The sequence below is a fragment of the Neovison vison genome, chromosome 11 (genome assembly GCF_020171115.1).
Source record: "Neovison vison isolate M4711 chromosome 11, ASM_NN_V1, whole genome shotgun sequence".
Lineage (NCBI taxonomy): Eukaryota > Metazoa > Chordata > Mammalia > Carnivora > Mustelidae > Neogale > Neogale vison.
The window spans coordinates 195,415,447-195,558,820 of NC_058101.1; the positions used below are offsets into that span (position 1 = coordinate 195,415,447).

The 143,374-nt window shown below is 42.9% G+C and overlaps 6 protein-coding genes and 1 pseudogene across 6 annotated transcripts in view; 3 read left to right on the forward strand and 4 right to left on the reverse strand.

The window, feature by feature from the left end:
* SARAF (store-operated calcium entry associated regulatory factor) overlaps window positions 1-2,364 on the reverse strand; it is a 16,971-nt gene extending 14,607 nt beyond the window's left edge. The window contains exon 1 of the mRNA XM_044225550.1: window positions 2,107-2,364. Coding sequence (XP_044081485.1) covers window positions 2,107-2,209 — 103 coding nt within the window. The 5' untranslated portion in view covers window positions 2,210-2,364. The remainder of the gene's footprint in view (window positions 1-2,106) is intronic.
* A 6,021-nt stretch (window positions 2,365-8,385) lies between these two features.
* On the forward strand, window positions 8,386-19,759 carry LEPROTL1 (leptin receptor overlapping transcript like 1). Its single transcript, XM_044225551.1, has 4 exons — window positions 8,386-8,480; window positions 14,512-14,587; window positions 16,465-16,651; window positions 17,441-19,759. The coding sequence occupies exons 1-4, from the start codon at window positions 8,465-8,467 to the stop codon at window positions 17,555-17,557; spliced, it is 396 nt and encodes a 131-aa protein (XP_044081486.1). The 5' UTR covers window positions 8,386-8,464; the 3' UTR covers window positions 17,558-19,759.
* Window positions 19,760-35,165: 15,406 nt separating this feature from the next.
* On the reverse strand, window positions 35,166-41,483 carry MBOAT4 (membrane bound O-acyltransferase domain containing 4). The gene is made up of 3 exons (XM_044224033.1): window positions 41,365-41,483; window positions 38,503-38,727; window positions 35,166-36,129 (listed from the first exon to the last, which is right to left on the reverse strand). The coding sequence occupies exons 1-3, from the start codon at window positions 41,481-41,483 to the stop codon at window positions 35,166-35,168; spliced, it is 1,308 nt and encodes a 435-aa protein (XP_044079968.1).
* Window positions 41,484-44,853: 3,370 nt separating this feature from the next.
* On the forward strand, window positions 44,854-69,332 carry DCTN6 (dynactin subunit 6). Its single transcript, XM_044225553.1, has 7 exons — window positions 44,854-44,958; window positions 52,654-52,718; window positions 61,936-62,041; window positions 63,564-63,652; window positions 65,339-65,386; window positions 66,831-66,973; window positions 68,758-69,332. The coding sequence occupies exons 1-7, from the start codon at window positions 44,936-44,938 to the stop codon at window positions 68,854-68,856; spliced, it is 573 nt and encodes a 190-aa protein (XP_044081488.1). The 5' UTR covers window positions 44,854-44,935; the 3' UTR covers window positions 68,857-69,332.
* Window positions 69,333-76,256: 6,924 nt separating this feature from the next.
* Window positions 76,257-77,651, forward strand: LOC122890401 (annotated as a pseudogene).
* A 12,947-nt stretch (window positions 77,652-90,598) lies between these two features.
* Window positions 90,599-91,480, reverse strand: LOC122890402 (non-histone chromosomal protein HMG-17-like). The gene is made up of 2 exons (XM_044226010.1): window positions 91,195-91,480; window positions 90,599-90,657 (listed from the first exon to the last, which is right to left on the reverse strand). The coding sequence occupies exons 1-2, from the start codon at window positions 91,478-91,480 to the stop codon at window positions 90,599-90,601; spliced, it is 345 nt and encodes a 114-aa protein (XP_044081945.1).
* Window positions 91,481-114,723: 23,243 nt separating this feature from the next.
* On the reverse strand, window positions 114,724-115,336 carry LOC122889133 (cytoskeleton-associated protein 5-like). Its single transcript, XM_044224034.1, has one exon. It carries the CDS (start codon window positions 115,288-115,290, stop codon window positions 114,817-114,819), a length of 474 nt encoding a protein of 157 aa, XP_044079969.1. The 5' UTR covers window positions 115,291-115,336; the 3' UTR covers window positions 114,724-114,816.
* Window positions 115,337-143,374: the final 28,038 nt, after the last annotated feature.

Consider the following 143,374-nt stretch of genomic DNA (forward strand, 5'->3'; position numbering starts at 1 on the left):
GCGCCTTTAAAATACAAGTCACAGCAGATTACTTATCCCTTGTCTCCCCTCAGGTTTCTGATCAAATGTGATTTCTTCCCTTTCCAATGTATATTTTCACAGTCCCGCTTCTGCCTGTATACCCTGTCTTCCTTCCCCTGTGTTATCACTGCCCATACCACTTTTCCCGATGACGTGCTACTTACCAATTTGTGTCTTGTCTATTTCTCTTTAATATATATAAACTCTGTGGAGGCAAGATGCTTACTTTTGTTCACTGTTATATTCCCAACACCCAGAAAAGTGACTTAAATATAAAACAATTCTATAAAGAATTTTAAAAAGTCAGGTAATCTCTTTAGAACTGGTACCAAACTTTTTCCAGACAAATTATCACTCCATGTTAAAGACAAAGTAAGTGTATCCAAAGTTTCAAAAAAAAAAAAAAAATAGGGAGTGATTATTGTTTTATTATAAGGCTTGATAAAACTTAAACCAATAAAATACTTTCATAGAATAGTTCCTCAAAGTAAATTTAAGGCAAAGTAGAATTTATAAAAATCAATTGTGTTTGCTATGCAAAACACTTTAGTGCTTTTTGTTCCAGAACAATAGTTTATAGCGTAGATAGACTAAGATTAGCAAGAAGCAGTTCACCATTCACCATTCATTTAAATTTGGTTCCTTTTTTTTAAATTCCCCTGACTCTTCATCTGTAAACTTTTTTTTTTTTTTTTTAATTAAGAATTGAGGGTTCTGGGCGCCTGGGTCGCTCAGCTGTTAAGTGTAGGACTCTTGATTTCAGCTCAGGCCATGATCTCATTGTGGTGGGACAGAGCCTCAGGTTGGGCTCCCTGCGCAGCAGCAGTCAGCTTAAGATTCTCTCCCTCTCTCCCTCCCTCTGCTCCTCCCCCTGCACATGGGATCACCAGAGCACAGACACTCCCTCTCAAATAAGTTTTCGAAAAAAAGAAAAGAATTGATGGTTCAACTAATGTTTCAATTCAGTTTTTAAATTATAATTCTGATCAAAGTGTCCTCTTTAGATACAACTTTCTAGGAATACATAAATAAATGGACATTTAAATCGAACTTGGCTTTTATTACTAATAAAACATCCACATCAAATCAGTTACTCTAAGTCAAGTATTTGCAAACAGCACCTTCTCTTTCATTTCAGCATTTAGGAATAAAATAGGATATTACAGAAGTAAACCTGTTGCTTAAGAAAGATTGGCATTTCCTATCACCCAAGTCATAAACGCAATGTTGATGCTTTTCATACCTTAACATCTTCATTCTCCCAATAAAAAATGTTTTAACTATTTAAAAGTCATTTCTTACATTATTCCAATTTAACAACATGCATCATTAAGTGGAAACCTGTATGTTTGTGTATACATACATATATTAATTACAGAGAATGTTGTTTATCCCCTAAAAATTCTTTAGAAAATTCTAATAACATAGTAATAAAAAATTTTTTTCTCCAGAAATCATTTATCCTGTACCATCGCATACAAAAAATAATAATAAAATGTTGTTAAAATTCTAGTATGCGGTGAGAAACAACAAGAAAAGCTGACGTAACGAGATGAAACTCACTGTAGCGGTCAGAATAAGAAGCATGGGTTTTGCTCACGTAAGTAGTGCAGTCTACGACTCTGCTAACCTACCTGCAAGGTTTACATCCCTGTCCACTAAGTGGGACTCACAGACTGCGGGTGCTGTGGCAACTGTCCGCCATAGCAACAGGCAGCCATGACAACAGGCAGCGAAGATGACATCAGACATGACAACAAAGCAGAAGGAGCAGGTGATGTTAGGGATGAGGACTCTAGTCCGAGAAAGGCGGCAGACAAATTCGGGAGTCCAGGGAAGGGAGAAAGGGGAAACCTAAGAATACAGAGTCGTCCCGCCCCATCGGCTCCCCAACAGTCTCCACTTGTCCCGCAGAACCTCTGCGAAGAGCAAAGGGGACAGGCAGGACGCAGGTGAATAGGGAAGAAGATGTTAATGAGAATCAGGGCTGAAAGGCCCAAGCGGAGGCGAACGGAAATGTCGCCCGCTGGGCCTCTGAGCGCTGGGTGTACGCGACAGAAAGAGGCAGGTGACGACAGCACTCACCAGGGTCTTTCCAGCCGAGAGCAGGGCCGGTGGTGAGCAGAAGCAAAAGAAGGCTGAGAAGGGGACATCGTCCAGGAGCTTCCGGCCCACCCGCTGCGGCCATGGCTCTGGGTGAAGGGAGCCGGCGGCTGCCAGGCGCCAGAGGGCCGGAACCCTACTGCGGAAGGCAGTCCGCGCGCCGCTGTACCGCAACGCCAGGAGCTCGCGCCGCGGCGAAGGGAAGTCTTTCCGCAGAGCCGCAGCGAAGGTCCGTCCGCGACTGTTACGTCACTACCACTACGTCGCGCGGGAGAACTCGAGTGGACGAGTGGACGCCGCAGGCCCCGCCCCTGGGGCTTAGAGCGGCTGGGGGCGGGGCCAAGGGCAGGACGCTTCCGCTGGGGGCGGGTCCAGGAGCGGGGCGCAGCGTGCCGTGGGTGGGACTGAGATGACGCAGCCCTGTTGTGTTTTGTCTGCGGCTCAGAGAGGTTCCGAAAGGCAAGGGTTAGAGAGGTTGAAACCAACGTAAAATCTAAAAACGTGATCAGGTTATGTGTTTCCGAAACCTCCCTTCCCAAGGGAAGTTACTGAGCATTATAAAATTTTCTGTCTTCAGCTTCTAGCATAGAACCTGGCCCAGGATTCCTTCCACTATTGTTTGCTAAGATTCGGGTGAAAGGTAGCAAGGGAATATGTGGTCTGGTTTCAGAAGTTCAGAATCCTTACATACTTCCTTGTACGTGGAGGCAGTAAGAACTCACAACATACCCGAAGAAACTAGTAGCTAAAGAACCAGTCAGAGGAAACAGTTCTAAGCCTGCAGGAGCTTTATCTTTGAGGTCTGACGGCCCTGGGTTTCTCATTCATTCATTCATTTAACAAATGCAGGTTGAATGCCTAAGATGTGCCAGGAACTGTCTTAGGCATGGAAGATACAGACAAATCCCCAGTTACTCGTGGACCTTACACTGAAGTGGGATAGGAAAAGCAACATTAATTAGTAAACAAAGATAATAGGCAGTGATAAACGCACTGATGAAAATAAAAGTGTTACAGTAGAGACTGGGAGGCAACTTAAGGGAGGCATTTCCTTGCTAAGGAAGTGATTTTGAAGTTTGACACCTGAATGAGAAAGAACCAGCCATACAAAAATCAGGGGAAGATCCTCCACAGCTTGGGGAACAGTAGGTGCACAAGTCCTGGCCATGTGTTTTGAGAACAATCATTCATCAATTCAGCCACTAACTATATATATATAGATATAGATATATATATCTATATCTATATATATATATCTCCAGCATCCGCCAGTAGCTAACAGTACCTGCTAGGCACTGTTCTGGGCACTGTGGATACAGTAGTGAATAAAACAAAATTCATGGGACGCCTGGGTGGCGCAGTTGGTTAAACGACTGCCTCCGGCTCAGGGCGTGATCCTGGAGTCCCGGGATCGAGTCCCACATCAGGCTCCCAGCTCCATGGGGAGTCTGCTTCGCTCTCTGACCTTCTCCTCGCTCATTCTCTCTCTCACTGTCTCTCTCTCTCAAATAAATAAAATAAAATCTTAAAAAAAATAAAATAAAACAAAATTCAGGGGGTAGGAGAGGCAATCAAGTCCCATATAACTGAAGCAAGGTAAATTAGGGGAAAAGCACAAAAAGAGGAAGCTAGCAGTGGGGGCTTGGAGAGGGACCAAGCAAAATGGGAAGAAAGATAATAGAAAATTCTGTTCTCCACATGTTAAGTTTGCAGTGACTAATAGTCCAGATACACATGTCCAACAGATACTTGGATATACAAGTCTGCATTTCAAAGCTAAGGTAAACTTGGTAGTTACATTATCAAAATGAAGATGCTATTTAATGCCACAGAAAAAGGTACAATGCATAGGGAGAGAATTTAGATACAGCAACGAAGGAGACCCAGAACTAAGTTAACTAAGAGAACACTATTATTTGAATTCTGGGCAGAAGAAGATCTTAGAAGATATGAGAAAAGCCAGGAAGGAAGCGATATAGTGCTTGAGAGAAAGAGAATGGTCAACAGTGTCCACTGTTGTTGAAACATTGAATCCAAAAGCTGCCTTTGGAATTGGCAATGTAAAGGCCATTAATTACCATAACAAGAGAATTGCTGTAACTTAAGATCACATCATTTGCCAGTTTTAGACAGTGGTGAACAAAACATCAAAGATTATACTAACTTACATTCTGGTGGGATAGACAGCCAACAAATAATATAGTTCAGATAATAAGCCCCTTCAAGAACAAAACAGAGTAATACACACACATATACAACCAGATTCTTTTTTTTTTTTTAAGATTTTATTTATTTATTTGACAGAGAGCACAAGTAGGCAGAGAGGCAGGCAGAGAGAAAGAGGAGGAAGCAGGCTCCCCGCCGAGCAGAGAGCCCGCGGGGCTCGATGTGGGGCTCAATCCCAGGACCCTGGGATCAAGACCTGAGCCGAAGGCAGAGGCTTTAACCCACTGAGCCACCCAAGCCCCCCTACAACCAGATTCTTAAATACAAAGAATAAACTGATGGTTGCCAGAGGGGCAATGACTGGAGGGGTGGGTGAAATAAAGGGGATTAAGAGTTTTCCAGTAATAAAAAAGTCACAGAGATGAAAAATACAACTTAGGGAATATAGTCAATAATATTGTAATAATGTTTGGTGGCAGAGTCACTACACTTATGGTGACCACTGACTAATGTATAGAATTGTTAAATCAATATGTTGTATGCTTGAAACTAATATAACACTGTATGTTAATTATATTTCAATTTCTAGAGATCGTATTTATTTATTTATGAGAGTGAGGGAGCACTATGGTGGTGGGGTAGGGGGAGAAGCAGACGGAGAGCCCACGCAGGGCTCTATCCTACCACCCTGAGATCATGACCTGAACTGAAACCAAGAGCCAGTTGCTTAACTGACTGAGCCAACCCGCTGCCCCTACACTTCAATTTTTAAAAAAGAAGAAGAAAACAGCATAATATAAAGTGAAGTGCTATGATAAATGGGATGTCCATGAAGGGTTCTGGAAACTACCATCTGAACTGAGCTCTAAATAACAAGAGGCAGCTTCTTAAATCATCCCTGAGGCATATTAATAGGAATGTGGACCTGATTCGGGTCCTGATTCAAACAAACTAGAAAATAAATGACATTTATAAGACAATTGGAAATTTGAACACTGACTAAATATATTATGTTAAAGAACTGTTTTTTAGGTTTCATAAAAGTACTATGGTTATGTAATTTTTAATGGTTCTTTTAGAAACATACTAAAATATTAGAGAAGAAATTATGTCTGGAATTTTCTTCAAAATAATTTGGGGGAAAATAATATGGGAGGTAGGGGAAAGAAGACGAGAAGTATAGACAAAACACCACTGAACGTGTGTTAAGTTTTGAAGGTAGTTGATGGTACATGGGAATTCATGATACTATCCTGATTCCTTTTTACGTATTTAATTTTTCCATAATAACTTTTTGAAAAAAATAACTAAAGCTAAAAGCTTCCCTGAAGTTTCTCTGACTTGACCCGTAAGAGTTAGTAATTCCAAATTTACAAAACGATGGAGAGGATGAAATGAGATGTTTAAAGCACTGGACACATACCAGCGGCTCAACAGACAATAGCTCTCTCCCTCCCACCCCATCCCCATCTTTGTGAGTTAACTCTGGAAGATAAGAAGCTCTCTGAATAAGTTTCGAAACTACATAAGGTAACACTAACTATTCTGTAAGAATACTTAGAGAACATTTAAAGGATATAACAGTAACTAATGCTTAGGAATCACTTGGCAAACTAATGAAGGTAATTCCTGACATCCTACCTTTTTCAGACAACTATTGTCAAGCTCTCGTTTGAATAGGAAGTCTTCAGGGTTCTTGATAAAATTTCTGATTCCTGGGCTCCGCCCACGAAAGTTCCGCAATGTCCAGCCCATTTGTATTCACAAGAGGAAATTTGAGGACTAGCATTTAACTCAGCTATAGAGACTTGTGGAAGCTCCAAAAGGCTTCCTAAAATGTGATTTCCCCTCCTCACCCCCAGGAGCCAAGCTATGAGTCTATGAGATAACAACCTATCACTTTCACCACCACCAGTACCACCACCAGTGATCAGTTATTTCTGTTAAGTTCCCTCAACCATCCTCGTTTCAAGGATAGATACCGTGGAACAAAACAAGAAAGGTGTTAGTGGTGACTATTTGTCACAGAATCATCTACTTTTCCAAGAATTTCACCTACTCCTTTCGAGTTGGTTGAGGAGGAGGATACATACATCTGCTTCATTTTAAAGAAAGGAGCCAGTGGTTCACAGACTGTCTTAAACAGCAACACTTCTATAGCATATGTTCAAGTTCGCCTTGCGTTTTCACTACTACAGTCCTTAAATGGAAACTCTTCATGATTCAGAAGACATCAGAATTTTTTGCACTCACTTGAACAGAAAAAAAATTCTACCCCTCCACAAAATATCTATAGATTTATTGGGGACATTAAGCCTCAAGTGACTTGTTTTTTAAAAAAATTATAATTCGGGCGCCTGGGTGGCTCAGTGGGTTAAGCCGCTGCCTTTCGGCTCAGGTCATGATCTCAGGGTCCTGGGATCGACTCCCGCATCGGGCTCTCTGCTCAGCAGGGAGCCTGCTTCCCTCTCTCTCTCTCTGCCTGCCTCTCTGTCTACTTGTGATTTCTCTCTGTCAAATAAATAAATAAAATCTTTAAAAAATAATAATAATAATAAATTAAAAAAATTATAATTCAACCCTGAAAGTAATGGAGAGAAGCAGGATAGGACAATACTTTTCAGCTCTCAGTACCTCTCATTTACAAGTATTTTGGAAATATCTAACCATTCAACCAAGTTTTACATGCCAGTTTATTTTAATCTGGTGACTGAAAAGATTGAAAATTCAAATCTTATGTCAAGCACCTCCACCTGTAGCTTTTTAAAACCCTTTGAACGATTCTCATTACTCGGAAGTTGTTAAAAAATATAATATAGGACTCTGCTAACCTACCCTAGCCCGGAGCAATCCCATTTGCCTTCTCTCCTCCCTCCCAACAGACCAAGCTCCTGGAGCCGTTTGCCTCCCAAGCTCATCATCCAACCACTTCCCCCACCTCCACCCCCAACACAATCTCTCTTCCTCATAATGGTTTTTCTCTTTTGTCTTCTACTTACACACCCCTTCATCCTTCCGTTGTCCCTCCCTTGGGGAAATCTCTCTGGTATAAATCAAAGGCTGTCAAGGACTATCTACCCATCTTCCTAGCAATTATCACTGTTACATTTCTATATTTGTGTGTGTGCCTGTGTCTCACGAATCTGCAAGCTCCTTCAGGGCAGAAACCACACCTAGTTTTTCTTTTTTTAAAGATTTTATTTATTTGACAGACAGACATCACAAGTAGGCAGAGAGGTAAGCAGAGAGGCAGAGAGAGAGAGAAAGAGAGAGAAGCAGGCTCCCTAGAGCCCATGGCGGTCTCAATCCTAGGACCCTGAGACCATGACCTGAGGTGAAAGCAGAGGCTTTAACCCACTAAGCCACCCAGGCGCCCCAAAACCGCCTCATTTTGCTCACCCCAGTATCTAGCGCTATTCCCTAAACATAGTAAATCTTGAATACATTTGAAGGATGACTTAAGTAAATGTATTTGTCCCTCTGCCTTCTCTTTTTTATTCCCCTAGCCCTGGACTACAAAACAAAATAAAAAACAAAAACTAAACAACTAAACTAAACCCTGCGATTCTGAGACTCCCAGGAGGTCGGATTTGTGTTAAAATGTTTATTTTGTATTTACTGGGTCCCGCAGCTCCTTATCTCTGGAGGTGGGAATGACCAGAACCCTAGTTGGGTCGGAAACCAACGACCTAACTGGCCTGACTTCTGTTAGAAGGCTGGGGAGGAGCGAGCAAAGGGTGCGCTTTAGAGACCATAATACCATCCTCCAAAGACATCACAGCATGCCTCCCAAAGGACGGCGGTACTCCGCTCCCTTATCCTCCAAGAATGTAGGAGGTTGCAGGATCCGCGATGGGGGATCCGGAGTGGAGCTTCCCCGAGCCTGAGGCGAAATGGGAACCGAACCGAGGCGAGAACGCCAAGCCTGCCAGGGCGGCGATCTGCACAGCCGCATGGCAGGGAAAAAAGGGGTCGGTCCTACCGCCCCCAGCCCGGCGCGCCCCCCGCGCCCCCGCGCGAGCGCAAGTCGCCGGGGGAAGTGCTGCGTCGCGCACTTCCGGGTGTTGTCTGGCCGCCGCCGCCGCCGCCGCGCGTCTCCGGTCTCCCGGCCGCCGCCGCCGCCGCCGCCCCCGCAGCCGCCCAGGGTCCCGGAGCCAGGAGCAACGTCACCGCCATGGCCGGCATCAAAGGTGGGCCTGGGGCGCCGGGCGCCGGAGGGCTGGGTGGCCGCCCGAGAGAGGGGGAGGGGTCCCTGGCAGCCCCCGCACGCCGCCTCCCCGGCCCGGGCTCCCGCCACCGAGGTCCCTGAGCTGGCGGCTGCCTCCCGCCCCTCGACCCCCGCCTCCGCCCTCGCAGCCTGAGAGCCCAGCTGGGCGCGGCGCTCCGGGGTGGGCCCGCGGGGCGGGCGGCTTCTCCGTCAGCCCCTGCTTTCTGCTGATCTCGGCAGCCTCTCTCCCACCCATCGGCCCCCGCAGAAAGAACGAAGTGGTCGCTGGTCTGCGAGAGTCCCGCAGCGCCTCGGGCCAGCACACGTGTTCTGCAGGAGTTTGCATCCGAGAGACAGGCGAGCAGAGAGTGATCTTGAGGGGCTTGAGGGCCCTGGAGATGCCCGTTACGGAAATCAGTGTCATTTCCCTCTTAGAGGCACTAGTGCGATCTTCGGGGGCTGAGCCAAACCGAGTCCCTCCGGAACGCCCTGGAGGGACTTAGGGACGGTTCTTTCAGAAACCTTGGTCATCACATCCCGAGAGTGGCCATCCCTCTCAGGACCAGTCCTCCAAGCTTCACAGGCTTCGAAAACTGATGCGTTTTGATTTGTGGCGTTTGTCAGATAGGGTTAGACCCTGTTCTCCACAGTTGCGCGCTGAGGCTTTTAGTTGGGTTTGTTACAGAAAATAGTGTTAAAACTTAATGGGAAATTGCTCGTTTATTCGTCTGTTTCCTTTAGAAAGAAGGAAGGTTGTGTTTTTTCCACATTGTTTCGTAGTTTTGTTACTGTGATTAGAAGGAAACACCGTTGACGGCGTTTTCAACTTTTTGGCCACGAATTGCATTGATTTCCTGACCTGCGGCTTTGTAGAAGGGACAGACAAGCAGGAGGTGAAGAACTTTAATAGCAGTGTTTTTTTTGTTTGTTTGGTTGGTTGGTTGGGTTTTTTTTTCCTGTTTAATTTGTTTCCTTTAGGACAACTTTGATTGAGCTGCTTTCCCAGAGTCACATTTTTACTGGTTTGATGTTAAACATTTAACTTCTGATGTAAAACTTTGTCATTAGATGAGCAACAAAGATCATTTTTAATCTCTTTTTGAACTGTGATAGACCTTCTTAAATCTTTGTGTGGAAAGGCAGTTAGGGGAGAATGCTGTGGTTTTTAAGGATGCTGCCAGTTTCGCAGTCCTTCCCCATTTCTTCAGTGTCATCAACAGAAATCTCCCTTTTAAAAAAAATAACTTTGAAATTTCCTTCTTCAATTTAGGAAAATATTAACCAGGTGAAAGTATCTCCGATGGAATTGTACTTAGACTTTTGGTTTCAGTGAGATTTTCTGATTGTTAGGACTGTTTATCAGGACATTTTCTTTCATGGGCCTATCTCTGCATCAGGCAGCAGTGTTGCTATAATTGGAGACCATTACTTAATTCTTAAGCCATTTGCCTATTATTTGGTTATATACTGGATTTTTCTGATAACTCCCAAGGTAGGGAACTGGTCCCTGCTACGCTAATCTCTTTGTAGTCACAGAATCAGCACCCTGTCTCTGGAGAGTTTAGGTAATTGGGCTGTTCCATCCCTCGCCTAGAGGCTTTGGGAGTAGAAACCAGACTCATCTAAGTTTTGCCCTCCAAATGTTTCATCACACAATTACAGTATAAATTTTTGTCTTGTTGATGTATCATCTGGGACAACCGTTTATACACAAATGATGAAATTTGTATATAAATCAGCCTAGTTGCTGATTTCATAAGACTGGAGAAACTTTACAAGTTTTGAGAACACTTCTGAGCAATGTGTTTAACCCCATTGGGGTTAATCCAGTGCGATTAGAGGTAAGATATCACTTAAAGTTATTATTTTTTTAAGATTTTATTTATTAATTTGACAGACAGAGATCACAAGTAGGCAGAGAGGCAGGCAGAGAGAAAGGAGAGAGGAGGAAGCAGGCTCCCTGCTGAGCAGAGAGCCCGATGTGGGGCTCCATCCCAGGACCCTGAGATCATGACCCGAGCTGAAAGCAGAGGCTTTAACCCACTGAGCCACCCAGGCGCCCCTAAAGTTATTTTTTGATACTTAAATCTTACCTTGTTTTCATTTTTAATTTTTTAAAAATGAGATCTTCTTTTATTAACTCTCTAAAAGTGTACTTAGAGAATTTAGATTTTCTTTTTTGATAGGAACATAAATAATTGTTCTCTGTCATGAAAGAGTTACCCACAGAGACCATTAGGCCCTAAAGCTACTTTTCTTTTGGCCAAGATTACCACAAATGGGTATGCTTTTTGAGATTTTTCTGTCTGTTTTTTTTTAAGGTTGGGTGTTTTGTTTTGTTTTGTTTTGTTTTCTTCGGTCTCCTTTCTCTTGTCAGAGGGCAGATCTTGCTTACGTGCACTTCTGCCTCCTATGCCTCATGTGTTTCAATGTGTGAAAAAGATCTTCAAATTTAAACTTTCATGTTACAAGTTACAGGTAATGGTGATCATTTCTGGGTAGGGAAGTTATTTCTCACTTAATTTTGTTCTGGCTAAGTGAATTGCTATGGACAAAAATATGTATAAATGAACATACGTGGCTCTAATTTTTTATTCTGCTGAAATTCATGTACAATTTATCACAAAATGAATAACTAACAACTGAATAAGGGCCTAAGGGTCTGTTTATGAAAAATGATAGCTTTAACGTCTGGACTTTGTGACGTATGTTTTGCTCTAGTGACCCTTGTTTCCTCCGGGATTCTAAACTGTATTCTGGATAAATGACTTCTGAATAAATAAGTTGTTACTATATAGTATTTACATTCAAAAAGTGGAGATGGTTCCCTGAAACTAATGTTAACACTGTATGTTAATTATACAGTTACATAAAAAAAATTTTAAGTAGAGCTGGCTGTTTACTTCTTCAGGCTGTCTTATAACAAGTATCTTTAGTGTTCAGAGAATTATTTGCATTAGTCTCATTTTATAGAAGAAAGAATTGACACTCAGACATGATTATGTAGACAGCTAGTTAAGTGGCTAGTAGGGGCTAGGGACCCATTGCCTCCTGACTTTCATAGTCTCCTGACTATGCTACTTTGGCATGATTTTCCTCTCCTCTTCCCTTGTCCCTTTTTTTCCCTCCCCCTGGGTTGTTTTTGTTGTTGTTGTTGTTTTAACTCATTCTACAGATATTTATTAGTGTTAAGAGCTGGGGTGTGAGCATCAACAACAGAAAAACTTTTTCCCTGCTGTGGTGGACCAGACAGCTCATTAGGAAAATAGATACAGAGGCGCCTGGCTGGCTCAGTTGGCTAAGCATCTGACTCTTGATTTGGCTTCCGGTCATGATCTCAGGGTCATGGATTGAGCCGCACTGTGGGCTCTGTGGTCAGGACGGAGTCTGCAGCCCCCTTGCCTCTGCTCCTTACTCCCCTTCCTGCATACTTTCTCCCTCTCTCTCTAAAATAAATAAAGTCTTTATTTTAAAAAGGGGCGCCTGGGTGGCTCAGTCGTTAAGTTTCTGCCTTTGGCTCAGGTCATGATGCCAGGGTCCTGGGATCAAGCCCCTCATCCGGCTCCCTGCTCAGTGGGAAGCCTGTTTCTCCCTTCCCACCACTCCCCCTGCTTGTGTTCCTCACTCTCTCTCTCTCTGTCAAATAAATAAATCTTTTAAAAATAAATAAATAGGGACGCCTGGGTGGCTCAGTTGGTTAAGCAGCTGCCTTCGGCTCAGGTCATGATCCCAGCGTCCTGGGATCAAGTCCCACATCGGGCTCCTTGCTCAGCAGGGAGCCTGCTTCTCCCTCTGCCTCTGCCTGCCATTCTGTCTGCCTGTGCTTGCTCTCCCCCCCCCCCCGATAAATAAATAAAATCTTTTAAATAAATAAAAGGAAAACCAATTTTAAATCTTATACAATTACAGCTATGATAACTGAGCAAAGGGGATGTATATAGTGGGGGGGGTGGCGGTGCTGCACATGCCTGGCCCTCTGCCTGGAATGCTCCCCTCTGATACCCACACTGATTCACTCCCTCATTTCATACAAATCTCCGCTCATATGTCACCTCATCAGAGATGCCTTCCCAGGCCACTCTGTCTAGGATAGCGCTCACATCCTCTTACTCTACCTGATTTTTTTCAGAACACTTAACATTCATTTGCTAACTTTGTTAGCTTGTTTTTTATGATTTTGTTCTCCTGCTAGACTATAGGACTTGTGAGAGCAAGAGCTTTGATTTTTTTTCATTGCTTTATCTCCGGTATCAAGAACAATGTGTGACACATACTAGGTGCTCAATAGATATTTGTTGAATGAATGAATGTAATAGGGGGAATTGGTTTAGCAAGAGGTTTGAAAAAACTTCAGGGAGGAAGAAATGATTGAGGCAAGATCTAAAGGACATGGAGGAGTTCGTTTGGCAGAAGGGGGAAGGAAATGGAATGAGAATGCAAGTTCCATGTGTGTGGAAGGGCCTCGTCTGGTTTATTAACGTATCTCCAGTTTGGTTCCCAGTAAATATTTCTTGAATAAATATTTCTTGAGTGAAACTAATGAATGAGAACGTGTCTGAGGTAGGAGGGACAACATGTACAAGGGCCATGTGGGTGAGGGAGCCTGCCGATTTCCAGGAAGAGAAAGGGCGGTGTAACTGAGTGCAGAGAGGATGGGGTAATGGGCTGGTATGAGTGTGTCAGGAGAGTAAGCAGGGCCAGGTTTTGAGGACCTGTGAGCAAAACAAATGGTAAACTCGGTATTGAGTTTCATTCCATTGTAAACTTGAAGTTAATCTGCTATAAAATGAAAAGTGCAATTTCTTTTCTTTTTTTCTGTCACTGAAAATGTAATGGCATTGAGAACCAAATAAATGTGTTCAGGGTCGACATGACCTACATCAGTGATCTAAGTGAAAACCAAACTACCATGTGAGTAGGTGTCCTTGATTATGACCATTTTAATCCAGAGAAGTCTATGAGTAGTACTAGGCAGGATTTAACCCCTTTACTGTTAATTCCGGTTTGTATGTGTTAACTTTTCTCTTGGTAACTTTTACACCTTCTACAACCCTTGTGAATTTTAGTATTTCTCTGAAGGTTAATGGACTGCATCATTTAAAACAAAAAACACCTAAGTAATTCTCTTAGCCACTGCAGTTGTAGAAATACAGGTTATATAGAATTCAGATAAATTGATTATTTATATCTTTGCTTAATTCTAGGCCATTGATTAACTATGCCTATTGAAGAAAGTTGTTTCTACTAATATATTTGAAAAACTTTACAAAATATAATGCTTTGTATATGTGTGTGTATAGTTTTAAAAACTATGTTTTACCTGTAGAATGTATCTGTTGCTTGTGATAATATAAAATAGTGATACCAAAGAAGGATTTGTACCATTATCCTGCCATTTTCCAATGTATAAACAATTACGGGAGGAAACTATAGTTTTGTAAACTGTTCAAAGATCTATATCAAAATGAGTTGATTAAAATTACTAACACCAGATGTCCTTGGACACTCTTTTCTTACCAGTTTTGAGTACATAGGGGGTGTATGTGCAAGAAGCAGGAGCTGATCATGATAGACTTTCCCACAGGATAAAGTTCTGAAGTCCAGTAAAGCTAAGAATGCACAGTTTTTCCTCATCCTCCTTTTCAAACTATGATGATCTGTGCAGTAAGTGTAACACTATGACTGGAAGAGCAGTATTGATCTGGCAGGCTAGACTACTCACCGGAAACAGAGCCAATAATGAGGGAATGTGGTGTGCTCACTCTGGGTCAGGGTTTTGAAAATCAGTGTTGCTTATTTTGCCTTGAAGACGACACAAAAAACTTTTTCTGAGACTATAAATAACTTATTCTGAGACTATAGATAACTCCCTTTTAATGCATTTGTTTTTTGTGTGTCGTGTTTTGCTTTTTGCTTCTGGGGTCACAGGTAATGTTCAAACTGCTAATACTAATATTAATAAAAATAATATTTAGTTTAATTAATACTTGTATTTGACTCTGTTTACTTTGCAGCTTTGATTAGTTTGTCCTTTGGAGGAGCAATTGGGCTGATGTTTTTGATGCTTGGATGTGCCCTTCCAATATACAAGTATGTAAAATTTTTGTCTTTTTGAATGTTTAAGGGTAAAATTTTTCTACTTTTAAAGCTTTAAAAATTTTTTGAATGGAAGCTTCAGTGTTCATTTACCAAGGACAAACCTTTTTCAAAGTACGAAAACACTTTTGGTTATTGCATTACTGCTCAGTTTTGAGTGCCTGTTGATAAAATTAAACACAAGGAAATGTAAATTGTCCTTTACGCAAAAAAAAACACCAGAAGAAGAATCAAGAGACAGTCGACTATGAAGAAAAGTCATGTAAGCAGTTACTTTCCATGGGATAGAAAAAAGTATTAAAAATCAAAAGGATAGGTTAGTAAGAAAAATACAGGCAACTAAATAGAAAAATGCAAAACAGATACCAAAAAAGAACTGCAAATTACTAATCACATGAAATTATACTCAACCTCTCTCAAAATTAAATGAAGTCCTTTGGCAGAGATAAAAGCTATGGGCAGACAGGCACTGTCCTGTGCAGTGGGGTGAGGAATAGCTATGGGCAGTTGTCTTGGAGGCCAGTTTGCTTGTGGCTCTCGAAATGTATATATTCCTTGAACTAGTCCTTCCACTTAGAATTTCTCATATAAATCTACTGGCAGGTGTTGGCCGAGATATGTGTAGTGAGGGAAGAGTATGGATATTCTCAGCAGCCTTGTTTATAACAGCAAACAAACACCTGGAGGCATCCTAGAGGCCTGTCAAAGGAGAAACGGTTAAACTCTGGAATGTCCATCAGTGGAAGTAGCAGGCAGTGTTAAGAAGAATGAGGAGGAGCTGTAAGTGCTCATATCTCAAGGTGTTCACAGTACATTGTTAAATAGAAAAGTGCAGTGGTTCGTGTTGTTAAAATTTATCTGTCTGGAAATACAGAAGGATCCACAAGAAGGTTATTAGGAGAATAGAAAGAGAAAGCAGGGGAGTTATGTTAGCTTCGAGTTTTCACTTTTTGTGCTTTTGTGTTTTTTTAACTTTTTATGTTGAAATGATTGTGTGCTATCAAAAAGCTGCAAAAATAGTACAGAGAGGTCCCCTGAACCCTTCACACAGGCTTCCTTCAGTTGCCCTGTCTTAAATAACCATAGTTGTAGTATCCAACCAGGAAATGACATTGGCACAGAATAGCTAGACTGTACATTAAAAGCCATTTATTTCCTATATTCTGACTAAAAGTCTTCAGTATTACTTTCAGTTTGTTTTCTACATTTTGACCTCAGTATTTGGGGAGTTCACAGTGACCTAACAAGAGTTTGGGGATGTTCCAGCTTTACCCTAAGAAGGCTGTCATTCATTATGAGTCAAGAGCAATGAATCTTGAGTTTAAAAAATGACTGTGTTAGGGCACCTGGGTGGCTCAGTGGGTTAAGCCGCTGCCTTCGGCTCAGGTCATGATCTCAGGGTCCTGGGATCGAGTCCCGCATTGGGCTCTCTGCTCAGCAGGGAGCCTGCTTCCTCTTCTCTCTCTCTGCCTGCCTCTCTGCCTATTTGTGATCTCTTTCTGTCAAATAAATAAATAAAATCTTTAAAAAAAAATGACTGTTAATGTTTCTATTTTCCATATGCTTCTTTATTTATGATCTAAAATAAAAAATGTTTTTAATTTTGGGCCTCGATTCCAAATGCTTTAATTTATAAAGCATTTTCTTTTAATATAAGAAATATTTAATCATTGTGTCATAGTTGACTTTAGAAATACTGTGACTTTAAATGTTTCTCTTTTCAGTGTTCAGATTATTGTTTATTTTTAAACTGTATCATGTTTTGTACTTTGTAATATTTGTCTGGCCTGATTTTTTAAAAAAGCATATATTATTGTCTAGGAAAATGACATAGGTAGTGAAAACTACATTAACTTATTTTTTTTTTCTAGCCAATACTGGCCTCTCTTTGTTCTGTTTTTTTACATCCTTTCACCTATTCCATACTGCATAGCGAGAAGATTAGTGGATGACACAGATGCTATGAGTAACGCTTGTAAGGAACTTGCCATATTTCTTACGACAGGCATTGTTGTCTCAGCTTTTGGGCTCCCTATCGTATTTGCCAGAGCACATCTGGTAAGTGGATCTATTTTTCTGTCAACGATTTTACATTAGACTGTGTTAAAATTGTCTCAGGAGAAGATTTTGTGAAATGATATGAAAACGGGATGAGGGACATAAGATCCTAGAGGATAGAGATAATCTTACTTTTACTGTTAACTGATACAAATGATACCAGAGAACGTGGCAGGGGTCTGTGACAGCAGCTGGCTCCCCAGTACCTCACGCTCAGAACCGGGCCCGTCAGCTCACCCAGTGCTTACCAACCACAGGCCATAGGCCTGAGGAGACCTTGGGGCGCTGGGCTCCATATACTTGTCTTCCCAGACTCACCGGGTCAGAGTCACTCCTCCGACACTGAGGAGGTGGAGAAGCCCGGGGCTGGCCACCCTTCCATATGCAGAGGGCGGTTCTCCCCCTCACCCCTGTAAAAGAATGTTCATGAGTGTGGTTTCTTCTTCAATACTTTAATCTGCTCTCTAGATACAATTTTAGATTCACTGAAGAAGAGTTGGAGCGAATTGCTTTATAAACAGAAAGTTGTAGAAGTCTGTGCTGCCTCCTCAGAGTCCAGAAGTCTGACTGTTGAGTAATTATCATCTTCATGACTTTCTTTTTGAAGGAAGCAAATTAAAAACAGTATTGAAAGACCATTAAGTGTGCAGTAGAGTGAAAGTTATTATTACAAATTGTATTTGTTTTAGAGCATGATTGGCTTACAACTAGAGTCTTCATTTGCTTTTCATTCTCCTTTTGTTTTTCATGTGTCTGTTAACGAAGTGTTTATCTATCTTATTTCCCTAGATTGAGTGGGGAGCTTGTGCACTTGTTCTCACAGGAAACACAGTCATCTTTGCAACTATACTGGGCTTTTTCTTGGTCTTTGGAAGCAATGATGACTTCAGCTGGCAGCAGTGGTGAAAGGAATTACTGAACTATTGTCAAGTGGACTTCTTGTCGTTTGTTGGCCATCCACGCACACACAAGCTGGGGCAGAAATGCTGAGTGGTACAGCAAGCCTCTTGGGGGTATCCTAGGTGCTCCCTTCTCACTTTCATTGTAAGCATACTATTTTCACAGAGACTTGCTGAAGGATTAAAAGGATTTTCTCTTTTTGGAAAAGCTTGACTGATTTCACACTTATCTCTAGTATGCTTTTTGTGGTGTCCTGCTGAATTTAAATACTTATGTGTCCCTGTTTAGTTATTTTTTTTTAATCAGTATGCAATGTGAAGCATTTTTCAAATGTAACAACCATTTACATCGGTTAGAAATTAGATTTCTGCTGGCTATTATTGGGCTAAAGGACATCTTTTATCTTAAAATTATTTAACCTCCATTGCAAAAAGTTCAAAAAAGTTTTCAATCAGTCAGGATGACATCACTCCCAATATTATGCAAACATGCAGACTGTTGGCATACCTTATAGACTGTATACTCAGTGCAAATATAACTGCATTTATACCTCAGAGGGCCCAAGTGTTAATGCCTGTGCCCTCCGTAAGGGTTGCTGGTTTTGCCAGGAAACAGGTGTTTTGTGAATTGAAAGTTATTTTATGGAATTGCTGCAAAGGAGTGCTTTTCAGTTGTTGGAAGAATTTATTGTTAAACTTAAAGGTAAGCGTGTAAAACCAGGTTTTTGAGATGGTTTTTATTTATGTTTATTATAAAGTAGAGTGAGTTGCATTGTGGGAAGAAATGACATTGAAATTCCACTTTTTGAATCCTCTTTCTATCTATAAGTGAAACGTTTGATCTTCTATCAGCCTTTCCTATTTTACCATGGGCAAAATGGACATATGGAACTATACTACTGATAAGGGGAAGTTGTATGTTTGCGTCATCTAGACCAGAAAAACCTTTCCCTGCTTCCTCCTTTTAACTTAATTTTATACATTGTATATATTAAGTAAAATAACTTTTCAAATATAGTTTAATAACACTTTAAATTAGAGATATTTATCTCACTTGGAAAGTAATTGCTATGCCATACATGCTGAGCGCCCCCTGTCCCGCAAGGCCTTGATGTGATTAACAAGTGACTTGTTACTCTTGCAGAGAAGTGATGCATTAACAATTTAAGATTTAGACCATGGTAATTGTAGTTCTTATTCTCTAAGGTTATATCATATGTAATTTAAAAATATTTAAGACAAGTTTCCTGTATACCTCTCAACTTTTTTGGATTTTTATTTCATCATGATAGATACGCTGTTTCCCTTTAAATGGCATTTATTGTGTGAATTAATGCAAAGTAGCCAAATCCAGCTGTATAGCAGCTTCAAACACAAACCTGACCAAAAAAATCCCCGGTAACCAGGCATGATCAAATCGTAGTGGTCATTTACATCTCAACAATTACCAGTACCTTTTTCGAGATCTAGTTATAAAAATGTTCGAATTGGTCTGACAGTATGTTGTTGAGGATATTTGTATGTTTGTTCAATTTAATGACAGGAAGATGATTTTGCTTTCAGACAAAACTGAGTGATCGTGACAGCTACCTTTTGTTGTTTTATAAAGTTTATTTCTCAAGAAAATGGGAACAGATTTTGGGTTTGTTTAGCTTCTTACGAAAGATGCGCGAAGGCCACAGGTCTTATTGCCAGACCCAAGTTGTGACTTTAGCTGTGAAATGGGGAGCAGAAAGATCTGCGTGTAGCCATCCCACTTAGACAGTAGGCTGGACACAACTTGCAGTGTTACAATGACAGAGACCTAAAGAGGAAGGTACAAGTACGCGTGACGTAGCCGGTCATGCGGTTGGGAACTCAGTGCCTGGGATCTACTTGATTGCTTGTTTTTGTTTTTGTTTTTGTGGGAAATACATCCTCTGCCCCTTCCCCATTTTCTGTTCTAGAATATCAGTGCAGTGCACTGCTACTGTTCTATTCACTTGGCCATAGACTCTTTTTCTAATAGCTGCATATTCTTTCTGTGTACTGATTGCATTGGCAGCATTGTGTCTTCCGTCTTGCACACTAGCTCGACGTAGTGCTGTCTCTGACTTCTAGTTAGTTGTTTGAGGTATGACTTTTCCATAGAACATGCACTGATCCTGCATTGCCATTCTTCTATGGAAAGAAAACTTTTGATGATGAAACAATAAAGATTTTAAATATCTATTTTAGTTTGTGGGTGTTTTTGAAATGAAAATATACAGCGCACCTTAGGAACTGAAGTGCATTACTCGTTTTAATAATGTGATCTAAAACAAGGATGGCATGAGTCATTAATGTTAGTCTTGTAAGAGTTTTACTCCCAAAATAGAATTGAAACCATAGTAATAAATGTTAGTGAAGCCCTGTGATTTTGTGCCATGATGAATGGATTGGTAACCTGGGGAAGTAGATTTTTTACCTAACCCTTTCCAAAAAAGCCATAGATGATTTTGTTGATTAAAAAAAGACTGTTGATAATCTAAAGTCAAGGTTGTACCTGTTTTTAAAGCTTCAGATCTTTTTTATGACTGTATGTTTGATTGTATATTTATCACCATTCATTATTAGAGCATTTTGCTTTTTGCAAACATTTCAAATAGTTAAAGGTTAAAAAAAATCTGTGTGGTACAATATGAACAGAGAAAAGTACTGTTCTCTTTTATCAAACATGAATCTTATCCCAAATTTTCTAATTATATAATTTTATTATATACTTTAGAAAGTGTAGGTCATAGTTACTTAGTGTTTGCTCTAACAGGATTTTAGGGGTATTGTCAAAATCATCCAGATTCCTAGAGTAAACCCTAGAATATGTATATTGAATGTGACAAGATCCGTTCCTAAGTTTCAGGTAACTTTAATTCAGCACATCAGATTTCACAAGTAGCTGTACACAGTACTGTCAAGTGATGTGTACCTTTTACTTCTCGGGCGGCTTTATGGTTTATAAAATTGGTGGGAAATTCAAAGTCATGTTTCTTCCATATAAGCCTATGTTATCCTTACTCTGGGTGAAGATTAGGGAGCTCTTTTTTTATTACAGTCCTCCTAATTTTCTGGCACTCCCAGAGAAGAGAACATATCTTGTAAAATAAATATTCCAGATAACTGAAGATTATCTCAGAAAGAACCGACATTTGTTTTATTTGTTTTGGTGAAAGTATTAAATAAGCCATACACTTTTGTACTTTCTTAGAATATAATAGAACATTTTGGATTTTCCTTGGTAATTTAAGGTTGTCATAAATTATTTCCCCCTCTTTTAAATAGCTCCAGACCTGTATTTTTCTGGAATTGTGTTTTTGCTGGCTTTACTTACAACTGAGTTTGTTCCTAGCATGCCTTAACTTCTTTTATTTCTGATTTTCTGAACTGTACTACATTAGGGAGCGTCTGGGTGGCTCAGTCGGTTAGGTGTCCAGCTCTTAGTTTCCAGTTCCACATTCAGCAAAAAGTCTGGTAGAGGGTCTCTCTCCCTTTCCATCGCCTTCTGCCCTTCCCCCAACTCATGTGCATGGGCGTGTGCACTCTTTCTTTCTCTCCAAATGAGTGGATAAATCTTTAAATAAATAAATAAACTAATACATCAGGAAAAATGGCAAGTTATTGGGGGAAAATGAGGTAACCAAGCGGACTGAATCCATTCTGTAACATTTCTGTGCATAGTACCTCAGTGGGCCTCACCAGGTGCTCCCACCCCTTATACAAATGAAATGCTTTGAAAAGGCCTTTTTACAAAATTGTAGCTGTTAAAGTGCATGCCAGCCAGTGGGCCATTGTGAGAGGGAGCACAGACGAGGTGTGACGGTGCGGCAGAAAGAGCCTCCGAGGTCCAGTGGCTGAACTCAAGGATGTAGCTTGGATACCCATAGGCCTCTAACTGATTTCTGAGAGCTTATCTCTCTTCACTGTTTGTTTTCAGTTGCAGAAAGTCTAGATATCAAGACAGTTTGACAGTTCATTTTTACTGGACACTCTGTACTGAATATTTTGCTGCCAGTCTCTTGAAGATTCTTTGAATCCATCCTTGGGTTTAGGACCATACAATTCAGATATTAATTATTAAGCTTGTAATTCAGATATTCTTTACTAAGCTTGTAAATTCCTATCAGAGGGAATAAAACAGTCAAACTCAAACGTGTTTCCACAAGTGAGAAATTAAGACCATGAAATATCCCTTTTCCAGTTATAGTTGTTTTCTTGTTTATGTTTAGAGCTAGTACTCACAGGGAAAACAGGAACTTTTGTTTCAGAAGCCAGTAGAATGGCTAATACTGTGAGAGAGAAATTTACAGCCATAGAAACCATCAAATAGAACAATATAGAATGAGACTGAGTATTTCCATTATCTCTTTGTAAGAGAATTACTATTTAATAATTTAGTTACCTTGATTTGTACTGTGTCTGACATTTAATATCAGAAATATCTTTTTCTCGGGGCACCTGAATGGCTCAGTGGGTTAAGCCTCTGCCTTCAGCTCAGGTCATGACCTCAGGGTCCTGGGATTGAGTCCCACATCAGGCTCTCTCCTCAACAGGAAGCCTGCTACCCCGTATCTCTCTGCCTGCCTCTCTGCCTACATGCGATCTCTCTCTCTCTCTCTGTCAAATAAATAAATAAACTTTAAAATATATATATATATATATTTTTTTCTCTTTTGGCTGGTCAATGTATTATGTAATATGTAAATGTAGTTATGACATAAAAGTAAACTTGTGTAGATATGTGAACCTCCAAAATAGAACAGATGTTTTCCTGAAAGCTAGGTATACTTCATAGAACATGTGGTGATTGTCTCTAAAAGTTTTCTCTGTTGAACAGTTTTCTAGGATTAAATTAAAATGGATGGGTTTTAATTCATTTTTGTCATGGTCTAAATCATCAGCTTCCAAAATACAGAATCAGCTCTAACATCTAGTTAATGAGTACAGCAGTGAAGAAGAGGGTATTAGTCTCCCAAGGATTAAAAAAAAAAAATGGTTTTGAGCCATACTTCATACTAGAAAGGACATTTGTCATTTATAAGCATAAATGGCCTAATCTAGTGCTTGAAAGTGTCCTCAAAAAATATGTTATTACAGGGGCGCCTGGCTGGCTCTGTGGTAGAGCATGTGACTGTTGATTTCAAGGTCACAAGTTCGAGCCCCAAGTTGGGCCTACATCCTACTTTAAACAAAATAATGTACATACGTGTATACACTCACACACACACACGTATGTATACTTAAAAGAACACCTTCCAGACACTGAGAAGTGTCTTATTAGTTGGACAACTAATTAGGTAGAAATGGTTTATAGTTCACCTTGACTATGTGAAGATAGTATGAGATATGTATACTAAAACACTGCCTTTGGTTCAAGCTCTTTAGATAAGTTCTTTGTTCCCAGGGGCAATTATATTCTACATAGCAACATTCTAGGTACTATTGGGGAACAGAAAACAAAACAAAACAAAACTTGGAACAAGGTCCCTCTCTGAACTAGAGACTCAGAAGGTATCAAAGGAAGCTGATTCCTATACATGCCAAAAGGGAAGTGTGAGGAACTGCAGGAGGAAAAGATTCGGGAAGGAAAAGGGAGGTGCATGGTAATTTCCTGTTGTGCTTTGGCCTGTCTCTCGCTGGTAGGCAGGGTCTTGGCAGCAGAAGGCTTTCTCTGGAGCAGCAGTAGGGGTGGTGTTGGCTCTTAGGCTTCCTGGGACTCGGGGGAGTTGGGGCAGCAGAAATGGGGGTGGGCGCCTCTTGATTTTGACACCCTCACCCTGGGTCCCAGATACAGTGGAGACGTGAGAGGTGGTGAGATTTATGTTGTGTTGTAAAGGAGTGACCAAGCAGATTTGCTGATGAACTGTGTGGGGGGAAAAGAGAAGAGTCAAGGGTAACTACCAAGTTTTTGATTGTCATGTCAGGGTGGGGAATGAAAAAGTAGTAGTGAGGGAGAGTTTGAAAACAATAAGGTCTAGACCATCAGTCCAAACTACTGGTTCATCATATCTGCGTGGGACCTGGATGTGACATCATTTGCCTTGTTTCAAACCTTTACCCTATGAAACAATACTGTGGGCCCTTCAGCCATGTAACTACTTTATAAGCTCCTAGGGGTTGACACTAGCACAAATCTTGACATAGTGGTTACAGCGTGAGCTCTGGAGTCAGCCTCCCTGTACCACCAGCTAGTCCTCCTACTAGATGTGTAACCTTAAGTGAGTTAGTGGACCTCTCCGTGTCTCAGGTCCACATCTGTACAATGAGGATAATAACAGTACCTGCTTCGTAATGTGGCTGTGATGTTTCAGTGTGACGTGCAGGGGGCTCACAGTGATTGAGATGGTTAAATGTTAGCTATCATGACTGCTTCTTACCAGTTCTCTGCACTGCTAAGCAGTTCCCTCTTCTCGTGGGAGTAGACAAACTGAAAAAAAAACAGAACATTTTAACAATCCAGTCTAGTATATTGCTGATGGGAGTCACCCCGTTTGCCTCAGAGTATCTCTTGGAAATGCTCTACCTCCCTGGTCTTCTCATTCACTGCAATATTTCAGGAAGACCTATTGATTATCTAATAAACACCACCAAGGTGCCATGACACACTTCCGATGGCTTAAGTATATGTTGTCCTCCCTACCCCCACTCCTGCACCAAACTGAGAAATGATACACTTTTTTTCTTTTTTAAAAGAATAGGGAAACATATTGCCAAACTTAGAACAAGAAGGGAAAGTCTTGGTAGATCTGAAACTAAGAAATCTCAGAGAAAATGAGAACCTAAATGATCAAATTGAAGAACAAAACTGTAGCCTAGAATGCTGATGGCAAGCACATGAGAGGATGCTACCATAAAAGAGGGGGGCCATGCCAAGGAGATGCACAAATGGTGGCATCCAGAGTGGGAAAGGGGCTCAGAGAGGCAACATACTGAAGCAGTTTACTGAGGGATTCTTCGGGGTGCTACAGGGGGAGCAGCCAAACCAGCAGATCTTTATGCATCTCCACACACAGACCCGTCCCCATCTCACACCTTCCGGGCTGGGTTGGAGGACACGTTTCCTGAAGTAGCAAAAGTGGGAATAGCCAAGTCCAGAAGGTCAGCCACCAGGGTACCCTGCTCAGTGGCACCTCTTTCTTCTCCCTAACTCCCTGAAAACACCATCCCTCCCTTTCCTCAGGCTGCGCAAGCGGGAGCAACAGTTGGTCTAGCCAGGGGTTCTAGGTAGCAGAGGGGAGTTCCCAGACAGGGATAACCAGACAGTTCAGGAATGCCCATTGCAATAAGACAAACTCACAGAATTCAGCACTGAGGAAACAGTTAACAGAACAGAAAGAAGTTTCATGTTGACAGTTTAGAAAGTTGAAACCATCCAAAAGACCATACCAGGTGGTGTACAACATCAGGCTGATGAAGTTACAGAATATTTTATGTATTCTGCACCCAAATCCAATTAGATTGCCCAGGACCACGGTTTTGCTTTTTTCCTCAGAGCTTCTTTGTCATACCACAGTGGATTTAATTCAAAGACACACAGTATAGTCTTACTACAGGTAAACATTTTCCTGCAGCATTCTCTCCCTGTAACATCCTCTCCTGTGACTGTGAACATGGAACCCACTATCTGCTTGGATGGGAAGAGCTGTATCTGCTATTACACATCTTACGTAAGACATTCCATAGCCCACCATAGGCATTTACTCATTGCACAGACATTTTTGGAATCAGACACCAGGGCTACAAAATAAAACGGGAAGTGAGATGAGAACAAACAAAAGTATCTTGGACATCCCTGCTACATTCTATCTACCAAGTAGCTGTGTGACTCTAGAGGGAGTAGCAACAGCAGGGGAGGGAGGAGAGAGAAGGCTTCACAAAGAAAATGGTTGTTGGGACACCTGGCTGGCTCAGTCAGTTGAGCATGTGACTCTTGATCTCAGGATTGTGCATTTGAACCCCATGTTGGGTGTAGAGATTACTTGAAAAAAAAAAATGGTGGTTGATCTTGGTCTAGGATGGTAATAAAGAACCATTCAAGCCCCCAACCTGTGTAACAGTTAATGTTCTTATGTTCATGTTTCTCTTCCAAAGTATTTCCGGGAATCCCAGGATTGCGTGTGTTACACAAACTGGTCATGGTTGTTGCTTGTCCCTCCGCTGAACTCTGGCACTGGATTGGCTTCCATTGTCTGCATCCACCTTTCCACCACTTTCTAATTGCTTTTCCCTTTATCCCTATATCCTGCATCCCAACCATGGATAGGACGCTCTCCCTTGATCCTGTGAAGCACACCTAAAATGGGGCTATAACTTCAAACAAGTCTTACCAAAGGCCTGAGGAAAAGAGATAGGAATTACTATACAACCCTCACTGCCCCCCGCAAAGAAAACCCAAAACTGATCATCATACTCACTGTCTTCTACAGTCATTGGCTGTGTACTTGCTTGTAAGGCTGCTCCGACTCTCTACAGCTCTGACCTTTGCCAGGTCGCAAGTAGCATTTTACCTCCCCTAAAAGGGAGAGATCCTCAAATCCCCGGCAAGGGGACTTACATGACTCCAGGCCCCCTGCTCCAAAACAGCTTGATCTGCAGTAACGCATCTCGACCCACAGAAGACAGGGTTCTTCATAATGAAGCATGTTATCCTTTCAACAATTTTACTCTAGAAGGAAGATTTTCTTTTATTGTGGTCTCCATTGAATCAGAAAACATCGGATAAACCCACTTGGAGAGACATTCTACGAAACAATTGGTACTCAGCAAAAGTCATGAAAGACAAGAGTCCTCGAGGTCATGAGAGTCAAGGAAAAACTGAGGAACTGTTACAGATGGGAAGAAACTATGGAGACACAGCAATTAAATGGAAATGCAATCCTGCATTAGATCTGGAGCGGCACAATGACACTGGGGGAGAATTGGTGAAATTTGAATAAGGTCAGTTGTTTAGTAGTTAGTAATATTGTGCTGATACTAATTGTTTTGTAATTGTGCTGTGGTTATGTAAGTTGATAACTTTAAGGGTAGGAGACATGAATTCTCTGTACTATTTTTGTGCAACTTTCTGTAAGTCTAAAACTATTTCAAAATAAAAAGTTTTTTAAAGTACCATTAGCACCCACCACATCAGCAAAATTGTAAGTCTTGACAATATCAATAACTGGAAAGGACATTTAGCAAATTAAACACAAATACTGCCAGTGTAAGTGTCCATTGGTACAATCACTTTGGAGAGTATATAGGAATATTTGACAACATGGTAGCAAAATTGGGGATCTGTGAGCATTATAACCAAGTGACTCCATGAGTAGGAACATACCCTGTGGAAACCCTGATACATGCACTCAAGGAACCATGTATAAGAATGTACATCACTGGGGCGCCTGGGTGGCTCAGTGGGTTAAAGCCTCTGCCTTCAGCTCAGGTCATGATCCCAGGGTCCTAGGATTGATCGAGTCAGGCTCTCTGCTCGGCAGGGAGCCTGCTTCCCCCCTCCCTCTGCCTGCCTCTCTGCCTACTTGTGATCTCTCTCTCTGTCAAATAAATAAATAAAATCTTTAAAAAAAAAAAAAAGGAATGTCCATCACTAATTTTTTTAAAGATTTTTTCTTTTTTTTTTTTTTAAGATTTTATTTATTTATTTGACGGACAGAGATCACAAGTAGGCAGAGAGGCAGACAGAGGGAGAGGGGGAAGCAGGCTCCCTGCCAAGCAGAGAGCCTGACTCGGGGCTCGATCCTAGGACCCTGGGATCATGACCTGAGCTGAAGGCAGAGGCTTTAACCCACTGTGCCACCCAGGCTCCCCAAAAGATTTTATTTCTTTATTTGACAGCACAAGCAGAGGGAGTGGCAGGCAGAGAGAGAAGCAGGCTCCCCTCTGAGCAGAGATCCCGGGATCATGACCTGAGCTGAAGGCAGACGCTTAACTGACTGAGCCACCCAGACATCCCATCACTAATTATTTTAATAACAAATACTTGGACAGGAAAGGAGACTGGGTGAATAAATTGTGGTACATTCACGTATAGTGAACACTGTATACAGCAGTGAAAATGCAGGGACCACGGCCTGCATAGACCAGCATGGATTAAACCTAACAAGGAACTGGGTGAAAAGTCAAGTCACAAAAGGATACTGGACAATAATACCATTTATATAAAGTTTAAAGCATTCCTCAGGGGCACCTGGGTGGCTCAGTTGGTTAGGCATTTGCCTGTGGCTCAGGTCATGATCCCAGGGTCCTGGGATCGAGTCCCACGTCGGGCTCCCTGCTCAGTGGAGAGACTGCTTCTTCCTCTCCCTCTGCCTGCTACTCCCCCTGCTCGTGCCCTCTCTCTTCTCTCTCTGTCAAATAAATAAATAAAATTTAAAAATCAAACATATTAAAAAAATGCATGCCCCCAAATAGTACATATTGTTTTGGGATAAATAAACTATGTCATTAAAATATAAAATACAATCTCTTCTGAGGTGAGAAAGTGGGAATAAGTAGTTAAGGAGGGATTCAAAAAGGACTTCAATTGTATTCTCAGTGATTTATTTTTTTTACTTTTCATGGTACATACACAGACATTTTATTAAATTGTACTTTACCTGTTTTGATAATTACTTTTTTTTTAATTTATTTGACAGAGATCACAGGTAGGTAGAGAGGCTGGCAGAGAGAGAGAGAGGGAAGCAGGCTCACCGCCGAGCAGAGAGCCCGATGTGGGACTCGATCCCAGGACCCTGAGATCATGACCTGAGCAGAAGGCAGCGGCCTAACCCACTGAGCCACCCAGGCGCCCCTGATAATTACTTTTAAAGATAGAAGAACATCTTACAGGGAAGTCTTACAAATAGATTAGGGAAAAAAATTAAAAAAAGTAGCAAAATATATGAGCACATAATTTCTGAATAAAAATCTGTATGTAGATGGTCAATTTAGGAATATATGGAGGGGGCGTTATTCTTGTTAGTAAGTCAATGAGATGTAAACAATATGACGCTTTATACCACTTACAAATATGGCAAAGACCTTTATGAAATTATAATACCCAGGTGTGGCATGTGAAATGATGATCACTCTCAACAGATTATAGGTAGAAGTGTAAATTGGTACAAACATCCTGAAATGTGGGGAACCTGGCTGGCTCAGGCGGTGGAGCGTGGGTCTTTGATCTCAGTGTCGTGAGTTCAAGCCCCATGTTTAGTGTAGGACTTACATTTAAAAAAAAAGGAAAAAAACACTTTAAAAAAAAGTCTTAAATATAATTTGGTGATAAATATTAAAAGCCTCCAAGGATGCATATTTTATAGCTTATTAACTACCTGAATATTAATCCTAGGGAATTAATCAGAGATAGAAGATAGTCATCACCTTATTAATTACAGCAGTGAAAAATTAAAACACTGTTAAAGTCACATAGCAGAAGTTTGATTAAATAAATCATGAATGTATTAGGCAGTTATTAAAAATCACATAGTAGGGCGCCTGGGTGGCTCAGTGGGTTAAGCCGCTGCCTTCCGCTCAGGTCATGATCTCAGGGTCCTGGGATCGAGTCCTGCATCGGGCTCTCTGCTCAGCAGGGAGCCTGCTTCCTCCTCTCTCTCTGCCTGCCTCTCTGCCTACTTGTGATCTCTCTCTGTCAAATAAATAAATAAAATCTTTAAAAAAAAATCACATAGTAAAAAAAATCACATTGTAAAAAATGCAGACACAAGAACACTTTATAAGGAACACCTTATAAAGAGATGCTTTATAAGCATCTGTCTTCTGCTTAGGTCAAGATCTCAGGGTCCTGGGACCAGGCGGAGCCCTGTGTCAGGCTCCCTCCTCTGCGGGGCGTCTGCTTCTCCCTCTCCCTCTGCCCCTTCCAACCCCCCACTCGTGTGTGTGTGTGTGTGTGTGTGTCTTAAATAAAATCTTTAAAAAGTTAAGGATTTTGAGGGAACAAAGGAAATTGCAAAGAACAAACAGTCTCTACCAGGCCAGGAAATACCCTAACCATATCAGAGGCAATAAATCAATGGTAAAATTCCCCATGCTATTTGAAGAGCAAAGATGGGCCTAACACATATTCTTGAGTTGTTTTTTGCAGGATTGAAACTGTGTCGTATAGGGTTAATGAGTTTAAAACTAGCAGAAAATGGAAAACTTATTTTTCAGAGAACTATTTCTCCCTGATCAACTATTGTTTATTTTCAGATCCACTAATATATATTCTGTCTCTGCAGAAGTCTGGACACAGGGTCAACTGATTAGGTTTCAGCCCTATAAACAAGCAAGGCCCTGCATGCCTTATGTGAGCCCAGGAGCCCATCCAGGTTACATCTGCTCTTAGAGCGCATCACCTTCTATTACAGGGGTCTTGAAACTATATTTTCCAGATTCCCTTGCCTCCAGGGTCCTGTGTTTAATCTATATTTTGCTAATAAAATATATTCACCATGCTTTGGTGAGATGAAAGAGGTTCTTCCTCTGCCAACAGCGGTATGCAGACTTAAGCAGATGTGAGTTTTCTCAAGGGTTGACAGGACTCTGCATTCCACTGCTTTTAAGCAGATGCAAGGAATTTGTGACTTTGGCAGTGGTTTCCTGACTTGTGGGTGTTATTGGAAACTTTCTGACCTCTGGATTAAGGTATGTGATGACCAGAGCCAAAGGCAGACACTCAACCAACTGAACCACCCAGGTGCCCCTTTTTGGTTCTTATCTTTAAAAAAACAAAAAAACAACTTCAGTGTCCAAGACAATTCAAAGGGGCAAGAATAGCCTTTTTAGCAATGGTGCTGGAACAATGGTATAAACACATGCAAAGGAATGAAATTGGACCCCTACCTCACTCTGTCTTCAAAAGTTAAATCAAGGGCGCCTGGGTGGCTCAGTGGGTTAAGCCGCTACCTTTAGCTCAGGTCATAATCTCAGGGTCCTGGGATCAAGGCCCACATCGGGCTCTCTGCTCAGCAGGGGGCCGCTTCCCTTCCTCTCTATCTGCCTGCTTCTCTGCCTACTTGTGATCTCTGTCAAATAAATAAATAATATCTTTTTTTAAAAATTAAAAAAAATTAAATCAAAATATATCATAGACCTAAATGTAAGAGCTAAACTATAAATGTTAAAGATTTACATAAGTGTAAGTCTTCATGACTTTGGATTACACAATGGTTTCATAGATAACGAGAAGCAACAACCAACCAAGGGGAAAATACAAATTGTGCTTCTCAAGATTAAAAACTTCTGTGCTTCAAAGGACACCATCAAGAAAGTGAAAATACAACCCACAGAATGGGAGAAGATATTTGCAAATTGCATAACTAATAAGGATCAAGTACCCAAAATGTTTAAATAACTCTTAACAATTCAACAGCAGAAAGACCCTAGTAACCCGATTTTAAATGGGCAAAGCATCTGCATAGACATTTCTGTAAAAGAAAGGTACAGATGCTAACAATCATATGAAAAGGTGCTCAACATTGTTAATCATTAGGGAAATGCAAATCAAAACCACAATGAGAGCAGTGCCTGGGTGGCTAAGTCAGTTGAGCGTTCAACTCTTGGTTTTGATTCAAGTCATGATCTGGTGGGTTATGAGATGGAGCCCCACATCGGGCTCTGTGCTCACTGGGGAGTCTGCCTGAAAATTCTCTCCCTCTGACCCTCCTCCCACTCTCTCTCTCTCTAATAAATTAAAAAAAAAATCTTTAAAAAAAATCACAGTGAGATACAATTTTAACCCACTAGAATGTCTAGAATGAAAAAGATATAACAAGTGTTGACAAAGATGTGGAGAAACTGGAATCCTCATACACTGGAGTAGTAAGTAAAACATACAGCTGATGTGGAAAACAGTTTGACAGTTACTCAAAAAGTTAAACATAGTTCTCTATGACCCAGCAATTGTGCTCATCCATATATGCCCAAGAGAATTGAAAACTTAGATCTACACAAAAAATTGAACACAAATGTTCATAGTAGCATTATTCATAATAGCCAAAGAGTGAAGTGTCTTTTTTTGTGAGGTGTCTGTTACCAGATGTGACTTTTTTCCTTAGCTTAATTCTTTCAAATCACATTGTTCTTTATACTGTCCAGTGTAAATGGAATACTTTTATAGGATGCAAATACAAAAGGAAGGAAGTACGTGTCCTGGCTTTAACCAGTGAGAGGAGCAGAAATTATCCCTGGCCATCAACAGGAAATAGATTTGGAGACTGAATTGCACTTTAAAAGACTTTATTAACCAACTACTTTTTATTTCTTAAATTTTTTTTTAGAGAGGGAGGGAACTAGGAGCAGAGGCAAAGGAAGAGAGAGAATCTTAAGCAGGCTCCATGACCAGTGTGGAGCCCAACACCGGGCTCGATCTCCGGACCCTGAGAGTATGACCTGAGCCAAAACCAGGAGATGGACACTTAACCAACTGAGCCAGCCAGGGACTACGCACCTACTTTTAAAACTGAACATTCTATCATAAGCTTCTTCCTAATCATTAAAAGCATTTGTGTAAGGAAATTACAGAAGTGTAATATGCATGGGGAAACTCGCGTTAAGTTAATCATATAATCATCACAGCATTACTTATCATAAAACATGGTCAGCATTAGGAGAATTAACATCTAAGTATATGGTTTGAAGGATTTTCATAAACTGAACACATACCTCCACATGGTTAGCTCCTCAGAAGTGCCTCTATACAAGCACTGATTTTTTTTTTTTTAAGATTTTATTTATTTGACACGGAGAGCGAGATCACAAGTAGGCAGAGAGGCAGGAAGAGAGAGAGGGGGAAGCACGCTTCCTGACGAGCAGAGAGCTTGATGCAGGGCTCGATCCCAGGACCCTGAGAACTCGACCTGAGCCGAAGGCAGAGGCTCAACCCACTGAGCCACCCAGGCACCCCTGATTTTTTTTTTTTTTTAAGAAAGACTTTATTTATTTATTTGAGAGAGAGAGAGAGAACATGAGTGGAAGAAGGGGCAAACGGAGAAGCAGGCTCCCTGCTGAGCAGGGCTCCATCCCAGGACCCTGAGATCATGACCCTAGCTGAAGTTGAACATTTAACTGACTGAACCACCCAGGTGCCCCCAAAGCATTGATTTTTGCTTTGGTGAGTGCTGTGAAGTGTGTAAACCTGGCGATTCACAGACCTGTACCTCTGGGGATAAAAATATATTATATGTTTATAAAAAATTAAAAATTAAAAAAAATTAAAAAGCTCTATCATCCTCTATTGTAATTCTAATGCTGACCTTTTTTTTTAGTCCTTCCAGTGACTTGCTTGTAATGGTCTTAAAGTACTTTACCACCCCCTTGGCTATCAACTGTTTCCCCTTGATTATCCCCAATTCTGGAAAGCCCTGTTTGTCCATACTGTCTCCTCTGGGCTGTTGAGTGTGGTGAGAGAAAGTCTCGAACCATGCGGGTGAAGGCCACTACAAATTCATGCCACCTGTTTAAGGCCCTCACTGCCTGCTGCAGTGTGTTGTGTGTGTGATGTCTGGGCTGTCTGTCTGCCTTCATGCCCGCGAGTGATATTGACATACCTTTCTAAGTGATCCATCACTTCTAACTTGGTATTATCTTTGCCAAGTTTTTTTTTTTTTAAAGATTTTATTTATTTATTTGTCATAGAGAGAGAAGCAAGAGCAAGCACAGGCAGACAGAGTGGCAGGCAGAGGCAGAGGGAGAAGCAGGCTCCCCGCCAAGCAAGGAGCCTGATGCGGGACTCGATCCCAGGACGCTGGGATCATGACCTGAGCCGAAGGCAGCCGCTTAACCAACTGAGCCACCCAGGTGTCCCTAAAACTTTTTTTTTTTAAAGATTTTATTTATTTATTTGACAGAGAGAAATCACAAGTAGATGGAGAGGCAGGCAGAGAGAGAGAGAGGGAAGCAGGCTCCCTGCTGAGCAGAGAGCCCGATGCGGGACTTGATCCCAGGACCCTGAGATCATGACCTGAGCCGAAGGCAGCGGCTTAACCCACTGAGCCACCCAGGTGCCCTATCTTTGCCAAGTTTTAAAGATGAGAAGCGCACGTGCAGTTTTATATTTGAAAAGAATGCAGATGGTTGGTTTTGGAAGCTTTGACGCTCATACCATGCTTCCTGCGGTGGGGTACATAGGGTAAGTGAATGATTTTAAGTGGGACACAAAGAAACTTTGTACGTGTTTCTTTAGTGAGTGTGAGAGTGAAATATAGTGAATCTGCTAAACTCAGTGTTCAGCGATGCCATGGCTTAGAAAGAGGACAAGTTTTAAAAGTAAGCTGAGCTGAAGTTAAAGAAAAACTAATTATGGGGCACCTGGGTGGCTCAGTCGGTTGAGCATCTGCCTTCCGTTTAGGTCATGATCCCAGGGTCCTGGCATTGAGTCTGGAGTCGGGCTTCTTGCTCAGTGAGGAACCTGCTTCTCCCTTTCTCCTGCTTGTGCACTCTCTCTGTCAAACAAATAAATAAATCTTTAAAAAAAATAAGAATATAAGAGAGAGAGAGAAAAAAAAACTGTAATGATGTGACCGGCCAGGCAGCCAGCAGGCAGAGGCGCTGCGACAGCGACCACGGGATCACACAGCTTCGCTACCCCTCAGCAGTCTTCACAGCTTTCTCTCGGGGCCCTCCCAGAGGGAGAAAGAGAGAGAGTTACGTAGGCTATGCCAAGAAAAGGGAACCAGACCCTCAACATTGTACTAAAATAGGGCTTACTTCTTGTTTTTGGCCTCTTCATGTGACATCTGAAGTTTTGTGCCTGTTATGTAAGTGGTTATCATGGCTCAGCCAGATTTTCAGTGTATTTTTTTTAATTAATTAATTTATTTATCTGACAGACAGAGAGACAGGCAGAGAGAGAGAAGGAAGCAGGCTCCCTGCTGAGCAAAGGGCCCGATGTGGGGCTCGTTCCCAGGACGCTGAGATCATGACCTGAGCTGAAGGCAGAGGCTTTAACCCACTGAGCCACCCAGGCGCCCCAGATTTTCAGTGTATTAACATATTCGGAGATCATAGCAGCCTTTCCGTTTTGAGACCAAAATGTTCAAATTACCTCTAGATGAGAATGAGTCTCCAGTTCGTGGAACAAGCCAATACAAGAATCTGATTTAGAGGGCTTTTTAAAGTCATATCTACATCCCACATGGGACTAGAACTCAATGATCCCAAGATCCAGAGTCACACCCTCTACTGAGTGAGTCTGCCAGGCGGCTGCCCCTGATTAAGATTTCTCTTGTTTTTGGTCTGGCTAAACTCACCGTCCAGGATCAAGTGGAACTGTTGGAGATTCAGTGTTTGGTCCAGCATTTACCACTTGCCTTTTGGTTGGCAGTACCTTCTGTTTTTACCTATCACCTTTCCTTGCTTCCATGCCCAAACTGTAAGTCCTAAGGGAAGAAACCATGTTTTTGTTTTTGTTTTTTTTAATCTTCAGTACTAGTACAAGAGCTTGTGAAAAGAGGTACACCAATTTCTACGGGCAGACACCAGGAATATACACCCAGTACTTGAAAAACAAGACAAAACAAAAACCTAGTATGGAAGAATTCAAGCCTAGGTCTCATCAACACACCATCTGGCACTTTCTCAATTCTGTTTTGTTTATGTATAAGCTGAAGGCGGGAGAGAAGCTATCAGTTAAATGTCTGCTTTCTCTTTCCCAATAGAAAAAGCAAAATGCAGTACACCAGGGGGAAGACACTGTTGCAGGAATTACACAGCAGCCAGAGGGAGGAGAAGCTCCGGGCCTCCACGGCCAGCATTATATAAGCAATGATGAGCTGGGTGTGGGCCCAAGTGAGCGCTCGGTAGAGCAGGTGCATCCGCCGGGATCTGACAAACAAGCCAGCAGAAGTGTGAATCAGGTAATCGGCCTCCACCATCAGAGCCCAGCACAGGAAACCGAACACCTGTCCTGGATGGAGCCCATGCCACCAGGCCGAGAAGGCAAAGGTCTGCAGCAGCGGCCAGGTCCCGCCGTGCTGGAACACGAGGCGTCGGAGCCACCGCGCTGTGCTTTGGTTCCACTTTCTCGTGAACAGGGAGATCCTGTGGGTCGTTTCCAGTGTCCAGATGTCCGCATCGGGGAGGTAGCCCTCCTCACTGGGGCTGTGACCAAACCCAGGTCCAAAGCCCGCGGCGTGGAGGAGGGCATCATCCAGGATCCAGCAAGAGTAGTAGGTGAGTTTGAAGAACCCGGCCGTGGACCACATGACTCGAATACACTCAAGCTGCTGGCAGTCAGCCAGACCTGCTCCTGCTCTCACCACCTTCCCCAAGACCACCTTTAGGCACTCGAGGCCCAGGATCTGCAGACCCCTCTGACTCAGAGCCCAGAGGGAGCGCCTGGGACTCAAAGTGCCAGACCCTTGGACACAAGCCTGGAATTTCTGGAAGGAACACAGAGGGCCTCCTAAGAGAGCAGGGAAAAAGAGCAAGTAGCTGATGTAGGGCAGCGCCTCACACAGATGCTCAGACAACGAGCTTCTTTCCCCGATGCCTCTTGTTGCTGCCTTCACTTTTCCCTCACGGATATCCAGAGAGAGGGATGTCACCCTCTGGGTCAATAGCATGAGGGAAGAAAGAGTGATGCAGAACCTGAAAGAGATTTATTTCAAATGTGAAGTCGCTCCACATTTATCTCATCCCATTTCAGCCCCTCACACACGACCCCACAGCGAACAGCAGCCCTGAACAATGGAGATGGATGTCCAGCCCTGCAGTGCCCCCACAAAGATTCTTGTTTGTTTGTTTTTAAGATTTTATTTATTTATTTGACAGAGATCCCAAGCAGGCAGAGAGACAGGCAGAGAGACGGGGAAGACGCGGGGCTTTATCCAAGGACCCTGAGATCATGACCTGAGTTGAACGCAGAGGCTTAACCCACTGAGCCACCCAGGGGCCTCACAAAGATTCTTGAGTTACTTCTCCCCACAGGCTGCTCTGGTTAGGATCAAAGGGTAAATGGGGAAATGAATCATTAGAGAGGCAACTAGAAGAATGACAAGGGATATTGTGGGGGAAATATTGTTAGTATATTTCTGGGAATGGCTTCTATAGACTAGGATCCGGGACCTGGGAGAAATTTGCCACAGAAGGGACACAAATTTAGTATTGAAGAGATTATAGGAAGGCGAAGATTTTAAATTATGAACCGGTCCCTGTCAGTAAGATTCTGTAGTCTTTGGCCTCTGTGCTTAGGAAGAGTGAGCCAGTCTTGGGGTTCAGGATGTGCACTGAGTCATTAGCAATTTGAGGTTCTTAACCAGTCACCTGAACTGCTCCTGCTTCAGGGTCACAAGGTAGAAAAGATCTTGCCGGCAAGGTTTTTATGGAAAAAAGTAATGAAAATTACATGATGCCCTCTACAATCAGGAACGCTGTCCTATGGAGAGAAAATGGCACTGTTTCCCACATTTCCCACAGTTTCTATCTGTGAGTCTGAGGATTTAAGGACAACTGACCTTCCCTGACTGATCCAAACAGTAGGAAAAGTAGCCTCCAAATGCCACCAACTCCCATTTGTACACCTACTATTGTGGGCTGAATGTGTTTCCCCCAAATTCATGTGTTGAAGCCCTAGCCCCCAGTGCCTCAGAATGTGACTACATTTAGAGACAGAGTGAGTAAGTTAAAATAAGGTCATTGGGGTGAACCCTAATCCAGTATGACAGGCATTCTTATAAGAAGAGGAGATTAGGACACCAACACACACACACACACACACATACACAGGGAAGACCAGGTGAGGACACATGGAAAGACAGCCATCTACAAGCCAAGAAGAGAGGCCTCGGAAGAAGCTGAACCTGCCAACACCTTGATCTTGAACTTCCAGCCTCCAGAGGAAGTACATTTCTGTTGTGTGAGTCACTTCCTCTTCGGAACCTCGTTTGGACAGTCGGAGCAAACTAATACATCTTCCCGTCTCAGCTCTGGCTCAGCCTTCTTCCCATCCACCAGATCCTGTTCAGCTTGCTCCTCCAGCCCCTATCAGGTCCCTGCTTCTTACCAAAATCCTAATTCACCACACCCCAGTCAGTACTCCCTACCCCCTACCTGCCTACCTACCTGGCCTCTTCTCCCAAAAAGCAAACCCTTAAGCCTTTGGTGAAATCAGTGAGGATGAAGAATAGGATTCTAGGTGTGGCAGGGATGGTAGAATGAGAGCACCCATGGCAAACTAGAGTCAGAGGTGACCCGCCTGGACAGGTCTCAGCCCATATTCTCTGAGTGACCACAGACCCACACCAGTTGTGGTAAGACGGGAAGCCAGGGACCACAGGGCTCAAGATCGCAGAGATACCTGTTCTCCCCTAATCTGGGTGATCTCACTGACTCATGAAAAACACTTCTCTAAATGGTAATCAGTGCCTGATTCGTTTCCTAGACTGGTAACTACTCTTCTTGTGGGAGGACAGAACATCTGAGTCTCAATAAAAGCAAAACCCTTGCAGAGCAGCTTCCACCGGAAGGCAGCGAAGGTTTACAGTGGGTTTACACCTTCCCGGTGCTGCTAAAGGGGAGCAGAGACTGCCGACTGTGTGTCTAAACCAGCCAGTCTGAGTTGAGCTGACTGTGCTTAGTCACTTCTAGGCAGATCTTATCTGTGGGCCCTGGAACTCCTGGTTCGATGCCCTTTTCAGGCACAATGATAAGGACAGCGAAGTGCCAGGCACTGTGTGACATGGGCAACATGTGGCAGTTACTTATAGTCATTTAATTACATTTATATTAATTATCTCAAACTTAAGAGTCTTCCAATACAGGTATTGTTATAGACACACACACACACACACAATTGTTTTTTTAGGAAAAGAAATTGAGACTGAGAGGTTAAATGACTTGCTTAAGGTCACATTGCCCCAATGTGCAAGAATTCGCATTCAGACTCATCCCCCAGGTTCTCTCCACTTTCACCGTGGTGCAAGCGCAGCCTCGGCTGGGTTAGTATAACCAAGTGAGCTTTACCTCGTGGAAGGACGTTCTCGAAGATAGTATTCGGTGTAGTGCAGCCCCAGGTGACAGAGCGTCTGCCAGCTCATCTGGGAAATGAAAGCCCACCTGTGCACATCCCGTGGGCCAAGCCAGGATATCAGCACCGCAGCCCACAGAGCGGGGACGAAGACAAGCACAGCGAAGGAACCCATGGCTGCCAAGGCCAGGGCGCCCCCTCCAGCCAGGAGAAAGAGGTACCTGAAAGAGAAAGGACAAGTGGGAGACTGACTTGGAACGGTGTGACAAAGGAGTCACGCAGATGTCATTCTCGGTAACCCAATGGGGGTAAGCCCCATGTATCACCTGAAGAAGCCACACTGTTATCACCCAAAGTCTTCCTTTTGCTTTTCTGAAGGAATGAACCGAGGGAGAAAAAGCCAGAGTCCATTTGCAAACGACTATCTCAGGAGACAACTTTTTTAAAAGATTTAATTTATTTATTTATTTGACACAGAGAGAGCAGGGGGAGGAGCAAGGGGTGAGAGAGAAGCAGGCTCCCCGCTGAGCAGAGAGCCCAATGCAGGGCTCCATCCCAGGACAACGGGATCATGGCTTGAGCTGAAGGCAGACGCTTAACCGACTGAACCGCCCAGGCGCCTCTCAGATGAGTTTTGATTCCTACCTCAGTGATCCTACGAACCTCTCTTTGATGTCCGTCACCCAAGTGGGAATGACACCCCTGACTGTCCTGTGGGTGACAGTCCAGAAGGTTTCCTGGTGGGGACAGCTTACAAATCTAGTGGCTTGCTGCCTAAACGAAGGGTTGTAAAGCCAGTTGTCAAGGATCTAGGAGAGCTCTCTAGACATCGCCCTGTGGAGATGAGCCTCTTTCCTTGTCGCTGGGTCGCACTGTCCTGAACCATTCCCGAGACAGTGGGAAAGGGGATTCTGTGCCTCTTTCTGCTAAGTGTTTGAAAACTCAGTTAGAAAATCTTTCTATGTGCTCTTAATCCTCTCTACTGCTCTTCCAGATCTTACAAGTTGGTGGGGTTTTTTTCATGTTGTTAAAGGACCCACGTGAGTGGTTTGCGGAAACTACTTCCCTTGGAAGCTGGCAGGTGCCCTGAGGATGTGCAGAGACCTGGGAAATTTCACATGATAAGGTCTCAGTTCTTCTTTCCACTTGAACTCATGACCCCACCCTCAAGAGTCCCATGCTCTCCCGAAGGAGTCAGCCAGGTGGCCCTGTTCATTTTAATTGGTGCCAAATTAATAACTCTGAATGGAGAGGTGTGAAAATCGGTATGACTAGTCAGGGATAGGAAAATTGAGTCAAAGCCGTCTGCGTCTTCTCGACCACCACAGGGTATATATCACGGCTTTGCGGGATAGGGACACACACACATAGGTGAGAATGTCTTTCTTGGGAAAGACTGGTGGACACCCCAGTGTGAGACCTCTATCATACAAGGCCTGGCCCATTCCTGTGCTTCTCTTTGAGCTAACCCACCCCAGTTAACACTGTGGGCCAAGCCTATACCTCCCTGCCACGGAAAAATGAGGGGAACATGTATTCCTCACACAGGGAAGCCCAAGGTGTCATTGAAATGTCTATACACGTACAATGCAGGCTACATGATATACTGAGTGCTTATTTTATTCCAGGCATTGTGCTAATAATCCATGCATTAAAAAGTATCTTTATTTAATCCTTAAAATAACCCCATGAGATAGGCATTATTATTTCTATTTCATGGATCAACTTGGAGAGAATTTATTCACATACATAAGAACACTCAGGGAGGGAGGGACCCAGGACCCACCAGGCTGTCTCCGAAGCCAGCAACCTTAACCCTATGGGAATGAACCTTTGTTTTTGCACTTGCTTTGCCTTATTATTTGTGATTCTTTATCAAGAGGAAATTTTTTTTTTTTTTACAATGCCCCCCTTCCTGACCCCCATCTCCTAAATGAAGGTAAAGGCCATCCACCAGTTGTGAACGGGTGATAACATACCACAGTTTAGTCAAACTCAGAAAGTCTAACTGATAACTAGATACAGCTGGATTTTATTAAAAATCCTCAATGTATAAAAAAATCTTAATTTCTAAAATAAGTGAATTATTAGGAGGTAGCCCTTTGGCAATGGATTTTCACTTTATGAAAGGATATTCCACAAACTTCTTTAAAAACAAGGACTGGGGCGCCTGGGTGGCTCAGTGGGTTGAGCCGCTGCCTTTGGCTCGGGTCATGATCTCAGGGTCCTGGGATCGAGTCCCACGTCGGGCTCTCTGCTGGGCAGGGAGCCTGCTTCCTCCTCCTCTCTCTCTGCCTGCCTCTCTTATGATCTCTGTCTGTCAAATAAATAAATAAAATCTTAAAAAAAAAAAAACAAAAAAACAAGGACTGTGTCAGGGTGCCTGAGTGGCTCACTTGGTTAAGCGTTGGACTCTTGGTTTGGGCTTAGGTCTGATCTCAGGGTTTTGAGATCGAACCCCCCTGCCCCCCGCGCTGCGTGTCGGGCTCTGAGCTCAGCATGAAATCTGCTTGTTTTTCTCTCTCCTTCTCCCTCTGCCCCTCTCCACGCTCAATACTTCCCCTTTCTCTCAAATAAATAAAATAAACCTTTAAAACAAACAAAAAACAGGGACTGTCTCTCATGTATAGAATGTACTAGCCAGATCTAAAATAATATCAGTCAACTCGTCAGATCTCTAGTGACGATAATTTTTGAAACCTAGATTGAGATATAGCTCATCTAACATAATTTGTTTTGACTTACCCCATTTCTCTGAGAAACCATACAAAGGCATTTAAAGAATCAGTTATATATTTAACAAAATTTAATTTTATTGAAAAATAATAAAATTCCATGAAATGAGGACTTAAACCTACCTGGCATGGGTGGGGAAAGAATCCAGAATGCAGAGATAATTAAACAAAAGTGCAAAAGGGAAAGCCGCCCCTTGATAAAGTGATACAGGATGGAGGAAGAAAAGCGTTAGCCGATCCATTGTAAACTGGAACAAAGACTCTGTCCTTTCCAGAGTCCTTAATCGGTGCCTCCCTGAGAGCAAAACCTCAACCAGGAGCTCTTGGATCTTTTTATACGGCTCAGAAAGGACTGGGTGAGTAAAGAGCAAACAGATCACCAGCAAGAAGCAGCATAAAAGTTGGCTTTCTGATAAAAGGGACTGCATTATAGAAACCAAAACACGTTTGGGTGTTCTATTAAGAATGTAGGGAAAACATTGCTTTCAGAGGTTCCCCTTTTGTTTGGTTTACATACTGCACTATTTGCCTTTCCAGTCATCTGACTGTCATATTTTCTTCACTAAGTTAATGAAAAATCTCATTTTCTTGTTGTGGACAGATACCTGGGCAGCTGGGGAGGGCAAGCAAGGAAGTACATGAGAATGAGGAAGGGAGACAGGTTCTCAAAGAGCAGGAAGATTCCTCTTCCCAACCACCGTTGTCCTCCTAATGCTATTTCTTTCTTTCCTTTTTTTTTTTTTTTTAATAGTACCTATCACCACCTCTTCTATATCTATTCCTCAATTAGTTTATGGTCTGCCCCCTGCCAGAATGTGAGCTCTAGAAGGGAGGAACTTTGTTTTGTTTATTGCTGTATCCCCCGCACATAGAACAGTGCTGGTCATATGCTATGTACTCAGTAAATACCGGTTAAACATTAAAAGGTCTTACGGAAGTGAAGTATAGAGAGGAACATGGAAGGAGAAGCTTTTCTTTGGAGTGTGGACAAGAACTACAAGAGACAAGGCCTGGAAGCAAGAAAAGAACAGGCCATCTCTTTGTTGAGTCCCTATCCTGAGCTCAGAGTATTACAATGATGTGCCTGGCTGGCCATTTCCCATCCCTGAAGACATATGCAAGAGCGAGCAGCCTTAAGTAAAGGACAGCAGAGGACAGCCTGACATGAAAGCACCTTAAGGGCAAGGACCATCTCTTAGTGAGAGCGAGTCCTGCAAAGAAGAAAAGACAGAGAATCTCTTATAAACTGGGGGACTCTGAGCTAAGTCCATCTCCTCTCTGAGACCGAGCTTGAGCTCCTTGATTAAAATATTAGATAGATTAAAATATTAAATATGAGTCCAAAGGGGGGGCCGCACCCGGCCCGGAGCTGCGAGGATCAGCTCCTTTGCAAATGTGTGAGGACAGCGATGGGGCTTCTCCAGCAGTCCTCACTGCTAGAAACGGGGGCGGGGGGGGGGGGTGGCCGGGACGGGCTGGGCGGGAGAAGGGCTTACTCCGAAAGCAGCCGCGTGGAGCACCCTCCACTGACTCTTCCTTGAATGGGAAAACCGATTCTGTCGTAATAAATGAAAACATTAAATATTAAAATATTAGATAAAATATTAGATTAGATAAAATATTAAAATATTAGATAGATATCTATTAGATAGATAGATATTAAAATATTAGATAGAAAATATTAGATAAAATATTAGATAGAAGGTGCCTCAGTCAGTTGGGCATCTGCCTTCGGCTCAGGTCACGATCTCAGGGTCCTGGGATCCAGCCCCACATCGGGCTCCCTGATTAGTGGGAAGCCTGCTTCTCCCTCTCCCTATGCCCCTCCCCTTGCTTGTGCTCTCTCTCTCTCAAATAAATAAATAATTGCCTTTGGCTCAGGCTCTGATCCCAAGGTCCTGGGATCAAGCCCTGCATCATGCTCCCTGCTGGTGGGAAGCCTGCTTCTCCCTCTCCCACTCCTCCTGCTTGTGTTCCCTCTCTTAAGATTTTTTAAAATCTTAAAAAAAAAAAAATAAAGCAATTATCTGCGGAGATAGGGAATTTTTTTTTAAAGATTTTATTTATTTATTTGACAGAGAGAGATTACAAGTGGGCAGAGAGGCAGGCAGAGAGAGAGAGAGGAGGAAGCAGGCTCCCTGCTGAGCAGAGAGCCCGATGCGGGACACGATCCCAGGACCCTGAGATCATGACCTGAACCGAAGGTAGCGGCTTAACCCACTGAGCCACCCAGGCGCCCCAAGATAGGGAATTTTTAAAAAGAAATGGAAATGCTTAAATCGGTTCTGGAAAGGCCACAGGTGGCACAAAGATCTAGATGAACAGTAGAACAATGACTAAGCTTACACAGTATGGAACATATTACAATGTAATCAGATCCCTCATTAAGTTTAACTGTTAGGTATAGAGGAATTAAGTTGCAGTTGATTTGTTAGGAAAAAAGTTGTGCTTTTTGCTTTGAGTTAAATATTTATTAACTCCTACTTATACTTTTATATTTGTGTTTTGGAATCAGTACATTTTTTAAAAGATTTTATTTATTTATTTGACACAGAGAGAGAGGCAGGGAGAAAGAGAGGAGGAAGCAGGCTCCCTGCTGAGCGGAGAGCCCGATGTGGGGCTCAATCCCAGGACCCTGAGATATGATCTGAACTGAAGGCAGAGGTTCAACCCACATCTGAGACTTAAACCCTCATAGGGGGACAGGGTGGGGAGTGGGGCAGGTGGAAGCCATGTGGGGCAGGGTCAGCTCGGCTTCATGGAGGATGAAAGTGTGATCAGAGGAAGAGGAGCAGGACAATAAGGCAGAGAGAAGTAGGCCGGGGCTGGATCTAATCCAGAGGTAGGCGATGGAAAAGAATTTGGATTTTATAAAGAATGGAAAGTGAAATAACTGGATTGGTTTTTCCAGAGTGACTTTTGGCTACAGGAGAATGGCTTGGATGGGGGCCGGAGGGTGGGATGGGGATGTGACGGCGGTGGAGGGACCGGACTGCCCGGAAGAGCTGGCTGTTTAGAGAGGTGGCCGGGTCTTGCCCATGCATTCTGTGCAGGGAGGTGAGGAAAGCCTAGGCTGCCTACTGAGTTTCTAGCTTGAGCTCTAGGTGAATGGTGGATCCCTTCACGGAGATGGAGATCAGAGCATCAGCTGAGGGTGTAATTCAAAAGCTCTGTTCTATACGTTTTAGGTTTGATAGAACTTTGAAGCATCCAAGTGGAGATGCCAAGTACAATGAAGTAACCAGATGTGAAGCTCGGCAAAGAGGACAGAACTAGAGGTATCAACCCGAGAAAGCCGGCAGGTAGGAAGGTATTAACCTATGGGGATGCTGAGATCGCCCAGGAAGAGGTGAGCTCACACAAAGAGAAAAGGGCGCAGGGGCCTGGCCGCAATCTTAAGCAGACCGAAAAAGAACGGTGGCCTGTGATGAGGTCGACAGGATGTGTGCCGGGTTGGACCAAGTCGCTGTTTTAAATCCAAGTCTCTCCATCCCCGGACAGCGCGGACAACCAGGCAGAGCCCACGCAGGGCTGCCTAGTACCAGCCGCCTCAGCCAGGGGGAGGAGAAACCTCCAGCCCCCGCAGGCCCCGCCCCGTCCGATCTTGCCAGGCGCTCCAATCGCTTGTAGAGATAATCGCTGGACCCAGGCGGTTGTGTCGATCTCCGCTCAAACTGGAGACCGGGTCCGAACCATGGCGGAGAAGGCTCAAAAGAGGTGAGTCCGCTCTTTGAAAAAGCCTATTTCTACACTCCGCAGGCGCGGCAAATCTGCTTCTGGTCGCCAGTGGCAGGGACTGAGATGGTGTCTTCTCCCGGGCGCTCGGCCGGGCTGGTTGTTAAAGCCCAGAGCTGGCGGCCGCTGAGGGAGGAGGCGACGAAGGCGGGTGTTAGGGAGGATGGGGAAGGGACGTGGAATCGGTGCCGGGAAGGTTTTTGTTCTTCGGTCCCGTCGCCCGCCTCCGCAACGCGCCGGCGCAGAGGGAGGGGGGTCTCCGGAGGCGTTGTGCGGGGAGCCTGTCGTCGCCCACTGCCCCGGGACACAGAGGGGGACGCCCCCGCTCCCCCAAATCCTGCCCCGTTTGGGGCGGCTGCCCACGGTCGGCGGCCTGTAACAGCATCCTCCTCCCGGCGTCCCGAGACGGCCGCCGAAGTGCCGGCCACACCCCAGTCCCCTCCTGCTCCGTCGGGGGCGGTGTGTGTGGTGTCAGCGCGTCGCCGTCGCTCGTCCAAAGGGGGGGCCGCACCCGGCCCGGAGCTGCGCGGATCAGCTCCTTCGCCAACCCGTGAGGACGGCGATGGGGCTTCTCCAGCAGTCCTCACTGCTGGTGGCCGAGACGGGCTGGGTGGGAGAAGGGCTTAATCCGACTCCGAAAGCAGCCGCGTGGAGCACCCTCTACTGACTCTTCCTTGAACAGGAAAACCGATTCTGTCGTAATAAATGAAAATTTAGGATTTTCTTCTCCTGAGGCAGTTATTTTAGTAGGTCCTGGGCTAAGCCTTTTCCTCCCAGCCGTCTGAGCCCCCCCCCCCCCGGCCACATCACTCCGAAGTGCAGTGGAGTCTACACGGAGATGTTTGGACTGTGTTTGAGTTGGTCTAGTCGTGAATTTAATTATTTTAGGTCTCAAAAGTAAGATACAAACTCGGGACACAAACTCGACCTGGGTCCTCTCCCTTAGGCATAAGACTGGACAGAGGGACACTTGGGAATCGCTCCTCTCCTCACTTGTCTAGGACAAGTTAAATGATAGCTGATGCCCTTTTCCTAAAAAATCATACTGAGAGGGAGGCTGAGGACTGGAAATAAGGTCTAAAACAGGGGGCATTTTAGAAAACCTGGTTTATTTGACCAGGGTCTAGTAAATTGCATTATTTTAACACACACCCCACTCTAAATGAAAAGCGTCAGAGGAATAGCACTTAGGAAAGGTGATGTATTCAAGACAGCATCATTCTGCTCTCACAGGAAAAATACCCAACATGTCAGGATGTTTCCAGGAAACTTTCAGCTAACAGAAAAGACATGATTGGTGTTCCGATAATGATGCCTCAGGGACCAGCTGCTTCAGGAAATTTCTAATCTCTCGGCTTCAGTTTCCTCATCTGTAAAATGAGAGGGTTCAGACATTTCTGCTTTCTATTCCATGGTACTAAAGTTTTTCATGCACTGGGTAGAAAGGTTATATTTTTTCTGTGACTTCAGTAAACACATAACCCAGATGCATCATTTCTAGAATTTCCTTAACTTGTGCTTTGTAGAAGGTCGCTGTATGTCAAAAGGTTGGAAACAGATGTAGCTGTGTCTGATCTCACAAATGTTTCTTGAAGATAGACTCAGGGATTATTAGTTTGGGTTTGGTATATCTTCTTTTAGAGTTTTAAAAATACTTGGTGGTAGGAGAAAAAATTGTGTATGTCTCCTTTTTTTAAAATCTTTCCCTATCAGTAGGGAAGTTGGTGTGATTTAAGAAAAATATTTTTGGTGATACTTTGCACTTGTATTAGTGAATATTTAGAGGGATTCTGGAATGTGAATGATGGAGAGATACGTTAAGGCCTTTGTACCCTACTAACGCTCAGAGCTTTATTTCTGGTCTCGAACTCTCTAGCTCTGTGTTTTCACTTTCTTACTGGGTCTTTCTCTTGAATTTTCTTTGGACCCTCAACCTGAATTAATCCGAAATTTAACAAAGTAAGTTCATTATTTTCATATCCTTTCTTTTCTATGTACTGATGATTTTTAAATCTTCTCACAGATATACCAAATATCTAGTAAACCATCACATAATTTGTCATCGTCTTTTTTTTTTTTTACGATCTCCTCATTGAAACCTATCAGCTTTGTTCTCTGAAGCTGATGCATGGCTTTTGTCCTGATAATTTCCCTCTGTCCTCACACACTGGGGCCTCTGTTTCTACAATCTGTCTTGTCTGTTGGCTTTTATTTAGCTTGGTACATCCTTTGGCAGCTTCCTAATAAAGAGTACTTAAGAGATCTTTTTTTTTTTTTAAGTAAGTATGTATGAAAGTAAGTATGAATGAAAGCAAGTATAAATACTTACTTAAGTAAATATGAAAATGCCTTTATTCTCCTTCCATACTTGATGGCTAGTTTGGTTAGATAGGTAGCTCTAGTTTGAACATAGTTTTTGCTTAGCATTCTGTAGCTATCGTATTCTGGTTTTCTAGCCTCCGGTATTGCTTTTGAGGACTCTGAAGCCATTCTGTTGATTTTAATCCCTCTGTGTGACTTTGTTTTTGTTTTTGGTTTTGATTTTTTTGTTCTGCAAGCTATAAGGATCTTTAGCATGGCATTCAGAAATTTTAAGAGGATGTTACTTGACATGGATCCTTTGCATTTGTATCCTTTTAGAGTTGAGATTAATATCCTTTAGTAATGGGAAATTTTCTTGTATTATTCTTTAATAGTTTTTTCTACAAATTCTTTTCTCCTTTTGAGATTTCTTTCTTTTTATTTTTTTATTTTCCTTAGAAAGAGAGAGACAGACAGCACGGGGGGGTGTGGGCAGAAGGAGAGAGAGAGAAGCAGACTCTGCTGAGCTGAGTCCAGTACAATGTGGGGCTCCATCCCAGGACCCATGAGATCATGGGGCCCATGACCCAGGAGTTGGACACTGAACCAAGTGCGCCACCCAGGCACCCCTTGAGGTTTCTTTTATTTGGACTCTCTAATTTTCTCATTTTTCTCTCCTCCCCCCCCCCCCATTTTGTTCTACTTTCTGGAAGAGCTCTTTTTTTTAACCTCACTCGTAGTGATTTCAAATTTCGATCATGTTTTTAATCTCTTGGAGCTCTTTCTTCTTTTATTAATTTTTTAAAAGATTTTATTTATTTATTTGACAGAGAGAGAGAGAGATCACAAGTAGGCAGAGAGGCAGGCAGAGGAGGAAGGGGAAGCAGGCTCCCCGCTGAGCAGAGAGCCCAATGTAGGACTCGATTCCGGGACCCCGAGATCATGACGCGAGCCAAAGGCAGAAGCTTAACCCACTGAGCCACCCAGGCGCCCCTTGGAGCTCTTCTTAGACATTGTTCCTTTTTCATAGACTTCTGTCTTGTTTTATGCAGAAATGTCTCTTATTTCTCTGAATTATAAGGTGGTTGTTGTTGTTTTTAAGTTTTCTTTTAGTACCTGAATTGTCTGTATTTCCTCAAACTGTTCTTTTTGCTCTTTGTTTTGCTTTTTTTCCTTTTTAGTTGGAGGCTTTCCTGATTCATCTGATAATCTCTGGTTCTCCGTCCATTATTAAGAATGAGAACTAAACAACTGGAAGTGGGGGAGTGCCTAGGTGGCTCAGTGGGTTAAAGCCTCTGCCTTCAGGTCATGATGATCTCAGGGTCCTGGGATCGAGCCCTGCATTGGGCTCTCTGCTCAGCAGAGAGAGGTCCTCCTCTCTCTCTGCCTGCCTCTCTGCCTACTTGTGATCTCTGTCAAATAAATAAATAAAATCTTTTTTTAAAAAAAGTAGTTTTGGGGAGCCTGGGTGGCTCAGTCATTAAGAGTCTGCCTTTGGCTGGGGTCATGATCCCAGGGTCCTGGAATGAAGCCCCTCATTGGCTCCCTGCTTGGCGGGAAGTCTGCTTCTCCCTCTCCCACTCCCCCTACTTGTGTTCCCTCTCTCACTGTGTCTCTGTCAAATAAATAAATAAAATTTTTTAAAAAGAGAGAGAAAAAAAGTAGTTTTATCTTGTTTTTTCTTTTGTTAGGCAGTATATAGTGTTCCAGTTAGGTGATGATTATATTTTATTTCATTACTCCTCCCCTTTTATGATTTCATTATTCTAAACAACATTGCCAATTTTTGCATATATATATTCCTCCTATTGAATTCTTGATGAGAGAACTCCAGAAATAGATTTCTGAGGTCAAACATTGTGACTGTGTTCATGATTCCTGATGCATATTGATAAGAGTATTTTCCAGGAAGTGTCCTAATAATTGTCAACAAAGGTGTTCAAGTGTCTTAATTAAATTATAGGTGCATCATCATTAGATTACCATCATAAATAAAAGCAAAAACTCCTCATTACCCTGAACAAACTAATATAAGAAATGGACCAGAATTTGATTATACTGACTATTCTAAGTATTCGTATTTATTTCATAACACAACCTTTTGTTTCTTACTTACATTGACTTGTGTCATGTATCAAGCATCCTGAATGTAATATGACACAGAACAGGTATAGACAATGATCTAGAAATACTATAACCAATGTCATTGAATATGACATAATAAGGTTATATATGTGATAGCTGGGTATTTATTTGAAGGTTGGAAGTAAGGAGAAGTGATACTAATGAATAATAATTTTATCCTTGGTTAAAAAAGATTGTTGTTGAAGCAATAGGAACAGTGATTTAAAGAACAAAAAAACTGGTGTTGGGGCACCTGGGTGGCACTGGACTCTTGGTTTTGGTTTAGGTCATGATCCTAGGGTTATGAGATCAAGCCCTGCATCTGTCTGGCTTAAGGGCAGAGTCTGCTTGAGATTTTTCTCTCCCTCTGTTCCTCCTCCTGGTGCTCTCTCTCTTTCTCTCTCAAATAAATAAAAAAATAAATCTTTAAAAAAAAAATCTTAAAGGGAAACTGAGAAGTCTAAAATTAATTAAAAGATACTTAAGAGTAACAACAAAGTATTTTTAGGTAAAATAAAGTTTAAGTGGGGGAGGGCATATAGGGATCATAGTTTGAGGGAGATTTTTTAAGGAAATAGGGATAAATAAATAATCACCCTGATTATGGAAATGAATCCAGTACCCACTTAGCACCTGGTGTTAAGAAAATTTTATCAGTCTCTTTTTTGTTTTGTTTTATTTACATATTGAATAAGCAGTGCATTTGTGGGTTTCAAAATGCAAGCAGTTAAAAAATGGGCATCTAATGAAAAAGTGTATTTATACCATTGTGTCCCTGCTATCCAGCTCCTCTCTCTGAAGGTGATAAATATTAGTACCTTGTCTGTTCCTCGGGAGTTGGTTTGGAAATATTCAAGCAAATACGAGTATTCAGCAGGTACACAGTGGTGCGGCTGTATTGGTTGCATCAGTTGTAAATGATGCTCAAAAGTTAGAGAAATTTAATGTGCTAATTACTTTAAAAATTTTGTTAGAATGGAAAGCATGTCCTATTTAAGTTCATGTTACATATAATGAAAATTTATGTTGATCAAGGAGGACAGATACGAAAGCATGAACTTGCCTCACAGTAAAACATTTGGAAAAAAAGAAAACCTGGCAATAACAATTTTTTTAACCAAAGAAGTCCAAAAAAAAGACATGAAAAACAAGTAGAAAGTACCGTTAGCATTTTTATACTATCTACTATAAGTTAAAAATAAGCAAATATTTTCATACATGAATATTTATAGAACTTAAAAAATAATATTGATATGAGTGAATCATTATACTCTACATTTATGGTTCTTACTGCTTGAAAAACGTATTTGCTAAAATAAAACAAGTTTTTAGAAAATTTATAAACCAAAGCATTAACATTTTGGTCAAGAAAATTTCAACTGTTTTACATACTAGGTTTTATTAATTTATTTAAAATGCATCTTTCGGGGCACCTGGGTGGCTCACCACCAACCACTGAGTTAAGCGACTGCCTTCAGCTCAGGTCATGATCCCAGTATCCTAGGATCAAGCCCCACGTCAGGTTCCTTACTCAGTCGGGAGCCTGCTTCTCCCTATCCCTCTGCCTGCTTCTCCGCCTGCTTGTGCTCACTCTGTTAAATAAATAAATAAATAAATAAATAAATAAAATAAAAATAAAACGCATCATTCATGGCTTAGAAAGATAGTTTGATAGGTTTTGTTGGTCTTATGGAGCCAGAACAGGTTAAGGATATTAAACATCATACTGAAAGTCTTAACCAGGGCAATAAGGCAAGAAAAAGAAATAATATGCATGTAGACTGGAAAAGAAGTAAAACTGTCTCATTCATAGACAACAAAATTCTTTTTGTGAGAAATCCCAGAGAATCTATGTGAACTGAGTGGGTTTAGCAAGGTTTTAGGAAACAAAGTCAATATACAAAATTATATTTCTTTCTTTCATTTTATTCTTTTTTTTTAAGTAGGTTCTACACCTAGCGTGGAGTCTAATGGGGAGTTTGAATTCACAATCCTGAGATCCAGTCCTGAGCTGAAATCAGGAGTCTAACACTTAACCTACTGAGCCACTCAGGTGCCCCCAAAATTATTGTGTTCCTACATACTTGCAGTGAACAACTAGAAATCAAAATTTTGAAAAATCCAAAAAGGATTATAAAGTAAAAGTAGCTAACATGGTATTGCTGCTATTTTAGAGAAGCTGAGTGCATATTTAACACCATGAATAATTTCATTACTACTAAGGAAAATACTTAATAAGAACAAGTTACCAAATGATTATCAGTTTAAGGGCGGGCGGGGGGAGTCATTTGGTACAGTTCTGCATGTCAGCTCATGGCCCAGCCAAGGCAGCATTTAGCTAGATTGAGCTGTGTCAAACAGGACGTCACAGAATATCAAAAAGCATCAGTAAATTATTTGTACATTAGTAATATGGGGACAATTTGCATTCCAATTTATATCACTCAATAAGCAGTTTTATAACATATATAGTTAGAGAATAAATAGGAATCTTTGTAAATTTTAAATCTCTACATTGATTTCTATATTAAGATTATTTTGCTGGTTGTTAAATATTTTGAATGTACATTCTTTTACAAAATTTACAAAATTTATGGTGTATTATATACCCTCCATTTTCTGGCTTTGATCTTTTTTGACTTACTATAGCTTGGAAATCATTCCAAATCTTTACATAAAATATTATTCTTTCTTTTTTATGACTGTGTAATAAACTGGTGTACCGTAGTTATTAGTATTAATCAGTCCCTTACTAATGGATAGTTAGGTGTATTCAGCTTTATCCTATTTGGAAACAATGCTGGTGTTAAAAGAATCCAAAGCCTCTTTTCTTGAGCATTTTATTTTTATCATTTTTTAAAAGATTTATTTATTTTAGAGAAAGAGAGTGAGCACAGGGAGTGGGGGCAGAGGGAGAGAGAGAATTTCAAGCAGACTCCCCAGTGAGCACAAAGCCTGATACGGGACTCAATCCCGTGACCCTGAGATTATGGCCTGAGCAGAAACCAAGAGTCAGTCACTTAACTGAGCCACCAAGGCACTCCCTCAAGCATTTTAATAAGGTATCATTAGTGATTTTAGCCAATGGATTGTATACTTCCTGAGAATTTTATAATATATTAAATATCCTATTCTCTTACAGTTTTTTAAATCCATTTTTTAAACCTTTTTCTCACTGCAGTGTTAAGATAACTTCTATAACAATATTTTTAAAATGTACCCATGGTGAATATTACCTTTTTCTTTTTACAGTGTGAAGATTGCTCCTGGAGCCGTTGTGTGCGTAGAAAGTGAAATTCGGGGTGATGTAACCATAGGTAAGAAAATAGTTTATTAGTTATTTAGTTAAATAGTTTTTAAATTATTTCTAAAAATGGATGTAATTTAATTTATTTCAGTGCTTTACAGTTAATTAGGTTTTATATTTTGTCTGTTTCACTGATGTGCTAATTTTATTGACAAAACAATGTATTTTTCCTGTAAATATTAAATATTTCTAATAGAATTAAGTCTGATGGAAACTTTTAAGATTTTATTTTTAGGTAATTTCTATACCCAACATGGGGCTCAAGCTCAGAACCCTGAGATCGAGTCGCGTGCTCCGCCCACTGAGCCAGCCAGGCCCTCTGATGGACTCTATGTTTATATTTCTGTCTGATAAACTAATGAGGCAATATAATGAAGTCATTGATTTATTTGAGAAACATCCAAATGTGTACCTGCTGTGTGCCAGGCATGTGCTAGCACTAGGGACACAGGAGTGAACACAGCAGACAAGGTACTGCTTCATGGAGCTTAGATGCTACTGTTAACGGGTGTGGACCATGGAGTCGGACAGACCTGGGTTAGCATCCGTGCTCTTGACCTGCCAGTTTACTTTAGTAGACCGCTTAACCTCACTGACCTTCATTTTCCCTATCCGCGTGTAATTGTGTGTTTTAGAATTGGGTTCAGCTGCATGTAGTGGTGGCTTTATCCGTGCAGAGGTTTATTCTTTTATATAAAGAAATACAGAGGTGGGCAATTCAGGACTCCCTAGTTGGTTGTCCAGGGCCTCTGGCCTTGTGGGCCAGGATGCGATCCTAAAGCACCACGAGTGATCTTGGATAAGAAAAGGGAGGAGTGGAGACAAAAAGGTGTACCTCCCAGTTGAGTCAGCTTCCTTTAAATAGTCTTCCTGAAAGTTCCACAGGTCTCTCTTTGTATATACAGTCTCTGCCTTGGATTTAGGGTCATGGACACTGTAGCTGCAGGGAAGGCTGGGAGATCATAGTCTGAACTGTGCTTTGCTTCTCCCAGTCCAATAGGGTTCTGTTACCAGGAAAGAGGAAAGAATGGATATCTAGTGGCAATTAGCAGTTTTTGTGACATGGAAAATAGGAGTGCCTACCTCATGGGTTTTTGAAGGATTCAATAAGAGAATGTTTGTGAAAGTCATTGCCCAAATCCTGACTCTGGCTAATCGCACCATTTAATCTTAACATTGTGTAGCCTTGCTAGAGGTGAGATCCAACACTGAAATCAAATGAAGAGTTTAACAGGTGGCATCTTGCTTATATGGACATGATTAAGTTCTCCCAAACTTAAATTTTAGCCACTTATTCTTTTACATATGTTATCACGGCCTGTCATGCCCTTGGAGCTTTACAAACGTGAGTCCGTCCTTACTAGCAGCTGCTCGTTACCAGAGTAGAGCTTTCGGAGAGAAAACATGCCCTGCTCCCTTATACCAACAGGATCTAGAATAGGAAAAAAAAAAAAATAGGAGTTTTATTAAGTCTAAGCCTCTGACCAATTTAGGCATCATGTCTCAGAGAACATGTGACGATTGTGCTGGTATTATGGAACATCATTGGGAATTTGCCAGGTTGGATTTATATAATTATTTTAAGTTGACGGAATTTCAGAGTTTAGAAGATGACCCAGTTTCTGTTCAGTGCTATGTTAACTCTTTGTGAATTCCCAAACCGCTTGCAAACCTTTTATGAGGAGAAATCATGATGGCCACTTGTTTATCGGTGCTCTTCTGCACTATTTTTAATCTGGTATTTTTATGGTTTTCATCATGATTTGAGGAATGACCCTCTCATTAGCTCACAAGGTATTGTATAATTAGAATGAAAGTAAGACTAAAATAGTGCAGCTAATTACACACATTTTCCCTTTCATTTCTCCTTCTTCCCCATTCTAAACTAAGTATACTATACCTACTATGGAACAGATGCAAAGATGGCATAGACCCCTCTGCTGGCTAAACGTACAAGGTGTATATATATGTTTTGTGTGTGTGTGTGTGTGTGTGTGTGTTTCTGACTTGGAAAAAAAAACTCCTGTTACTTGTAGAAGCTTATGTAGAATAGCAGGAAAACCTTTCTCCTGTGAAAAGGAAGGGTGGGCCACTGGGATTGGAGCGTGAGTGTTACCAGGAGTCAGCGCTCGCTTTCTTGTTTCTTCTGTTGTCTTTCACTACTTTATGCTCCTCTCTTTTCTTTATCCTTATGTCAACCAACCTTCCCTAATGTTGAAATTATGTAAGGAAATACAGTATTTATTTTTTATTTTTTATTTTATTTTATTATTTATTTACTTATTTGACAGACAGAGATCATGATTAGGCAGAGGCAGTCAGAGAGAGAGGAGGAAGCAGGCTCCCTGCTGAGCAGAGAGCCCACTGCGGGGCTCGATTCCAGAACCCTGGGATCATGACCTGAGCCAAAGGCAGAGGCTTCTACCCACTGAGCCACCCAGGTGCCCCAGGAAATACAGTGTTTAAATCTACTTTCCATATAGGTTTTTCCTCTAGCTGATAGTACACAGATCTGTGGTTAAGTTATAAAATGACAGTTCAATACAGATTTTCAGTGATAGATTAATAGTGTAAGAAGTGGTCATAATTTTTAAACTAGTGATTTGAAGCTTGTCATAGAATGAATCTAAGATAGTATTTGTTATGCTTATTTTTGACCCAGTTTTTTTAAACGAGAAAATTTGCTAAAATACTTTACAGAAATATCTCAGTTTTTTAAATTAAGGAAAATATTCAGAAGGAGTATAGTTACCCATTGTTTAGTCTTTTATAATTCTTCATTTTCATTATGTGTTTCTTATCTTTTTGTTTTTGTTTTTTTGTTTTGTGTTTCTCGTCTTTGATTGTATATATAAGTATGGAAACTTTCTAGAATTGGTATTTAGAGAGCCATTTCTATCATTTTTTTTTTAAGATTTTTATTTACTTATTTATTTGTCAGAGAGAGAGAGAGAGAGAGCACAAGCAGGCAGAGTGGCAGGCAGAGGCAGAGAGAGAAGCAGGCTCCTCAATGAGGGAGGAGCCCAATGTGGGACTTAATCCCAGGACCCTGGGATCATGACCTGAGCGGAAGGCAGCAGGTTAACCAACTGAGCCACCCAGGCATCCTTATCATTGTTTTTTTTTTAAGGATTTTTTTTTTTTTTTTTACTTAATTAAGAGAGAGAGATGAGTTGGGGGGAGGGGTAGAGGGAGAGTGAGAAGCAGACTCTGCTGAGCAGGGAGCCCGACATGGGGCTTGATCCCAGGACCCTAGGATCATGACCTGAGCCCAAGGCAGATGTTTAACCAAGTGAGCCACCCAGGTGCCCCTCCATCCTTGTTCTATTTGGTATAAGATATCTCTAATCACGGTGCCTGGGTGGCTCAGATAGTTAAATGTCTGACTCCTGATTGTGACTCAGGTTATGATCTCAGGGTTGTGAGACCCAGTCCTGCACTGGGCTCCATGTTGGGTGCCCTGGGCATGGAGACTGCTTAAGGTGCTCACTCTCCCTTTCCCTCTTCCCGCTCCCTCCCCAGATAAATATAAATGTAAAACCTTTTGACTGTTATTAATTCATTTTTCTGATGTAATACATCAGATTAAAAAGCTCCTAGGAGATACGAAGTTAAATCAACTGGGAGAGTAGAGATAAGTTATTTAATTAAAACTTACTCTCTCCACCATGGTTGGTTGGTTGGTTTTCTGATTTATGGCTTTTATTTATTTATTTATTGTTTTTGCCTAATATACCAGAATAAAGTCTTTTTCTCTTACGCTATGGGTAGGGAGATTTGAACACTTAATAAGCTCTATTTTCTGGGTTAAGTAGCAATAAACTTAAGTGTAGTTGAACTAAAGGATTTTTCCTACCAGATTATTCCATTCTGAAATATTTCGGCAGTAATTTTTTTCCTTCTCTGTGTTTCAGTGGTGTAGTAGAACTTTAAACCTGATTTTCTATTCTAGAAAAATCAGGTGTTTGGTTTATCAAAGAAACTAGTCTGAAGCTTTGGAGTATTGTCCTTAAGCAGAAATTCTGTGACTTGAGGCTCTGCTGGAACCTGACCCCTTTCATTAGAGGCTGCTGGGAAACAGACCTTGGGAAAAATAACAGCTCTCTTGTTAATTACAGTGTGGGTAAACAAGGTTTCATAGTATCAAGCCTGTTTGTAATTAGGCTGCCTTGGATTTTGGGCCATGCATTATTTCCTTAAATTTTGCTTTGAAAGCTGAAAAACACTGTAGAAAGTCACTTCTAAACACAGTCTGTAGTCCCACCATGGGGTGAAAGTCAGCCTCCTGGTCTTAGGACAAGGCTTGGTTGGGACATTGCAGGTAGGAAGGCAGAACTCCACACAGTGTAAAATGCTGAGATGGAAGCCCTATGTCCCACTTACTTTTTCTGTCCATTAGAGTTTTTTTTTTTTTTTTTTTAAGATTTTATTTATTTATTTGACAGAGATCACAAGTAGGCAGAGAGGCAGACAGAGAGAGAGGGGGAAGCAGGCTCCCTGATGAGCAGAGAGCCCGATGCGGGGCTCGATCCTAGGACCCTGGGATCATGACCTGAGCCAAAGGCAGAGGCCTTAACCCACTGAGCCACCCAGGTACCCCCCATTAGAGTTTTTAATACAGATGAAAAGCTTCCCTTTACCATGGAAATCTTTTTCAATAAGGCAGAACAGTGGCTTTGGCTTAAATTTCATCAAATATAAAGCAGTGCTTACAGGTACTTCAGCTTACAGGTCAAAAGAATTGTTTTAATTTTCAAAGGAAAAAGCTTGTGGCTTTTTGAACTGTTTATTGACATATGAAAATGAGCACAGAGATTGCTTTCTGTGGCAAAGACAGACAGGAAAAATGTCCTTTACCAAATGAGGGGAATGGAAATTTGATGCAAGGAATGCCTTTCTGGCTGTGTTGCATCAAGCCCAGCCAACCATTTAGAAAAATAATTCATCAGGCGGCAAGGCAAGGCAACTCCAACTCTAGACACATTTATCCAAACAAGGAGATAAGCCAAATAGGGTTTCAGCGCATTTGGTAAGAAAATATACAAACTACCCTGCCAGTGAGAGCTCCAAGAGGTTCACAACAGCCTTTAAAAAAAAAAATCTTTCCATGGTGACAGATTTTATTTTTAAAGCATTTTAATCTCAAGACTCTCAAACTTGGTTTGCAGTCAGACCCATTCTAGGTAAAAGTGCTTCTCGCATGTGGAAGAGTGTGGAGCAGTCTGTCTTCACATTTTAGTCGGCTGCAGCTGCCCAGGACTTGGAATAGCACTTGGCTGCCCGGGCTTTCTGGTGCCAGCCACCAGCCCCAGACTGTGTGCAGAGACGGAGTTCACACTGTGGACCGCACACCTGCCCCTGAATGGCCCTTTAGCGAGCCCTCCAAAACCAAAATCTTAGCAGTCATGTGCCAAAGGACATGTGTACTAATCTCTTTAGTCTCTACCCCAAAAGACCTAGGACAGATTTAGGGGAGCTGTTCAGGTTATTATCACCCATGACTTTTGCTCTTACTTCACAATTCAGAGTTTATGTTTTGACCTTTTACGTTCTTTCCGCCCCAAATATGAGGACTTGTAGTTTGGCGGTACTGCCACCAGGGGGAGGTGCTGTCTTAAGTGCAGATCTCACCCACGCTGGTGATGTTGCTTGGTATCTCAGGGCCTTCAGATTTCTAACCAGGAGTTTTCCAGTTTTCTTCTAGCTAACTTATTGATAATGATAAAAATGGTAATAACAATAATAAAATGCCTGGTTAAAATAGCTCAGGCATTATATTTAAAATTTGTATGAGACATGGAGATCGTGTCTTTGTTTTTTTCAAATTTCATTTTTTAAAATTTGTGTTTGTGTAATTAATACGTGTTATATCATTTTTGAAAGGGAAGAATGGAAATGTCACTTGTTTTCAGAGCTACACTTTAGAGGAGCTTTTTAAGAAAGCAGGTTTCAGTGATAACCTTGTCATACTAGTCCATTCTCTGGGAGCTTGTCGCAGGTGGACTTGCTGTCAGAAGCTACAGCTTGAGGGTCAGCAGAATAGCTAGTGCAGCCGGCTTCTTGTTCAGCAGTGGCAGCCGATCTGCTTTCTATCACAGCGTGATGATCTCTTCCCTAAGATTCTAATGCTAGTATGGAAAATACTTTTTTAATTTCTTTTACTATTTTACAGTAATATATAAATTTCTCCATACTGATTAAAAGGAGTTACTACCCTAGTAACCTGAGTAGAGGAGTAAAGTGGACCCCTTTTTTGTCTCTCAGACCAGAAGGAGTTGTTTTGCTTATTATGATAGTTATACAAATAGCCTTTGGTGTCAGATAGTGATGAACCTCCCATTTTTAACAATTACAGACCAGACCCTGTGATCTGCCTTTCAGACATTATTTTTTATAACCCGCACTTCAACACGATGAAGTAGGTTGCTCCAGATCTCATCTTTTTATGGGGGAGAGAACAGGCATTTGAGTGGTAGAGATCAGGGTGGGGTCCTTCCAGATGCGGGGTGGGGTGCTGGCAGGGCTCTAATGACAAAGAACCTAAAATTGAATTTGTCCCTTTTATCACAGAACATTTTATTTTGTTTTATTTTTAAGATTTTATTTATTTATTAGAGAGAGAGAAAGCAGAGCCAGAGCACCACTGGGGGAGGGAAGGGGCAGAAAAGCAGGCTTCCCTGGGAGCAGGGAGCCTGATGTGGGGTTCCATCCCAGGACCCTGGATTCGTGACCTGAGATGAAGGCAGATGCTTAAGCAGTTGCTTAACCGACTGAGCCACTCAGGCACCCCCATCACAGAGCATTTTAAAGTAAAATGCAAATCTGGTATTGTGCAAACTATAGATTCAAATTGGTTCACACAGCTGGAAGACCTGTAAGAAATTCCTCATTTCAAAAGAATCCAGTGTTTGTTTTAGTATTTTTTAGCACCTCTCCCCCAAAAATAGTAACATCTAAATGCCCATCATTTAAAAAAAAAAATGCCCATCATTAAGGGCTTGGTTAAATAAATTATGGTATGCTAATATGATATGAAATACTATTCAGCCACTGAAAAGAATAGCTAGCTAAATGTACTTACAAGGGAAAATCACCATGACTTTTCAGGTGAATAAAGCAAATTGCAGAAAAATAAGTACTGTTCCTTGATTTAAAAACAAACAAACAAACAAACAAACCATGTGCCTATAATCCGTATTTTTCTACCTTCAAATTCTATTTATTCTTTAACTTTATGATAAAATATATTTTATATACAGTGACATTTATAGGTCTTAAGTATACAGTAGAACTTAAGGCTGGAATAATATACCCCAAACTTTTAAGAATAATTACCTATAGGGAATAGGGTTGCATAAAGAGAGGATCTTTCACTTTTTGCTTTGAGTTTTTGTTTGTTTTATTTTAAGATTTTATTTATTTATTTGGCACACAGAGATCACAATTGGGCAGAGAGGCAGGCAGAGAGAGAGAGAGAGGAGGAAGCAGGCTTCCTGCTGAGCAGAGAGCCCGATGCGGGGCTCGATTCCAGGATCCTGGGATCATGACCTGAGCCGAAGGCAGAGGCCTTAACCCACTGAGCCACGCAGGTGCCCCTTGCTTTGATTTTTTATAATGGGCACATACTACTTTTATAAATGTGTGTATTTTTTTAACAAAGAAAAAAAAGGCACACATGTCCACTTGAGAACCTTCCCAGAGATCCGAGAAATCCCATCTTCTGTCCTGAATAGGAGAAGTTGCCAGAGAAATTTACTTTGGCATCTGGGGACTTGGGGAGTGAGAGGTGACAGAAATAGCAAAGCCTCTCTCCTTTTGTTCCTTATCAGACTGTGGGTCCTTTGCCTGAGCATCCTGTCTCGGGCCCCACCCTCCTTATCATTCCCCAGCTCGTCATTGTTAGGGGAAAAAGAAAGCTGCACGGAGGTTCACACGGAGGTTCCTTCCAGTTCTCTAGGCACCAGGAACACCTCATTTATTTTAATACATTTGTGTGTGAGTGTGTTAAGTATTTCCAGTTTTCAAGATAAACAAAACAAAGAAGATACGCAAGCTCCAAAGGGCAAAAGTAGCAAGTATTCCTTTTTGTTTCCCTGTGACCTGTAGCACTGCATCAGCAGCAGGTAATGACTACGGAATAAATGAATTTACACAATCCAGTACCAAGCTACATGAACAGTGTCATCTTCCTGACCTTTTGTCAATGCTTCTGCCCACACTCGCTTACTTTCAGAGTCCCATCCTGCTGCTGGTTTACCAGTAGGAATAGCCTTTGGCCTCGGGGGTGGGCGGGGCCGGTGCTGCAGGGAGTGGCACAACTGAGGTTACATTTTCTCGGGAGTGGTTTCATGATCACCAAACTGCTAGGCCTTCAGGAAATGAGGAACCAGGGGAGGGAACGTGTTAGCACTCGAGAATGCTGTCCCTGTTTGAGCAGTGCACTGCCTCTTCCACCCTCATGGTGAAATGGATGTGGTGAGACCCCATCTTGCTCCCTTCAATGTGAGATGGGAGACGTTGCCTCAGTTGGCCTGTCTCAGAGTCTTAGGACTCCAGTAATCACATTTGTCTCCTTCGACTGTCTCCCTGTAACCTTTTTCAGCAAAAGCTCTGCCTCCTTCCAGGGGTTGGGCTTGCTGTAGGGACAGAGACAAAGTAACAAAGACAACATTAGTTTACATATTTCCTGTCTCCCATTGCTCCTATATTGCCTTTTAGCCACATAATAAAGAGACTAACTCTGCAGTGCACAGAATAAGAAAGGGCTTTGTGGTTCCCTGGCATGAGAAAGCTGCAGCGTTGTAAGCAGAGAGCCTCATTTTTATGAAGGAAAGCAAAACAAGGAAGGGAATGAATTTTTATTGCCAACAATGTGCCAGAATACCGTGTCTACAAACATTATCTCATCTAATCCTTACAACCACTCTGCGAGACTGGTATTCTCGCCACCCCCATTTCACTGCTGAGATAACAGAGGCTTCCAAACAGCCGCTGAGCCAGGGCTGTCTGGCTCCAGAGCCTGGGCTGTCTCCACTCACCTTGGCTTGAGATCTGGCTCCGACTACTGTTGATAACAGCGAGGAGATAGCGTCTGTAATGTGCCTAGTGTGCCTGCCTTATACTTTAGAAAATGTGCCTCCCAATAGCCTTGACACCCCCCCATCTTCTCCCCTCCTATTGGAAGCGTAGCCTCCACCAATAATTCCGTTTCATCATATTTTGAACAGGACCTAGGACTGTGATCCACCCCAAAGCACGCATTATTGCCGAAGCCGGGCCCATCGTGATCGGTGAAGGTAACCTCATAGAGGAACAGGCGCTTATCATAAATGCGTGAGTACGACTCTTACAGATACTCTGAACGAAGGGGCACAGATTGTCTTTTTATTAATTTCAGCTTATCTATAGGAACCTTTTACAACAGACATCTGAAAAGCCTGCTATTTTAGAGCTAGAGAAACATTAAGGATCTTTTCAACATGAGAAATTAGTTAATGAGGAAACCAGAGATCAGATAGGTGAAGAGACTTGTCCAAGGTGAGAGAACTCGTCCGTAGCTGACTAGAATCCCCTCCTCTGGGTCTGATGGCCTTGCCTTACGTGTCACTACCTCTTCTGTGCGCTAAGCAAACATTTCCTGACTCTTACGATCAAGTGCTGTGCTGACCACCCCAAAGAGAGTCTTTTGATTGGGTGATTTCTCAGTTCCGGCTGGAATGTTATTACTCATGCCCAGACACATGAATTTAATTCTGTTGTATATTTTCATAAACCTTATGTGGGGATGGCACCCAGAATTATATTTGAAAATTTGGAGGGTTCTAGAGGCAATTTTTAACTTTGAAGAGTAAAGAAATAATAAAATATTAAACGTGCATAATCTTAGTGAACTAGACTGTAATACCTATGAAGTTTTCATAAGCATTTGTAAAGCTTTCTAGATAAAATTTTGGCAGGAAATTCAAGCTTATACCTAATTTATAGCAACAAATGTATGGAATTTTTAAGAAAGACCTTGGGAAAATATTTAACTGTGATAAAGAGATTGATTTGTCTTAACACTTACTTAGAATTTGGGAGTTTCTACTATATTAAGAGTTTCTTTTTAAAATCTATTTTGGCACCTTTACTGTAAGTCAGTTGACAACAGCTATATTCTGTAGTAACTCAACTGTCAGAGATAAAGCTCCATTTAAAAAATGGCTTCCTCTTAGACCACAAACATTTTATGTTCCAAATATTTCAAACTACCTAACAGCATAAAATAATTATTTGATGTGAATATCTGTTTGCATTTCACAATCTTGAATGATTATTAAGAACGGAAATTTTTCGACTCAGGCCCGATTTTGATTCTAATTTAACAAGCTAAAAATGATACCCAGGAACATTTTTACCTTGTCCTGGAAAAGGCCCTCTGCGCTTTGAGCTTTACTGTGATGTCTTTAGGCATCTGCCTTTGGCTTCCTTACATTTCAGTAGTTCTTTTTCAATTCAGAATCAGTTCTTCAGCACAGAGGATAAATAATTCACTTGGATTAAGAAATTACTTATATAGTTATATATATATTTTTTTATTTTTAAAGATTTTATTTATTCATTTGACAGAGAGATCACAAGTAGGAAGAGAGGGGGAAGCAGGCTCCCCGCTGAGCAGAGAGCCAGATGCGGGGCTCAATCCCAGGACCCTGAGATCATGAGGCAGAGGCTCAACCTACTGAGCCACCTAGGCACCCCTGTAGTTATGTATTTTAAGCTTGATGGAGGTAAAATTGAAAGAGTGAACCCGAATTCTAAAACAAGAGAATTGCTTATTGCATTATTGATTTTGGTGATTTGTCTCTTCTTTTTATAGTTACCCTGATAATATCACTCCTGATGCTGAAGATCCAGAACCGAAACCTATGATCATTGGCACCAATAATGTGTTTGAAGTTGGCTGTTGTATCCTTTACAACAATTTAAGTAAACTCTTCTTCCCACCTGTCTTTTTTTTTTTTTTTAAAGATTTTTTATTTATTTATTTGAGAGAGAGAGACAGTGAGAGAGAGCACGAGCGAGGAGAAGGTCAGAGAGCGAAGCAGACTCCCCATGGAGCTGGGAGCCTGATGCGGGACTCGATCCAGGGACTCCAGGATCACGCCCTGAGCCGAAGGCAGTCGTCCAACCAACTGAGCCACCCAGGCGTCCCCCCACCTGTCTTTAACATTCAGATCTGTCCCATAGCAATTGTCATGTTTTAGCTATCAAATATATCACATATATTCTTAAGTGTGAGTTCACACACGTACATACATATCTTCAGGTACCATCTTGCTCCTGTTGCTACAGCTTGTTGATGGGTGGCAATGACTGAGTGGCAGTAGACACAGAAATAGGAATCCTGGCTTCTAGACTGATTTAAGAACCTCAGCTCTGTCCATTTGGTTCCTGTATGGTTTTGGTTAGCAGTATGCTGTCTGATGTAAAGAAATGGTGGATGGGGATGGAAATATTTCATTCTTTTTTTTTTTTTCCCCCCAGAGTGCTATCAGTTCTTGTTCTTGATTTTTGTCCTCTAAAAAGATAGTAAAATGTTTTCATGGTATCAGCAAAACATTATTTTATAATAGGAAAACTTGGATGAAAAAAATCTATGTTTAACAATAGCAAAATATTTAAATAAATTAAGCTATATGTGTAAAATGGACGATCAGGACCATTAAGCAGGCATTTTAAACTATGTATTTAAAGATTTTAATGGTATGAAATAATGCTTGCTTGCAAATTTAATTGAACCAAATAAGCGAGCTGTAAGAGTTTATACAGTTTGATTTTATACCGTTTGATTCCCAGTTATATAAAGGGAATTGTATGTATTTATATAAAGATATATCAGACTGTTAGCAGTGTTAGCATTAAGTGATTTGGTGATAAGTAATTTTAATTTTCTTTTTTTTTTTTTTTAAAGATTTTATTTATTTATTTGACACAGAGAGAGAAAGAGATCACAAGTAGGCAGAAAGGCAGGCAGAGAGAGAGGAAGGGAAGCAGGCTCCTCGCTGAGCAGAGAGCCCGATGTGTGGCTCGATCCCAGGACTCTGGGATCATAACCTGAGCTGAATGCAGAGGCTTTAAACCACGGAGCCACCCAGGCGCCCCAGTAATTTTAATTTTCTTAAGACAGTCATGAAAGTATGTTCCTCATAGAATTGGGGTAAAAGATGCTCATTTCTTTAAAAAATACAGAAGGCGACTGCATCTGCTTAGAGATACTTGTTAAAGATTAAAACTTTACTTTCAGGCTTCTCTGAGCAAGAAGTTCTGGCCAGACTGGGGCTGCATGGCCCTTCCCATGCCTTTGTCCTCTGCCATGGTGCAGGATAAGGATATAGTGAATTAGGGACACCTGGGTGGCTCAGTGGGGTGTCTGCCTTCAGCTCAGGTCATGATCCCAGTGTCCTAGGATTGAGTATCCCATCGGTCCTTGCTCAGCAGGAGCCTGCCTCTCCCCCTGTCTGCTCCTCCCCCTGCTTGTGCTCGCTCTCTGTGACAAATAAAGTCTTTAAAAAGAAAAAAAGGATATAGTGAATTAGTGAAGGGGAAAAAAGATGAACACATTTACAGTGTTTACTTAACTCTGGCTTACAGATTCTCAGGCCATGAAAATGGGAGATAATAATGTTATTGAATCAAAAGGTAAGCTATATTTGGAATTTTTTTTGTGAATAGTGATTATCTCTTTTCTCTTTATTGTGTCCTGAAAAAACAACCTAAGTGGAAAGAAACTATGGCAATGTGTAAGGAGGGTATGGTTGAAAGTGGACTAAAATGTTATGAGACTAATTATTTGCCTTTAAGGAACTTAATAATATGTTTAGTATATTGAATTAAAAATTCAGCCGTGGGTCTGCCGCGGGGGGCTCAGTTGGTTAAGCATTCAGCTCTTGATTTTGGCTCAGGTTATGATCTCAGGATTGTGAAATTGAGCCCCATGTCAGGCTCCTGGCTGGGCGTAGAGCCTGCTTAAGATTCTTTTTCCCTTTTGCTCTGCCCCTTCCTCCCTCCCTTAAAAAAAAAAAAAATCAGCTGTGTACATTTAAATCAGGATTGAATTAAACTATAATTTTCAGATGAAAGATTTGAAAAACATTTCTACTAAATACTAATGTCAGTGATAACTTAGTTGATTGATATAATTGCAAAATTAAAGGAAAAAATCATGTTCTATAGCAGTTTGCTTTCTTTAATTGTAGAAGTTCTTTACCCTAGCCAGTCAGGAACAAAGGGAAGCTACTTATAAATGGAGGTGGGCAGGAGGTCATGTGAAGTTACCACCACTACTAGGAAAGCAGCTCCAAGACCATGTCCCACTGCAGTCTAGAAAGAACCTGAACAATGAGACATCTTTAGAATAATGATTAAAAAAGAAATAGAGGGATGCTTGGGTGGCTTAGTTGGTTAAGCCTCTGCCTTGGGCTCGGGTCATGATCCCAGGGTCCTGGGATCAAGTCTTGCATCGGGCTTCTTGCTCGGCAGGGAGCCTGCTTCTCTCGCTGCCTCTGCCTGCCTCGCTGCCTGCTTGTGTGTACTCTCTCTCTCTATCTCTGGCAAATAATAAAATCTTTAAAAAAAAAAAAAAGAAATAGAATAATGATTTATCTTTGATGATCCTGACTGGTGTGAAAGAAAATTATTTTTAATTAATAGAATTAGACTTTTTGTTAATCTACCTAATGGTTTATTATTTCAACTTAGATTACCAATTATTATTATTGTTATTTTCTATTTATTATATACTTACTGTGTGTCAAACCTGTGCTCAGCATTTTACATTTAATGGCTCACTTATTCCTTACAACCAACTGCAAGTAGGTCAGTCTTTCCATCTTATAAATAAACTTGCTCAGAGAATTTACAGTGACTTGCCCAAGGTCCCACAACTAGTCTGCAAAGCTCTGTTTTAATCCATTTAATACTAGTCAGGCACCTGCCTCTTTACTTTATAAACTCTGAGCTGAAATATTTCCTTAAATTTTTTTCTTAAGGGTAGTTTGCAATTTAATATTTAAGTCATTTTAGAAAAAAATCAGTGTTCTACTTATTTGTCTTAATTGCAGGTCTTTCTTTGTTTTTACTGCAGCATATGTGGGCAGAAACGTAATATTGACAAGTGGTTGCATCATTGGGGCTTGCTGCAACCTGAATACGTTTGAAGTCATCCCTGAGAATACGGTGATCTATGGTGCAGACTGCCTTCGTCGGGCACAGACTGAGCGGCCACAGGTACTAGAACCTGTCTTTAAAAAGAGTTTTTTCCAAAAGGAGCAGACTTACATACAGAGAACAAACTGGTGGTTGCCACAGGGAAGGTAGGTGGAGGGGTGGATAAAATAAAGAGGTACAAGCTTCCAGTTATAAAGTAAATAAATCAAAGAGATGAAGAGTACAACACGGGGCATGTAGTCAGTAATATTGTGAGAATAGTGTATGGTTGCTGATGGCGGCTACATTCTTCATGGTGAGCACTGTGTAACGTATGGAATTGTTGAGTCGTGTTGTACGCTTGAAACTCATACAACACTGTTAATTATACTTGGAAGTTCTTTCTAGAGCTGTTGATTTTCCCCAAAATGTCACATGATTGTTTTAATAGGACAGCAGTCTGCTATTTAAGAAGCAGATGATTAAAATAAAACATCAGAAAAACATTCCTAAAACTAGAATTTATTTGCAGTGAAATTATTCAGTCTTCAGGTTATTACCAAAAATATGTACAAAGAAGACAATGACAAATTGATAGAAAAAAGGAAATCCAGAGATGTTTTTCCTGGTCTTATGTGTTTTCACTAAAGGTGAGTCACCAAACTTTATAAACTATTGATTCACTCTTAAAATATTAATCCTCCAGGGTAAGGAATGACTCTACCAAATGTATATCGGGCAGCCAACTTAGATCCATCTATTAGTTTGCCAACATAGACTACTTGAAAATAAACACAGTTGGTGAAGATGCAAATGTATTTGGATATTTTCCTGGCTTATGAGAATTTATCTTCTCCTCCTAAGAACCAAGAACAATGAAGAATATGTATTTAGAGTTTCATTTAGGAGGTAAATAAGATAAGACACTTGGGGCTTTCTTTGGACAGAAGACATTCTAATTGAGGTCTTGATCCTCATCGCTTGGCCCACAATATAGTGCTTTAGTTACCCAGCCTCTTTCCTCTCCCCACAAAGAAAATATTTAAGTCATTTATCACTTTGCATCTGAATCTTAGCCATATTTTATCAGAAATTAAAACTCCAGTTCTCTCTCTCTGGGCTATTCTGTTTTTCTGACGTTTGGCTTTTATTACTATTATGAGCAAGTATGACTTCTATAGACTAAAATGGCAATGAGAACGAATCCGTTTTTCTTTTCACTGTCTTTCTCATAACCGCAAAAATGATTGAAGAGGAAGAAACGAATTGGGTTAAGGGAGATTAGAGTTAAGTAAGCAAGAATATCTGAAGTTTAATGCATACTGTTTTCCACATTTCGGTGATCACAGTGATCACGTAGAGGTCCTTATTAAAAGGACTGCTCAGACTTACTGAATCACAATGTCTAGGGGAGGGGCCTGAAACTCTGTATTTGTCACGAGTGCCCCTTGTGAGTTTCACAGTGAGGGAAGTTGGGGCAAAGCTGATATATAGGAAGGGGGAAGAGCTGCTGAGGCCCGCAGCCATGTGCTGTGTGGGTCCTGTGCAAAGCTGTGTGCTCCAGGTTTCTGCTTACGTTGCTGTCTGTGATTAGAACTGTTTAACTTTTTGGAGGCCAGGGTAAAGTCTGCCAAAAGCAGGATTGAAAACAGAGTCCTGTATAATTTTTTATGTAAAATCTTTTGGCTTTTTCTCATTACCAAACTTAACATATATTCATTGTAAATTAAAAAGAGAAAAAAAAAACAGGTAAGCAAAAATAAGCCAGTGAAAATCACCTATATTTCCCTGGCATGGTGGTGATTATTTCTGCCTGGTATTCTTTGCCTCCTGCTTGTCAGTCCATAATTATCTTATCTTTTTAGCCCCAGACACTACAGCTGGATTTCCTGATGAAAATCTTGCCAAACTACCACCACCTAAAGAAGACTATGAAAGGAAGCTCAACTCCAGTTAAGAACTAAGAACAATACATGACATCAAGATAAGAGTTTGTCTTTGACCACTGTCTTTTGAAAGGGCCACAGTGTTCATGCGCTCTTAGCAGTTCCCAGAATAATCCATGTTGACTTTATTTTGTAAAATTGAGTCAGAGAGGAAGGTAATGGATTTTCACTGTAACTGTCCTTTGTAATTTATATAAAATGCATTATTTTCTTATATCCTTTCTCCTGAGAATTTACAGGTTTAGCTTATTTTTCTTTTGTCATATAAAATGTCGGCTATGGATTTTAGTTGTATAAAAGACTCCCCGTGATAAGGAAGGACATTTTGCTCTGTATTTATATTCTAGCATATATTGTACTAAATAAAAATGCTAATGGCAGGACTTTTAGTGAACATGCATTAATCGATTTTTCTACGTGTGTTAACTTTCCCAAAATAGATCTTTTCATTTTTATTGCATGCTAGCTACATTAAAGCTAATGTGTTTATCTTCTCCTTTTGTGGCTTTGGAGCTGTTTAAAATTTCAGGTGGAATTTTCACAGCTTTTGAATTAATTTGACTTAATTTTGTTTCCAAGAGAAAAAAAATTTATTTTCATTTTAGTAAAACAGAAATAATTAGGGAAGGATGTATTCAGTAGCATACAAAATCAGTTAAGAATAATCTCTGATGAAAATGACAAGTAAATGGCCATTGAGTGGTCCTGGGATTCTGAAGACAATAAAACTGAAAGAGATTTTGATATATTTATAAATTTATGAAATGATTTTGGCATACTGCTGAAGACTGTTGATGTTGTTATGATTTGTCTAGTTACATAATGGCAACATTGAGGATTTTATTGTTTTTTAAGTTTTAATAATTCAAGTGCCTATGTTTGATGGAACATACTTAATCAATAGCTGTTGATTAATACTAAGACTCTGAGTACTAAGATATTTTCTCTTAAAATTAAATGTTTAATTATATAGTAAAAGAGATTTTTGAAGTTCTGAAACTGACAGGTACAAATTAGCCTTTGTTCCAAATTTGAATGATTCAGTTTTGGTAAGAATAGTCATGACTCAAGTTAGAAAACTGTACTACCACCTATAGTGGATTGAAAAAAGGATAATACCACGTAAATGCCCTGTTTTTGATAACTGCTATTTATTCATTTTTCAGCCCCTGGTGATCTCAACTTCAGATTTTGTTGATCATGGAAGTTTTCTAGATAAAAGATCAGAAATTACAAAACTGCTTTTCAGAAGCTATGCCAGTTCTAAAATATTATCTCTGTACAAGCTCTGATATCCTAATAAATGTCCTCTGTTCCAAACTATACAGGTAATGTGTGAAGACAATAGTGAGACACCTCCAAGGACATGGTAATAAGATACCTCCAGAGACTTAAACTAATTAAGTCAGCAAGTGGTGAGGTGAGCCCCCGTGTTTCCTAGGTACACTGTGGCTTTTAAATAATACTAACTCACTGAGGAAAGAAAATGTGAACAGAAATAGTCAATTTGCCAAGAGCTTGGAAATACAAAATATGACAGTGTACGTACAGTGTTATCCATGGAAGGGAGGTACTAAATCCAAGACATGTGAGCAGTTTAGTGGCCAGAAGTGTTCTCTTCATCAGGTAGTACAAGTTTATCAAGACTTGCTGTGGCTTGGGAAGAGCATACCTTGAGACTCTTCACTTTGGGTTCTAATTGCAACCTTAACTGAACCACCTTCTGATTTGCTCACATGACCTCCAAGCTATCACTCCTGAAAAGGAGGAACTCTGATTGAGAGCACCAGAATTCCATTTCAACACATAGGAGATTCAGAGAAGCTTCCTGGTTTATACATTAGTCTCGTGTGAATTTAATTTGTATGGTTTGGCCCCCCAGTCTGTCAGTTTAGTCTATAAATTTCTGAACATTCTGAAAAACAGAGTTCCTGACCCTTTAGGACGACCAAAGCCCAGACAGTGTATTGTGCAAGCTTCATTCTTTGGGGCTTCTCCATAGCCAGGCTACTGCCTTGTCATATTAACAGTCTCTGCCTCGCTGAGACTGCGCTCAAACTTCATCACAGACACTCTGGACAGTTATACTAAGGGGTAGGACAAACCCTGACATGCTTGGGATGTAAGAAGTAGCAACTGGGCAGGGAGAAGAAAGAAACCATTTTATCACAGCATCTAACTGCAAGGTGGCGATAGCTCTTGGGTCAAGATGATAGGTTTTCACTGGTCGGGCAGTATCAATATAGAAGGTATCAATATAGAAGTATAGAAAGGGTACTTCATACTGTTCTTTTACTCATCCACGAGCACACACTGTAATAGTTATCTGTCCTGTGTAGAAAATTACTCCAAAATGTAGCAGCTTAATGCAGTGAACATTTATTATCTTACATGGTCTCCACAGGTCAAATCTAGGAGTGGCTTAACCGGCGATTCTGGCTCTGTTTGCCTCATGTTTCCCTCAAGCAGTCAGTCAGACCTGCAGTCATCTGAAGACTTGACTGGGGCTGGCTGGTCCACTTACAAGATGACCGCCTCACAGGGCTGTTGGCAGGACGCCTCCATTCCTTACCGTGAGAGCCTCCACTGGGCTGTTGGGTATCCTTATGACCTGGCAGTCGACTTCTTTCAGCTTCCTTCAGATCCAAGCGAGGAAGGACTTTGTCTCCAAAGTTGTCACCATCACTCCCACTTCATTTTATTTATTTATTTTTTTAGATTTTATTTGTTTGAGAGAGAGCACATACAATCGTTGGGGAAGGGCAGAAGAAGAGATACAAGCGGACTCCCCGCTGAGCAGGGGGCCCCACATGGGGCTCAGTCCCAGGACCGTGAGATTATGACCTGAACTGAAGGCAGATGCTTAACTGACTGAGCCACCAAGGCGCCCCTCATTTGATTTCTTAGAAACAAGTCACTAAGTCTATCCTACACTCAAGGGAGGAGCATCCAGGAATTCAGGTTAATATTCTAAAACCACACACACATACATCCTGGGTTATGCCTGGGTTCCTTGCTAATGCACAGTCAGTATCTCTCAAGGGTCTCCACACTGGGGAAAATGGGCTCTAGAAGAACTTCTCCTCATTAATGGGCATAGCACATGACATTATCAGAGGTCTTAGTCATAACCTTCTCTGAACACCATCTTCTTAGAAATTTAGATTACTTGTCCCTAAATAAATATCTCATTAAGCATACATTTAACTTCTCTAGGCTAAGTAGAAGTTATTGTTAATAACAATCCTAAAGGGTAAGAATGTTGAATAAAAGAGTGTTGAAAATAATACAAAAACTATTCTTTTTTAAATTTTTTAATTGATCCCTACACCCAACATGGGGCTCAAACTTAACCCAGAGATCAGGAGTCACACACTCTACCAACTGAGCCATCCAGGTGCCTCCAGAAAAACCATTTTTAATACATACTTAGTAAACTCACTGATATTTTAAAAATTTGCATTTGTTTATTAAATGTGTATAGAACCTACTACGTGTCAGGCACTGTTAAAAGCAGTTTACACATAACTGATTACACGTGAAGTCACTTAATTCTCTGAATAGTCAGGTAAGTAATATTATTATTTTACAGATACGGAAATTGAGGCACAGACAGGCTAAGTAACTGTCCTAAGGTCACTGGCAAGTAAATGGCATTTGGCTCCAGAGTTCATGATCTTAACCCCATTCGGCATTGCCCTTTAGAGACCTTTATAATACAGTGGGCTTCCTAAATGCTAGTTAGGAAAACAGCTGAGGATTTGCCGTACTTATTAGTCTTTGTTATTTTTAAAGTTCTTGGTGTGCCTGGGTGACTCAGTCGCTAAATGTCTGCCTTCGGCTCAGGTTCCGGGGATCGAGCCCCGCATCTGGCTCCCTGCTCCTCGGGTAGCCTGCTTCTCCCTCTCCCTCTCCCCTTGCTTGTATTCCCTCTCACTGTCTCTCTCTCTCTTTGTCAAATAAATAAACAAAACCTTTTTTCAAAAGAGTTCGTAAACAGTGTGAGGCAAAACAATAGGAAAACTTAAACAGAATTATTGGTCTTCCCCCTGAATTAAATAAGAATTACTAGAAGAGGGGGATGCCTGGCTGGTTCACTTGGTAGAGTGTGTGACTCTTGATCTCTGGGTTGTGAGTTCAAGCCCCACATTGGGTGCAGAGATTATTTAAAAATAAAATCTAAAAAAAAAAATTACTAAAAATGGTCCTCATGTTAGGGCTATAGGTTGTTCTGTTCAAAACTTTAAAGTGGTTCTGCTTATTAACTAACTGGTGGTAAATCATGGTGGTGTTTTTGCTGTTTTTACTTCTAAAAGTAATGTAATTTCATTTTAGATAATTTATGAGGTAGAGAGGAAATACTTCTAACCCTGTGGCCCACTCAAGCACATCCTTTTGGTGGCTAGCTCTTAGTGTGCAGTCCAAGCATTAATGAAGGGAGATGACCTCTTTCAGATACTTGAATCTTAAAGCTTTATAATCCCCACTGTAGACATGCTCTTTTATCACAAGAGGGCACCAGCAAACAGGATCATTTCTCCCCCTCTTGATTAGCAAATGGGTTCTCTTGGAGAATTTTATTATCCTTAGTAATCTGACTCACATTAAGGCTACTTTAGACTTCAGTATATTTTTTTTCTTTTTTGGTTGTCAAATGATTCTTTATTGAAATATTTTCCTTTCTGCTTTTTAACGAGCTGGACATTCCACTGCACCGCTGTTGATGTCATCTGTGATATCATGAGGGTGGCGCCATTAACCTTGTAGCCCACAGACTGGGTGGTTCCAGAGAATTCTCTGGCTCAAGATCGGTGCTGTATCTGTTGGGCAGTGTCGACAATCACATCCAAAGTGCTATTTCCACGGCGAGTAATGTTTTTTATGCTTCTTTCTGTCTCTTGGTGGTCTCTTGAGGGCTTTGATCATCAGGGCAGAGGCAGAAGGTACCACTTCAATCCAGGCTTGTCTGTTCTGCATGTCAGTTTCACTGTAATGATGGGTGATGTCGTCACCAACCTTTTTTGGAGAAAGACCCAGGGGGGCTGATTATGCCAGGGCAGACATGGCCTCAACTTCCCCACTGGTGTGCCTCACATATGCAACTTTGATTTCGTTGGGGTCAAATTTAGGTGGCATGGTGGAGGCAGCTGATGTTGGATGAACCCGGACTGGGGACATCCAAAGACAGTTGCACCTTCACCTCCTCTGAGCTGAAAGCCAAAAGTATTTTCTTAAACATAAACTAGAAGCAGTTCCTTTTCTGCCTTCTTCAAAGAGAGAGATATTTTAATATTTTAGAGCATTCACCAAGAGTAGATGCAGTGACCCTAACAACATCCAACAGGAGGATCAGGCATTACGGCCTCCGCCAGAGAAGGAAGCATCACTGGCCCTACTGGAAACTCCATAATGAAAGGTCGCTCAAATCCTATTTGTTAGCATTCCTCTCAGAAGAGTTTCATAACTTCATATAAACTTAAGTGCCGTTTCTGAATTCAGATTTTAAAACCAGCTCTGCCTTCCTGTGGCTCAGATCTTTGAACTAGTCTCTGTCCTGTGTGAAAAACATCCCTAATGCTGAAGGCCTATGCAATTTTTACAATTAGTAAGTAGGCTAGTCCCTGATGGGCTAATCACTTCTTCTGAGTTGTATGCTTTCCAAAAGTCAGTCATTTGTTCCCAAACTTGTTTATGCAAGTTGTACTTAGTAACTACATCACTTAATTAAATATCACCCAAAGCAGACAAGTAGGAGTGTGAAGAGAGTTGTGATCTCTGTGAAAATAAGTCGACTGCTTGGCAAGACCTGATAAAGACCAATCTGATATCAGGACCTATCTCTAAAGATAGGTCTTTATTGTGTCTTAAGAAAAAATGCTGTGGAATTAGGTCTGGGCGAAACAAATGTATAGGTTTGGATGGAGGAAAGGGCTGTCAAAATCCAGCAGAATTCTGCCCTCATTCTTCTCCACAGGTGCTCGAGTCCTCACTCCACCAAAACTACAGCTGGTGGCACCACTTTCTCGTGTTAATGCGTGTCTTCCCTTTGCCCCCATCCATAGACTCCAGTCCAAGAAAAGGCCTTTCAGCCCAATAACAAAGAAATGATGGATGAATAGACCTGTGTGTTGTTTTTGTTTTGTTTTGTTTTGTTTTGTGTTTTGTTTTTTGTTTTTTTTAAAGATTTTATTTATTTATTTGACAGAGAGAGATCACAAGCAGGCAGAGAGGCAGGCAGAGAGAGAGGGAAGCAGGCTCCCCGCTGAGCAGAGAGCCCGATGCGGGCCTCAATCCCAGGACCCTGAGATCATGACCTGAGCCAAAGGCAGCGGCTTAACCCACTGAGCCACCAAGGCGCCCAGACCTGTGTGTTTTTATTTAAAAATAACATTTTCAGGATATTTATTACAATTTTGTGATTCCCCACTTTCACTGACTTTTCTCTTTAACTGACCAACTGCAGATCCTGCTACGGAGGGAAGAGAGCTTCTACCATAGATTTCCATGAGGGGCCAACCATACATGGGTAGGGGAATAATACACTCAGTGCTTGCTAGTTACTTATGTATATTGTCAAATAGTAACCTCATTTTTATGAAGATGATACAGAGAAGCCCTTATATCTGGGTTAAATGCACTTGATTTTTAATACAGCAGATTTTTAGAATTCAATTAACCTATAATATACCCAGGTCTGTTAACTGAAAGAACGGTTTCAGGTCTTTCTGCTTATCCCATAACTGTGCCTAAAATGTGTTTTCTTTTTACTTACAGCTCACTGGCACAGTTGTAGATGTGTGGTATATATTGCATAAATGTATAGAGCCCAAAAAGGAAATGTTTGAAAAAGAAGGACCCATTCTTGATCCTGTATGATAATCTTTATATTTAACTTCATCGTAACGCAGTAAGAAAAATTGGGAAGCTCTTTACTGAATTACGGATAAATTGTTAAATTCTGTTTGTGCCAGATGACAGAAAATGCATCTGAGTTTTGAATATTGAAATATGAAGGGGGAAACCTCATGCCGTAAATGGTATTTTCCTAAAGTTAGCTTCCTCCTGCAATATATTAGGACCCTTTCCCTATGTTTCGAGTCTTGCCTAAAAGAAGAGCCATATTACTGGATAAAGGCTAAGTGCCCATTCCTGTCTTCCTCCTCCTTAGCAGATTCTCAAATTTTATTCAGCTGTCTATCCAGTCCACAGGTAGACCTTAATCAGTCCATGCCTTAATCAGTCCAGACCTTAATGAGTGAGTGTTTGGCCTTTCCCTGGTCCACAGGTATGCCTATAAGTTAAATTTGCCTAATACAAGCTAAGAGAAGAACTTATCCTTGAGGGAGCTTTTCCTTCCATCACTGGATGTGAATGGGGGAACTGTGCTTCCTATTTGATGCTGGCAGCCCCCTACCACCATGAGGGGAGGCAGCAGAATGGCAGTAGGGAAAAATGTAGGTGCTTCAAGACATGACTGAGCTCAACCGTGGAGCCTGCCTTACTCAGGGCTTGATAGATGAGATCATACATTTTCCACTATCTCAGGAAGTCTGAGCTGGTTTTTCTGTTACTTAGAGAAATGCTGTATCCTAACTGATAGAAAATACCGAAAATTTCCAAGAAGTTTGCCTCAATTTGTAAGCGGCCTGCTTTGCTGATGGGGTTGGTAAGTGCCTGGTCTATCTGCTGAGCAGTCCAGGGCTGCCAGCGCTGCGGGGATGGCAACTCGAAGAGGGGCGAGAGAGTGTAAGTGAGGAAGCCGGACGACAGAGGTTGTCAACGAGAAAGGGTGGCTGGGGAATGGACCGTTAAAGATGGGGCAGATGGGAAAATTAGAGAGCCATGTAGGAGGCAAAATTGATAGGATTCAGGGATGGACTAAATATTGGGGAAATGGAGTAACAAGGTGGCAAGCATGACCCAGAGTTTCTATTGTGGAAGTAGATGGGTAGTGGTCCACTCTGAGCTCTAGAGAGCACAGGAAGAAGACAGCGTTTGGCAGGAAAGAACAAGGATTTGATGTTGGGCACACTGGTTCTGAGATGCCTTTGAGACATCCAATTTAGATTTTTCTATAGCAGCTCAAGACATAATTTATCCTTTCAAAGTTGACCGTTTTGGAGATCTTACTATATTCATAGCTATGCAATCATCATTACTAATTTCCTTTTTAACGTTTTCATCACTCCAAAGAGAAAACCCCACGCCCATGAGCACTATTTCTCATTCCTTCTTCCTCCTAACCCTGGCAGCCACCAATCTGCTCTCGGAATCTGGATTTGCCTGTTCTGGATAAGCAGCTCATCACAGCAAATGGGTCCTTGGTAAACTTACTGGCTGGTTTCTCATCGGAAATCATGGAGCTTTTTCCCCTTCTGGGGGTGAAATCCATAGGCATCCAGAACAGTCCAGCACCTAACATACTACTGTAGACTGTCCTGTGATACAGCCTCTAGCAAAACTAGGCTGTCCTGAACTGGTGGTAGAATAATTTCACTTTGTACCAAGAGGGTTGGGAAAGCGCCAAAATCCGCATGTGGCGTGTGCCCAGGCCAATTCGAGGAGTTCGTGCCGTGAGACCTACCGTTCTTATGAAATTGTCTAAAATGAAAAAACACGTCAGCAGGACCAGTGGTGGCTCCACGTGTGCTAAGTTTGTTTGTGGCAGGATCGAGTGTGCATTTCTTACTGAGGACCAGGAAATCATGGAAATGTTGAAGGCACAGCACAGAGTGAGAAAACGAAATTTTTAAAAATGAAGTTATTTTTAACTTTTTTATTTTATTTTTGAGTAATAAAAAAAAAGTCATGGAGGCTAGAAGGCAGTAGGGTGGTTTGTTTGTTTATTATTTTCCAGATTTTATCTTAAAGTAATCCCCACACCCAGCGTGGGGCTCAAACTCACAACTCCGAGAGCGAGAGTCGCATGTTCCTCTGACCCAGCCAGTGAGGCACCCCTAAGTGATACAAAGTGAAAAAAAAGCTGTCAACCAGTTGAAAACAGGTGCTCACAAACAGATATTTGTACACCAATGTTCATAGCAGCATTATTCACAATAACCAAAAAGTCGAAACTACCCAAGTATCCATTTACAGAAGGATGGATTTAAAAATTATGTGTTCTGTCCATACAGTGGTCTATTATTTGGCCATGAAAAAGAGTGAAGTATGGATCCACTTCCAACATGGAGGAAGGTTGAAACATGTCAACAAGGAAGCCAGACCCAAAAGGCTGTATAATTCCACTCATCTGATGTATCAAGAACATCTCCATCCAGAGATGGAAAGTAGACTGGTGGTTGACGGGCAATTGGGAAGTACAAAGTTTCCTTTTAGGATAAAGGAAATATTCTGGAATTGAACAAGGACGATGGTTGGACAGCAGCGAGACTATGCTTAAAATCACTGAGTTGTATACGGTAAAATGTACAAGATTGTGAATTACGTTACATGAAACTTATCTAAATGCAAAAATTGTCTACATCAGAATTGGGAAAGGTTGATGAGACTATTTCCCAGTATCTGAAATAAAAGAACAAAACTGAACTCGTGGCTGATTCTAGTCAGAGAGAACAGTGCTTGCCAAGCCTGGTCTCCAGGAACAGAGCAGGCTGCTCATCTCATGGAGGGTTTTTGAGAAGTGTGGAATTCATGGGGTTGATGGACTTTCAGAAGTGTGAGTAAGTTGACATCATCTGTGGAGCCTGGCTGCTTCCACAGGGTGAGACCTATGGATTGGCTAGTACTCGGGTGTTTTTACTGGAGTGGGTCCGTCCTAGTTTATTGGCTGATTTTCATAAGCAAGAGCCAACACTGGTTGGTTTGCAAAAGCGTGTTCACTTCGGCTAGTTGTCACGGATAGATTGAAGAGACTTAAAACCAGTTGTTGGTGGCTTCTTGTTACCATGGCTACAGAACTGTCAGTCTTTCCCTGTTTGTAGGTTCCTTATTCTTCTCATTCCAACCTCTTCACTTCTGCTCTCCCTCAGGATCTGATCGATGAGAGGGGACGGGCAGGAATCTCCTTCGCTGCTGGCTCTGTGCATCTTTACTCAGGTATTTATTCACAAATTATCTTATGGGATACAGAGGAGGAGAATAATTCAGTCCCTGTCTCAGAGCCTGGAGATGGAGCCCAATTATACAGTGGATTCCAGCTCAGTGAGGAGGAATACCCAGGGAAGCCTGAAGAGGTCGCTCGTTCTGCCTAAGAGAGGGAGGGAATTTCACAAAGGAAGAAAGCCTTGAGTGGACCTTGACCCTGACTGCGTCCTGGCCCTTACTGTATTAGTGTAAGATGCAGGACAAGTCAGGAGACAAGGCCTTTCAAGAGAAGCAAATTCACAGTATATTGTGACTAAATTTCTATGTCAGTTCATCTAGATAATAAATTAATATGTTATCCTGTGCTAGGCATTTTGCCAAGTGCTTTAAATGGAATATCTTACTAAACCCTCACAAAAACCTTATGATTTTCTATACCATTGTTGACCTCATTTGCCAATGAAGAAATTTAGTCTCAAAAGACTAGAGAACTTGACCAGGGTTATGTGGTAAGTAGTAGAGACTAAATTCAAATACAGGCTGACCTGTAGCTTCTTGGGCCCTTCGATAAATTACAAGTTCAAAAGAGAGAAGAAAATATTGGCCTCATAAGAGGGCATTCTATGTCAATGTGAAGTACTCTCAATCCTCCTCAATAAGACATTTATGTTTGGGGCACAGGTCATGATTTGCATTCAAAAAGTATTTTAATATTATAAAAAAGTATTATGATACCATACATACCCATAATTTAACAGATTATAACTTTTTGAGTAATTCTGATTGAGCCATGAGGTTAAAGGAACTAAAATTTACAGAGAAAATTGGTTTCCTCCTTTACAAAGAAGCTTATAACCTAAGTGGCTGGCACAATGAGAATGACAGGTGTATGTGTCCATTTATTAAGGCTCAAATCAAAACACTGATTACCTAATAGTATTTATCCTGTGGACATGGATGATATGCAAAATGTGTTTTTTTTCCCTTAAAGAGAAGGTCTATAACTTCCATCCACTTCTTAAAGAATTCTACTGATACAACCCCAAAAAGCTAAGAATGATTGCTCTAAAATTTTCAGCAGAGAGAAATGACTAATACATCCTTAATGTTGCTTCCATTTACGTTTCTTTCTCAGTGTTAATTATTGGCCAGGTTAGGCAGTTCGCTTTGGTTACCATTTTTTCTAGTCAAGGCCCTTTGGTAAAGACATCACTGCAAACTAGTTGAAGCATAAAGGCCCTTATGGAAGGCTCTTGAGATGGCTGATGGAATCCAAGGACATCAAGCAGAGCGGGACCCGCAGAGGACTGGACCAAGAAGCCGGCGGTCAGCTTCGCTCGCTCGAGTTCCCTCACATTGTCCACTCCGATGATCTCAGCAAACCGGCAATCACTGCTTATGTGTGCGCGTGACCCACACGGTTCCCCTCGCTCCCTGGTGTCCTCTGTTCACTGACCTGCAGGAATGGCTTCCTAGCCGCTCAGTCCAAATTCCAAACTCTCAGGATCAAGACTCGGCTCGACCCACTGGTAGTCTCCTCAGACGTAGCCAGGAAGATAAGTGTGACTGCAGCTGCTGGGCCTGACCGCAGGCAACTCCTGGGAAGGGGAGCAGTAGCCGAGGGACATCCTATCTGTGTCTCCTATTCACTCAATTGAAAATGAATTTGCTTGTCTGGACACCTGGATTTCGGGAAATTTTCATTTATGATAGATAGCCTCTAGAATCTGAAAATATTCTCTTGTCCTATGGAGATGATAATTAAGAGAGCAATCTTTACATAGACAGTGATCTTACCTTTATTTTTTTAAAGATTTAATTTATTTAATTGACAGAAAAAGAGCACAAGCAGGGGGAGCAGAAGAGGGAGAAGCAGGCTCCCCGCTGAGCAGGGAGCCCAATGCAGGGCAGGGCTCAATCCTGGGACCCTGGGATCATGACCTGAGGTTAAGGCAGATGCTTAACTGACTGAGCCACCCAGGTGCCCCTGATCTTACTTTTAGATCAAAATCTCCATTTGTTGATTTACATCTCTTAAGGCTTGCAGTCCAAGCCTTCAGGAATTTGTGTCACTTCCCGTATTATAGTTTCAGATCCTGGCCACCATCACTACCACTGCCACCCCACCCCCCCACCCACCCCCACATTTAGCTAAAAAGATGCCTTCCTGAATATTTAGCTAAAAAATTGTCATGGGTGGGTCACCTGGATTGTTCAGTTGGTTAAGTCTTTGGCTCAGGTTATGATCCTGGGGTCCTGGAATTGAGCCTGGAGTCAAGGTCAGTGCCCAGCAAGGAGCTTGCTTCTCTGTCTTCCTCTGTTGCTCCCCCTGCTTATGTCTCATTGTCTCAAACAAGTAAAATCTTTAAGAAGAAGAAAGGTTGTCATGATTGATCTATCATTAATATCAATCACTGGACTAGGTGAGCTCCAACCTCTAGTGTCCCGTATATATTTTATTTCACAAATCCTCTCCCATTTCTGAGAGTGTTAGGAGATCTGCACTTCTGTGCTCGCTTCGGCAGCACATATACTAAAAATAGGAGATCTGCACTTCTTTTTTGAAAAATGAATTTGGATGAATATTGCATTAAGAATTACCTTTGACTATTTTCCAGTTCCCATTAAGCTAATAAGTGACATGGAAACCTGGGGTGGGGGGGGGGACTCCTGTTCAGATGGATGCCCCCAGGAGACCACACTCTGTTATCCACCGCTCATGACCACGGGCAGCTGCCGACACTCCCTTCAGCTTCAGTGATTCTCGTCTAGAGCTGTTTGTCATGGACCTCAGGAGGGTTAGATCCAGATTAACGAGGAAGTCTGTGGCAACCATCAGCTCAGTGGTCCTCAGCCTTGGCGAACATTAGCTCTGCAGGCCAGACTTCATGGTCCCTGAAAAATCGAAAAGTTCCCGGATGACACCTACCCTTAAGGTTGAAGACTATTAATTACATTTGATAGTATTTTCTGGACAAAAATATATGGCATAAATTGCAAAATAAGGCTAGGATTTTTATTTCCAGCTTTCAGTTTCATTATAAATATTTCTCATTTAGTACGTGAAGTTTAGAAAAAAGAAAAACAAAAGGAAACAGTTACAACCCCAACATAAAGAGACAACCACTGGTACCATTTTATTATATTTTCTACTAATGTTTTACCCATTTTTTTTTTGCAAAACTAAGGCCCCACTGTAAATACACAAGACCACTCGGGTTTATTTTGTACTACTTGACATTACAACGGGAAGCATTTTCCAGGCAGTACAGGTAGAAAATAAGACATAAAAATCTTTCCATTGCCTTAAGGTCCATCCTTTCCACCGACTCTTACCCTTGCTGGGTGAAAATAGTGCCTCACCAGAACAAACAATAAAACACAAAAACATCAAGTCTGGACTACTGGGTTCACCTGAGAGCCTTACCAGACTGGGACTCTCTTATTAACAAAGCCCTCATTTCGCGACTTTGAACTGAACTGCCTTCCCCTTGACTCTCAGGACCATTTGCTCTGTTGTGTATTGAAGGCATCTGGAAGTTCATGGGAGGATCTTTGAGTCCGCAACACTGATGTCTGAGCTGCGACCCAGCCTGATGTCTCCTCCCTACTTTCCTGGAAGCCTCTCCCAAAGGCAGTGTGCCTGTGGTTAATGACGGAATCTCCGCTCCAGAGGCAGCAGCCACCGCTGCTTAACACAGCTTTGGTGAAGCCCGTGAGCAGCCAGCGGGAGGTGGGGCTTTTGCTGCCCTAACTTAAGTGAGGTGTTCATTATCCCTCCCGGGTTTCTGACAGCTCCCATACAACCAGCTCGCCAAAGGCCACCATCCTTGTCAATGGGCAACTCTCCATCTCTCGGAAAACCCAAATTGTTTTTGAGCAGTTTTATATTTCAGTTGGGTCATTGTGCAAAAGTATCTTGCAGTAATTATGGAAGGCTCCTCAGGGAGAGATGAAACAGCTTAAAGAAATGATCACACACATACTATATCCCCACAAATAAACTGTTCATAACGTACAAGAGTAAAGATTATGCATATACGAACACCCACTGTTTATATCGAAAAGGAGAGTAAGTTAGACTTCATTCCAGGAGACAACCCAGCCCACGGTGTCCCTTGTGATCTATGGGGGTGTGGAAATGACTCCCTCAGGAAGCCCTACCAGAGGATACTTAGAAGGAAGTCCTTTGCCCCTACAGGGCCCAAAGCAAGACTTTCCAATTTTGTTTGCATAAAATACCAGTGTTTACAAAGCAAGCATTAGCAGAATAATTCAACAAGAATGGCTGTTGTCTTCCTTCCAGGAAGACATTGGTTTCTTTAGAACTGAAGACAAACTAAAGCCTTCACAATTAATTACTCTTTAGAAACAAATTGTCCCAAAGCTGTTTGCAGAATGCTGCCTCTTCCCAAAAGAAATTTGAAGTGGGTCAAGATAAAGAATGTGTATGCATCAAGATGAACAAAATAGAAATGAAGATAGCAAGCAAGAAAGTGAGGAGAAGCAGATGTGCTGAGAAGTAGCTGACAACTACTGTGATTGATCCCTGGATTTGACTTTGAGAGCACATATGCAAAGCAGGAAATAGAGAACCTGGAATAACGGAAGGGCTAATAGAATACATGGAAGTTAGGTTATAATTCATAGTCAGTATTACATTTCTCAAATACCCACGTTGTTTCACCACATGAAGTTGCAGCTACATCCATCTTTCAAGTTTTTTTTTTTAAAGATTTTATTTATTTATTTGAGAGAGAGAGACAGTGAGAGAGAGCATGAGCGAGGAGAAGGTCAGAGAGCGAAGCAGACTCCCCATGGAGCTGGGAGCCTGATGCGGGACTCGATCCCGGGACTCCAGGATCACGCCCTGAGCCGAAGGCAGTCGTCCAACCAACTGCGCCACCCAGGCGTCCCTATCTTTCAAGTTTTTATATTGTAACAAGACACACTGGATCAGAATCTTCTAGAACATTCCAGCACCAAGCTCTACTGGACTGTGTGTGCGTTTACTCTTCTAACTCAGAATCACTTGAGTCTTAGGAAATAACAAAGAATGGTTAAACTAACAATGTGCTTTTGCCATATGTTTAGCTCCTTCATCTCTGACTGGAAAGTTTAAGGCAATAAGATCCCCAATATTTTGGTCTGAAAAACATCTCCATGATTCTTGGGAACCATGACAAATAAAAGAATAGGTGACATTGTTCTCACCACATATAATAGACAATTTCAACTAGAAGACTCTCAAAACATATTTCTAGTACAGGTCTGAGAGACTGGAGAATCTAACCAGACAGGATTCTCCCATTATCCCTCTTTGGGATCTGAGATCCCTGCCCTCGAGAGCCCACTTGTATAGCCCAAGGCCCAGTGCAGTCCCCAAGAATCTAACCCAGAAATGGCACAGGTGTGGGGTTCTGGAGTGAGAGTCCTACGTCTATGGCAGACAGCAGTAAGAGTCAGTGGCATGATTGCAGTCCTTAGGCACTAGTAAATAAATAAATGAGAACCAAAACCATCCAGAACAAAAATGCCCTTTATGGTTCAAGTTCAGGCCAGAAGAAAACAAATTTTTTTTTAAAAGATTTTATTTATTTATCAGAGAGAGAGAGGGGGAGAGAGCGAGCATAGGCAGACAGAATGGCAGGCAGAGGCAGAGGGAGAAGCAGGCTCCCTGCCGAGCAAGGAGCCCGATGTGGGACTCGATCCCAGGATGCTGGGATCATGACCTGAGCCAAAGGCAGCTGCTTAACCAACTGAGCCACCCAGGCGTCCCAGAAAACAAATTTTTTAACAAGGGAAATAAGTTGTCAAAATAAAATTGTCAAAATGAGACTTCACAGATTTCTTCATATACGTAGCCTCCTTCTTTGATCATGAGTGTTGGATGTTCCTCAATCTCTATAATGATCCAATTCTCATCAGAAACTATCATCAACTATTATTATTTAGCAATTCTGCCTTAATGAGATTAAGAAGATGTGGGGTAAGGGGAGCAACAGCAGAGGGAATATATTCTATTTTCTGAATTGATAAGCGGAAAGGGCAAAATGTGGACATGGTGGATTTCTATCATTAATCAAATTAAAAATACTAATTCCCTAAAAAGAAAAATTCTGGGTTAAATGCCTCTTTATTTCATAGAAAGTCTGCATTTAGTCCCAATCCACCAAAAGGACTATAATTTTCTTGGATTTATTTCAGGCTAATAACTACCCTATCTTGTTTCACTCATGGTTTAAAAACTTCTAAAACCGGGACGCCTGGGTGGCGCAGTTGGTTGGACGACTGCCTTCGGCTCAGGGCGTGATCCTGGAGTCCCGGGATCGAGTCCCACATCAGGCTCCCAGCTCCATGGGGAGTCTGCTTCGCTCTCTGACCTTCTCCTCGCTCATGCTCTCTCTCACTGTCTCTCTCAAATAAATAAATAAAATCTTTAAAAAAAAAAAAAAAAACTTCTAAAACCAACCTCCTGACCATTGAGATTTTTATTTAACCAAAGAAATAAGCATGCTAAGATATTACATATTAATACTAATATATGTATTATTGCAGTGTGATTATGAAAAGTAGAAAGAATGGTTAACTCATGGTTAAGTTCTCCAATCCCATGCCACCATATTCCCACATTAAAATCTTCAGAGCTGATTTTAAAACGTCGTACATGTATTAAAAAATCCGTTGGCACACAGGATAGAATTCTAACAGATGTGATTCGCTCAGGATATGCACGTAAGTGCAGAAACTCTTAGTGACACTGCGACGTATCGTTTATTCCTTTGGTGAAGTCAGATTTCCAGCTGACACAAGGTAGCCATTAGAGGTGCTTCGCCATGAAGATGGCCGCCGGCTGCCGGATGAGAATGTGTGATGCGGCTCTTCTGACAGGGAAGGCCCTGCTTTCTCCCCAGACCTGCTGAGTCCTGGGACTTTCATCAACTGGCACGACACCCAATCTCTCAGTCAACAAGCAGCAGATTCTTCAGCTTTTTTTCTTCTTTTTCTCCTGGCATGTTGCTACTGCAAGATCAAAGCAAATATCTCCGCATGGTATCTACACCGATGGTCTTTCTCAGTGCAAAACGAAGAGTGGCGTTGGCTCAGTGCTCCAAAAGCTCTTAGCCCCCAGATGAGTGAAGGGGAGTTATAAGGCCCTTCCTTCTTTACCTCTGCTCCCAAAAGCCCAAGCCCCAAAATGTGAAGGTGGCGGCCTCCCTCGGAGCCATGAGTTGTGGGCCAAGCACTGGGTCTGGATTGAGAACAGTTAGCACACAGGGGCACAGGAGTCCAGAAGCAACTGCTTGACTCCAGTGTGCCCAGCGTTGCTTCGGCCCACACACCACCTCCTGCCCAGTTCCCCTTGTTCCCACTGTGCAAGTTTCCCCTCACGGGCTTTACTTGCCTGGTCCATCATATGGCAGATTCCTGTCCTCTGCTCTCTCCTTGTCCTCTTCATCCCTCATTTCCACCACAACCCCTCCCCAGCTGCTCCCTAAATGCGGATATTCCTTGGGTTCCTGTCCTGGGCCCACCTTGAGTGAATTCATCTGTACCCCCAGCTTCAAGTGGCTCCGGGATGCTAATTATTTGCAGCCTGGATTTCCAGCCCATCTGTCTCCTGATCTCCAAGCTCCAGCTGCTTCCTAGAGAGCTCGATGTCCCCCTCGATGTCCTTCCAGCATTGCATGCTTCGCGTGCTCTCATCCAACGGGTCTCCCACAAATGTCTCATGTGGGTGTCTGGAGTGAGTCCCGCTTTATACCCCAGACAGTGGTTGGCACCAACGGCGCAATGGCAGACCTTAGAAAAACCATCTGGGCACAGAGTACAAATCTCCCTTCATATGTGCCCTCCTTTAGCTCTTCCTTTTGCCTTCTGCCGCATCTTTAGGCGATTCCATTCTTAGATTCGCTTGAGAGGATACCAGAAGGCAGTTTATAAAAGCGTTGGTTCTCGTCAGGTATCCTGGCACAGTGCGTGGTAGGCACCTATTTACCCAAACCAGCTTTCTATCAGACGACTCCTTCCAGTACTGTCAGCACCCAGCTCGGCACAGCTCTATATCCTAAGTATCTCTAGAGATGTCCCTTTGCCTAAAGCAGCGTTCTTCGTCTTGATCCTCTAATGCTTCCAGATTGATTTTTACCATGTTCTCTCTCTTGTCCATCTGGTTGCCTTCCTAAAACACGAAATAGATCAGGCCTGCACACATTCGATGACTTCTGGTTGCTTTCGCTTGTAAGGATAGCCCGGCTCCGGTGCCTGCTGCCCCAGGGCCTTTGCAGTCAGCCCTCAAGCCACCTTACCAGCTGCATCTCCCTACCACTCCCCAAGGACACAGGCCTCCAGTCACCCCTAACTTCTCCCCAGCCCCAGCACCATTCCCTCCCATGCCATACTGTCGCCCTCGACCCGCAAGGACAACAAGAAGCCCCGGTTCAGATGTATGTTCTCTCTCTTTATTTCCACAAGTCTACACACTTATATACGTTTACATGACCAATCAGCGAGCAGGGTGACCAATAAGGGGCCAAACAATGGGGAGAGCCAATGAGAGTCCTGTTACTATGCTGATTAAATTTGAAATAGCCGATGACTATGTCCTCCTTTAGGCGGGCTTCACCAGAACGTTCCTTGTTTACTTGCAGCATATTTTCTGGCAGTGAGCCAAGCGCCATCTTGTAATGGCGGGGACTTTCCCGGCCAGAGGCGGTCCCCGACACCATACTGGTCACAGTCTCCTCAGCTTCAAATGCCCTTGTCTTTGCCTGTCAAATATCCACTTAATTAAAAACCCAGTTCAGACACAAGCACCCCTGACTTACTTGGACACAGTCAGCTGCTGTCCCCTGTGCTCCCCTGGGTCTGCGGATCTACATCATGGAGGACAGGACTAGGCTGTTCTCTTGCTCATCAACATACCAGCCCCACTCTTTAGTGCAATGCGTTGGCAGATCAGGGGCTTAAAAATGCCCGTTGGTTTTGATTTCACCAGAAAGCAAGCTGAAAAGTCCCAGATCCGTTTGCTAACCATCTCAATACGTTTTAATGACTCCTCTCCCCACCGCAGATACTATTTAAATGAGAATCTAATCTGGCGGATATTTGTTGAAAAGAATAAGCTCTCGTAAGGAAACCCTCACAGTGGAAGCCTGTTCCTGAGGTAACAGGAACCCCTCACTGACTGGGCGCGTGGTCTTCACCTGGACAACCTGGAGCCCTGCAGGGGAGGGGGTGTGGGAGAGTGAGGAGGAAACATGTTTCCATTAGAAGGAAAAAGGAGTGTTGTTGTGGGGCACCTGGCCGGCTCTGTCCTTAGAGGGTGCGATTCTTGATCTTGGGGTTGTGAGTTCAGGCCCTACGTTGGGTGTAGAGATTACTTAAAAGTAAACTTTTAAAAAAAGAAGAGGAAAGAGTATGTGTTGTGAAACCTAGTGAGGACCTCTGTTCCCCTAACAACATACCCTGACCGCTCAGAGGCTTCTATGCGTGTGGGTCAGGCTGACCGCAGCCACTGGGCTGAGTGAACTGCAAAGAGCAAGTGAAACTGCGCAGCGGTCAGACAAAGACCCTCGAGGTGGGAGGCAGCAGTGGGTGGCTTCTGCCAATTTCCTCACTTGGCCTCCTCCCGTCCCCCCACCCCCTCTTCCCAGGTGTTTAAGGAGAACCTTTAGGAAGCCTGGATGGGCCTCCTGGCTGGGAGCTGCTGGGGAAAGGCTGACAAGAGTGGAGAGGAGGCTGTGAGGAGGGTGGAAGTGTCTGCTGGGTTTGGGAGCACAGGATGGTGTAGGGCCTTCTCTCCTTCCTCTCTCCCTGCTGGAATTCGAGCCCTGATGCCTCTCTCCTAGAATGTTGTTCTCCCTGAAGACCAATCTCAGCACCCCACCATCACCCCCACCCCCCATCATTCTGGTCTCCAGGCTGCCACCAGAGCAGTGTCACCAACGGACTAATGGGACCATGTCTTTCCCCTGCTTCCCAGGACCCCGTTCCATTACAGGATTAACCTGAGGGTTTCAGCCCACATCCATGGGCCTTCAGTCCTAAGCCCTGCTGGCTTCTGCCTTGTCTCCTGACCTCCCCACCTCACAGCCCACTATGGGCCTTTGCATGGCACCTGTTGCTTCTGTGCCCTTGTTCATGCCCTTCTCTTGGCTTGGACTCTCCTCCTGAGCGTTAGGTCAAGTGTCTTGTCTTCAAGGAAGATACACAGACACAGACACACTCAGACAGGCACAGATACACTCAAACACTATTCTTTTTTTTCTTTCTTTTTAAATTTATTTTTTAAAAACTATGCTCTATGCCCAATATGGGACTTGAACTCACGACCCTGAGATCAAGAGCCACATGGTCTGCTGACTGAGCCAGACAGGCATCCCATTCTTGTTTTTTTTTTTTTTAAGATTTTATTTATTCATCTGACAGAGATCACAAGTAGGCAGAGAAGCAGGCAGAGAGAGAGGAAGGGAAGCAGGCTCCCCACTGAGCAGAGAGTCCGATGTGGGGCTCGATCCCAGGACTCTGGGATGATGACCCGAGTCGAAGGCAGAGGTTTAACCCACTGAGCCACCCAGGTGCCCCCCGTTCTTGTTTTTAAACAATTGGCCTATGTTCAGAGTATCAGTGCTTCCCCGCCCCACCCCCCTTCTTTCTTTCTTTTTCATTTAGGAACTCTCTTTTCTAGACCTGGATATAAGACTAGCCATTCACCAGATTGTCACGGCGCTGTGGAGCCTCACACCCAGCACTTCATCCCTCCCAGCTCTTCTCCCGGCCTCCTAGTTTTTTATACACGTCACTGAGAGAAGCCTTACAAAGGCCACCACGCCTGCCACCGTCCCCGGAGCGCCGTCTGGCATGGCTGAGCTGTCCCCTTCCCGGCCCCGGAGAGGAGAGGAGGGCGAAGGGGAAGAAGAAGATGAGGAAGAAGATGACGATGAAGGGCCCGCGCTGAAGAGAGCTGCTGAAGAGGAGGGTGAGGCGGATCCCAAGCAGCAGAAGACAGAAGGTGAGGCGTGAGCCCCCGTACCCCCCAACCAACTCCCACCAATGGGCTGGAGGTGGGGAGCCCCTTGGGGCCTGGAGGTTGGGGTGGGAACAGACGAGAGCAGACACTCTTCGCCTGGCTCCTGGCTCTGGACCCTGCACCAGAGCCGCCACCCTCTTTGTCCCCAGCCTTTCTCATGTCCCCTCTCCAGACGCTGCCCCTTCGATCCTCACTCTGTCATCGTCCTGCCTCTCGACCTGCTCCGTCTGCGCTCTCCAGGTGGTCGCCAACCGCTCTTCTCCCTGTCCTTGCTCTCTTCCTCCCTCCCCCACCCCTCCTCCGGTAGCCTCTCCTTCCGCACCTCTGCATCCCAGCCTCATGTTCTGTCCATCCCTACACTGCCTGATCCCTGGGTCTCCCTCAAAAATGCGCTTAAAACCTCCCACTGCTCTACTTCGTCCCCCACTCATCTCCTGTATCAAAACCCTTTGAAGGCGAAGCTATGTCCACTTACTCTTTTTTTTTTTTAAGATTTTATTCATTTATTTGACAGAGAGAGACCACAAGCAGGCAGAGAGGCAGGCAGAGAGAGAGAGAGAGGGGAAGCAGGCTCCCTGCTGAGCAGAGAGCCCGATGCGGGACTCGATCCCAGGACCCTGAGATCATGACCTGAGCCGAAGGCAGCGGCTTAACCCACTGAGCCACCCGGGCGCCCCTGTCCACTTACTCTTTGTATTTCCATAGTTCCTCGCAGAACGTTCTCCAGTATGGGTGGCAAAGCCCTGGGGAAGATGGAACAGAATGGACAAGGGTCCTTTGGGTTTCCTAGAGGAAACCACATGTAATGTGGACATTTAATAAAACTTCAAAAGTACATGCCACTGCCCATATACATTGCAGGAAGCCAGCTGTTATTCTGCTCGGTCCACACGGTCTGCACACCTGTGTGGGCCACTCAACTGCCTCATCTGGGTCATGAGCACAGGCATTGGGATGAGGCCGCTCTGGCCGGAATCCCAGTTCTGTCACACACCATCTGTCCATCCATCCTGGGTGGACCTCTTGAGCCTCGGTGTCCTCACCCGTCAAGAGGAAAATAGCACGGACCTCACAGGGAGGGTGGGACAGTGCTTGGGTTGGGGCTGGGCAAATTCTTTATTTTAAATAATTTATTTTTAAGTACTCTCTATACCCAATGTGGGGCTTGAACTTACAACCTGGAGATCAAGACTCATATGTTCCTTTTAAAAATATACATATAACAAAACTTGATAAAAGGTAGCATTTCAAACTGTACAGCCACCGGAGTCCATAGTTACCAGAAATGCACACTTTTCTCGGCGGCCCAGCCCCTTCAGCTTTCTGCTCCGGGTGTGTTGGGGCATCTCCACTTTCGGCAGACTTCTTCCCATCTCTGCCAGCATCAGCTTGCCCCTTTTCCCCTTTGGGTCCCTTCTCTCCCTTCTTGGCAGGGGCCTTTTTAGGCTTGTGCTCTGGCTTTGGAGGAGCAGACCTTGCCGATAACCTAGCAGATGTTATCTGTGGCTCTTCCTTCACCTTGGCTCGATCGCCTTTAGCATCCCCTGCAGCCTTTCTCTTGGGCATGGGGCTGCGGTGGCAGTGGGGTAGAAGAGAGGGTCTAGGCTCAGCCCACCATGTGAAATAGGAGAGGGAAGGGGCGCCTGGGTGGCTCAGTGGGTTAAGCCGCTGCCTTCGGCTCAGGTCATGATCTCAGGATCCTGGGATCGAGTCCCGCATCGGGCTCTCTGCTCAGCAGGGAGCCTGTTTCCTCCTCTCTCTCTCTCTGCCTGCCTCTCTGCCTACTTGTGATCTCTCTCTGTCAAATAAATAAATAAAATCTTTAAAAAAAAAAAGAAATAGGAGAGGGAAGATGTTTTGGAACGCTGCTAGAGGGTCAGTTCCCAAACTTCACTTAAGTTCTAGGTGGCAGCGGGTTCCCATCTGGAGAAAAGGAAGCAGCCCAGAAATCCAGGCATCCGGTGATCCTGAGTTTGGATCTTAAGATGCCCTGTCCAGAACTTCAGCTCTCAAGAGAACCACACAGAAGCCCTGTCGCGTGGTCATGGAGCTCTGGGCTTCTTCTGAGGCTTTAGACAACCCCCTCCTCCCCAGCACAGCTGGGACCAAGATGGGAACCCAAGGTCAGGATCCCTAAACCCCACAGGAAGCGGGGGGTGGCTAAAACTCTTTACTTGCTGTCTGAGCACTGGCTCAGGAACCTGCATCGAGGGCCGGGGGTCCATGAAGTCAGTGGTCCCAGCTATGAGCTGATGGAGAACAAGTCCGGAACTTGAGATAGAAACCACACATCCTGAATTCAAATAGGTTGAATTATCGATTGTCGATATTTGTCATTGTTTTTCTTCCCATGTGCGTCTTTGTGCAGATGAGCACATACTGTTAATTTGCAGATATTTTTATAATAATCATACCACCCAGCACATAAAGCATTTATCTGCTGGAAAGGGAGGTGATTGTTACGCCCATTTAACAGATGAAGCCCTAGCAGTATTATAAATGCTATCGTGTAGTTAATAAGTGGCAGATCTGGGAGTGGAGCAAGGAATCCTCTTCAAAGGATAAATGGATAGAGAAAATGTACAATAGAGAAAAGATACAATGAAATATTCCATTGTATATATGAATATTATTGTATTCGTTATTATTATTATTGCATTCATTGTAATATGAATATTATTCCATTGTATATACAATGGAATATTATTCAGCCATAAAAAGAAGGAAATCCTGTCATTTGCAAAAATAGGGATGAACCAGGAGGACATTATGCTAAGTGAAGTAAGCCAGTCACAGAAGGACAAATGCTTTGGCTTGTAGTGGAATGTGGCAAAGTCAAACTCATAGAACCAGAGAGCAGAACAGGGTTGCCAGGGGCTTGGGGTGGGGGAAACAGAGAGATGATAGTTAGGTTTATGAACTTTCATTTATAAGATGAATACGTCTAGGAATCTACTGTTTATAACTGACATATAGTTAATAATAATTTTACAGTTATATAGTTAATAATACCATACTGTATACTTGAAATTTGCTAAGAAAGTAAATCAGCGTTCTTACCACACACACAAAAATGGTAACTATGTGAACGATGGATGTGTTAACTTGATTGCAGTAATCATTTCATAATGCCTTCGTACAGTATATTAAACCCTCACATTGTATACCTTCAAGAAAAATCACATTGTATGACCTAAATATATACATTCTTTACTTGTTAATAATACCTCAATAAAACTGGAAAAGTAAAGAGACATTAAAAGAAAAAAGGAGGGACGCCTGGGTGGCTCAGTCGGTTAAGCGGCTGCCTTCGGCTCAAGTCATGGTCCCAGCGTCCTGGAATTGAGCCCCACATCAGGCTCCTTGCTCCGTGGAGAGCCTGCTTTTCCCTTTGCCTCTGCCTGCCTGTACTCTCTCTATCTCTGTGACAAATAAATAAACAAAATCTTTTTAAAAAAGAAAGAAAGAAAGAAAAAAAGAAGGAAGGAAGGAAGGAAAGAAAGAAAAAAAAAAGAAAGAAAGAAAGAAAAGGAGGGCTACCTGGGTGGCTCAGTTGGTTAAGCATCTGATTCTTGTTTTAGCTCAGGTCACGATCTCAGGGTCATGAGATTGAGCCCCGTGTCAGGTTCCGTGCTCAACGTGGTCTGCCTAAAGATTCTCTGCCCCTGCCCACCCCCAATCAATAAATAAATCTTTTAAAAAATAAAAAGAAGAAAAGGAATCCTGATTCCCAAGCAGCGTCCCTCCCACTACTCCAATGTGAACACTATCTATTTGGGGGGTGTTTGCAACTATGTTTAAATCCCAGCCTGTGCTCTGGTGAACTTGATCAGTCAACCCTGAGGCCAGCTCATTCTCCCTCTGCTTTCCCCACACCTCCCTTCACACCCCGCCTCTCTGGGGTTCGTTTACACTCTGAACCACTGAAGTTTCCCTTTCCTTCAGCAACTTGGAGTTGGTTTCAGTCACTTGCATGTGAGGAATATAGTGACTGATCCGTAAAGAACTGGGTAAGTTCAGGAATAGAGACCAAGCAAGGTGTGGACAGGCTGTGTCCCCAGCACCCACACTGGCTTATGGTCGGTGTCCAAGAAGGACTGGGTGAGCAAACGGCAGAGAGGCCACCACTGAACCTTCCTGAGTGGGCAGAGGTGCCCCCGCCTCCAGAGCTGCTCTTGGTCCCGGGTTCACTGCCAGGTTCTCTGAACGAGTTCTAGCCTTGTCTACTTTCGGATTGTCATGAACCTGGGAAGGGCGACCCTAATGTCCCGTCTTCCTGTTGGCACACAAACATCTACAATGAACTTGACCACCACCCTCCGCACACTTGAGGTAATCCCAGGGAGGTTAGGCAACCGGCCCAAAGGCACCGTGCTAGCAGGTAGCAAATGGCCGTTTTCATCCAAGTCTTCAAGTGCCACACTGCTGCCTTAATTCCCTCCATTCAGATTTATTTCTCCTTTCCTCTCCTCCTGCCCTTTCTTAGTCATCAGGAATGGTGCGGGCCTTTAAGCATTTTAGGAAGCAGAACCCGTTCCCGAAAGAAGGAGCAGGAAGACACATCCATCTACAGCATTCCCTGGCTTCCCCGGGGCGCTGGTACCTGTGCGGCCAGATCCCCTCCGTGCGCATGTGTCCATCCCCTTTGTTCATCCCGATCCTGGTTCTGGGGCCACGCCCGGTCTGTGCACTGATGCTCCATCCCTCACCTCCATTGGACTTGGCTCATTCCCAGCTTCTGGTTGCAGCACTCAGCTTCTCGGCGAGTCAGGAATGCCCTCACGCCCAGAGGCTCCAAAACCTGATGGGAAGTTCCAGTCTGGTCTCCTGGCTGGCTGCTCTCCTTGGAGCTCAGCCCCACCGGGCAGCTGTTCTACAAGTCTGAAACCCGCTCCCTCATTTCTTCCATCTGGTCAACCGTCCCCATCTTCTGTGCCTCAGCCAAAGTCCCTCCTAATGATGCCAACCCCACAGCTGCTCGTCCTCCCGTCCATAGCAGGAGCTACCTCCACCAGGCATTAGACCACTTGAATGGATTTTCCCATAATTACACGCCCCACTCTTGTTCCTCATGGTGCGATATTTTCGTCTATTGAATCTCTTTAAAGGTTAAGGGCTACACAGCAGCAAGATTACATCATATAGTTCTTAAAACCCTTAGATGTCCTAGGACAGAACTTCAGCCCATGGGAAGTGCTCAACAACTAACCTCACAAGTTCATAAGCACAGATGAAGGTAGATCTAAGCAAACCAGACCTAGAGAGATACATAGCCAGTCTGTGAGGCAGGAAAAGAAAATGGATTTGAGTGCCTGCTGTAGTTTAGTAACTGAGCCACTTTGGAAGGGAAAAGAATACAAAAGGAGAATCATTACCATCTCTGCTCTCTATGCTGCACAGTCTACTGGGAGACCAGAAGACAAAACCAACGATGTAGTGCAATGTAATAAAGGCAATGGTGAAAAGTATTACAACAATGAACCGTGCAAACAAAGGACAAAGTCACTCTCTGCCTGAGAGAATTTGAGAAGACTTCACAGAACCATACAATTTGGGTCTTGAAGCATGAATAGAAGTTCGCCAATCAAGACTGAAAGATTGCTTTCAGGTATATGAAGTTACTATGGTCATATATCCCATTATATGGACACCAACCCATTTCCCCAGGCATTTCATGTATTTATTTTTCTTCTATTTTTTCCAAAAAGATTTTGTTTTATATTTTTAAAAAATATTTTATTTATTTATTTGAGAAGAGAGAGTACAAGTATATGTCCCTGCTGTGCAGAGAGCCCGATAAGGGGCTTAATCCCAGCACCCTGGGATCAGGACCTGAGCCAAAGGCAGATGCTTAACTGATTGACCCACCTGGCATCCCAAAAAGATTTTATTTTTAAGCCATCTCTGCACCCAACGTGGGGCTCAAACTCACAACCCGAGATTAAAAGTCACGTGTCTACCCACTGAGCCAGCCAGGCGCCCCAGCCCAGCCACTTCAACGCTGAACTAAAACCTGGGGCAACGAAGGGGTTCTAGTAGAATATCCCCATGGGACCGTGCCCTGGGACTCACGTGTGACCTACAATCTTCCTTTCACTGTAACATCTTCCAAAGCAACTTAAAATACTCGACGTGGATTGATACTGGCTCCCCTTCTCTGCGCCCAACTCAAACAAAATAATGATAACAGCCTTATTAGATCTAAAATAAGCCCTGATTCGAAGCAGCCTGTTTAAAAGTCAATAAACTTTTCTTAATCCCTGCAGTGGAAAAAGAGAGCGGCTCCTCTCTGTCTTCCCTAAAAAGTCAGTATTTATACAAAGCATGACGTTGTGGGATTCGGAGCGGCAGAGGTGCTCGGGCTCCCCACCCCCATCCCCTCCACCCCTGGCCGCCTGCACCCTCTGAATCCTGCATGACTTATTTGGCTAGAACTAAGCTCAGCTCCAAGCTTGCTTACATTTTTGGGTTACCCTTTCGCCTGGAATGCATCTCAGTGTTCTCATTAGTGCTGTCTTCCCGGCCCTGGCCCTCGCTTTCCTTTTGTTGCTGTTACTTTGTGTCCTGCCATTAGTAATCTTGACTGCTCCCAGCAGGCAGCCAGGCCCTGGTGTGTTCCGCATCAGGCTGACACTCTCTGTTCCGGTGCCAGACGAAGCCGGACCCAACCCTCCCCTGTCCCCATCACCACCATGGTGGACCTTCCTAGCTATTGACAGTCCAACTTTTTGTTAATTCTTTTTCTAATTCTGAAATGTATTTTGTACCTCTTATAGAAGGCTGTAAAGAAAAATACTAAGAAAATACTGAGTCAAGCACTGTTCTTTTTCTAGCATCATCCTCATGGAAAATATATTTTATTGTATGTTTCATTATCTTTTGATACGATACAATGAAGATCGCACTTAACTTCAGTGTGTCTTGGTCCTTAAGACTTGAAACCCCAGTCTGATAAAAAAAAAAAAAAAAAAAAAAAAAAAAAACAGGGACGCCTGGGTGGCTCAGTTGGTTGGACGACTGCCTTCGGCTCAGGGCGTGATCCTGGAGTCCCGGGATCGAGTCCCACATCGGGCTCCCAGCTCCATGGGGAGTCTGCTTCGCTCTCTGACCTTCTCCTCGCTCATGCTCTCTCTCACTGTCTCTCTCTCTCAAATAAATAAATAAAATCTTTAAAAAACAAAAAAACAAAAAAAAAACCCAACACCAGAGAACCCCAAACTGAGGGACACTCGATAAAATAACTGAATGGAACTCTTCAAAACGATCTAGGTCATCAAAAAACGAGACTGGCAAAATGTTATAGTCTAGGGAAGCCTAAGAAGATGCAATCACTAAATGTAATCTAGTCTCCTAGATGGGATCCTGGAACGAAAAGGGGACATTACAAAACAACTTTTAAAATCCCATTAAAGGGGCGCCTGGGTGGCTCAGTGGGTTAAGCCGCTGCCTTCGGCTCAGGTCATGATCTCAGGGTTCTGGGATCGAGTCCCGCATCGGGCTCTCTGCTTGGCGGGGAGCCTGCTTCCCTCTCTCTCTCTGCCTGCCTCTCCATCTACTTGTGATTTCTCTCTGTCAAATAAATAAATAAAATCTTAAAAAAAATAAAAAAAATAAAATCCCATTAAAGAATGGACAAGTTAATAATCATGTGTCAGTATTGGTTCCTTATTTGTGACAAACAGGATAGGATATTAGCAAACAGAGGAAGTCGAAATAGGATACATGGGAACTTCGCTTTTGGATTTAAAGTTTCCTTAAAAAAAAAAAATTCCGGGGTGCCTGGGTGGCTCAGTGGGTTAAGCCTCTGCCTTCAGCTCAGGGCATGATCCCAGGGTCCTGGAATCGAGCCCCACATTGGGCTCTCCGCTTGCCAGGGGGCCTGCTTCCTCCTCTCTCCGCCTGCCTCTCTGCCTACTTGTAATCTCTGTCTGTCAAATAAATAAATAAATAAATAAAATATTTTTTTTTTAAAATTCCATGATCGGGGAAAAGAATTCAGACAGTGCAGAATTTTGTGAAATAAAAGACATTTGCCCTCCACGTCCCCACCCCCACCTCACAACTGGCCCCAGCCTTATTCTCTAGAAATGTCTCCTCTTTATTGCAGAGCTGAGCTCATGCTGCCAATGCAATTTTGAATGCTGGCTTTTTTCGTTAGCCTTACAGCAGAAGCCTTTCCCCGTGTCCTGAAGATCTCTTCCTAAAGACAATTTTATAGGTTGTGTAATAGTCATTGCACTGTTTTCTTGCCTAAATTAGCTGTGATCTAGCCCGTATGTTTCCAGGAGATTTGCTTTCATTCCCCACGTCTTTGAATGCTTCCTTCTGCAAAGAACTGATCCTCTGATTTTTCCAAGCCACAAGACAGCAACTTCTCCACCCATGCTATCCTGGGACCTCCATAAAACTTGTTTAATGTTTCAGCAGAGATCGAATGTAAAGACTTTCTTTTTTTGATCTTTTTTTGCCTTTGTGTCTCCTGATGTAGGGATTTATAATCCATTGGTGACAACCCGGTGCTGTCGCTGCTGATGGCTAAAATGTGTGATGCTTGAACCTTCATGCACGGGGTTGCATAATGTCCCCCCAAATTCTTATCCACCCAGAGCCTCAGAATGAGACCTTATTTCCCAGCAGGTTCTTTGCAGATGTAATTCAGGAAAATGAGATCATACCAGCTGAGGGCGGCCCCCAAGTCCACTGACTGGTGTCCTTACAAGAAGGCCATGAGAAGACACGGAGCCACAGAGAGAACGCCATGAGAAGACACACACAGAAACTGAAGGAATGCAGCTACAGACCAAGGGACATCAAGGGTTAGCTGCAACCACCAGAAGCGAAGAGAGAGGTGTGGAACGGACTCTCCTTCAGAGCCCCAAAGAAGGAACCAGTCCTGCCAACACCTTGATTTGGGACTTCTGCTCTCCAGAACTACGCGAGAGAATCAGTTGCTGTTGTTGTAAGTGACTAGTTTGTGGTACTGTGTTATGGCAGCCCTTGTAAATTCCATCCAGCGGGCTGTGGCCTCAGAGCACTTGGGTCTGAGCAGAACTCTGGCACTTGGGTGAGGAAAGGGGCAAGAGTTCCCACTGTGAGGGGCAATGAGATATCCAGGGGTGTCCACCAAGATTGCATGAATGAGGCAGTGAGCAAAAGCCCAATCAGACAGACAAGTTAGACAGAAAGAAAACCACAAGGATCACTTTCTACCCTTTTATCTGTGTCCTTAGTATTTCCAGAAGGTTTCAAGCTGTTGTTTGCTGGAATATGCCTTTAATACACAAAGCCTCCAGGTCTAACAATGTTAATTTCAAAGCTTTGGCTATGACAAAATAGATTACTGTAGCACCTCATTTCTTTTAAATTTTTTATTGTGAATTTTCTTTGAGAACCCACACCCACACCTCTTAACAGTGATTGCTGTGTGTATTTTTTTTTCCAAAGGCTTTATTTATTTATTTAACAGAGAGAGAAAGGACAAGCATGGGGAGCAGCAGGCACAGGGAGAGGGAGAAGCAGCTCTCACTGAGCAGGGAGCTTGACACAGGACTCGATCCCAGGACCCTGGCACCATGACCTGAGCTGAAGGCAGATGCTTAACCGACTGAAGCACCCAGGCGCCTGCTGTATGTATTTTATAATACTTTTCAAATGATCATATATAACTCTTATGAAGAAAGCATTTTATTTTATTTTTTAAAGGATTTTATTCATTTGGGAGAAAGAGAGGGAAAGCAAAAGCAGAGGGAGCAGTAGAGGGAGAGAGAGAAGCAACCTCCTCACTGAGTAGAAAGCCAGATGCAGGGCTTGATCCCAGACCCTGGAGATCATGACCTGAGCCGAAGGCAGACACCCAACCATCTGAACCAACCAGGTGCTCTGAGAAAAAAACAGTTTAATAAAAAGCTTCCTTTAAAAGAAGATGTTGTGGGGTGCCTGGTTGGCTCAGTGGGTTAAAGCCTCTGCTTTCGGCTCAGGTCATGATCTCAGGGTCCTGGGATCGAGCCCCACATTGGGCTCTCTGCTCAGCAGGGAGCCTGCTTCCCCCTCTCTCTCTGCCTGCCTCTCTGCCTGCTTGTGATCTCTGTCTGTCAAATAAATAAACAAAATCTTTAAAATAAATAAATAAATAAAAGAGGATGTTGCATCTGCCACAAAAACTTGGCTATAGATGCAGAGATTCTCTTCAGATGAGAGGCTCAAGGTTGGTGAGGAAAAGGTATGTGGGATGTTGGCAATAATTTTTCAATGTGTGAGGCCTGGGGACCTCTCAGGGGCAAGGGGGTAATCTTCTTGGTGGTACTGTGAGGTACCTTGAGGTCCTGAGGGGAGTGTGTGGTGAGGGATGGATTCCTCTTGTGGGGATGGGGGCGTGGAGATGGTGCTTGACAGCAGAGTCTTGAAGAAGTTTAATAACTTTTAGTGCGACTGTGGGGTTAGAATAGCAAGAGAAAATACTTCTCAGTCTCCCCCTGGGCTGATGTGAGTGAAAACAGGAGGAAGGGTGAGGTTTGTGGGCAGAAGGGAAAGCCCCCATGGTTCACCACAGGAAGGCAGGCCACACCTGCTTAGAGGCACCTTTGTGTCCTCTGAAGGTCCCAGTGTCACTGTCTGTTATCTGTTGGTGGATAACCTCAAAACTTCGTGGCTTAACACAATGATAAACATTTACTACCTCAAAGTTTCTGTGAGTAAGGTATTCAGGAGTGAATTTTCACAATAATTCTGGCTTGGGAATCTCTCGTGAGGTTGCAGTCCGGATGCCTGCCAGGGCTGCAGTCACAGGACTGACTGGGACTGGAGGATCCGCTTCCCAGAAAGCTCCCTCATACAGCTGGGGTCCTGGTCCTAGCTGTTAGCAAGAGGCCTCGGTCCCTTGCCAGACAACATAGGATTGTGTACCCCCCACTCCCAGAGAAAGTGACCTGAGAGATAGCACAGTAGATGCTGCAGTGTCTTCTATGACTTAGTCTCGGAAGTCACACACTGTATCATGATATCCTATTGAATACATGGTTGGCCCTATTCAGTGTGAGAGAGAACTACAAAATCGGAGGTGAGAACCACTGGGCGCCATCTTGGAGGCTGGCTGCCCCGCTACACAGAGCTAAGCCACCAGGGTAGCTGCGTCACTGGATGCACAGCTGACTGTGCCTGGAGACCAGCTCTGAGGCTGGGAACTTCCCAAACCTGAACAATGATATCTTCTGTCTGAATCCTCAAAGTGGGGACATTCAAAATACCCCCAGCCATATTGGGAACCTGGAAAAGATGCCGAGGATTGTCCCCAAAGGGTCAGAAATCCAAGAGAAACCTCACTCTACCCTTACTCAACATTTCCCCAACTCTTTTTAAACCATTTTTCCATTTTAAAATAATTTAAACCATTTTTAACCATCTTTTCCTTTTTTTCATATGAATTTTACATACCATGAGATGCACAGATCTTCGGTATACATTTGCCCAGTCTTGGGTGATTCATAACCCAAGTCCTTACAGAAATATAGAAAGTTCCTTCATGATCCTTCCAGGTCAATGCACCCACCACCACACACACACCCACCACCACACACACAGACACAGACACACATACACACACACACACACACTCAGGCAAGCACTGTTCTATATCTTTCCACTGCAGGTTTTACATGTTCTAGAATTCCAAATAAGTAGAATTTATTCATATATCAATATATGATCATATATCAATATCATATCAATTTATACATATATCTAGTATGTACTCTTCTGTGTTTAGTTTCATCTTTAGTCAGCCTATTGATTCATTCATGTTGTCATGTACCAGGAATTTATCTCCCCTGACATTATTTTTTTTAAATTTCAAGTCCACAGAAGAACTGAAAGAGAATACAATGAACCCCTGTATACCCTTGACCTAGATCTACCAGTTGTTAATGTTTTGCCATATTTGCTTTAATACTTCTCATTCCTCTTCCTTTCTTTTTACTGAACCCCCTTGAAAGTTGCAGATGTTAGAAAATGTCATCGCTAAATACTTCAGCATGTACTCCTAAGGACAAAGACTTTCTCCTGCATAATTACCGTGCCATTGTCATGGCCAAGACATTTGACATTGATAAAGTAATATTATCCAATATACAGTCCATATTCAGTTTCTCTCATTCTGCTTAGAGAAGAGCAGACCCACGTCTTAGGACACGTGGTGAGAATTGGGAACAGAGGTCGGCTGTCCTGACCTTGAGACTTCCTCTTTCTCCCACTCACATCGCTATGGCCATTCAGTGAGCACTGGGCCCCAGCTTGGGTAGTAGCCAGCTTTCCTGGGCACTTTACTTCAGCCCTATTTATAGGAACCTCTCCTCCCTCTCTGTGGTTGTCAACCCCTTCATAGTGCACCCCACATGCTCCCATGCACCCCTCCCCAGAGATCAGCTTCTGTAAGGGACAGGAAAGAGTTCCTGTCCATTCCTCAGGGCAGCATAGACACTGGGAAATAATCCCCCTTCCTCCTTTTTTTATGGTCGGTCTAACTACTTAAATAAATCTCCCACTTCTCAGTATTCTACCCCAACCACAAGGCACAGGAAAGATTCCCTGGGCTAAGAGTAAACACGTCTTTCTAACATACCACACACACACACACGCGCGTGTGCGCACACACACACACACACACACTATACCAGCAGCCTCACCCTTGGGTCTCCCCACCACCAGCACAACCTTCTGAATCTCCATCAGAGCGAGGCGGGAGCTACAGCCCCCGCCCCCCCCCCCAACGGCCAGGTCGGTGACATTCTGACCTGCACAGCCACGGTCCTCCAGCTCTGCAACACGGCCCTGAGCCCTTGGCAAACTATCAGCGCCTCCGACTCAGCCCCAAAGCCCTGGCTTGTCTCTCCCAACCTCATCGCTCCCTTGGCCTCACGGCAGAAATAGACACCTTGCTCCAGACAGTGATCGATTATTTTCACAGTTGGTCGTTCCAGATATTTATGTTGGCTTCCGCCGCAGTCCCCTGCGTCAGGGTATTGCCCACATGCGCTGAGCTGCTTGCTGCAGCTGAGAGGGACGTGAGGGACAGCCCCACGCCTGGAGGACCCCTGCCCCGCCCCGTGGCCCCGGAGCCAGCGGTGGGCTGGAGGCCTGGTCCATCCCCTAGAGCTGCCTCCCTCCCGAGGGAGTCTGCGAACCCTGCGCACCTGCTGGCCTGCCCAGGACAGTCCGAGGCTCTGCGAAAGGAACAGGACGCTCACTCGGAAGACTTATCCTTATGTCCATGTGTGCAAGCCCGGCCTCGTGAACAAGTGGCAGCAGCTCCTTCTGCCTCCCTGTCTAGCGGCTGGAAGCAGGAAATAGGAAAAGAAGCTTTTCAATACTTGGAGATGCGTGGCTATCACAACAGACCTCAACATTTTGGCAGAAAACTCCAGCCCTTCCCGCTGCACCTGCCTCCTGTTCATACCTCAGTGCGCTGCGGGAGCTCCCCTTCCCCCTCCTCAAAATCTCCGCGCAGTCCATTTGGTGAAGGCCACTGTCTTGTTTCCAGGGGACCTGGTGTCTTTATTTTAGATATTCACACGACTGGGTTGCCTGTTGGGACGTGTTCAGGAGGAGAGCTGATGCCCTGTTAGACCGAGGTAGGGGTGGGGGGTGGCTAGCTACCAGGAGAGGCTGCCAGGTGTCCTTCTAGACACCCGGCGTCCTTATAAGGTGTCCTTATTTCCAGACCCAAGCAAGAGTTCTAAGGAAAGGGGGACAGACCGCATGCACAGATCCTTCCCTAAGGGCCTGCGCCTACTTAGGGGTCCGATTTCTGTGATTTTACCTGGGTCGTTCATTCTAATGGCGGCTCGTGTGTTGCATTAGAGATTTGAGGTGGCTTACGAAAGCATGAAATCAAGATGAATAACTCAGGTAGGGTACTGGCGCAGAGAAAAGGACCGTCTTATGCAGTCGCTGAAACGGGGGGGGGGGGACACCAGAATTCTGTCTCCTGCAAGCCAAAGCCCAAGGGCAAGTAAGTAATCATTGCCGGGGCCGTGCAGGGCGCTCGGGTGTGATCGGACTGGGTTTTAGGGCCGTGCAGGGCGCTCGGGTGTGATGGGACTGGGTTTTAGGAATAGAACGTCTTCTCTCAAAACCAAGAACTGAGAGGAATCCCCCCAGTGGGAGTCCCACGTCGCCATCTCGTCTGGGGAGCCTGCTGATTGTTCATGACCGTCTAGGGCTTCGGTTTGGGTTTGGTTTTGTTTTTGTATGGTTGTGGTTTACCTCCTAACCCTGTGCTTGTGTGTGTGTGTGTGTGTGTGTGTGTGTTTTAATTCAAAGTCACAAGCTGGCTCAGATAACTTTCCGTTGCCATGGTAACTAACTCCTTCGGTCCAAAGAGAGAACCCCAAGTCCTGTACATGGTCAAGAAAGAATCGCAGGAAGAGGGGCAGGGTGGGAGGGGCCGTTTCCAGCTTATCAAGATCAAAGGACAGAAACAGAGCCGCAAAACCCACAAACCGCGCAACTCCCACACCGGGGACCGCTTCTGAGCTGGGCAGGACCCGTAGCACAGCGCCCCTCACAGTCCGCGGCCCCGAGCAGCCCCAGACTGTTGTCCTGTTCCCCGTGTGGCGAGCACCTCCTCTTTGTGACTAGCAGTATTTCCTCTCTGCTTCCGCGATCTCTTTGCACGTCTGAGCTCTTGACCAGGTTCAGTCTCCGTGTTGCAACTGGCCCGCAGGCGCGGTCCCCGCTCACCCGGCGGAGAAGCCGGACACACAAGCTCCTCTCCCCTCCTCCGCAACTCTCCAGAGAACCAAAACGTGGACAGCGTAAAATCCACTGGTCTTACCAGTGCAAGCGCCCACTTAATCCTTGAAGTTTATTGAATATTATTAATTTTTTTAGAAGATGCAATACAGGGGTGCTAGCAGAAGAACGGTGCTTGGAGAAGCTCACTGCCTCATCTGCCTAGGAAAAGGCTAAGCTGCTGTGTGAAAGCAAAGGGACATTACACACACACACACACACACACACACAGCGCAGCTTAAAGAAGATTCATTTTATTTTTCACATTAAAGACCATTGTTAGAGGTGACTAGCCCAGACGGCTGGGGCTGCAGTTCTCTCGGTCCGCTGGGGACCTGGCTTCCTCCCATCTGTTACATCATCATCCGTAGGATATTGTCCTTGGTCGCCCGGTCATCAAAGCTGGGTCACCACCACATCCACGCTTCACCCTGGGAAAGAGGAAGAGAAAAAGTGCAGAGCAAGCAATTTCCTTTCAAGCAAGAAACAGAGAAGGCGCACCTGCCCTTCGATTTACATTCTAGGGCCTGCACCCAGTCCTGGGGCTGCCCTGAGATGCAAGGAGGGCTGGGAATTCTAGTCCTTAGCTAGGCAGCCACGTGCCCAGCTAGTAATTAGTTACAACTAGCCATCTGGTCAGAAAAGCAGCTCTTTCTTTCTTTCTCCTTTTTTTCCTCACACAACCTAACTCTATTTATAATTAATTGATGAATCAATTTTGTGTCTTAGAACATTGCTACCCATTGTAATGACACTCTCAGGGTAGAGAAACACCAGTTCATAGACATTTGGGGTAAAGAGAATGTCCCAGAGTGCTTCACTGTGTGATTTCACATCCCGGGGATGTTTTATGGCCCATCAGAGATGACAAGTATTACCACAATGACAACAAAGTTGATAAAATTCTGGTGATATGAAACGTAGTTTAAGTTCATGTGTATTTTTCTCATGAGAATGTGATGTTTCAGTTGGCTACCTGAGGTATGAGTAGAAGCCGTTCATGTGGGAAAAGAGGAAGAACATTCCAGAACATGAACAGCATGTATAGAGGCCTGTCATCATGGCAGGGAAAGGTAGAGTCATACAATATTCATCATGGGGAACAGGTATGGGAATGGGGAAGAGAGGCAGGAGAGAAATTGGAGAAACGGATTGGAATCATGTTAGCTAAGACTTATGCTCTAAACAAAGGAATTTGGATTTTACTCTGCAGAGCAGATGCTGTGGGGCATGGGAAGAGAGGACAAAAGATACTACCCTCCCAAGATGCAGAGCCTCTTCCAAAAATAACCACAAGGAAGACTCGGACAATTCTCCTGAGAGCTGGAATCTGGGGGTAGGACACAGCTGCGCACAAAATACAACCCACATTTCTGTCTGCCCTATCCTTGGGGCTCCCGACCTGAGAGTTGCCAAGCCAGATTCTCAGAATACAAAAGGAGACCTCAAGAAAGCGAATAGCTTCCCCTGAAAAGAGAAGGATCAACGATCAGAGGTACCCAAAATTAAATTCACAAGTCACAATCCAAAGACTGAATTCTTACACATGCTTTCTGTCTGCTGATCTGAATTTGGAACGTAAAGGACACTGGGAAATTTTACCTTCCCCTCTCACCCGCCGACTTTGGTAAGAGTCCTCCCCCTCTGAGCGTTTCCCAGGATCCCTCCTGTAGACTCTGCCGTGAGCACAGTGTCCTGGCAGGTCTCAGCCTGGTCCGCAGAAACCGTAGTTGAGGAAAAGAAATTTCCCCCCTTCCCCTAACGGTGAGTGCTTGGCTGAGACCCCTTTATCTCTAGACTGCCTCATAAATGAATAAGCTTATCTAGCTTAAAAGTTCTCCACGGTGGACACTGAAGTTCCAGATTATCTTTGGTAAGGTTTACCTGCTGTATTTACCTGAGGCCTCGCACTGGACCCCGCCCAGCTTAAGTTGGACTCAGCTGGATCCCAAACCCAGTCTGGTTTCTGAGTCCAGTGCAGTGAATTCCGAGACCCAGTCCGATCTCGAAGTTGCATCCAGTCCAGTTTTCAAATCGGACCAGTCCGTTCCCAGACGCAGTCCGGTTTCTAAGTCAAACCTAGTCCAGTTTCTAAGCGGAACCTAGTTCAGTTTCTAAGCGGGACCCAGTTTGACTCTGGTGCTGGGTCGGGGGGATGTAGAGGAGAGCTGCTGGAACAAAAACTTCTAGCTCAGGACTCGGAAGCTGCAGACCTGCCCCTTCTCCCCCGAGGACTTACCCACCCCCTCCAGAGGCAGAAGGGGTGCTGAGTGAGCTGTTACCTCCATCAGGTCTGGGAGCCTCTAGGGTCTCCTTCAGTTCCCTCTCCTGCTCCCATAATGGTTAAAGGTAAACTGAGGCATATTACAACATTTCGAGAGTTTATTTGGGCAAAACTTGATTTTAATTGAGGAGCATCCAGTCTAGCAGAGAGAGGGGAGCTCTGAAGGGCTGTACAAAGTGAGAGTTGTGAGGGGCAGAGGGGGGCAGGAACAAGGAAGTGATGCCATGCAGAAGAGCTGGTTGGTACTTGAAAAGTTACTTTCCTTTAGGGGATGGCAGGGGCCCGGATGGCAGACCTCACTACGCTGACCAGCTGACTGACTTCGGATTCCGTTCCTGGGAGAGCTGAAACTGTGGTTGAGTTAGGTCTCCATTTGCTGACACGAGGCTTAGCAGAAATGACTCTGTGTGCCTGTTGCCTTATTTTTAAGACCACACAACTGTGAGAGTGAGAGTTTCCAGACACAGATCTGAGCATAGCACCTTCCTGCCTGGAAGCCTCCATTAGGGTCCCGCTGCTCTTAGGATTGAGAACAACCATCTCCCTAAATGGCCCCACAAGGATCTTCATGGGCTGCTTCTCCCTTCTCCCCAGCATCCTTGCACGCCACGCTCCTCCCCTACACCCCTTGCTTATGACTTCATATTTGCCATGATACCCTCCAGGACAAAACACTGGCGTTAAGTCTCACTCCTTGTGTGGAAAGTGCTTCCCTTCCCATTTTACCTGGTGAACCCTTGATGGGTGGGTGTTCACGAGTCACTTCCTCAGGAAAGCCTGCCCTGAGCTCTGGCTGGGTCTGTGCTCAGGATTACTCACATGTGTAAGTGTCCTGCATGTTCCAGCTGTCACAGGTCCAACCTGCCATTAATTTGTGTAATTCATTGATGGATGTCCTGTACTGACAGCTACATCCTCTAGGGGGGTTCTTTCCTTCCCCAGCTAGATGAGTCACCAGTGAAAACAGGGGCATCTATCACTCTCATTCATCTTCAGAGAGCATAGCCCTTTGCTGCTGTCTAGCTGTGGTTGGAATAGTTCATAGATTCTGAGCCTCTTTTCACAAAAGTGTGGGTTTACATATGAATAACACAACTCTTTCCTTAATGAAACCACATATCCTTGTGTATGTGCTTGTAATGATCCTGGCTCACGCTGTATCTAAGTAGTTTAGGTAGCCTGTGAGTCACCAGAGTGACAGAGAAGATGGGGTTCACCCATCCATTTATGCAGGTATACATTGAACAAGTGTTCATTGATAGATATTCAGGCAGAGGTGAATAAAACAAAGCAGTTGATGACAGGGCTTCTCTGTACAGTTGTACAAGTTGTGCACTGCATGAAGTTCCCAGTAGGGAAAGGAGCGTAAGCTGAAATCCAGGCAAGCCTTGCAGCAAATCAGCTACATGTGCCTGAAGATAGAGGATTTATCAGTGAACTCAAAGGGGCACTATGAAAAAGTTTGAGGCCCTGGACTAGTTTCTTCAAATCATGGAAGAGAAGAAGAATGCACTGTGAAGTGAGCACTGAAATTAACAGAAGACTCTGAGGGCACAGAGGAAAGAGGGACACGGACCAATGAAGAGCTGAACAAGCCTTTGAGGGAATGAGTTACCAGACTGAAATCCTCTGGGGTAAAGTGAGCATGGACTTCTTTGACTCAGGTGTTCAGACCCAGAAGAGGTTCTGGGGGCAAGAGGGAGCACACAGGGAGTGTGGGTAGAGAGGAGGAGGAAGGGAGAATCATTAACAGGAAAGGAAGCTCTGAAGCTTGTTTCACTATTTAGCTGTGGTTTGCCTTTGAACGTGTTTATACGGCAGACATGCTCTCTCCCCATCGTGGATAGCTAAGCAGAGCACAGGTGCAGTAGGGCTCTGCCCAACCTGGAATGTTACTACGCTGATGAGCCCCAGCTCCCTTCCAGCCTTTCCCACCACCGGATTGCAATGGGTCATCAGGGTCGTGTCTTGCCAGCTTGGCGGTTCTGTGTAGCACAGAGTGTCTGTCTTCCTAGTTCAGCTGTGTTGGTGGAGAGGAGGGCCAGGCAGAGGATTGGACAGAGGGTGATTCCGTATTGCTTCCGTCTGTGGAGTCTTTTATTTTTGGAGCCAAAGATTCCTCTCACAATCTGAGTCTGGAAGCCAAAATCCCCTTGCTAGTCCTCCAGCAAGATGTACTTTAGAGATATTTAAGTGATTAATAATATTACATACATTCATTTCACCGAGTATAAACCCCTCACATGTGTTATTGGATTGTGACGGGAGACAGCCTGTAGGCGGGAAAGGGCCATCTGTTGGAGCAGGGGAGGGATCTGTCTGAGGTCACATACCGGGTTGGTTAACTGGCCGAGCTAGGATTCACATCATGTCTGGCTGATTTCAAAGTAACTGTTCTACTTTTTCATCCAGAGAAAGGGAGCAGCAACACCTGCCTCCTGGACCGGTTGTGAGAATCTACACGAGATCTACGCACAGTGCCCAGCAGAGCTCCCCATGCTTGACACCGTGCCTTATGCACTCACAAGCTCTCAGTTCCCCTCTTCTCCCTGAAACCAAGAGTGACCAGTTGCTGATAAGCCACGATGCAGAGAAGGCGGCTGGTCCTGGGCCGCGGTGAGCCTGTGCGTCACTCTCTCTGTGATCTGGAGGTGTCTCCCTACAGCTTGGCGCTCCAAGATGGGGTCCTCTGGCCACCATGCTCCTTCTCTCGTGCCTCTCTGAGTAAAAACACTACAGGCTGAGTGTGTAAGAGCCAGCAGGGTGGGGATAATTCTAAGACCATCATCAATTATTATAAAAATATACTTATTTGTCGGGGACCACCTCGGCGGGGAAAGTCCCCGCCATTACAAGATGGCGTTTGGCTCACTGCCAGCAAAATACGCTGCAAGTAAACAAGGAACGTTCTGGTGAAGCCCGCCTAAAGGAGGACATAGTCATTGGCTGTTTCAAATTTAATCAGCATAGTAACAGGACTCTCATTGGCTCTCCCCATTACTTGGCCCCTTATTGGTCACCCTGCTCGCGGATTGGTCATGTAAACGTATATAAGTGTGTAGACTTGCGGAAATAAAGGGAGAGAAGATACACCAGAACCGGGGCTTCTGGTCGTCCTTGCGGGTGGAGGGCGACACTTATTCATTCCATTTTAATAGGCCCCTATAGACACAGTGACAGAGATAGGCTGTGGGACTAAGCAAAGAGTAGAAAAACATCTCCTGATGCCACTAACCACTATAGGAAGTCTTACTGGACACGGGGGTTCTCAACCTCCCCAGATCCAACTCCCCTTTTTATACGAAAAACTCTATATTTATTGTTATCATGAAATACAACTTGAAATCAATATAGCTTATCTTTGCTGGGGTATTGACTAGGAGGGGACACAAGGGAGCCTTGTGGGGTGTTGAAATGCTCTGTATATTAATATGGGTGCTTACATGTGGTTACATGGCTTTATTCATACAAAAAATTCATTGAGCAAGGGATTTCTGTTATGTTTTATAACTTTATGCAAATCCACAATTATCTCCATAAAATTGTCAATTAAAAATGAGATTCAGGTGAATTTTATTTTACATGTATTTACCACAATTTTAAAAAATGAGGTATGTTTCATACCCATCAGATTGGCAAAAATTGAGATGTTCAATAACATTCAATCTGGCAAAGATGTGGAGAAAGGAGAAATATATATTTTTTGCTGGGGAGGTAGGAAAGGGGAATTCTTATACACTAATAGGAATGTAAATTAGTACAATGACTATGGAGAAGAATTCAGTGTTACCTAGGAAGAATGGAAATGTAAATGCTCTATGAGCCAGCAATTCTAATTTTAATATACTACTGAGAAAAAATCCCACAGATGAACAAGAATATATGGATGAGGCATTCTTTGGAATATTGTTAGTAATGGTACAGAATTGAAAGCCAAGTGTTCATCAGTTTTTTCCTTTATTTAAAAATAAAAAAGAAGTACTGTGCACAAGTCAACATGCAACAGGAAATGTGGATGGAAATGCCTAATTTGATTCCATGGTTTGAGAAATTGTGCAGTGCCCAACAGGTACACACATACCATTAATAAGTAATTGTGGTTGTTTCTTAAAGATAAAAGTATTTTTTTTTTAAAGTCACATTTTGACATTGCCTGCTAAAACTGTGACAGATAATGTACGATGCCATTAGCACATCCCCATCTATTTAAAAACCTCCAGAGAAATAAGCAGATGAGGTTTGGAGTTAGCTCAGTGGTGGTTATTACTGCTTGGCTTATTATAAACCGTGATCTCAGTGCTCTTGAAGACACTAAGGAAAGCACAGCTCTGAGGAGCTAGAAGTGACTATTATAAGTGAATCTTATCACCAAATTGTATATCCAGTTTTTTGTATATTACACCTCAATAAAGCTGAAAAAAATAAAAATTAAAAATGTGAATCCCCTAGCTCTAGTCAATCTTGCAAATGACTGCAGTCCTCGGTGACTTGTGACTATAACCTCACGAGGAACCCTGAGCCACAGCCACCCAACCTCCTCCTGAATTCCCTAATGGAAACTGTGAAAAATACTAAATAAGTACTATTACTTTAAAAAAAAATCACTGAGTTATATGCTGAAGATTTGTGTACTTTACCATAAATAAGTAATGCCTTGATGAAAAAACTTTTAGTTTAACAATCAACTTAGTGTGGGATAATAATGTAATACTTAATTGTAATATAAAAGGGAAAGTAACTTATGAAAAGCACTTTGACATAAAAATTCTTGACCACTGCAGATTACATCCCAGCAGATGGGATGTAATTGCAGGTTTACGCTTAGAAAAACCATCTCCAGAGCTGAAGGACCAAGATGGCGGGGAAGCGGGAGACCTGTGTTTCCTCTGGTCCCAGGTGTTCAGCTAGATATTTATCAGACCATCCCCGACACCTACAAACTCAACAGGAGATCGAAGAGAAGAAGAGCAGCAATTCTAGGAACAGAAAAGTGACCACTTTCTGGAAGGTAGGACGGGTGGAGAAGTGAATTGGAGGTGATACACGGGAAGCTAGCCCGCGGGGGGAGGGGCCGGCTCCTGGCAAGCAGCGGAGCACAAAATCGGAACTTTTAGTTAGAAGTCTGCTCCACGGAGGGACGTCCCTCCAGCGGCTTAGCAGGGGTGGAGCCCTCACGGGGACAGTGTGGTCTCAGGTCCCGCGGGGTCACAGAAACACCGGGGGTGCCTGAGGGCGGCAGAGCTCCCAGGTATCAGGGCGGGGAAGCCGGCTGTAGAGACAGAGCCGAGGAGCTTGGCTCCCCGCTTGGGGTTCCCATAAACTGGGATCCAAGGTACAGTCGGGCCACTGATCTTCAAGCAGGGACTCAACAAGAAGCAGAATTGGGGAGACACCCTCCTTTCTCCTCTGGGAGGAGTGGCATGGGGGCACCCCGCAGGAATCGGCTGGGTTTGGAGACTCCAGGCGGGGCCCTGCACCGGAGATAGAAACGCTTGGTCACAGGCCGGTGAGCTTGGAGCGGGGCTGGAGACCTGGGAGACGGGAGTGATTGAGCTCTTTTCTCCAAGGACACACTGAGGAGTGGGGTCCCTGAGCTCTGGGCTCCTCCCTGCTGGAGACTGGGAGGCCGCTATCTTCATTCCCATCCCCCAGAGCTCTACGGAAAGCGCTCAGGGAACAAAAGCTCCCAAGTCCCAAACCACGCAGATTACTCAGCCTGGCCTCTGGCGAAGGTGTTTGAGAATCACTGCAACAGGCCCCTCCCTGACATTAACAAGAACATCCAGCCAAGACCAAGTTTACTGATCAATGAGAATTACAATACCCTAGTGCTAGGGAAATACAGCACATAGAATTCATGACTTTCCCCCATGATTCTTGAGTCTTTCAAAATTCAATTCCCTAAATTTTCATTATTTTTTTCTTTTTCTATTTTTTTTTCTTCTTTCCTATTTTAACTTATTATAAATATTTTAATATTATCAATATCTTTTAAAAAGTCTTCTTTCATTTTCATTTTTATTGTCATATTCTATCCCTTCATTGTATATAACCTTATTTTTTTAAATAAATATAAGGTTGTTTTCTTTAAAATTTTGGGATACAGTTTCTTCTAACAGGCCTAAATATACCCTAAATCTAGCGTATGGCTTTGTTCTAGTCTCCAGCCTGGTCACATTCTCTCCTTTGTATTTTTCTTTTTTCAACCAACTGCTTATCTTATAATTCCTTTTTAAAAATCTTTTAAAATTTTCATCTTTACAGTCATATTCCATCCCTTTATCATGTTTACCATACATATAGATCTATCTGTCAAAGATAGATATAAGTTTTTCTTTCTTTGAAATTTTGGGAGGCACTTTCTTATACCAGACCAAAATAAACCCAAAATCAAGTGTGTGGCTGAATCATACCCCCCCCCCATTCTTCTCCCCCTGGTTTCGGGTATCTTCTGATTTGGTTAGTGTGTATTTTTCTGAGATGGTTGTTAGCCTTTAGCAACAATCGTCTGTTCTTCTCTGGACAAAATGACAAGGTGGAAAAACCCAACACACAGAAAGGAACAAGAGGCAGTACCAACTGCTGGGGATCTAATCAATATGGACATTAGTAAGAAGTCAGAACTAGAGTTCAGAATGATGATTATAAAGATGCTAGTTGGGCTTGGAAAAAGCATGGAAGATAGTAGAGAATCCCTTTCTGTTGAAATAAAATCCCTTTCTGGAGAAATAAAAGAACGAAAATCTAACCAAGTTGAAATCAAAAAAGCTATTAATAAGGTGCAATAAAAAATGGAGGCTCTTACTGCTAGGATCAATCTGTTCAAATATTTTTTTCTTCCTGTTTCCATTTTGGGAGGTTATATGTTTCTAGTAATTCACCTATTTCTTCTAAGTTGTCCGATTTGTTGGCATATTGTTTTTCATAATATTCTCTTAGGATTGTATTTCTGTGGTGTCAATCATTACTTCTCATCTCTCATTTTTTATTTTGAGTCTCCCCCAACTTTTTTTTGATGAGTTTGGCAGCAGTTTATTAATTTTGTTGATCTTTTCAAAGAATCTGTTCCTTTTTACTTACTTACTTCATTAATTAATTAGTTAATTTAGTTTGGTTGGTCACTGTATAGTACATCATTAGTTCTTTTTTTATAGCATAATACACATTTTTATTAAGAGATCCATTACTAAGGACAGAACATATCTATGGAGATAAGCACAGTCTTTAAAATTTTTTTTAGATTTTATTTTTAAGTAATCGCTACACCCAGCATGGGGCTTGAACTCAAAACCCCAAGATCAAGAGTCATATGCTCCACCAACTGAGCCAGCCAGGCACCCTGAGATAAGCATAGTCTTGATAACCAAGTCAATCAATAAATTTCTAAGATGACAGATTGAACACACTATTTACTACTCATAAAACCACACCCACTATACTGTACTAGGCTTGAAATGAGGAAATATTTATTACACAAAAATCTAAGTGAAAACAAATTTTATAAAAGAAATTTATGAATCAAGCAAAAGACAATGTAAAAGTTTAAAACTTATAATTTCAGGATCATTTAACAAAATTTAGGAATTTTGGTATTTCTACATAAGATAAACACCAAAGGAAGCATCTTCTCCAAGAAGTAGGTTATACACAAAATTGCAAGAGAGCTGAGTTGGAATGGTCTTCACTCTCATAGGTCACACATTTAGGATTTCACTAGAGCTGCTTTCTAAAGTAGTTTCTCATGTGGATAGTAATGGGGACAGGATATCAGATTAGAAGGGCTGCCAAATCGGAACAAAACAGTGGTTTGTCTAAGTCGGAGTTCCATAGCAAATTACAGCCACTTGTTCCTTAAGGCTTTCCTCAGTGTCTCTATGCAGGCCACTACTATCTTGGGGTTCTTGTTGTCCAGGCCTTTTAGGAGCTCCTCTTTAACAGCCTCGGCTTTCTCAATCTCTATGTACATTAGACAAATCTCAATGCCTAGCTCCTTGGCTTTGGCTTTGGGTTGGTTGAACACTTTACTTACAACACCCAACACAACTTCACCTGTGGTTTTTCCTGCTACATGGGCATTTTCAACATAAACAAGTGCAGCTTCTAATCCTTTCAACTGAACCACTGCATTGGAATCAGTCACAAATTTTTTGATCAGTCCTAAAAATTTGGACCATTCTGGGCTCTTTTCATCCTTTATTTTCTGGAAGGTCTTCAGGGCCTCTTCATACCCACTTAACCTTGCTTTCCAGAGCTTGTGTTCACATTTCTGATCAACCGGCAATTTCATCCACTCACTGTCATCTCCCATTGTGCTTCCAGTTTCTCCTCAAATTAAGAGTAATTCCTCCGCTGGGTCAGAACCGAGGGGCCTGCTCCACATCATTAGTTTTTGATGTAGAAAGAATCAGCTCCTGATTTCACTAATCTGTTCTATTGGATTTTTTTTAAGTTTCTACTTTATTTCTGTTGTAATCTTTCTTATTCCTGTTCTAATCTTTCTTATTTCCTTCCTTCTGGTAGTTTGGGGTTTTGCTTATTCTTTTTCCAGCTCCTTTAGGTAGAAGTTTAAGTTTTTTATTGGAGATTTCTCTTGTTCTTGAGGTAGGCCTGTATTGCTATATACTTCCCTCTTAGAACAGCTTTTGCTGCATGCCAAAGATTTTGGAACAATGTGTTTTTATTTTCATTGGTCTTCATGTATTCTTAAATTTCCTCTTTGATTTCTTGGTTGGCCCAACCATTATTAAGTAGGCTGTAGTTTAACCACCATGTATTTGTGTTCTTTCCAGATTTTTTTCTTGTGGTTGATTTCTAGTTTCATAGCATTGTGATCAGAAAAGATGCATGGTATGACTTGAATCTTTTTGAATTTGTGTTGGCCTGATATGTGATCTATTCTGGAGAATGTTCCATGTGCACTTGAAAAAAATATGCATTCTTATGCAACATAATCTTTTCAAGGTTTATCCGTGTTGTAGCATTTATTAATACTTTATTCTTTCTTATTTTTTCTTTTTTATGCACTCTATTATATGGATATACACACTTTTTTAATGCATTCAGCATTTGATGGGCATTTTGGGCATCTCTGATTTTTAGCTGATATGAATACTGTGAATAATGAATAGTATAATAGTATTCATTATGAGTAATGCTGATTTGAACATCAGTATACAGTTATTTGTGTGGATATATTTTTTGACTCTCACTGGATGTATACCTAGAAGTGCAATTGCTGAGTTTTATGTGTTTACATGTTTGAGAAATTTCCAAACTGTTTTTACAATGTGAATGTACCATTTTATAATCCCACCAGCAATGTGTGAGGGGTCTAATTCCTCCATATTCTCACCAACACTTATTATTGTCCATTTTTTAGTTTTCTTGCTTTGTTTTGGTTAATATTTGTTTGATGTATCATATCCATCCTTTTATCTTCAACTTACCTATATCATTATATTTGAAATGTGTTTCTTGTAGACATTACAGAGTTCAACATTTTGTATATGTCAGTTTTTCTTTCTTTCTTTTTTTTAAGATTTTATTTATTTATTTGACACAGAGAGAGAGATCACAAGTAGGCAGAGAGGCACGCAGAGAGAGGTGGGGAAGCAGGCCCCCTGCCAAGCAGAGAGCCTGATGTGGGGCTTGATCCCAGGATCCCAAGACCACGACCTGAGCCGAAGGCAGAGGCTCAACCCACCAAGCCACCCAGGAGCTCCTATGTCTGTTTTTCTTAATGGGTGAATTAAGGTCATTTATATTTAATGTAATTATTAATATGTTAGGGATTATGTGTGCTATTTTATTTTTTGTTTTCTATTTCTTCTCCCCGTTTCATTTTCCTATTTTCTTTTACTATATTCCTTTACTTGAACATCTTGCAGAATTTCACTTTCTATTTATTATTATTTTTTTTAGTATATATCTTAATTAGGTTTTAGTGGTTACTTTAAGTATCATACTACATATACATACTTTGTCACAGTTTTATTTTACTGGTAAACGTAAATAACAATTACATTCAGAAACTTTTCAAAAATAAAAATTTTTTAAAATAATAAGAGATAATCAGGACAAATACTGGATCACATGCTGGGGGAAAAAAAAACCAAACGTGTAGTGTCGGGGACTGCCTCCAGCCGGGAAAGACCCCACCATTACAAGATGGCGCTTGGCTCACTGCCAGCAAAATACGCTGCAAGTAAACAACCAACGTTCTGGTGAAGCCCGCCTAAAGGAGGACATAGTCATTGGCTGTTTCAAATTTAATCAGCATAGTAACAGGACTCTCATTGGCTCGTCCCATTGCTTGGCCCCTTATTGGTCACCCTGCTTGCTGATTGGTCATGTAAACGTATATAAGTGTGTAGACTTGCGGAAATAAAGAGAGAGAAGATACATCTGAACGGGGGCTTCTTGTCGTCCTTGGGGGTCGAGGGCGACAGTGTAGTAAGTAGGACCACTTTGGGCAATCTTAGTTCTTTGCCTGTTATTTTAGTTCCGAATCCACCCTTGATTTCTCTCCTTTATTATGCTGAGTCTGGACTCTGCAATGTACCTTTCACAGTCCACTTTGCCCATTGACTTCCTGCTCAACTCTGCCAATAGTAGGCCCTAGGAGGAGACTTGGAGGACACAGAAGTGGGGGAAGGAACTTCCTTCTTTGTGATAACTTAATCTAATCTAATCTAAGCTAATCTAATCAACAATAACTTAATCTAATCTAAATCTAATCAACACCCCCTGCAACAGTAACTTGCTTCAGAACAGCCGGGTTGGTTCCAACTTCTAGCTAATTGGGTGCTCCTTGAGAACGAAACTCATCAAGCCCCCTATCAATATCAATATCAATAGTGGCTGAGTGATGTTTTCTCTCCATGAGTCACTCCTCCACATTTCTGGGTTCTGATATACCCCAAACCCTTCCCGTTTTCATTTTTTAAAAGATTTTGTTTGTTTATTTGAGGGGAGAGAGAGAGCATGTGTTAGGTGGGGGAGAAGAACAGAGGGAGAGGGAGAAGTGGACTCCCCACTGAGCAGGGAACCCAATGTGGGGCTTGATCCCAGGACCCTGGGATCATGACTTGAGCCAAAGGTAGATGTTCAGCTGACTGAGCCATCCTGGCGCTCTCTCCCGCCCCACCCCACTTTAGGTATTCTAGCCCAAGAAATGTTAGTTGCTTCCTGCAACCGCCTAGACAACCTCAGTACTCCTTTTTGTTCTTTCAGCCTTCCAACACTGATAATAAATTCTCTATATTAAATCTCCACTGTTGATACACCTCCTGTGATTTCTATTTTCTTGACTGGACCCTGAATGATAATAATGGTGTCATAGGGGAAGGGGTGGGACAGAGAACTAATGTATATTGAGCTCCTAGTATGTAACAAGTATGTAAATAATAAATATCAATCAATAATTTTATATGTCTGTTAGTTATCACTTATTGAGGGCTTGTTGTTATATAATTCTGCATGGCTACTTTCTTCCCATTTTTTAAGTTTCCTCTTGACTTTCATCTCAGGGAGGTTTTCACTGGTTACCTTATCAAAAGCAGGTATTGTCCCCTGTTATTCTCTACCTCACCTCCTAAATTTTGTCCATTATAGTACACAAAACAATGTACAGTGACTTCAATTGTTTTTTTAATCTGTCTTCTCCATCAGAATGTGAAAGGAAGACCCATGTTGGTCATGTTCAACATTTTATCCCTAAATCCCACCATAGTGCTTGGTTCTGTAGTAGGCACACATTTTTAAAATAGGAGTGTGACATTGTGATATGGTAAGAAATATATATATTTGGCCTTTGTTTCTGGTTCCTGGAACAAGAATTTCAAAAACCCTTGGAATTTCCCAGTAATAATAGGAATAAGAGAAATGTCTTTTCTTTTTCCTAATAAGCCTCTTTCAACCATGTCTGAGTTTATGCTACTGAGGTGACACTTGGTAGGGCTCTAGATAGCTTTAGGATCAGGGTGGTTGCCAGAGGGACCAACTGTGTGATCTCTGGGGAGACTGAGTTAATCACCAGTAGCCAGTGATTTAATCAATCATACCTATGTGGAGGAACCTCCATAAAACCCCTAAACTACAGGCTTAGGAGAGCTTCTGGGTTGGTGAGTACACCGAGGTGCTGGGAGGGCAGCCAGCAAGAGACAGCATGGACACTCCATGCTGCCCCCCACCCCCATACCTTACCCTATGCATTTCTTCCATACCTTACCCTATGCATTTCTTCCCTTTAGCTACTCCTGAGTTGTACCCTCTATAATAAACTGGTAATAGTAAGTAAACCATTTTTCCTAAGTTCTTTGAGTCATTCTAGCAAATTATCAAGCCTGAGAATTGGTTTGTGGGAACTGCCCCCCCCACTCCTGATTTTGTAGCTCACCAGTCCATTATGGGAGTCCTGGATTTAAAATTGGCCTCTGAAGTTAGAGCAGCCTTATGGGACTGAGCCCTTCACCTGTAGGGTTGTGCTAACTCTGGGGAGTTAGGATCAGAATTAAATGAAATTTGAGGAAACCCAGTTGGCATCTGGAAAGTTGGAGAACTGGTTGGTGTAGGGGGAAAAAGCCCACACATTTGGTATCAGAAGTATTCTAAGTAAAAACAGATCTTAGTAATAGGAATTAATGTATCCATTATGTATTACTGCTTAACAAGACATCCCAAAACTTAGTGGCTTAAAACAAAACCATTTATTATTGCTCATGATTTTGTGGTTTGGCTGGATGGCTCTTTTGCTGGTCTTGCTTGGGCTCACGAAGAAGCTGCATTTAGGGACATTTGCTTGGCTCCGTCTGTAGAACATGCAATTCATGATCTTGGAGTCATGAGTTCAAGACGCACGTTGGGCATGGAGCTTACTTTAAAATAATAATAGTAATAGTAGTAGTAGTAGTAATAATAGTAATAATAATAATAAAAAATAAATATTTGTCTTAAAAACAAAAAAGAGGAAACTGCATTCAGCTGGTGGGTTGGCTAGAGCTAGAGGGGTCTAAGATAGCTTCAATCAACAGGGACAGCTGGAAGCCTACACCCTCTTTTTACAGGGGTAAACTTCTTTACATGGCATCTGAATTCCAATAGGGTAAGTAAGTCCCAATGTGTAAATGTAGCAAGCTTCTGCTTGTGTCCCAACGATGTTTCATTAGCCAAGCAAGTCAGAAGGCCAAGCCCATAAAAAGAAAAGAACAAAAACAAAAAAAGAAAAAAAAAAAGGCCACGTCCATAAAAAGAAAAAAAAAATAAAACAAAACAAAACAAAAATAAAGAAGGCCAAGCCCATAAAAAGAAAAAACAAAAAGAAGAAGGCAGCAGCCAAGTGCCGAGTCAGTGTGGGAGGAGACCATCCAAAGGCGTGAATGCCATGATCACCAGTGGTCCTGACTCACTGGGAGCGGTCAGGGTAACAGTCTGTAATTTTACATACCTTGTCACTAATACTGACATCATCAGCTTGCCACATAATTGTTATTATCTTGCGGTCTTCCTCTGTAAGGTGAGGGGCTACGGGACAGTTCTCAAACCTTCTGTAGCACAATGGCTCTGGGAGCAGGCTACCTAGGTTTGAATCCTATCTCTGCCAAGTACTAGTTGTGTGAACTTGGCAAGGAGGGCGTCCTGTCTGTAAGTCAGCTGTAAAGTGAGAATCATAGTACCTACCTGTCGTTTCTTGTTTGTAATGATGCTTGGCCCCCAGAAGAATGAAATGAATGTTGTCATTATTACTGTTGCTGTTACTGGTATCTCTTGCTTCCTGTAGTCTTTTCTTTGTTTTTTGTTTTTTAAGATTTTATTTATTTGGGTGCCTGGGTGGCTCAGTGGGTTGGGGCCTCTGCATTCGGCTCAGGTCATGATCTCAGGGTCCTGGAATCGAGCCCCGCATCGGGCTCTCTGCTCAGCGGGGAGCCTCCTTCCCTCTCTCTCTCTGCCTGCCTCTCTGCCTACTTGTGATCTCTGTCTGTCAGATGAATAAATAAAATCTTAAAAAAAAAAAGATTTTATTTATTCATTTGAAAGAGCACAAGCAGAGGGAGAGGCAGAGGAAGAGGGAGAAGCAGACGCTCTGCTGAGCTGGGAGCCCGACCTGGGGCTCGATCCCAGGACCGAGATCGTGACCTGAGCCAAAGGTAGATGCCTAACTATCTGAGCCACACAGGCGCCCCTCTTTTTTTTTTTTTTTTTTAAGATTTTATTTATTCATTTATTTTAGAGAGAGAGTGAGCGAGCTGGGGTACGGGGTGGAGGACAGAGTGGAAGGGAGAAAGAATCTCAAGCCTGATGTGGGGCTCAATCTCACAACCCTAAGATCATGACTTGCGCTGAAACCGAGTCAGATGCTGCTCAACTGACTGAGCCTCCCAGGTGCCCCCAAAGCGTCCTTTCTGCCTGTGTCTTCAGCATATCCCAACTTGAGCATTTTTATCAGATTTCACTTTTTGTAATGTGTGCTGCGGATTCCGTAGGGATTGGAGTCAGGATCACATCTCCAGTGCCTGACATGGTGTTATAGACTAAACCGTGTCCCCTCAAAATTCATATTGAAGCCCTCACCTCCAGGGTGACTGTATCTGGAGATAGGGCCTGTAGGGAGGTAATTAAGGTTAAGTCATGAATGATCAGATGGGATTGATTTCCCTATACGAAGAGGGGCTTAGTCAGTTAAGTGTCCAACTCTTGATCTCAGCTTAGGTCTTGATCTCAAGGGTCACGAGTTCAAGTCCCTCATTGAGCATAGAGCCTACCTAAAATTAAAGATTAAAAGAGAGAGAGAGAGAGACAGTGGGAGACAGAGATCTCTCCCATGGGTGCACAGAGAGGAAAGGCCCCGTGAGCACAGTGAGACGGCACCATTTGCAAGATAGAAGGAGAGCACTCACCAGAAACCAACTCTCACAGGAGCTGATCTTGGAATTCCAGACTCCAGAACGGGGAGAAAATAATTTCTGTTGTTGAAGCCGCCTTGTCTGTGATATTTTGTTATGGCAGCTCGAGCAGATTTATAATGCACAGAGAGTGCACAGAAACCTTTGTTGAATAAATAAATGCAGGGATGATAAGTCCCCTGCGCTCAAGAATCCTACCAGCTGAAAGGGGCCTGTCAACAAGCACTAGCAATGTAATACTCGCAATTATTAAAATATTTACTGACTCAGGGGTGCCTGCGTGCCTCACTCGGCCAAGCATGTGACTCTTGATCTCAGGGTTGTGAGTTCGAGCCCCACTCTGGGCACAGATATTGCTTAAAAAAATAAAATCTGGGGCGCCTGGGTGGCTCAGTGGATTAAGCCACTGCCTTTGGCTCAGGTCATGATCTCAGTGTCCTGGGATCAAGCGCTGCATCAGGCTCTTTGCTCAGCGGGGAGCCTGCTGCTCTCTCTCTCTCTCTGCCTGCCTCTCTGCCTACTTGTGATCTCTCTCTCTCTGTCAAATAAATAAATAAAATCTTTAAAATAAAATAAAATAAAATAAAATAAAATCTTTAAAAAACCTGAATAACTCAACAAGGATTTGCTGTTGGCTTACTATGTGCCAGGCACTGTGATGGGTTCCAGGGATACAGCAGTGAAGTGAACAAAGTCTCTGCTCTCATATTCTAGGCAGGCAGAGAGAGCCTGCAAAGAGCTAGATATCATATCTGGTGCTGATGTGTGCAGGGAGAGGCGTAAAGCAAGGCAAGAGGGACAGAAGATGGATTTGAGGTTATTTTTCACATCGAAGGTCTGCGAAGGTCTCTCTGACACATGGCCTTTGAGCAGAGACCTGATGTACATGAGCGAGGAAACCACTCAGATAGCTCAGGCTGAGCCAACTGCAAGGATGAAGCCTCGAGAAGGAAGGACTTGGTGATTGGGTTGCAGGAAAGGGCCCAGGCAGGGCCCCTGGCTTGCACGTGTTCCCGCCGCCCCCCTCCCCACCCCAAACCCTGAGAGAAGCCTAACAGTGCATTCACACTGTCACACATTTTGTAAAATTTACATCTCTAAGTTCTTCCAACCGTGGCTGATTAGGACTGCTGTCTCCCAGCCCTGTGACCCATCCATGACACCTGTCCCCCAGCAGGACAGTGTTGGACATTTGACATTCGGCATTTGGGGGATCCAGGTAAGGGGAAATTGAGTTGGGAAGATTTTTTAATCTGTTGTGATTTGTTTTCACATTGTAAATAAATATTCGTGCTCATACAAAATTTTGTATGCTAGCTCTTAAATAAAAGCCCTTCACAGTGGGTGAGCATCCGGCCCCACAGAACCGGGATCCCCTCTGAAGGTAGGAGAAGTCGAAGGAGATGAAGACAGAGGGTTACAGGGACTGTGATAGGAAGCCAGTAGAGAGTTTTGAGTCGAGAAGTGACAGGACTTATGCATTAAAGGATCGCTGTCTCTGCCCTATTAAGACCATTTCACCATGGCGAGGGGTCATGGTGCACCGAGAGGCTACAGCACAGAGAATGCAAACCTCTGCATTTGTGTCGACTCACAAGGTCAAGGCAAGCAGCCTCACCCTCACCCTGGAGTGGGGAGGAGGTGGCCATGGACATGGGCCAGACACACAGAGCTGGGGAGAAATAGGTGGACATGAGCCGGAAGGGTCAGCAGGCCACGTCGCGATGGGCAGGTGCCACCCCAGTCGTCTCTTGTTTCCCCAGGCCTTACTGGCTTTTGTTTGTTGATTTGTTTGTTTGTTTTAAAAGATTTTATTTATTTATTTGTTAGACAGATCACAAGTAGGCAGAGAGGCAGGCAGAGAGAGAGGAGGAAGCAGGCTCCCCGCTGAGCAGAGAGCCTGGACCCCAGGATCATGACCTGAGCCGAAGACAGAAGCTTTAACCCACTGAGCCACCCAGGTGCACTTGTTTATTTTTTTTATTATTATTTTTTAAAAAGTTTTATTTATTTAAGTAATCTCTACACCCAACATGGGGCTCGAACTCACAACCTCAAGAAGAAGAGTCACATTATCTTCCAACTGAGCCAGCCAGGCGCCCCACCTCATTGGCTTTTAATAAATGGGCACCATGGGGCTCCTGGATGGCTCAGTTGTTAAGCATCTGCCTTCAGCTCAGGTCATGATCTCAGGGTCCTGGGATCACGCCCCATGTCTGACTCCTTATTCAGCGGGGAACTTGCTTCTCCCTCTCCCTCTGCCCACAGCTCCCCCTGCTTGTGCTTTCTCTCTGTCAAATAAATAAATAGGAATCTTAAAAAAAATTAATAAGCAAACAAATAAATAACTAAGTGGATGCCATATGGAAGTGAGGAGGAAGGGACTTATAACTGTGTTCTTTTACACTCTGACTTGGTCCGCCCGTCTAGGGATAGAGCTGTCTTCTTACTTCTTGGTCACAAAGGGGGCTACTGAGGACATTGGGGTGACACCCCGTGCAGCACACTGTAGGGAATTGGCCCCCCTTACACCCTAAAGTACAGTTCCGGGGCCAATAGTCTTGTACTTACAGCCCTTCTTCCTCTCGGACACACTCGCTGGGAGAAGAGAGGGTTAACAGATTTCTGATTCCCAAAGGCTGGTGATCTTATTCTTGGGGGTCTACTCTCTGTCCAGCGTGTCCCATCATTGTCCCCTGTGTGCACCATCTCAGGCCATCACGTCAGTAGATCCTGGGTGGTCTCCCATCCTGGCCCCTCAGACATGCCCGAACAAGCCTGAGTTTTCAGGGATCTCCTGCTTAGCCTCTCACTCCAGACCCCTCATGGTCTATGTAAATACGTGTCTCCCAGATGCAGGGTGTCTGCACATCCACCCAGTGTTTCTGTACATAGATGACGTGCCACACACGTCATCGATCTCACAGGACAGAAACACGGTTTTGAGCCTGCATGCTAGAATTTCTGTTTATGTCCATGTTTGCATGGCTGGATCATAGGAAAGAACAACATTACTTCTCTTACCTTAATGTAAACATGAAGAAGGAGTTCATTTCTGTTATTACAGTCCCCCTGGTTTTAGATTAACGGGGTGGAGAAGGGAGTTTTCCATTGAGGTTTTGGACTCCACTTGCAAGCCCATTGTCTGACTGTGTTTCCTTTGTCCTCCTGCTCCTTGTGTTTTCCACTACATTTCAATGCAGCCACTCAAATGTTCAGTATTCAGAATTCGTGCCTGTAAGAGCTTTATGATTTAGAAAGGGCTTTGGCATGTAGCAATTCATTTAAACGTCACAGCAACATTGTATGAAATTGTTTCTATGTAACAGATGGAGGATTTGGGGGCCAGATGCCTTACACAGTTGTCCAAAGGCACGCAGATCCTAGATGGGACATGAACCCTACTTTTATGTGCTAAGCCTGGAGCTCCAGAGTGAGACGATTAATGATTCGTTATGTTTCTGTGTAAGAACGTTCAGTAGGAGGGTTAATGCTTATTTGTCATAGAAAGACCGAGGCTAAGGAAGTAGTTTTTATAATGGCCATCAGACAAATACCGTGAGTCATTCAAAAATGTCCATTTTCTAACAGAGCTGTGCAATTTTTCCAAACCAAAGTTTCTGCTTTGGATCAAGCAGCACAACAATAAAGAATCGACGAGCGGGGTGCCAGGGTGGCTCGGTCAGTTGGGTGCCACACTCTTGGTTTCAGCTCAGGTCATGATCTCAGGGTCCTGAGATCCAGCCCCACACTGGGCTTGCACTCAGTGAGGAGTCTGCTTCTCTCTCTCTCTCTCTTCCTCTGCCCCCAGCCCGCTGCCCCCCATGCTGACACACACTGCTTGCGTGCACACACACACTCTCTCTCAAACCTTTAAAAAAAAAAAGAATATTCACTTTTTAACTAATTTTTATCCAAGAAAAATAGATCTTCCTACTGGCTTAGCAGTTCAAGTTCTTCAGGCATGGGTAGTAAAGATGCACCTGAGCTAACATAAGTAGAAAGAAGGAAAAAATAAAATCACAGGTTGTCTCAAGGAACCAAAGGCAAGGGGCACCTGGGTGGCTCAGTTGGTTAAGCATCTGCCTTCTGCTCAGGTCATGATCCCAGGGTCTTGGGATCCAGCCTCACGTCTGGCCTCCCTGCTCAGCAGGGAGTTTGCTTCTCACTCGTCCTCTGCCTCCCCCTGCTTAAGCTGTCTCTCTCTCTCTCTCAAAAATAAATAAAGTCTTAAAAAAAAAAAATGCCCAAAGCGTAACTTCCCATGGGCACCTTCACTGACTGTGAGTGAGGCTGTGGGAGACATCCTCTGTTCCTTTGGGTTCACAGAACAGAAGCACCTCCTTCCTTTGGAGGCTGGGGAGAGAATCGCCGTTCATTATGAATCCTGAACCCCTCCCCGGTGTTTTCCGATAGAATCCACGGTGGGACGGTGATGGGAGCAGAGCTACTTCCTCCCCCTCAGTGAGCTCTGGAGGGACGTGTTCGCCCTCAGTGTTAGCTCCTCCTGTCCTCACCTTTCAGCTTTTGGGCTCCAATTCTAGTCGGGCAGGAGAAGTCCTAACCATTCCATTTCATCGTTTTTCCTTGAAGCCTCCCAGACCCTAAAGCTCGTACTATTTAGTGACACCAATTTGGGGGCTTCTGGAGATATGTGCTTGTCAGCTGCGAAGGAGAAGAGACAAGTTTACTGGAAAACCCACCTTTCTGGGCATCCCGGTTGCTAGAAGGCAGAAACGGGATCAGGGATAGGCAGAGGGAACAATATCACTGAGCCCTTCTGTGGCTCTGTGTGTGAAGGTTAATCTCATGGGTGACTCTGATTGGGCTAATTTATGTGCAGAGAGCTGGTAAAACATTCCTGGGGTCTGTCTGGGAGGGTTTTTTCCTATTAGCCCATGGGATGGAAAAGATGAGGCTAAGAATGGGCTAAGTCGGAAGTAAGACACCAACATAACATCTCATGAAGAAACCTTGTACTGCGTGTTGGGAAAGGAGTCCAGTAAGAAACCCATGAGTCCTCTTGCTGTTTTGGGGGTGAGGGCAAAATGAACTCAATTAAAAACATCTACTCCTTTCCTCTGATGAGATTATAGAGGAATAAAAACAAAGTTTTCTATTTTCTATTTAGGTGTTTACAGGAGCAGCTCATAATCTCTTATGGCAAGGGAATGTCTAGCTAAGTGCGGTGGAGATCTTATGTCTGTGGTATGGGGCTGTCCACACTCCGAATCATAAGAAGGACAGCAAGTTCGTTTGACACCTTGACTTACTGCAAATCAAAACAAAAACAAAAACAAAAAACCTAAAACCAAGAAGGCTCTGAAATAGGAAACACAGCAGAGAGAGAAAGAAGAAAATTACTTCTGTTTTTTAAGTAAGAGAAGCCTTGACTTTAATTTTGAATGATAAAAATCAAGTCACCGTAGAATGTTTGTAAAATAGAGAAGAGGGGCACCTGGATGGCTCAGTTGGTTAGGCATCCCACTTTTGATTTCAGCTCGCATTGTAGTCTCAGACTCATGGAATCGGACCTTGGAGTTTGCTTGGAATTCATTCTCTCTCTCCCTTTCCCTCTGTACTTCCCCCACCAAAATAAATAAATAAAATCTTTAAAAAAAATAGAGAAGGGAAAAGTACCCACCATCCTAAGACTACCATGTCATTCCTTCTGAGCATCCATTTCCAAAGACTTGGTTTTAATTCCAGTTTGATTTTGTCATTGCTCTGCTTAGAAGCTTTGAATGGCTTCCCATTGCCTATAAATAAAGTTCAAATTCCATAGCCTTGCATGGAAACTCCTTCAAAATGGGTGCCAAAATAACCTGTCCAAAATGGGTGTCCAAAATAACCAATCCAACCTTCCACAGTTCCCCTGATGAACTCTGCTGTAGTCAAATGATTTCATTCACGGTCTCTGAAATCTACCTTGGTCTTCCCTATATCTTCTTGGAACATTCTCCCTGTCTTGGTCTTGTCTCGTCTCGTCTCTCGTCTTGTCTCATCTCATCTCGTCTCTTCTCAACTTATAACGACTCTCTTATAAGATCCAGCTGAGGGGCACCTGGGTGGCTCATTCAGTTGAGTGTCTGCCTTCAGTTTGTAGGGTCCTGGATCAAGGCCCACATCAGGCTCCCTGCTTAGCAGGGAGTCTGCTTCTCCCTTTCCCTCTGCTTCTCTCCCCTGCTCTCTGTTTCTCAAATAAATACATTACATCTTTTTTAAAGAAAAAGATCCAGCTGGGGCGTCTGGGTGGCTCAGTGGGTTAAAGCCTCTGCCTTCGGCTCAGGTCATGATCCCAGGGTCCTGGGATCGAGCCCCACATGAGGCTCTCTGCTTAGCAGGGAGCCTGCTTCTTCCTCTCTCTCTGCCTACTTGCGATCTCTGTCAAATAAATAAAGTATTTTAAAAAAAGAAAAAAGAAAAAGATTCAGCTAAAGTCTCATTCCAGCTGGCCTTTCCCTGGCCATTCACTCACAGTGGTCACCTTCCTTGGAAAGGCTTTGTTCTTATAACTTACAGGACAATTAACTATCAGCTTCTTTATGCTTTTTCTTATCTTCAGCATTTAAGTCCATCTTTATGGATACAATTTTTTGTGCTTATGTATTATCTTAATTAGATTACAAGTTCTTCGAAGAGAGGAGCTAAATATTATAGGTTAAAAATTACAAATGCTCAGTAAAGCCTTCTACGAAGGTTCAAGTTGGTAAGTCTAGAATAAATCAAAGTAGAGATGCTCACTCCATCACAACACTCAAAGCAAGCAAGCAAATAGCCGCTCACTTACTACTAGGTAGGAGATCCTATGCTATGTACTGCTTTTCAGAGAGGGGACTCCCCCCAGCTCACATTTCTACTCCTCTGTGTGCCCCTCCCCGACTCTGCTTTATGCAAAGGGAGGGAGAAATGCTGTTTCACCGTGAAGCACTTTGGAAGTTGTCATTTATGCCTTAAAAGTCAGCGGTATCATGGTGTTCCCCCTCACACGTTCTGCTCCCCCACGGTGAGCACTTTCTGCAATGACTTCATCTCCCAGGCGGATTTAGACCCTTTCCGCCTTCTGCATCCTGAGATAATAAGCAGAAGAAAGGATCAAGGTCATTTTTCCTGGGTGGTCAAGCTTGGCCAAGACTCTCTGTTCTTGTTCCTTTCTCCCTGCAATGGGCTGGGTCCCTTAGCTTGAGGCAGCTCTGCCAACGGCCACCTTGGATGCAAGAGGGCAGAGAGGAGAAGGTCCCACAGTGTCTTCGGGGCCTCAGTGACATTCTCCAACCCATGTCCACAATATGACCCACATTTGGGAGTGTGGAGGGCTTGGCCAACATGCCAAGTCATGCTTTGTTTCCCATTTGACTATTCTTCCCAGCGTATAAACCCCTCGGAGGAGTGGGCCACAGGGTTGAGGAAGTCCTGTGCCATTATACAATCAAATGCTGGCAAAATCTCACTTCTAACTTCCAATACAGTCTCGGTTTAAGTAATACAGAGCCTTTATAAAGTCTTTGAATAGCTTTAATCTTAAATTTATTCACAAATGAAATAACTTCTGAATTGTTAAAAAGCAATTTAAAAATTTTAGTAAAAAATAGCATGTAATTAAATAGAAAATATCCTCGAATATCCTTATTTCAGATCTGTGATTCCTCCTTGCCCCTAGCCCCATAAAAATGCCACCCTAGAAAAAAAAGCAAACCAGGGCAACATGAGTCTGGTGCACAATACAACATTAAAGACATAAAATTTGGGGCGCCTGGATGGCTCAGTGGGTTAAGCCTCTGCCTTCGGCTCAGGTCATGATCTCGGGGTCCTGGGATCGAGCCCCGCATTGGGCTCTCTGCTCGGCAGAGAGCCTGCTTCCCTCTCTCTCTTCCTGCCTTTCTGCCTGCTTGTGATCTCTCTCTCTGTCAAATAAGTAAATAAAATCTTTTAAGAAAATAAATAAATAAAGACAGAAAATTTTGCATTATGTTTGAGGACACAAAGCTTGCCAGGCTTAGACAACTTTACAAGTAAGAGCACACGGCTGCTTCAAAGGGCCTTTGCTTTCAGCCTCTACAGCTGTGTCTGTCATTGTGAGATTCTCACCCTATGCCTGTGGCGTTTCTGAATTATTATTGGCATAGCTTCGTTCTAATTTTGAAAAATTGTCTACACTTATTGAGGCACGCTAAATTTTGCTGAGGAGCAGGTGACCCAGCTTTAAGGCCATTGGGATGGAAGGAGGCACCAGTAATCAGAGGCTTACAGAGCAGTTGGAGCTGCTGGTCCAAGTTCATGGACCATGAACTTGCCCAGTCCCATAGCACTGAAAAGAATTCTACACAACGGAAGTTGCAGACCAGACCAAAGCTTGTTGGGGTCAAAAGGGCCAGGAAGTACAGAGCGACAAGGGAAGCCACAGCTTCATCTTCAAGGAGCTGGCAGCAGTGTGCTGTGAGAATGAATCGGCAATGGCAGTTTGAGGAGAGAGATCAAATCTTCTGAAGTTTTGAAGAGGAACAGAGGGACTGTGGAATCAAGAAGGTGCCAGAAGAAAAAAGTGGCAAGTCACTCCTCCCTGTTGCTCTGTCTTACAAGGAAACACATTCTGGACGCTGCTCCCTGGATGATGTCATGGCTGTTGTCCTTTCTGACTTAAACACAATCTGAGTTACACATTCCAGAATAGAATGTTGGCTTCAGTTAGGAAGAATAAACATTAACACAGGCGGTCTCAGAGGAAGTGGAAGTGTTGACCTGTAGGGCTGAAGAGGAGAGCATACAAAGTCTGTGAGGACATTAGAATGGAAAGATTATAGTTGGGCCATTCCCGGTTGGATGAACCAGTGGCCCAATGGTGTTATCAAGGGGCCAATTTCTTTCTGTCTCTGCTCTGCCTTCTTCGGTGGCAGCTTCCTCCAAACCTAACTGCTCACATACTGACGAAAACTGCTGCAGTAGCCCCAAGCTTCACTTCTATTCCCCACACCATTTAGAACAGCACCGTCCAGTAGAAATAGAATGAAAGCCATGTGTGTGATTTTAAATTTTCTTGTAGTCACACTTAGAAAAAGCAAGAAGAGAGGTGCCTGGATGGCTCAGTTGGTTAAGCACCCAACTCTTGATTGCAGCTCAGGTCATGATCTCGGGGTCCTGAAATAGATCCCCACATCAGGCTCTCTGCCCAGTGTGCAGTCAGCTTGCCCCCTCCCTCTGCTGCTCCCATGCTCGCTCGCTCGCTCGCTCTCCCGCGCTCTCTTTCTCTCAAATATATAAAATCTTTAAAAATTTTTAAAAATTTAAAAAGCAAGAAAAAAAGAGTGGAATTAATTCCAATGATATATTCTGTCCCACCCAATATATACAAAATATTCTCTCAACATGAAATCATTTCAAAATGACTGATAACATTGTTTCTGTTGTGCGGAGTCTTCAATACTCAGGATATGTTTTATACTTAACAGAACATCTCAGTCACACTGCTTGCATTTCAAGCGTGCAATTGCCCAAGTAGCTACTGGCTACTCTACTGGACAGGACAAGTCTAGAAGGAGAGGGAGAGTCCTTCTGTCCCAACGTTCCCAGCTAGAGTAGACATTCACTCTGATTGGACTGGATTAAGCTATACGTCCTATGAGTACACCAGTGACTGTACACCAGGATGAGCCTCTATGCCTGTAATTATACACCAAATTCTGCTGTAGCCAGCAGAATGGATCGTGCTGATTGGCTGAATAGGGTGGGCTATGGTAAGCAGAAAAAATTCCTTTGCCTCCACCTACCCAAAGATGTCCATTTCCTAGTTCCTGGAACCTGTGAACATATTAGGTTACATGGCAAAGAGGAAGTGAAGTTGCAGATGGAATTAAGTTTGCTAATGAGTTGATGCTGAGATGACATTGTCTTGCTGTGCCCAATGTAATCACAAAGATCCTTGTAAGTGGAAGAGGGAGCCAAAGGCGAGAGCTAGAGAGATGGCAGCACAGGAAGGGGCCGCGAGCCAATGGATGGGCTGCCAAAGCAAGCAACGGGTAGCCCCCTAGAGCCCCCAGGAGACACACACCCCTGCCAACACCTTGTCTTTAGCCCAGTGAGACCTGTGTTGGACTTTGCCCTCCAGAACCATAAGAAAATAAATACGTATCGATCCAAGCCACTAAGAAACTAAGTCAGCGATCTACCCCAAAAGTGCATGGAAAGAGTAGAAACCAAATTTTTTATGGACATGTGGATTTTGTTATCTGACAAAGGCTGTACCCTCCATCTTTATTATAGAAAAGTATAGGAGATAAACATCCCTAGGCGCGCAAATGGTTAGGATTGTTAGGTGTTCTCGTTGAACTGACTCCGTTGCTATTATAAAAAGATAGTCTTTATCTCTGGTAACAGTCTTTGTTCTGAAATCTACTTTGTGTGATATTAATATAGCTTTCTGGCTTTCTTTTGGTTAATGTTAACATGATATACCATTTAACATCCCTTTACCTAAAACACCTTTTTTTTTTCTTTCTTTTTTTTGTGTGTGTGTTTAAGATCTGTTTCTTTATTTTTGAGGGGAGGTTGCAGAGGGGCAGAGGGAGAGAGAAACTGAAGCAGACTTCTGGCTGAGTGTCAGAAGTGCCAGAAGCTTAATCCAGTCCAATCAGAGTAAATGTCAGCTCTAGCTGGGAAGGCTGGGACAGAAGGAATCTTCCTCTCCTTCTAGACCTGTCCTGTCCAGCATAGTAGCCCGTAGCTACTTGGGCACTTGAGCACTTGAAATTGAGCCCCCAAGTGGCGCTCAATCTCACCACCCTGAGATCACAACCCGAGCCAAAACTGAGAGTCAGACGCCTAACGGACTCCACCACTGAGGGGCCCCAAAACACCTTCCTATTTTGAAACAATTTCAAACTTGCAGAGAAGTTTCGAGAAAAAAAAAAAAAAAAAGAACGAACTCCTCTATCAACTTCCCCCAGCTTCTGGTGTTGTCCTCCCTCCCACCATTAGCTGGTGGCAGAAATCTAAAGAACTTTTGGCAGGTTCTAGAGTGCCCTCTCTAGGCAACTCTGTTCTCTACAGCCCCCCACCCTGCAAAGTCTGGCTGCCTTGGTCTCCCCAAATTCTCAATTCTATTTCCTCAGCTAGGGTTGTGTTTAGGTTACTTCTCCCTGTGCTATGGCCTGGAAATTCTCTCCAGGTAATGAGGGCAATTTTAGGGCTCATCTCATTAATTTGCATTCTCTCAGAGAACACTGTCAAGGCACTATCAGTTTTCCAATGCCCAAAAACCGGTTTGTTTTTTCCATATATTTTCTCCCATGTTTTTAATTGGTTCACATAGGATGGTAACTGAACTCTAGTACCATCATACAATAAGTGAAAATCGAATGATGTTTTTACAATTACTCTATATCATATTTTAATTCTTATTTAAGATTAATCTTTATACATTTACATATATAACATTTTTTTGGATACATGAACTGTTCCATAATTTTAAAAATTGTGACCAACAAGCTGTAAGGGCTTGTTGAGGTCAAGTAGGGAAATAATGCAAAAAACAAAATAAAAATCATTATAGTCTCACCTATAAAGAAAATTATTATTAATAATATGATGTACTAAGTTGTCCCCATCTTTTTCTCTATGCATATTAATTTTTTTTAAAATGTTAGCTTTATGGTGAAATCAGCTTCTTTTTCTTTTTTTAAAATTTATTTATTTATTTATTTGACAGAGAGAGATCACAAGTAGGCAGAGAGGCAGGCAGAGAGAGAGGAAGGGAAGCAGGCTCCCTACTGAGCAGAGAGCCTGATGCGGGATTCGATCCCAGGACCCTGAGATCATGACCTGAGCCGAAGGCAGCGGCTTAACACACTGAGCCACCCAGGCGCCCCTATGCATATTAATTTTTGAACTCAGAATCATTTTGCACAATGCTGTTTTTTAACCATTTTTCCTGTGGTAAAATATATATAACATGAAATTTACCATTTTAACCATGTTCAAGTATATGATTAAGTGGCATTAAGCCCATTCATAATGTTGTACAACCATTATCATTATCTGTTTCCAGAACTTTTTCATCACTCCAAACAGAAACCCTCTTTAAAAAAAGTGTGTGTGGGGAGGGGGGTCAGGAGAGGGTGGCGGGGTTATGGACACTGGGGAGGGTATGTGCTATGGTGAGTGCTGTGAAGTGTGTAAACCTGGCGATTCACAGACCGGTACCCCTGGGGCTAATAATACATTATATGTTTATAAAAAAATTTAAAAATTTTAAAAAATTGTGTGCATATATATACACACACACATTCTTATAGTATATATATATATATTTATATAAAAGTATACATATACATATATATACATATATATGTGTGTATATATTTTTTTTATTTTATTATTTTTTTTTGAGAGAGAGAAAAGAGAGAGAGACCATGATCAGGAGGCCCAGAGGGAGGAGAGAGAACTCAAAGCGGACTGCACTGAGCGGAGAACCCAACTCGGGGCTCCATCTTAATCTTGAGAAACCAAGAGTCCAATGCTTAACCGACTGTGCCACCCAGACATCCTTCCAATTTTTTTTTTTTTTAGGTTTTTATTTTTGAGTATCTGGACCCAATGTAGGGCTCAAACCCATAACCCCAGGATCAAGAGTTGCATGCTCCTCTGACCGAGCCAGCCAGGTGCCCCCAGAAGCCCTAACTCTTAAACACTAACTCCCTCTTCCCCTATCACCTCAGACCCAGCAACATGTATTTTGTTTGCTCTCTCTATAAATTTGCCTATTTTAGGCAGCTCATGTAAGTGGGATCATACAAAAATTTGTCCTCTTCGGTATGGCTTATTTCCCTTAGCATAATATTTTCAAAGCCCAGCTGTGTTGTTGCATGTGTCCCTTTTATTTATTTTTTTTTACGATTTTACTTATTTATTTGACAGTTAGAGACACAGTGAGAGAGGGAACACAAGCAGGGGGAGGACATTAGGAGAAACAGGCTTCCTGCCAAGCAGTGAGCCCTATCTATGAGGGGCTTGATTCTAGGACCCCGGGATCATAACCCGAGCCAAAGGCAGACACTTAACGACTGAGACACCCAGGTGCCCCAGAATTTTACTCCTTTTTCTTTTCTTTTCTTTTTTTTTTTTAAGATTTTGTTTATTTATTTGACAGACAGAGATCAAAAGTAGGCAGAGAGACAGGCGGGGAGAGTGGAAGGGAAGCAGGCTCCCTGCTGATCAGAGAGCCCGGTGCAGGGCTCTATCCCAGAACCCTGAGATCATGACCTGAGCCAAAGGCAGAGGCTTAACCCCCTGAGCCACCCAGGCACCCCAGAATTTTATTTCTTTTTAAGGCTGAATACTACTCTCCATCTTGTGGCTACACCACATTTTGTTTACCTTTTCATCTCTGAATGGACTCTTAGGTTGCTTCTACCTTTTGGCTAATGTAAATAATGCTAATTTACAGGTATCTGTTTGAGTCTTTGTTTCAATTATTTTGGGTAAATGCCTAAGAATAGAATTGATGGATCATGTGGTAGTTCTGTTTTTAATATTCTGAGGAACTACGGGACTGTTTTCCATGGTGGCTGCACCATTTTACATTCCCACCAGGAATAAACATGGGCTCAAATTTCTCCACATCCTCATCAACACTTGTTATTTTTCCATTTTTTTTAGATAATAGTCATCCTAATGGGTGTAAAATATTCTTATTGTGGTTTTGATTTGCATTTCCCTCATGACTAGTGATATTTAGTATCTTTTCTTATGTTAATTGACTATCTTCTTTGGAGAAATATCTATTCAGGCCCTTTTCCCATTTTTGAATTATCAGTTTTTCATTGTTGAGCGGTAGGAATTCTTTGTATATTCTGGATATTAATCCCCTGTCAGATATAGTATTTGTAAATATTTTCTTCCATTCTTTTGGTTGTCTTTTCATTCTGTTGATAGTGTTCTTTGATACACAAAAGTTTTTAATTTTAATGAACTCCAGTTTGTCTATTTTTTCTTTTGTTTCCTGTGCTTTTGGTATTGTATTCAAGAAATCACTGCCAAATTCAATGTCATGAGGATTTTCCCCCATGTTTTCTGCTAAGGGTTTTATAGTTTTAGCTCTTTTAAAGTTGGATCCATTTTGAGTTAATTTTTGTGTGCAATATAAGGTAAGGTCCAACTTTATTCTTTTGCATATGGATAGCCAGTTTTCCAGCACTATTTGCTGAACAGCCTGTCCTTTCCTATTTAATGGTTTTTGGGAAAATCAATTAACCATAGATTTGAAGGCTTATTCCTAGACTCTCTACTCGATTCCATTGTCTACATGTCTATCGTATGCCAATACCAGATCATTTTCACTACTGAAGCTTTGCAGTAAGTTTTGAGTGTGAGTCCTCCAACTTTGTTCTTCTTTTTAAAGATTGTTCTGGATACTCAGGGTCCCTTGAGATTCCATGTGAATATTAGGATGGATTTTTCTATTTCCACAAAAATCAGCATTGCAATTTTTTTTTTTAAAGAGATAGCTTTTTTAATTTAATTTTATTTATTTATTTGTCAGACAGAGAGGGAGAGAGAGCGAGCACAGGCAGACAGAGGCAGAGGGAGAAGCAGGCTCCCTGCCGAGCAAGGAGCCCGATGTGGGACTCGATCCCAGGACGCCGGGATCATGACCTGAGCCGAAGGCAGCTGCTTAACCAACTGAGCCACCCAGGCATCCCAGCATTGCAATTTTGATAAGGATTGCATTGAATGTGTAGATTGCTTTGGGTCGTATTGTCTTCTTAATGACATTAAGTCTTCCAATCCATGACTACTGGATGTCTTTCTACTAATTTACATCTTCTTTAATTTCCTTCAGCAATGTTTTACAGTGTTCAGTGTACAATGAGTTCACCTGCTTGCTTAAATTTATTTCTAAGTATTTTATTCTTTTTGATACTGTTGTAAATGGAATCGTTTTCTTAATTTCCTTTTCAGATTGTTCATTGTTAGTACATAGAATTGCAGCTGATTTTTTTGTTGAATTTACATCCTGTAATTTTGCTGAATTTGCCTACCAGCTCCCCCAGAGGTTTTCGTTGTTGTTGTTGAAGCTTTTGGGTTTCCTACATGTAAGGTGATGTCATCTGTAATCACAGATAATTCGACTTCTTACTTTTCCATTCAAATACATTTTTTTTTCCTTTTTCTTGCCTAATTTCTCTGGCTAGAACTTCTAGTCATATGTTAAATAGACTTGGTAAAAGTGCTCTTATTCCTGATGTCAAGGGGAAAGCTTCCAGTCTTTCACCGTTAAGTATGATGTTAGCTGGGGAATTTTCATTCATAGCCTTTCGTATATTGAGGAAGTTCCTTTTTATTCCTAGTTTCATTATAAGGTTTTATTTTTTTTTTTATCGTGAAAGAGTATTGAATTTTTCAATTTTTTTTTTATCAATTGAGATGATAATGTGGTCTTTTTTCCTTCATTCTCTTAGTGTGTCATATAACAATCATTGACTTTCATATGTTGAACCATCTTTGAATTCCAGGGATAGGTTGCTTTTGGTCATAGCACATAATTCTTTAAATATGCTGCTGAATTCAGTTTGCTAGAATTTCATAATGCTGTTTAAAGACCTGCTTTTTCATATATCAGTATATTTTTCTTCCACACTATTAAATACTCTATTACTTTGTATTCTTAAAATATTTTTTAGCTGCAAAATCCTTTCTTCTTTCCTAATAAAATCTTATATAAACTCACCATATTTGATGCACAGGACAGTGGAGCTTATCTGATGAACACAGACTTATGGAAGCCGGAGCCCTGTGTCCATGCTCTTCAATTCTTTCACAGTCACCTTCTAAAGGGACCCCAAAGGGAACAATTTGGTATTGTTGGTATTGTTGGTACAATTGGTATTGGAACAAAAGGGTAAAATCTTTGGTATGACTGTTCATCACTGCATTGTACTCTGTTATATAAAGACCATAATTTCATTAACTACTCTGTTATTTTTACACATATATATTACTTCCAGTTTTTCAAGATTTTAAAGAAATGAACCTCTATGTAGATAAGTTTATAGATTATGATCCATAATCATTTGCCTTTAGGGTAAATTCCCCAGAAAAGGAAATTGGGACAAATGTCAAAAATTTTGGTGGCTCAGTTGGTTAAGCGGCTGCCTTCGGCTCAGGTCATGATCCCAGTGTCCTGGGATCGAGTCCCACATCGGGCTCCTTGCTTGGCGGGGAGCCTGCTTCTCCCTCTGCCTCTGCCTGCCACTCCGTCTGCCTGTGCTTGCTCTCGCTTCTCTCTCTATGTCAAATAAATAAATAAAATCTTAAAAAAAAAATTATTTTAAACCTGTAGAGTTAACATACAGTGTCATATTAGTTTCAGGTATACAATATAGTGATTCAGCAATTCTGTACATTAGTCATTGCTCATCAAGATAAGTGTACTCTGAATCCCCTTCACCTGTTTTGCCCCGCCCATGTTCCCTCTGGTAACCACCTGTTTGTTCTCTGTAGTTAACAGTTTGGTTTTTTGTTTGTCCCTTTTTTTCCTTCTTTTGTTTTGTTACTTCAAGTCCACATAGGAGTGAAATCATGGTATTTGTCTTTTTCCAACTGACTTATTTCACTTAGCATTCTACTCTCTGACCTGTCCATGTTGTTGCAAATGGCAAGATCTCGTTCTTTCTAATGGCCAGTAACACTCTGTGGTGTACATGTACACCACATCTTCATCCGTTGATGGACACTTTGGCTGCTTCTATAATTTAGCTATTATAAATAATGCTACAGTAAACATAGGGGTGCATAATTCTTTTTGAATTAGTGTTTTTGTATTCTTTGGGTAAGTACCCAGTAGTGGAATAACTGAATCCTAGGGTAGTACTATTTTTAATTTTTTGAGGAACCCCCATACTGTCTTCCACATCCAAATGTCAAAATTTCTAAAGATTGTTAAGGATTTTGATTCTTATTTTCATAGTGCCAAAGTACATTGTAATAATTTATCCTTCAATCAACTGTTTTTCATTCGTGTGTATAAAATATATCTCTACACAGACCTATACTCCTGGGGCTAATAATATATTATATGACAATAAAAAATGAAAAAGTAATTAAAAAATAATAAAATAATATCTCTAAAGACTCATCTAACAGTATGTGTCTTGAAACTTAGTATCACTTTCTGATGTCTAGTTGGTACACAGAGCAGGAATTGCAGTAAAAAGAATCTTAGATTAATAAATTCCAACACCCATCACCCCTTCCAAGGGTTTTTTTAACCTGGTTCCATGGATGGGCCTCTAGGAATCAATGAATTGTTAAAATTTTAGGCAAAACTTGGAGAGTGTGAATGTTTGCTTTTATTTATGGAGTGGATCTAGAGTTTTCATCAAATCTAAGAACTGCAATTTCCCCTTCAGCTTTTCTTCTTAAGCAACAAGTTAAACTGGAGTCCACCAGGGAAACACCTCACTGAGAGTCAGGACAATTTTGTCCCTGCCTTCATCACACTAGACCTTTAGAACAACTTGGATTATGATTATAAAACATATTCCCATCCCAGAGACAAAATGTTGGTACCCATCACATCTCATTATTTGTATACTCACCAGGAATGTGTTGCATAAAATCATGGGATGGCAAGAGATGGAGAAAATCTGAGAGATATGTAGTCCACATGAAGACGGAAAGGCCCAGGTGAGAAGCACCTGCTCACAATGGCATTGCTGATGGCTGGGGAAACACAGACCCGGGTTTTGGTGATCCAGATGCTTTCAGGAAGGCATGTTCTGAATATTTATGCAAAGTTAACCTTGATTTCAATCTCTATCCATGAAAACCCCTAAGTATTTAAATTACTTTCTCTGCCTAAATCCAGCAAAATGAATCTTTTCTTCTAATGGAGGATCTTGCTGGGGGAGGGGCTGCTATCTTAAATATTCGTTCTTGTGTCTTGGAGGAGTATCTGTGTCTTACCTCTTTCTTTCCCAGAGGGTCCTTGAAGACCAACCCGAGATTCCATAGACAAACCCTCACCCCAGACACCCCAGACACAAACCCTCCCCAACATGTCAGCCCAGCCAGGCTCCCAACTCTCTTCCAGTCATTTCCAGTCTTCTCTGACGTCACATTCTCTCCAGACCTTGCTCTACATTGTCTGAGGTCTGTGAGCGCTGGAATCTTGTAGACCTCGTTATATTTCAGAACCGATTCAGAGCCTTGGGAAAAATCTAGTTTTTCTTTTTTCCTTTTCTGTGTTCACAGCAGACTTTAGTCGCTCTTAGTTTCTCACATGGGGAGAAACCCCAAGAGCTTATCTACCACCTCTTCCTCGGATTCTCCAGGGGAACTGCCAAACCCCTGAGCTGCTTCAGGGTCCTTAGAATTCTGTCTCTAGGATGGTTTATGGAAGTTCTTTTTTTTTTAAAAAAAAAGAAATACTTTATTTATTTAAGAAAGAGAGAGAATGGGGGGGGCAGATGAGCCGACTTCCAGCTGAGCGGGGAGCCCAATACAGGACTCGATCCTGGGACCCTGAGATCGTGACTGAACTGAAGTCAGATGCTTAACCTACGGAGCCACCCCGGTGTTCCAGTTCCTGAAATTTCTAGGAGCAAGTTTATGGGGAAAGAAGTGTATGTATGTATGTGTATACATGAGATAGAGAATGGAGATACAGTAAAATGTATTAATCTTAGAGGAATTAAATAGATATAGACATATAGATAGATAGATAGATAATATATATCTCTATCACACAAATCAGGACATAGAATATTTTCAGGTTCCTAAAATGCTTCCTCCTGTTCCCTCCCAAAGTGCCTGTCAAGGACTTACTACTAGGAACTCTCTTGCCAGAGATTAGTTCTTTCTGTTCTTGAAGTCTGCATGGAACCAGGCTGTATGTGCTCTTCTGCATCTGACTTCCCCATGACTCAGCATTATGTCTATCAGCTTTATCTACGTTGTTAGATTCTACTCTACAATCTACTTTTCTGCTTTTACAGTCTGCTTTTCCCCAGGAGTCAAAAAATGGAAAAAGCTTCAGGTAATTAAAATAATCATGTTTTAGGATCAGGATAATCACTTTAAAAAAAAAAAAGATTTTATTTTTAATTTGACAGAGAGCAGGGGGAGCAGGAGAGGGAGAAGCAGGCTCTCTGCTGAGCAGGGATGCAGGGGCTCAATCCCAGGACCCCCGGATCATGACCTGAGCTGAAGGTAGACACTTAGCCAACTGAGTTACCCAGGGGCCCCGGGACAATCAATATTTATATTTGTCATACTTGGTTCCAAGTAGGCACAACTGCTTTAAGGATACGAACAAAAAATTCACAATGAATTATCAGGAATTTAAGAAAATGTTCAATCTCAATTACTCCCTAAAAAGGCCATTTTTTTCAAAGAATTAAATTATTTTTTAAATGATCCTATTTGATGCTAGCAGAAGTTCAAGAAAATGGAATGCTCTCAGTGAGACTGTAAATTAGTACAATTCTTGGGGAATAAATTCAGGAGCCTTTTACAATCTTCATCCCCCCCCCTTTTTTTTAAAAAAAAGATTTTATTTATTTATTTGACAGAGATCACAAGTAGGCAGAGAGGCAGACAGAGAGAGAGGGGTGGGGAGCAGGCTCCCTGCTGAGCAGAGAGGCCGATGCGGGGCTGATCCCAGGACCCCGGGATCATGACCTGAGCCGAAGGCAGAGGCTTTAACCCACTGAGCCACCCAGGCGCCCTTCGTTCCCCTTTAATACTTCCCCATAGTGACTCAAACATAGGAAATCATCTTAAGTATGGAAAAAGCGTGTTTTTTTTTTGTTTTTGTTTTTGTTTTTTTAAAGATTTTATTTATTTATTTGACAGACAGAGATCACAAGTAGGCAGAGAGGCAGGCAGAGAGAGAGAGAGGAGGAAGCAGGCTGCCTGCTGAGCAGAGAGCCTGATGCGGGACTGGATCCCAGGACCCTGAGATCATGACCTGAGCCGAAGGCAGCAGCTTAACCCACTGAGCCACCCAGGCGCCCTGGAAAAAGCGTTTTGAGCAAAAATGTTCATGCAGCATCATAAGTAATCTGAAAAATAAAAAAAATGCGAAATAATCAGCAATTGAGGAATGATTATAAAAAATGTGACAGATTCGCTCAGTAGAATATCACATTATCTTAAAGGACTGGCAGCCGGCATATCCAGTTAGCTGTCCGGGAAGAAAGCCAGTTGGAGAAGGTTAGCAACTCTCCTTTTAGCTTGTCTGGGCAGCACTGGCTGTTTCATTTCTCGTGCATTACCCAGCAGAAAGCTCTGGAATCCAAGGATTTGTTTATAATCAAACAATGGATTTATTAGGTTTTTAAAAATTAGTTAAAAGATGAAAAGTGTGTATTGTGGTAGGAGAATACAGTGTAAATGTATCACAGTTTCTAGCATGTTTCCTGGCCACAGTAGGGGCTAATAATTATTGTCATAGTCATAACTAATGTTTTCTCCAGTGCTACTTGGGGGCTTTGCTAAGTACTTTATATTGTCTCATTTTTTTTTTTTCATTTGATACGTTTTGCAAGGCCTGCCCACACACGGTGTTGCAACTTGCTTTCCTCCCAGGACGCCTGCCAGTGCATGTGATGCTGAGGGGTGGTGGCCTTTGAGACCGTCCAGGTCCTGGGTTTACTGCGCATCCCAGCTTTAGCAAGCATCAGTGCCCCGGCAAAAAAATGGGGGTGGGGGTGGGGGGGAGCTGGGTTTGCAGAGTCAACGACCTGCTCGACCTGCTCGCCCACCCAGGCGGAGGTCCCCAGGCACCAGAGCAAAGGGGCCCTTTCGGGAGCCCCCTGAGGCTCAGAGCAGCGTTGGCCCTTCCTGCCCTGCGGTGCCCGCTCAGGGGCCGCTGAGCCCCTAAATTCAGTCCGGCGGGGTGGGGTGGGGGTGGGGGTGGGATGTGCAGGCCCCGGAAGGCCAGGTGGGTTAGCTTCAGCGAATTTGTTAAGGAGAAATTCCTGAGAAGCACAGAAGATGCAACTTTCTTCCGCCAGCGCTGCCCTTTGACAAGCGCCCCCGCCCCCTCCCCCCGCCCCCCGCAGGCCTGCGGCTTCCAGGCCCACAGATTCCCTCCAGGTTTGCGCCCTTTCAAGCCAAACAAGGACAAAGGAGAATTCTGTCGTGGCAGTCACACTTCTCGGGAAGAGCACTGGCCGGCCTCTGCCCTCCTCTCACGGGTGTGGCGGAGTCCGTCCCCACGCGGCTGAGGGCTTAGAACACCCCTTTGCAGCCGGCCCTGGGCAGCGACCTGAAATCCCAGACATTCTCTTCCACCCCATCTCTTTTCTCTCGCGTTTCTACACTTGAACGTTTTTCATGAAGAAACAGACACGCATCACCTAGTCTGAAAAACCGCTAGAACTGGAAAGGAAAGCAAGAGTCCTTGCTGCTTTCCTTCGACTTCTAATCCTCCTCTTGTTCGTGTGTTTTGTTTTTCCTGGTATTTACTCTGCATTTCTAAAAATGCAGCCTGCT

Coding starts and splice junctions, on each gene's coding strand:
- LEPROTL1 (XM_044225551.1), top strand. Junction 14,588..16,464: donor TGTGCCCTTCCAATATACAA/GTATGTAAAATT, acceptor TTTTTTTTCTAG/CCAATACTGGCCTCTCTTTG. Junction 16,652..17,440: donor TATTTGCCAGAGCACATCTG/GTAAGTGGATCT, acceptor TTATTTCCCTAG/ATTGAGTGGGGAGCTTGTGC.
- MBOAT4 (XM_044224033.1), bottom strand. CDS start 41,483: ATGGATCGGCTAACGCTTTTCTTCCTCCATCCTGTATCACTTTATCAA. Junction 38,728..41,364: donor TCTTTCCCCACCCATGCCAG/GTAGGTTTAAGT, acceptor TTTCTCTTTCAG/GTACCTCTTTCTCCTGGCTG. Junction 36,130..38,502: donor CGAGAACGTCCTTCCACGAG/GTAAAGCTCACT, acceptor AATCTCTTTCAG/GTTCTGCATCACTCTTTCTT.
- DCTN6 (XM_044225553.1), top strand. CDS start 44,936: ATGGCGGAGAAGGCTCAAAAGAG. Junction 62,042..63,563: donor CAGGCGCTTATCATAAATGC/GTGAGTACGACT, acceptor TTCTTTTTATAG/TTACCCTGATAATATCACTC. Junction 65,387..66,830: donor TAATGTTATTGAATCAAAAG/GTAAGCTATATT, acceptor TTTTTACTGCAG/CATATGTGGGCAGAAACGTA.
- LOC122890402 (XM_044226010.1), bottom strand. CDS start 91,480: ATGCCCAAGAGAAAGGCTGCAGGGGATGCTAAAGGCGATCGAGCCAAG. Junction 90,658..91,194: donor GAGAAAAGTGTGCATTTCTG/GTAACTATGGAC, acceptor CATCTTCCCCAG/GGCTTTGCCACCCATACTGG.
- LOC122889133 (XM_044224034.1), bottom strand. CDS start 115,290: ATGGGAGATGACAGTGAGTGGATGAAATTGCCGGTTGATCAGAAATGT.